Source organism: Mus musculus, chromosome 8 (genome assembly GCF_000001635.26).
Source record: "Mus musculus strain C57BL/6J chromosome 8, GRCm38.p6 C57BL/6J".
Lineage (NCBI taxonomy): Eukaryota > Metazoa > Chordata > Mammalia > Rodentia > Muridae > Mus > Mus musculus.
Genome location: NC_000074.6, coordinates 23,368,044 through 23,512,222, shown reverse-complemented (window position 1 = coordinate 23,512,222; position 144,179 = coordinate 23,368,044). Strand labels below are relative to the sequence as shown.

Genomic DNA, 144,179 nt, shown 5'->3' with positions numbered 1-144,179 from the left:
TAAAATAAAATTAAATTGAGAAATCCAGCTTGTAATTGGATGGCCATATATCCAGCTGTGACCGGACATGGGGCAAGAGAATGCCAATAGTAAACAAGAAAAGAGAAGAAGAAAGTGGTGACATTCTAATTGCTGACAAGATGATCCCAGAAGTCCTTGTGGTTTAGGCGGAGGCTCGTTTCTTCATCCGTTACACAATCTTTCCTAAGTGCTGGCTTCAACTTCTTGTCATTCCTGTATTCCAACTGGTCCATTTTGTTGTTTTGCACATTTCACAATCCACAGCCCACTGTCACCCTGCCTCTCCGACACCCTTCAGAGGTTGGTCTGTTCATACTTTGTGTTTCACAGATGATGCCTCCAAACCTGAACTCATGAGTAAGCCACATAGGCAGGCACTCCATTGAGTGCGGCTGTCTTCCATGTGGTAGCGTTCTTCTTCTTTTCTAATGACCTTGGTCTTTATCTTGCAATGCCCAACACACATCTTTCTTATTCTCTCCCAAGCTTTTTGTACCATGCAGAGCTTAGCCTGGTAGACAGAATCAAGGCCAAGCCGTCAGCTCTCCCACATCATTTCCTTTGCCCTTGCAAACCACAAAGCAATGAAGGCAAACCAACATGAACCATGTCTGGTGTTTGCTAGAATAACTATTGCTACATTGCTTCCTCTGTTATACAGAGCTTGATTGTTCAACACTTTAATACTTCACTCTGCTGAGCTCCACTGTCCCCAGCATTTGCCAGGTGTTTCTCTTTGCTAATCTTGGAGCTCTTCAAACTGTTCAGCATTGGCTTGCATCACTTGGCAAGCCCAGCAAGTCCAGCAGCACTAATGCTCCAGACAGCGGTTCTGCCTTATGCTTCCCCTGACCCTTAAGCTACTTACTCTTCTTTTTTTTCTTTCTGGGATTCTGTTGTTCATGAGGATACTCCCTGTCCAGAGGAGAGAAAGCCTGCCTGGATGAAAGAAGAGAGGGAACACAATGTGCAGAGCTGGGGTTGAGAGGGAGATAGCCAAGAAGTAAACAAAAAAAAAAAAAAAGAAAGAAAGAAAGAAGGAAAGAAAGAAAGAAAGAAAGAAAGAAAGAAAGAAAGAAAGAAAGAAAGAAAGAAAGGAAGGAAGAAAGAAAGGAAGGAAGAAAGAAAGAAGGCAGACTCTTGGCTGGAGCAAAAGATCCTGGGGCCATAGCTAAGAAATTTCTGGAGCCCACAAATGATGGAGGCAAAGGAAGGATGCAGCCAGCTGACTAAGTGTCTAGGAAGCACAATGAGGGGCCCATAACAATATGCTCTGTGTGCAGGACAGAGAACAGATTCTATCACTCAGGCTGGCTGAGAAAGTTGTGGGCTCCAGAGAGCATATGGAGGGAAAAAGGATAGGGACTACGGAGCAGACACAAGCTTTCAGACCACTTCAGAGGACACAGCCAGCCTTATGACACCAAGGTCAGCAGCCACCGCCTCTGTGCACAGCTTGGGAAGGCTGCTTTTGTGGACAAGGGACCAAGGAGGCCCGGGAGGCCTTGTGTGACTTCACAGATGCTGGCGAAATGCCTATCTTCACCCTGAGAAGTTTGCTCCAGACCATTTCCACGTAGCACAAGAAAATAGGAACTATTGCTAAAACACAAGGGGCTGGAGGAGACCCTTGTAGATTTTTTTTTTTAATTTTCATTTTGCATCACAGGCTCAAAAGAAGTACAAACTACGGTTGAATGAAGCGGGCTGTTACCCTGGTTTAAGTTTTGTTCAGACCCGTAGCACATGTTAGGAGTAATCCACATGAGAACACAGAACTGGAAACATTACTACTTTGGATTTTTAAAACCACCCACAGAATCAGTTCCAGGTTTTGCAGGGGAAGGACAGGGTCAGGACAGTAATAATTCAGATCAAATGCAGCCTTGACCGGTGTCGGGAGAATAATCTCCCTTACAATGTCATCCATTTAAGATGGCCTCCAAGGTCAGACGAGAATCAAAGCCACATTTCAGCCTCCTGTTGAACTCTCTCTCTCCCCTTCCTCGGCAGAGATGAAGTACTAGGGGGCCCTAGGAAGCTTGCTCAGAGACACAGGGCCTGTGGATAGGGGAATGGGGATAAGAAAAACATATGCCTTTCTCAGAAAGGTTGTCTCCCCAGACACTGACGACGCAGACTCTCAAGAATCAACCAAGTTGAGATCTCCAGGTATTCTAGCATTCCTCGAAACTGCACAAACCCTTGTCCCAGACTATCCTGGGTTGTTAAGCATTACTAGCTATGCCCTAGACTATCCTGGGTAGTTAGGGATTACCAGCTCTTCCAGGAGTTAAAATGGACCTAAAGCAAAAAAAACAAAACAAACAACAAAAATAAAATAAAATAAAATAAACCCTTTCAGTTAGTTCTCCTACAGCCACTACAAGCATTTTATAAGTAAAATCAGATTTAATTTTTTTAATTGGCTGTAGTAAAATGTTTCTTCCAAAAGGACAGTCTCTCACTGTTTTTAAGAACCATGCATGAGGTAAGAAGCAAGCCTATATAGGGATCTGGGTCATGAAGGCCGGAGGGGGTGGGGGAGGGGGATGGAGGGGTTGGAGAGTGGGAGGGGTGTTAATGGGCCAAATGAATGTGAACTTGAAACCCTTCTTAGAGCTTATAAACAGTATAAATTTATTTCATGAATCTTTGGCACAAAAAAGCCAGCCATTTCTTTGTTTTCCTAATGAGTTTAAGCCTGGCTCAGCCCCCTATGTCAGTTTCTGCTCTTCAGGGTCATAAAAAAGCTTTCTGGAATTTACACAATGAGAAATTTTAGAGGAGGTCCTCCTGTCTTCAGCTCCTCATGGTCAGCTCAAGGATGCTCAGTGCGGAGGCTCTGCTGCCTCAGGCCTCCTCTAAGCCAAAGAGGAAGGAAGGGTTTCCTATCTACCCGACAGCCTGTCCACACTCCTTCCTTCTACAGTCTTGCCACCATCCCAAGGGACAGATCACAGGCAGGTCCAACTCCCAAGGAACCAGGCTCCATGCAGTCCTTCATATTTTGAGGCTTCTACTTGCAGCAATAAAAAGCCCTCTGCTTTAGAGTATTGAGTTCTTCTCTTGTTTCTTCCTAAGGGAAGCCTGGCTCTCCTGTGTAGAGCCGCCCTACGTTTGAAAGGAGATGGTGGATACTGTTCATAATCTGGAGAAGCTTAGAAAACAGAGAAAACGAACTCTCTATTCAGGCTGGTTATGTGGAAGAACCCTTTCCTCGTTACCGAGCGGGTACTTTCTCTGACTCCCTACAAAATGACGGGATCCATGTTACATTCTCCCTCAACTTGTGTGACTTTGCTGTGGCACTGTTTGCCTGAAGGAGATTCCATTGGCTAATTCACACAAAAGTGCAGCATGCTGCTGTGTCAGTAATTCTGCATGCCCCTGGGCTTTGGGTTACCATAGAAGCACTGTCCTCTAAAACATAAGGGAGAACACAGGCAACAGTAACCATTTTCCAGCAAGAGGGAAGATGTCTCCAGCTGCTGAAGGATGTGGTCCAACTGTGCTGGTCCCTAAGGTAGGTAGGATAAGCCAGGCCAAAGGTGAACCTTCCTCCTCTAGACAGGCATTTACCAAGAATTCCTCTTCTCCAGCTAGGGAACCCTGCTTGGTTTACTGGAAAGAACGCTACATTCAAAGACAGAAGAGTTGGCTAATAGTTTCAACAACTAGGGACAGTGACTTATGCTGTCTGGTTCTCAGCACCCTTAGCACCTCAATGTCCCATCCTGCTTTGGTACACAGAGGCCCACATTGAACGAAGAGGGTGAAGTGGACAGGAAAAAGCTAGAACTGCTCATACCCAACTGAGGAGAGGAGACATCCCTCTGTTCGTAGGCCTGTCCTTTCTAAGTCAGATCTTGCTGCTGTAGAAAGCCATCTTGCAAACAGAGACCCTTCCCAGCTGGCTGTTGTTCTCCTTGGTTGCTGAACTAGATATATCTTGTTTTAGCTGGGCACAGAGGCGGCAGGAAGACTCCACCATCTCTCCAGAGTCCTGGCCTCGGGTTTCAGACACTGTAAAATGTTCTCTACTGGGTAAGGTCTTATGATATATAGTCCCTGTACTCACCTCTCTGGAACCACCCAGAGGTGGCACCTACACCCAAGGTGGCCTTCATAAGGCCTTCATTTATCCTTGGCCATTCATACGATCAATTCTGGGAAGAAGAGAAATGGACAAGGGGAATAAAAAATTCTGGAGTTGGAAGGCAGAGGGGGAAGGCAGTAACCCTCGGCCCCTGGCAAAGCAGACTTGGCCTCTAAAAATAGTTCTGTGATGTAATCCTCAGAACAAAGGATTCTTTGGCTCCAGGAGTCAAAACTCTCAGCTTGGAATTCAAGGAAAAGCTTTGTTACAAATTTTTTACATGACAGAATCCATTAATATCTCCAACTAATTACGCCCATTTTGTAATCTGTGTGTCAAAAATTCCAGCCAGGTCAGTTAAGGGAAGAGGCTTGGATTTATCAGGGGACTCCCAAGTTCCTGTAAACGAAGCCACATTTGGCATTTTATCCAGCTCCAGAGCCTTGTCTCTGAGATTTGCTCTAAGTCTCTGCTCCATAGAGTGACCCCGTTGGATTCTCCAGGTTGATCCTTTTATGATGTGGTTGGAGAACCAGGACAGGAAACAGAGAGAAATGCTGCTTTATCAAGCCTTAAAATGAGAGCTAATCTCAGACAACAAGAGAATGGGGAAGTTTGCTTTTAAAGGGATTCAAGGTATGTGTCAAAATACCCCTGCTGCTGACTTGTAAGCTATCATCAAACTCTTCTCTTTGCCTTTTATTTGTAAAGCTCAGATGCTATGGGGACAGTCAGGCTGTCTGTTCTGCCACAGGAGACCAGAGATCATCACGGACATAAATTATGGAAACTAACACTTCAGAAAATGGTGGCCCACACCTCTAACCAGACAGAAGACTGCCAAGAAAAAACAAAGCAGTTTCATATTTGTATTCATAAGCTCCTTCCAAATTCAAACCTCTCATTGAGATAGACACCCAGGATGGGTGCGGTGGCTAGGAATTACTGAGCACCTGTCCCCCTGATAACCAAATGGAATATTCAGCAAGGGGGAGGCAGATGGCACTATCACTTAGGTGTATTCCCAGCCTGGAGAGGAGCAGACCTTCCCATCCTTCACACGGATCCATTGGGAGATTATACATAAAAGGAGAAGAATCAAGGCTCAAGTTGGTCAAGAACTTAAACTTAACTAATATGGTTGGAAATCCTTTCAGAACTTATTTTCTGATGCTTTTGATCCAATTAATTTAAATTACTGTTGCTGTTGTTTGCTGAGACAAAGCCTTGCTCTGTAGCATAGGCTAGTCTAGAAACTATGTAGTTCAGTGCAGCCTCAAACTCATAGCATGTTTCCTGCCCCAGCTTCTTAAGGGCTGGGATTGCAGGCATGAACTGCTGTGCCCAGCTAACTAATCAGTTTCTAATGCACTGATTTACTTATTCATCAGTGGGCTTTAAGGCTAGACGCTCGGGATTCAGTGAGCTGCAAGGAATTTTTGTTCTGGTAGACTTGGCAAGATCAGGAAAATGTGTGTGTGTGTGTGTGTGTGTGTGTACATACACATACATGTAAGTATATACATGCATGCACACACATATATGAAACAGCAATTAAAGAAAAAAGGGCCTTGAATTTGAAAGAGAATCAAAGGGGTGTATAGAATGTTTGAAGGAAGGAAAGGGGAGAGGGAAATGATGTAATTATATTCTAATCTCAAAGAATATTTAATAAAAAAATTTAAGTCAGGTTCTGGAAGGCTCTCTGGAGTGGTCCACCATAGGAGACATGTGTGACGATAAAGTAGCAATGAGAAGGGGTTCTCTCTGCACAGGAGTCCAATGACACCCTGTTCTTGGACTTCTCAGCCTCCTAATCAGAGTTAGAAAGAGATAAATGTCTCTGTCAGCCACTTGCTGCAAGTATTTACTCTCTGGAGCCTCAGTGACCCAAGAAGGAAGGTGGCAATAATGAAGTCAAGTTGAATGGCTGTCAGGAACCACCATGTTGGCTCACAGTAGCTCATCTTGGTTGAATGGTTGCCAGGACCTGCCATGTTGGCTCACAGTAGCTCATCTAGGACCCACCATGTTGGCTCGCAGTAGCTCATCTTGTTTTCATTCTCCTTTTCGGTTTTTGTTTTGCTTTGTTTGGAGACTTGGCATCTGAACACAGGGACTGGGGCAGAGTTCTCGATAATGTCATCCTTACGTCTTTTGTTCTGAAGAAATCACATCTTGGACTTTAAAGTTCCTTTGGGCTGAAACCATCATGATCCTCCCTGAATTGTTTGGAAATCCAGGAAAATGATAAGGCACAAAGCTGCTGTCACCAGCTCAGAGCAGAGTCCAAGAGTGACCAGCAGGTGCTCTCTGGAGCTTTGTAGCCTTGATTCTCCAAGTTGTCTGCATTGTGGGCTCTGCTGTGGTCTTGGGCGCATGGGTTCTTGAGCAATGGCCATAGAGAGATGTCTCCTGTGGGTGATGACAGTTTCCTGGGGCTAAAGCTGTGTCCTGGCACCTCGCATCCGTACTTCGGATCTAGAATGAGAGCCACTTGGAGAAGCGGTCTTACAGCGACACACGTCTGAAGTGTGTGCTGCTGACAAGCAGCAAGGCTTATTGAAAGGCCTGGCAACTAAAGCCCATTAGAACATTTGTCCCCAAGCGGTTTCAACCAAACTTAAGAGCAGCTGCTTCTTAGGTGGCCCTGCTGGCACATGTTCTGAAGCTATGGCCAAGGAGTTGGCCATATGCCACAGTACCAAGTGGCCCTGCCGTTGTTATCAGGCATTGTCCCTTCACGTAGCACAGTCTTTCCTGGACCCTTCTCCTTTTATATTCCCTTCGGGTCTCAGGTCTGAGCCCGGATGGTGAGTACCTTAAAGAAAGCACACTGTGAGGACCATTAGTGGGTAAAGAAATAATCAAAGAACGGATCACAAACCCAGGTACCAGCCATGGTGCCATCTACTCTCCCATCTCCTGTCCTTGGGCCTTAAAAGTCTTTCCCTTTAATAAACTTGTCTCCTTTCCCCTACCAAAGGCAGGCGGGTAGACTTCACATCCCTTTCTTCTTCCTTTCTGCTCCTCTCTTCTTCCTTCTTGACTCTCTGATCTCCCAGTAGGGGGCGTGCGGGGGCCACAAGGCTGTCCACTTACATTATGGTCAGGAATTATCCTCAAGGCAACAATTTCACCCGCACCGATGTAATTATGAAGTATCACCCGAACACACTAGGTATTATTAAATGTGCCATTTCTGGATCCTGGCCAAGGGCTTTGGCAGAGAGAGGACTTACAGGGAGAAAAATTAAGAACATACTCCCAGCACCTCCCACCCTAGCCTAGCCCTGCGCGGCTGTGGAATAGACACACGGAGAGATTTCTGGAAGGGGAAAGCTGTGGGGCACATGGCAGAGTTGAGGTCCTGCGTGGGCCGGGGGGGGCTGGGTAGAGGGGGACTTTGAAAATTAGCAGCTAAAACAATCTTAGGTGGAGTGAAGGACCATGTGGAAGCGATTAAGTACAGTAGGGGTTATTACCCGGCACCTTCATGTTGGCTACTTAGAGACAGGATTTGGATAAACAGAACTGTTCCCGATAGCTAAACGAAGGGTGGTGGGGACTCTTTTCGTCAGGGGAACATTTATCCTTGGAAAAGAGCTGGGGTTGATGGCATGACACATTCCTTTGCAGAGCAAACCCCATGGGAAAGGACTGCAGAAACATCATCTGTAAGGCTGTAATTATCTACGCCTAGGCTAAGGGAAGCCACTGGCTGCTTCTGCCAGGTCCTTTGTGCATCACTAAAGACACAGCTGCCTAGTTTTGTTAAATTGTAGCCATCACTTTATTTGTTCTTTTGTAAACTTACTTGCCAATGTATTTGTGTTACTTTCTTTTCCTGGGGCTGTGTTAAATACCCTGACAAAAGGAACTTAAAGGACGGAGGCTTTGCTCTAAGTCAAGGTTGGAAGACTACAGTTCATCACCTTGGGTAACTAAAGATAGTAGGAGCTTGAAGCAATCAGGTCTCATTGCCTACATAATCAGGAACAGAGAGTAGTGAAAGCTTGCTACCACTAATCCCCCAGATGTGAGCAGAAAGACCATCAACCCAAATTATCAGGGCCAAATGAATTAAAGTAAGCTTTTTTATTTGTATGCATGGATTGTCTCTCCCTACAGGTAGGTTTCAAGAGATCAGCTTTGGACAAAGTAAAATAAGGGCTTTTATAATTAGGAGTAGAGGGGTTCCAGATGCTGGGTTTGGCGGTTACAGAGGAGCCTAACAAGGTGGTCAGAATGGTCTCCTGAAACAAAGACATGATTGCAGGGCGGTCATAACAAGGTGCTCATAACAATGTGGCCATAACAATATGGTCATAACAACTTTTGAAACAAAGGTTGGGTTGCAAGATGGTTATCTGGAACAAAGACATAGTTGCCATCTTGTGGAACAGGCAGGACAAAACCATTTGTAGCTAAAATTTCAGAAGAGACATTGCCCAATCCTTGAGAAAGAGATTTAGAGATGGCTTAGTAGTTATGAGCACTGACTTGCTCTTCTAGAGGTCCTGAGTTCAATTCCCAGCGACCACATGGTGGTTCACAACCATCTTAATGAGGTCTGATGGTCTTATGCCCTTTTTGGTGTGTCTGAAGGCAGCTACATTGTACTCGTATGCATAAAATAAATAATTTTAAAAAGAGAAAGAGAGTAAATCATAAACAGGAATGGACCTAGTTTGTCTTTACTATAAGTTGGCTTTCAAGCCAAAGTTGGAGACAGGGTAGCTCATCAGCTACTGCTAAGGTCTTTTTCTTCATTTATAGAGTCCTTGTTTAGGGAATGGTATGACTCACAATGGACATCTCTTGCCAACTCAATTAATGCAATCGAAGATAACCCACCATAGGCATGCACAGAGGTCCATCTTCCATGTGATTCTAGATCCTGACAAGATAATAGTCAACACTAACCATCACAACTCTATCCCTTGTCATCACAACATGGAAACACTTCATATTTACTCCTTGTACTCCTCTCTGTAAGCTCATGGCCACCTCATAGTGTAGATGCATTCAGTTTATGCATAGTAATACATTCTAGCACTTTAAACTCTAGCACTTTAAAAGCCCAAAGTCTCTGAAATGTAAGCTCCTATAAAACCGAAAAAAGTTAACACACTTCCAATATATAGTGGCAAGAGTAAATATTCCTATTCCAAAATGGAAGACTTGTGGTGTCGCAAGAGACAAGCACAACAAAAAAGTAAACTAAAACCCAGCCAGGCAAACACCAAATCCTCCCAATTCATGTCCAGCAACTGGGACTTCTAGTGTAATCAACTGGGCTCCTAAAGACTGGGGTTCACATGGAGTCCCTTCTGGGTTGGCTCCAATCCATGCTCAAACCTTCTTCGGTGTATGTACAATAGTCCTGGCATCTCTAGTACTTTAGAGTCTCTCCTGCAAGCTTGGCATTGTCTTCTTAGCTTCACAAAACTGACAAATCCTATCACTCATTGCCTTGTCTTAGCACAACTTTGAAACTGTGGAGCAAGACTCTATGATCCCCAGGCCTAGCAAGATAGCACAGCAGGTCAAGATGCTTGACATCAAGCCTGATAACCCAAGACCAGTCCTGAAGATCTACATGGTAGAAGAACCAACTCCTACAACTTGTCTTCTGATCTCCATACCTGATGCACATACACACACACAATGATAAAATAGACCCCATGATTCCCTCAATTATCCATCATCCCTATCTCTCAAACCAAAACCACGTGGACAATGCTGATAGGTTCCAGTTCCAGAACAGGGTGGAGCCTCTCTCAAGTGTTCAACACAGAAGCAGAATAAAGCTAGATCTGTGACCCCATCATCACAGGAATATCTCAGTTCCCAATGGGGTCCTTATTCCTCTTTAAACGCCTCACTGTAAGCATTTCTCCTGGCATTTTTGTATTCTACAATCCTATGAGAATGGCCTGTTAATATGTGCTTACACCATTCAATGGCTTTTCTAAACCAAACTTCCAAACTCGTCTAATGGTACCCTTCCCTAGCTGGGAATCTGGACAGTCCCAAAGGCCTTTGGATTACATAGTCACATTTACCACAGCCACAGGCACCCTTCTCAGTACCAATTTCTGTCTTAGTTTCTTTTCCTGCTGCTGTGATAAAAAACATCCTCCAAAAGTAACTTAAGAGAGAAAGGCTTATTTTGTCTAAGCTATAAGTCCAACATGGTAGGCAAGTCAAGGCAAGCGACGCTTGATACAGCTGCTCATATTGCATCCAGTCAAGAGACAGAGAGAGCAACACATGGATGTCACTACCACTCTGATGCCTTTCTCTACCTATGTGCTCCAGAGTCCCGCTAGGGAAGGGTACCATTCACAGCGAGCAGGTTTTCCCACCTCAAATATCACAATCAAGTAGTCTCCTACAGGCACGCCCAGAGGCCCACCATCCAGGTAAGCTTGGATGTTGTCAAGTTGACAATTGATGCTAACCATTATGATATGCAAGTCACGTTTACTGGGTAACTATGTGACTGTGCATTATGGAACATTTAAAAAAAAACAGTAAGGAGAGCCGAGAAAAACTGAAGCAAAAGAAAAAAATCTACAGTGGTAAGTTAAATTCACAACACAAGCTGTAAACAGTGAAGGTGTAGTTCAAATGAGACCTTTGGGGAGAAAGGGGAGGAGCTCTTTTCCCAGTAACATGACGTAGCTGGACTAGTGTGAGTGGTAGGGAGCAGGAGAGCCATTTACATGCATTTTTCACATCCCACCCTATTGCCTTCCTCTTACAGAAGCGCCATGGGAGAACCCTGTCATCCAGGATGGGGCTGATCCCATGAGCCCAGTGCTGATGATAACTGCCAGGAAGGAAGGACAGAAACCCAGTTTTCTTCACTGAGGTCAGAAAACAAGTGAAGACATGAAGAAATGTGTTGCGCTTGCAGGGAACCTGGCTTTGGGTCCCAGCATCCACATGGTGGCTCACAACTATTCATAACTCCAGTGCTAGAGATTCCTGTCTTCTGCAGGCACCAAGAATATATACATGCTACACATACACACATGCATCCCAAAGCACTCTTATACATAAAACAAGATAAATAAATGCAAAGCACAAACAAAAATAAGTACAGAATTGGCCATTGTACACCCTGTCCTTAGGGGTGCTGCCAACAGCCTAGAACAAGATTCATTTAAGCTCTGGCATGCTCCAGGCTCATTACTCCCTGAGATGGGAGAAGTTCTGAGCTTCCTTCCCCAGAATTCTCCCCATCAATGCTGTTGGAGTTGAATGATAGACACATGCCTCTTGTCTGTGCTTCATCGTCTGCAGACAACAGTGGTCAAGGGAACCCATCCTACTTCATCTTCAGCTGCTGGCAGCAGGTGAACTCATAAGCCTACCCTCACATTAGCTTATGTGCAAGGCAGCTTCAACAAAGAAGCCACAGACTCACAGATACAGGGGGAAAAGGAACATGTTGTGTTGTGTTCCCTACACTAGCCAATCACTGTCCTGTCTCACATGGTGGCAGAAGATGCCATTGCCCTGGTATTTGGGCAATCTATGATGGTTATTATGGTTATATATAAATGTCAGTTATCAATTTTATAGACTCAAGAACAGTGATTATTATCCTTCCTAATTCTGTGATCCTTTAATACAGTTCCTCATGTTGGGATGATCCCTAACCATAAAATTATTTTTGCTGCTACCATATAACTATACTTTGGTACTATTACAAGTCATAATGTAGTTATCTGTTTTCTGATGGTCTTAGGTGATCCCAGTGAAAGGGGATACCGGATTTATAATCCCTATGAAAGGGTTGTTCCACCCACAGAGAGGACATGACCCACAGGTTGAGAAGTACAGATCAAGAATCACTGAGGGGTCATGTCTCCAGATACCTGCATGGAATGATCTAGATTGAGGTTAACCTCTGAGAATGTCTAAGATCAAGCAGCTTCATTATGCTGACTTATGTAGGAAGACTCACCTTAATTGTGGGTAGGGTCATTCCCTGCATGGGATCCTGTATGTTGTAAGCAGAGGAAGGGAGCTGAGCAGCAGCAAGAATCCTCTCTATCTCTACTCTCTAATTAAGTGCAAAATATTCAGACACTTCTATCTCCTACTACCTTTGCTTCCTTACCATAATGGACTGTATACTTGAACCGTAAGTCACAATAAACCCTTTCTTTCTGAAGTTACCATTATCAGAATATTTTATCATAGCAACAGTACAAGAAACTAAAGCACCACCCAGGTAGATATAGCTGGCTTCCCTTCCCTAAACTTTTTTCTGTACCAAGATACCAAGAATGGTGTCAGATCTCTTCTTCTTCTTCTTCTTCTTCTTCTTCTTCTTCTTCTTCTTCTTCTTCTTCTTCTTCTTCTTCTTCTTCTTCTTCTTCTTCTTCTTCTTCTTCTTCCTCCTCCTCCTCCTCCTTATTCTCCTCTTCTTCCTCCTCTTCCTCCTCTTATTCCTCCTCTTCTGCCTCCTCCTCTTCCTCCTCTTCCATAGTCTCCTCCTCTGCCTTTACTACCTCCTCCTCCTCCTCTTCTGATTCTTATTCTGTTGAGGTTTCCCTCTGTAGCCCATGCTCTCCATGAACTATGTAGCCTGGGCTGACACCAAACTCTCAAGTCCTCTGCCTCATCCTCCCTAGCCTTGGGATTGTAAGGATGTAGCACCAGGTCCAGTTTCTGAAATTCTTTTAACTCTCACTTCAGTTCCTCAGGCTGCTCTTAAAATTTAGCACGTTCCATATGTAACAGTAATCAAGACCCCAATCACATTTTTTTTCTGAGTGCCTTCATCATGGTGTCCCTTCCCAGCAATAAAACAGACTAATACAAATTTCAACAATTGGAGGTATTCTTGTTAAATTACTAGAAAGAAAACATCTTGAGACCTTGACTTTTTTCCTCCAGGTAACAGTCATTAATCTATTCTGAATGTGTTTGTTTGGTTTGGTTTGGTTGTTTGTTTGTAGCCATGGCTGTCCAGGAACTTACTCTGTATACCAGGCTGGCCTCAAATTCAGAGATATGCTTGCCTCTGCTTCCCATTCATGCATTCTAAAATTAATTATTCTCATTTATTTTACCACCAATGTATTCATTGTAGGGACCATAACATTAAAGATAGCAGCTTTTGCCGCCAAAATTCGTTCAAAATTTCTGAAATGTAAAATTTAGAACCAGGAAAACCAATTCGCAAAATTAAAGTCTCTTAAGGAGCACATGAATACTCATTATTCACTACCTACTTTAGATAGTTCACCTTTGAGCCACACACAACTATAAGATGGCACCCTCATCCTCAGTTTCACAGGTGAAACAGTGAACTAAAAAACATTAGGTTCCATCCCTGTTTGTCACACAGCAATAAAGGAAATAACTCCAATTCAAATCCAGATCTGTCTTCCACCAGGACATATTTACCAAGAAGATGCTATCTTTCAAAATGAAAGTCATCTCCCTAGACCTCTAAGAAAATGACTCACCCAACAACACTGCCATCTGTAAAACCACAAACCTAGTTCCAGATTCCTACCCTCAAATGTTTTTATTGTTATTAGCCTTTGCTGGGTAAGTTGTTTCTTCCCTTTCCCATCTCTTCTCCACTGCCCATCCTTCTTACCTGTAGCCATCTTCACATCCACAGGTGTAGGACCAGATCAGTGGACTTTGAATCTGCTTGTTTCAGAACTTCCTTTAACTGTGGAGACACTCCTTTCCTCTTCCAGCTTTCCTTCCACCCATTATTATTTCTGCACCCATAGGCCTAGCACCAGACTCATGCTTTGGGAGGCATTATTGCCTCATTAAGCCAAAAAGCTCGCTCACAACCTGTCTCCAGTCACACAGCTCCTTCATTAGCCCAATGTAAGGCAGGCCAGATTATCACTTCAGACATACAACCAAGGAAAGAGGGCCATATGCAGGAGCTAAATTGCAAAAACAAAACTGACATAAATGGCCAAGACAGCAAGTCTCTCATCAAACTCAGTGGTCCTATAGAAGTGGTATGTAATGAAAATCCCAGGATACAGAATCTAAGATAACATTCATAAGCTGCATTGAAGAATTCAAGGAATTTAAAGAAAACATGAACAAATACTTCATTGAAATCTAAGATGATAACAATATGCTAGAGAGGTGTCCAAGAAAATACAAATCCACAGCTGGATGAATGAGGAAGATGATTCAGGATCTAAAGGCTGAAGTAGTTGGAGCATTGAAGAAAATACACAATGAAATAAATATGGAATTGCAAACTTCAAAATCCCAATCAGAAAGCTGAGGAGAAAGCCTTACAAGTAAAATGAATCAAGTAGAAGATAAAATATCAAATATAAAATACAGAATTGAGATAAAATAAGTGAAGAATACCAAAATAATAATAATAATAATAATAATAATAATTAATAATAATAATAATCAGCAGTAGCAGCACAGGGAAAGAAAATGCAGGAAGTGTGGGGCACCATCAAAAGACCAAACCTTCAAATTATAGGCACATATCATGCAAAAGAATCCCAAGTCAGTGGTATAGACCAGATCTTTAACAACTCATAGAAGAAAATTTCCCCAAGCTAAGGAAAGACACATTCATACAGATACAAAAATATACATAGAACCCAACTAGATTAGAACAGAAAAGAGATGCTCACAGCTTGTCATAGTTAAAACACTAAATATATGAAAAAAAGAAAGAAAAAATATAGAAATATATAAATTTCACATGTAACAGGAAACCCTCAGAATAACACCTGATTTTTCAATAGAAACTCTGAAACTCATAAAAACCTGGAACAATGCATTTCGAATTCTAAAAGACCAAAGACTGCCAACTGAGACTTCTCTACCCAGTAAAACTATCTGCCACAGAGGAAAGAGAAAGAAAACCTTTGCAAAATACAAACCACCTTTAAAAATTCACACCAAAGAAACAAAACCAAACATAACACTGGAAGCATTCTTATAAAATGAAAATTACCTCCTTAGTCCTCTAAGAAAACTATTCACCCCAACCTACTGCTCCTCTGCAAAACTGAAAGTCTAGTTTTAGACCCATGCCTGAAAGCCCTTTTGTTTGTGAGCCACAAACGACTGAAATGAAGAAATGAAGAAAAACACAGTCAAGAAACGCTAGAGACGGGAAATAGGTAATCATTTAGTAAAATACAAGTATAATGTCTTAGGTTTACCATTGCTGTGATGAAACACCAAGACTAAAGCAAGTTGGGGAGGAAAGGGTTTGTTGGGCTTAGACTTCCATGTGATGTTCATCATAGAAGAAGTTCAGGACAGGAACTCAGGCAGGGCAGGAACCTGGAGGCAGGAGCTGATGCTGAGGCCATGGAGGGTGCTTGTCTCTTACCAGCTTGCCCACTCTGCTTTCTTATAGATCCCAGGGATACACCACCCACAATAGGTTGGGTCCTTCCCCATCAATCACTAAATAAAAAAATGCCCTACAGGTATGCGCACAGTACCATCTTATAGAGGCATTTTCTTAATTGGACTTATTTGTTCTCAGATGACTTTAGCTTCTGTCAAGCTGACATAAAACAATCCAGCACCAACGACTCCTTGTGAACTTGACACACAAACATATCACTGTTAAGCCATAGCCTTTCCTTTCTTGTTCATCCCCAAGATCACATATTAATAAATACATCACAATATAAAATACTTCCTTACTTCAAGAGGGAATAACCAGGACACAGTCACAATCAGATCAAAGCAAAGCCAGACTCTAAGAGTATAGAAATTTCAATGTCCAGTTGTCTTGGATTCACTCACAGTCTCCTAGGCTTCTCCAAAGGGCTTGGGTCATTTCTTCAGCTCTGCCCTCTGCAGCACACACAGCTTGTCTTCTGTTCTCTAGGAAGCACCAATCCACTACTGCTGCTGTTCTTGGTGGTCACCCTATGATATGGTCATCTCAAAAATTCTGGGGTCTTCTGCGGAAACCGCTTCATTTTCATTAATAGTCATTCTGGACTCTCTTTTGGGACTCCAGCCCTGACTAACAGTGCCAAGCCTCTGCCGCTGCTCTCCATGACCCCTTTTATGCCTTCAAAATCAGTACCTCCTGGGATACCACCAAATTCTGTTGCCAATAGGAGATACAACCTTGGATGCTTCTGAAACACAGCTTCTGTGTGTGGACTCTGAGAAAACACTTCCCACACTTCATCTCAGTGATGCTGATCTCTTATTGATCACCTCTAATTTCTCAGTTCCAGATAACCAGCACCAATTGTCTCCGCAAAAGTTTCACTTCAGCAGTGCTGGTCTCTTGTTAATCCCAGCTGATTCTTCAGCCCCAGCAGACCAGAACCACAGCTAACTCAAAATATGCAATGGCCCTGACTTATATGTATTTAAGTGACTCCCAGCGCTCCCTCTGGAACTTCACAAGCCAGGCAACTTCACAAGTCAGCTCGTTCCTCTCAGCGCTGGTACCATCCAAGTTCTCACAGAACGGCTCGAAGAGCTTTGAGCACTCGATAGCTTTCCTAGCCTGTGCCAACATTGAATCCCTTTATCAAACCCACCATCTTTTATGGCATTCAGTTATTTACCTGACCACCTGATCCCTTTCCTGGGCTGAAGCTTCCTCTAAGGAAGATCCTGTCTCTCATTCATCCCCCTACAGTGCCAACAATCACCTTGCTTAGTGTGGGTGTGAAGTATGCAGAGCGGTCCTGTGTTTCCTCCATTTGTGCTCACCCTCATGTCAATCTTCCAGAGAACTGATTCTGATTTGTTCCTTACCCACCATGCTGGATATGTGCTTCTGATCTTCCTCTTGCCTGCAGTATCCCATAGGCTCTTTTCAGTTTAACCTTTTTTTTTCTTTGAATATTTTCTGTAATCAATACTTACAGCATACCAAATCTTTGGAATAATTCTATCCCGTATCGTTTCTGTTGACTCTTGCTCAGTTGACTAGTTTCCTTGTGCAGTTTGTGTTTGGGGACTGCTAAACTAATGTTTTTGTCAAGTGCCCTGAAGTAGGGCAAGAATGAGTTTAGGTTAATTTTATGGCTATAATTTCCTGTTCACTACTCATACTATAAATTCAAACCCTCCCCCTTCACAAGGGCAGGTGTTTGGGCTCCATGTGCTAATACAGTAAAATATCTAAGAGAGGGTAATTTAAAGACACAGGCATGTACTGTTTTGTTATTCTGGAGGCTGCAAAGTTCAACACCAAGGCACTGGGGTATGTTTATTTTTCTACTGCATTAAGCAGAGGGTTAGTCTGTTGCAAGATCGTCAGAACAGTAAGTATTCTAAACAGTTTAGAAAGCTGAGAACGTTGTGAGAAGTAGCAGTGAAAGATTCAGGCTTTGCTTCCGACAGAACTGAATTCAAATTCAAGTCGTAGTGAACCCGTTAGGGAAAATGTTTAGCTCCTCCAAAATGGGAGATACTCTGCCTAACCTGGACAACAGAGAGACAGATTGTATGTACAATCAGGCAGTCGGGCCATGAGGATGTTGCATGGAAACAATATGTTCACTGATAACCTCAAGACACATTTGAAGATGTCCTTGCTGCACATCATGTATCCAAATGGAAATCTGATCTGTGTTTGTATCCTGGCATGTGAATTGTGGACAAGAAGCATCAGCAATAACAGAAAGTGGGAAAGATGTATTCTTACAGGAAAGTAGGGCTCTACCCAATCAACAACAGCAAATTTTGACTAAGTCCTCACTGCATCAGTCCTTACCTGTTATCAGTTGGCCATTTCCTAGTGCTATTAAGAACACACTTGGGCTTTCTGTTTGCCTTTGTCCACCTGGACATCTCTGTTGGTGTCTTGTCCTACAATGCCCAGGAAGTTTGGGTCTTGTCTACTTATTCTTGTTCTTCAGAGAAAAGCAAATTTTGTATGTTTCTTTTCTCTCCATCTTGGCATTTGTAAAAGGAATGGGGCCTCTGGCAGAAAGTGAAGATAGAGATGGAGGTAATGAACTTGTTCCAGCTTCTTCGGGGCTGGCTTGTACCCACATCTTCAGCATTCACTGGAATTGCTAAACCCTTTGTTGGAGCTACAGCCTTCTGGGAAATGAGCTAGCCTAGGGAGAGGAAGCAAGGAGATCATGGATTTGTTTACAGTCCAGATCCAAGATGAGACGAAGAGGGCTTGCTCGTGGGCAGCTGCTTCTGGGAATAGAGTCTTGGCTCCTTTGGGAGCAGTAGACACATCCTTGCTGGCTCAACATCTTCAAGGCTTTACTTTGTAGCCTTCAGAGCCTCACCTCCATCCTGCCACTGTAGCACCCTGTTCATTAGGGCTCCTGAGCACTGTAGCTTCATTGTATCCTGCTTCTGTGTCATCTCCTTCTCTATAGGAAAGGGATCCTATTCCATTCTCTCCCTGCCTGAACCTGCCTACCTACACCCTCTCTACTCCATCACTTTATTATCCCATCACATCTGACTCACTCAATTATGGATCAGATGGTCTGGATCCAGAAAAATGGACAGGCAGTCAGCCACTCAAAGGAAAGTTGTCAAGCAATGAGAACTTTGCTAATCTGAAGCCCCAGGGACTGTAGAGTTCTTGGCTGTGGATCCTTCAACCCACCCATGCACCAAATGGTCAGATGACAGTTAATAAGGCTATTATCATCAGACTGTTAGGTGTCTTTCCTTCTATGAGGTCCAGGAGAGGGTGTTGCTCCTTTTGTTAGTCTATTATATTCAATAACTTTGGGGGCTTTTTAAAAATGTGGTTTTGATACACCCATGTACTCGTATGCTCTCGGTCTAACCTGGTCAGTTTTATTAGGTGATGCTGTCAGACATGTGATCCTATCATGCTGCCTCTTTACTTATGCTCAGAATAGAGCCAAATGCTTGTAAAAATGGAGTCTGCTAGGGCAAGGCACATCTGAAAGCCACAGTTTCATACAACTGAGAGCAGGGAAAAGCCTGATCCAACCTGGATGCGTGAGAACAACCTGGGGCAGGTGGAGAATGGAGACCCACACCAGCAGAAAACTGGGTGCGGTGAGCCCTTCCCAAACCTTCGGTGGGCTTACAAGATGATTCAGCAGATAAAGCTGTTTGCAGCCCAATCTGATGACCGGAGTTTCAGCCATAGACCCCCAAACAGGAGGAAAAGAGAACCACCCTGCAATTGTGCACATGTGGAGATAAATTCAACAAACAACGTTTTGGAGAAAAGCCAGGGATGCCTGATAACCACTAATGTTTGCGTGGCTCGGGAGAATTTATGGGGCTATTTCCTCGGAGCTGTCACTTGACCTTCACAATGACCCTTGACTCTGAACTATTTGGATTATAAAAAAGAAAAAGCAACGGCTTAGGCTCAAAGAGGTTTTGAAGTAGCTCACCCAAGGTCACTCCTAGCTGCCTCTGGTTTACAGTTAGGGAAAGACAAAGCAGGCTGCATGAGCATAAATGTTCACCAGGTTTTGGTTACCTGGGGCGAATTAAAAAACTTTGTTCTTACATAGTTTTAACATTCCCCTAGAGTAAAAGATTTCCCAATATTAATTTAAACTGCAGGCCACTTCTTTGGTTTAAATTTCTTCTGTTAAATACTAGCTTGACCTTCCTCCATGGTGTGTAGGTAGTGACTCAACCTAAGAATGTGGTAAATGAGTACATTTTGAAAATATAGTTCTTTATATGGTATATACTTTATAAGGTATATACTTTATAAAATATGCTGTAGAGAGGACTAATTTCTCTCTCACCCCCAATTGTCACTTTATATGTAATGAGGATTAAAAGAATCATGCCAAGTCAGAAACATCTTACTTCTTAAATCCTGAAGCCCCTCTCCAGATCCAAGCCCAGGGATATTAGCTGAGATAACTAAAATACACTGAGAGCAAGTCATGGCTCATATGATTGTTTCTGTTCTCCTCCTCCTCGTGTGTGAGTAGTGTGTGGCTTTTGCTTTTGCTTTTGCTTCACTTCGTTTGGGGCCAGGGTGACTTACCAAACACATCGTTACAAAAGAGAAAGTCCTCGGAGTCTCAGCTCAGAAACTCCTGCCTAACGTTGGACATCTTCCCTTTCGGGCAAGAAGAATCTCTCCCCCACAGGAGAAGGCTGACAGCCATCACTACTAGGCTTGGCAGATGGACCAGGCTGGATTCCAGGCTCGCCTGGTTCCCTGAGTCTTGAACTCTAGGGTCGAGGGATATACCCTAAAAATAAAATGTCAGCATTGTCTCAGGGCAAAAATTACACGCCCTAGGATCCTCTGTGCTGGGGTACCCAGTCTTTGACTTTAATATGCTCTAGGCCTTAGGTTTTAAAGTTCCCATATAGTTTTCAAGGCCTCTGTATCATAAATGCCAGCTTAAAACAGCAGATGTCTAATATACTTTGCCACAGTCTCTGTGACTTCATATTGTATATCTGCCCCATTGTATCTAAAAACTACTGTCCCCTTAAAATTGTCTACCATCTTTCTCTTAAATCCATCTTTCTGCCTCCCTCTTCTGCATAAATCCCTGAGTCTCAGGGTAGGAGGATGTGAAAGACATTCTATTCAGGGCTGAACAACCCCAAGTCTCTCACTGTCTATACACTGACCAGTTCTGGGTTTCTGTGTTAATTTCCATCCACTATAAGAAGCGTCTCTGCTGAGGGTTAAGTGGTGATCTATAGAGATAGCGATATATAGTTAGACATCATTTTCTTGCTATGTTCCTTTGGCAGAATAGTGATAGATTTTCTGCTGAGCCCATGGCTTAGCTAATCTCATCTTCTTTGGTTCATTAACAATGTCAGAAATAGGTTCCATCTCATGGAGTGGGCCTTAAATCCTATTTTTCAGAGGGGTTGGTTATTTCCAGACTGACCTGAAACTGCATAGCCCACCCTGGCCTCAAATTCAAGCAATTCACCTGTACCAGCCTCCCAAGTCCTAAGATTGCAAACCCCTTTTTTTGTCTTAAAAGTCCCTGGGTTTCAAACACATCCTTAACACAGGGCATCCTCACATTAATTGATATGACTAAAAAGTTCTATTTTCAAAGGAGATAACAAAGATTCCAAGTAGATATGAATTTGGGGAAGACAATATTTAACACAGTCTGTGCCACCTGTCACCTGACAATCTCTGGCCAGAACTCCAGGTTCCCCTGAAGGTCTCCATATTGTGTCTCAAATCCCAGTTTTAGGGTTCCTTTTATGTCCTCTATGTGGTCTGAAACATTGGCGGTTAAAAGAAAAGGAGAAAGTAAAGCCAACACCAGCCACTGTAAATCTCTAAAAATATTTCACCTTGAAACTTTACACAAATAGGCACAACCTCATTAACAATAGTCTTGAGGTTTTTGTGACCCACGGGCAAATTCCAAGGGAGACCAATGGTCTGAGCCTTACAATTGCATCCAGATTAAATCAGGTTAGATATTAATGACCCCCTTTAGCCATACCATTTGCCATGGAATCAGGAAAGCAAGCACCAAAAGTGTGCCTTTGTGACTGAGCATAGCTTTCAATTCATTGTCTGCATCAGCATCTTAACCATCACACCAAAACATGTCACCCTGGTGCAGGTGACAACACTAGGTTGTACTTACAAAGAATACAGGAGATCCATCAGCTATACTTGTTGATAAGAACATATTTAAAGCATGATTAAAACCACTGCCAGATATGTTAGTAACCAACTATAGTTTATTACAGTTTATTCTGTATAATTATATATTGTATTAGTATATATTTATTATATATCAACACACATATATCTAAGCTTTTTGACTTGTTAAAATCTTTCAAAAAAACCCTTAAGGATTAGAATACATGGAGTATGTGGGGCACAAAGAACATATTAAAATCTTTATCTTCTTGTTATACCATGTTCTGCAGATAGTCCAAACTCCCTTGACTCCAGGCAGCTCTGAGAACCAAACCTGTACAACCAGAACACTCAATTCTCCCTAGCATGTGGTTGGATGAACTATAAGTGCTAGAAACAGTCAGGACCAATGAAAAGCAATGAGGCTGTGTTGGTAACCATTTTGCTATCATGGAAATAGGTAAAAATGAAGCCTAAATGGGGAACAGCAGAGCTGAGAGAATTATTTAGACAGACTCCTGATAGCATCAGTTGAGCTCTGGATTGAGCTGACTGGAGAGGGAACAAAAAACTCCTGTACTTTGGGTTATTTGAAAAAGTCAAGTCTGTTTTCATCTGGTACAGACAACCTGAAGGCCATGCAATGACCCACCTAGGAAGAGGTTCTACCATGGACACTTTTTCTCCTCCCAAGAGCAGAGTAGGTCATATGATTACCTGGCCAGATGTTTCCCCCTGGATCTCAAGTTGTTCTTGTCCCTCTTTTCATGATCTTCCTTTGTCCCTGGTTCATGATCAGCCACAATTGTCAGTCCTTGCTCTTATGTCTAGTCCATATATTGAACTTCTATCAGACTGCCCATCAGTGGTTTCCAACCTGTGGGCTGTGACCCCTTTGGAGGCTGACATATCAGATATTTACAGTACAATTAATAACAGTAACAAAATTAGTTATTAAGTAGCAATGAAATAGTTTTATGGTTGGAGATTATCACAAGAACTGTATTAAAGGGCCACAGGATTAGGAAGGCTGAGAACCACTGCCCTAGATGGACACAGAAAATGAGGTGCTCTGGTGGCCTATAACCATGGTGATCTCTTCTTTCTTGAGTCCTTAGACTCTGTTTAGCAATAGTGATGCAACACTGTCTACACTTACTCTCATCCACTCATGTAAACAACTCTTTTAAGGGAACACATAGATTTGCTTAGATGAAAATCTCAGTTTCTCAGACTTCCACCCCTCCTGACTTTTGTATAAAATAGCCTATGGGTTTATAGGAGGAAAATGGCTTGCTGGTCCTGGGTCAATGAGATCCAAGTGCCTTAGGTTTGGTATTTTCTTTCTTTTCCCAACTGGACATAATCTCTATGCACTAGAAAGATGGTTGGGTTGTCATCATAACATCATGTAGGGTGAAGAATGGATCTCTCGCCAGGTGGTCCTGATTATCTTTGTTGACTGCACCTTGGCTGTTCTTAGCAACACTGTATCCTTGCCAACCCATTGGATTATTACTACCTAGGAAGTTCAGCACTGACACTGATTGGTCACCTCCTCTTGCTATGATGAATGTCACAGTAAGTCTCCAGCTACCAGCCCAATATCTACCCACATAGTGGTAGAAGGAAAGCCCCAAGACCTTCCGGGGACACTGTGTGCTACAGACAAACGTAGCTGTCCCTAGCATGATGTATGATAAGCTTTTTTTTTTTTTTAATATGGAGCTCACCTTCCAGTTACTGTCAACTTGACACAATCACTGAGAGGATTAGTGAGTCTATCTCCAAACATGTTGATGAGAGTGTTTCTAGGGACAATTAGACTATAAGAACTCTGACATAATCAAAGAATGGCACTATTGAGAGGTGGCCATAGGTAAGAGGTAGACCCATTTGAAGGAAGTAGTCTCTGGAAGTAGATTTCTGGGGGTTTTAATCTATCCCTGTCTTCTTCCTGTAATGCTTTTCCCTGCTTTCTGATCAGCTATGTAGTGAATGGTTATTCCTCATCTTTAGCTCTTGCCATCTGGTCATCTATACAGCAAACAGATGTCCTCTATCTCCAGTTCTTGCTGTCTTGTCAGCTAAGTCATGAATGGCTGTCCTCCACTGCCAGTTATTGTTGTCATGAGGTTCTGTCCCACAAACAATGGCTCTTGCCCTCTGGGACCATGAGCCAAAATAAATCTTTTTAGAAGTTGTGTCTACCAAGTATTTTGTCATGACACCACAAAAGCAACTAATACACAAGCCTCGGTCTGGAAAGGATAATCTAACAAGCCAGCTGCCTACCAGTCCCATCCTTTCCTCTTATGACTCTATTCTGAAGGCTAGAAAGGGGTCTGCTTGTGTTTTGCTTTTCCTACATCACACATTCTTTCCCTCCAACTTCATGCAAACAAACTTTTCTACTTGCTATGGTAGGTATCTTTGAGATAGGCAATTCAAGCTCAGTTGCCGAGATATGGAAATCTGTTGAAAGACCCATTGAAAGATCAGATCTGAATACCAAGGACTAAATATCGAGTTGTCTTTTCCCTGCATTGAAAAATAAATAAATTTCATATTCACTTCCACATTCAAATATACAAAAACACTTGGGGCAGATCCATGGAGTGCTGTCTAAAAGAATTTAGTGCAAGGATGCACACACTCTGCACCTGTGCTCTTCCAAACAGTAGCCACTGGCAGTGTGTGACCACTGAGCATCTGAAATATGGGCAATGGGCCAGAGACTGACTCCCAATGACTTAAGGACAAACCCCCCCCCCCCCGGCTTCACCTTTTGAACTTCTCACCCCCTCCGAGTAGCACAGAGCACGAGAGCAAGCCTTTAACACTGGGCTTTAGGGAGATGTTCCAGATCCAACCTTTAGGAGACAGATAGAGAAAGCCATCAAAAGCACGACTCAAAGAAGGGCCCACATCCTCAACAGCAGCTTGTTTTGAAGATTAGCTGTTTTCCAGCGCAATAATGAAGAATGGTGTTCATACAATGTCATGGTTAATCATAAATGCCAATGTGACTGGATTTCTGATCACCTAGGACACACACATCTGGATATGTCCAGAGAGGTTTAACTGAAGTGGGGAAACTCACTCTAAATATGGTCAATGCCATGCATGAACTGGGATCGCAGACCAAATACAAAGAAGAAAGTTAACAGGGCGTCAACATTCATCTCTGCTTTCTGATCATGGATACAACATGACCTGGTATTCCAGCCACCACACCTTCCCTGGTGGAATGGTCTGTACCTTCAAACTATGAACCCTCAAACTGTGAGCCAGCTCTCAAACTGTGAGCCCTCAAACTGTGAGCCAAAATAAAACCCTTAGTCTCTGAAGTTGCTCTTGTCAGATATTTTGTCACAGCAAGAGACAAGTAACTAATACTTCTAGCTTTTGGGCACTTTCTTATCTAGCTTAAACCCCAAAACACAGAGAGCTTCAGTAATATCCCCGGGGTCCAGGAAGAATTCAGTGTCTTATTTGAAGCCATGTGCCTGGAACTGGCTATACTCTATTTTGGCATAGAGTCAGGAATGGGTGTGAAGAGGAAGGTGCCAGAAATAATACGCTAGATGGAAGGAGTGATCCTTTGGGAAAGCTGTTGACAGAATGAGCATAGTGCAATGTAGTCCAACACAGCACCAAACTTGATATTACTCAAAGCACTGATACCCTAAACTCATACGTGCTCTCCTCTAGCCTTTAGGTAGCAACCCTTAGAGTCTCCGGTTAATGATCTTTATGCTCAAACATGTTTCAGCTTGTCAAGCTATTTGTTTGGACCCTGCACCCTCCCCCCAACCCTGTGGCAACAGCAAAGAAGGACTCGGAGATCCGTCTGAAGTGAGTGAAAGGTAAGGATTTTAACCTCTCTGCCTTGACTCCAAGTCCATGGTATTTTTCTGTCCAGTCAAGGACTGACTGCGTGTCCCCAAGATCAGTAGTGATCACTCTGCTGCATAAGTCGCCTCCTCTCCAGCCACTGCAACAGAAGAAACAAAAGTTCCATCATTCTTTAGTTACTTATATCATGAATAATCAGCCACATCTCACGAATAAGTCGAGAGAGTTGCAGAGCTCCCACTAAAGAGGAATCTATGTCCCTTCATGGCAAGGGTGGAGCCAGCTGAGATGTGAACCTGTGATGTAAACACATGTCCTGTTAGCAGTAAACCCAGCCTAGGCTAGGCCTGCCAGCCCATCTGCCAGAACATGTCTCTATTAGTCAGTGCATCTCCTCCCTCGTGACTGCTTTGCAGAGCTCACACAGGCAAACTGCTGACTCAGGCAGTTCTCCAGCTGACTGATGCACCAGAACTTCTGCATGGTTGTTTGTGAGAACATGCTCTGTGCACAATCCCTTTTCTGTACCCGGAAGGGGCTTACCTTCCGGTATGTTCTGGTATGTCTCCTGTGGCTTAGGATCTCAGAATGGTAGGCAGCTTACCCTTCCTCCGCTGAACTGACACCAGATCCTCCAGGCCCAGGTAGCTCCATCACTCCAGCCAGCTTCCTTCCCTTCAGGCCACATTCTAAGAAGAGGCTCTTTGTTTCCCCAGAACAGCAGTAGCTTTCCTATTAGGCTCTTTAGAACCACTCACTGGGAAGCTAATTCTTCCTATATAGCCAATGCTCCAGGCCTATCCTTACAGGAAATTTAAAGGGAGTGGAAGTGATAGGGCTTATAACTAGAAGAATGGCTCATTCTGTCCTGGATGTGTGGCTGCAAGCAAGCCATTTCACTCCTCTCTCTCTCTCCCTCCCTCTCTCTCTCTCTCCCTCTCTCTCCCTCGCTCACTCGCTTGCTCCAATTTTCAGCAGTACAAGGAAATGAGCATGTCACAGTCTGCATTCATTCATTTATACTCTTATTAAGCACTGACTGGGTGCCAGTGCTTTGCCAGGGAGTTTGGGAACCACTATTACGTGTGCAACACACACACACAGGCCCTGTTGCTCGTGAGCTTCCCGTTAAGTTCTCAGAGAAAACTAGTCCCCTAGTTGGGTGTGGCACCCGGAACCCATGAAGTCACTTTTCACTAATGACTGTGGCCTCGGTCTGCTCTCTTGCGCCAGGCTGCTATGAACAGCACATTAGGACAGAGTAGGCCATTTTGTGGAGAATATTGGGATAAGAAATGTCAGGGGCAGGGTGGATTTGATTGTGTCCTGGATGGAGGCAGAGAACTCTATTAGGCAGTTCCTGAGTAGAAATGTAGAGTATACCACAGCCCCACAGTCTCAAGACCATTCATGTGTGACAGCAAGAAGGTTCTTGCTAAGGAGAGCCAAGAAGCAGGGTGAGACCAGTCAGGGTTCTCAACCTTAGAGCAGTTCTGCCCCTGAACCAGATTGACCAGGCTCGCTGCTGTAGGGGCTACTCCCAGAGTCTGCACAGGACACATAAGCTTATCATACAGAGACAGGGAAGGTGTGAGATGGCCAAGTAGGCAAAAGTGTTTGCCAAGTAAACCGGATGACCTCTATTGGATACCTGCTTCCCATGGCAGAAAGAGAGAATCAACTCCCACAGGTTTTCCAGAATGAGTCAGGGAGGAACAGATTCCATAGGGTTCTATTCTAGTCTCAGAAGAAAGGCAAGAATGCTTGGGTAGCCTGCAAGGGGCAGGCAGCCAGGGGTCCTTGATCTCTTGTCAACTACCAAGGCAGTGACAGCATCGTGGCAGCAGTGACTTGAGTCTGGTGTCTTAGTTAGGGTTTTACTGCTGTGAACAGACACCATGACCAAGGCAACTCCTTTTTTTTTTAAAAGATTTATTTATTTATTTATTTATTTATTTAGGTATTTTCTTCATTTACACTTCAAATGCTATCCCAAAAGTCCCCCATACCCTCCCCCCCCCACTCCCCTACCCACCCACTCCCACTTCTTAGCCCTGGCATTCCCCTGTACTGAGGCATATAAAGTTTGCAAGACCAAGGGCCTCTCTTCCCAAAGATGGCCAACTAGGCCATCTTTTGCTACATATGCAGCTAGAGAAACGAGCTCCGGGGGTACTGGGTTAATTCATATTGTTGTTTCACCTATAGGGTTGCAGAGCCCTTTAGTTCCTTGGGTACTTTCTCTAGCTCCTCCATTGGGGGCCCTGTTTTCCATCCAATAGCTGACTGTGAGCATCCACTTCTGTGTTTGCCAGGCACCGGCATAGCCTCACAAGAGACAGCTATATCAGGGTCCTTTCAGCAAAATCTTGCTGGTGTATGCAATGGTGTTAGTGTTTGGAGGCTGATTATGGGATGGATCCCTGGGTGTGGCAGTCTTTAGATGGTCCATCATTTCATCTCAGCTCCAAACTTTGTCTCTGTAACTCCTTCCATCAGTGTTTTGTTCCCAATTCTAAGAAGAGGCAAAGTGTCCACACTTTGGCCTTCGTTCTTCTTGAGTTTCATACAAGATACAATTTGCAAAACATATTTATTTATTTTATGTATATGAGTACACTGTAGCTGCACAGATGGTTGTAAGCCTTCATGTGGTTGTTGGGAATTGAATTTTAGGACCTCTGTTCACTCTGGTCGGCTCTGCTTGCCCGGTCCCTGCTTGCTCTGGTCCAAAGATTTATTTATTATTATAAATACATACACTGTAGCTGTCTTTAGACACACCAGAAGATCTCATTACAGGTGGTTGTGAGCCACCATGTGGTTACTGGGATTTGAACTCAGGACCTTCAGAAGAATAGTCAGTGTTCTTACCTGCTGAATCATCTCGCTAGCTCTCCAAGGCAACTCTTATAAAGGACATCATTTAATTGGGACTGACTTACAGGTTCAGAGGTTCAGTCCATTATCATTGTGGCTGGCGCTGGAGATGCTGAGAGCTCTACCTCTTGTTCCAAAGACTGCTAGGAGAAGACTGACTCCTATGTGGCTAGGAGGAGGGTCTCAAAGCCCTCCCCCACAGTGACACACTTCCTCTAGCAAGGCCACACCTACTCCAACAAGGCCACACCTACTAATAGTGCCACGCCCTGGACCAACCATATTAAAACCACCACACCTGGCCAGCCAGGTGGGTCCAAGATCCAGAGGTGAATGCTTTGGGAGAAAGAACTCTTCCCCAAGTGTTAAAGCTCAGTAAAGATAGCCACTCTCAGATGATCCTCAGTGAAATAACTTGTGTGCTTTATTTCATACGGACAGGGACTATATAAACATTGGTGAGTGGGGTGGGATTTAGGGTAGGTGTTTCCTATTGGCACAATTTGAGAAGCTAGTGATGCTCTATTTACATGGGGAAGGATGGACTTCATGCATTAAATGACTGCCCATGGTCCTCTCAGTGGAGTGTCTTGGTTACATGTTCCAGAGCAGGTATAGACACGGATATAGACTCTTGCCAATATCAAGTCTCGAAGATTCCTAGAGTCCAGTTCTTCTGTCTGGTGGCCTGGCCCACTTGCCCTACACCACACTCTAGATAGGATAAAATGAAACTTTTGAAAAGATAGAAACAAAGCTAACCAGACTCCCAAGGAACAGCTTACCCGAGAGCGGCAACCTTCGGTTTGCCTCTTGCCCACACATTTGATTCTGCCTGGGTCATCTGTAGCATGGTTTTCATTTCTTGGAACCCAAAGCTTGTCAGCTTTCAATCCGCAGCCCCAAGGACAAGCTCTCATCATTTTCTAAAAGGTCAACATTTCTGAACTTGGCTATTGTACAACCTCTATAACTCTGTTGCCCTCTCCTCGGAGCCCCTCCCACTGAGGGAGTTGCAGTCTTTCACGCTGAATTCCTTCCATTCTGGAGAGTCTCCTATCTGGATGTTTAAGTACTTTTCTTTCTTTTTTCTTTTTTTTTTATGTCTCACGCAAACTTTTGTGGTAAATCTTGTATGGTTGGATGGCCAGTGGGTTGACTTGAGGTCACTTATGACACTTTGCCCCGAATAGTGAGATCATTATGCTGAGAGTACTAACTAGCCCTGAAAGGCAAAGGACAGAGACGCAGGTCTCAGGCTGCCTAAGAAAGCACTTACAGGCATACGCAGGGCAGAGCCGGTTCTGATGGGAGATAGAGCCAAATGTGCCAACTTTTATAGAAACATGCAGAAAGCAACGGGTTGAGCTGGCAAGAATTGCGGGCAGATTCTCAGACATTCAGTTTCCTAAGTCCATCTGGTCTCCAAGAATCTTGACTATGTCACTGGCCTCCTTGGTCTTATCATTCATCCCACTGGTAAATCACAAAGAAATTCAAGAATCATTTTCATTCAGTTGTGAAAGTCTGTGGCTTAGATACAAAAGACTCAGGCCTCTCAAGTGGAAAGAATTACTGACTGCCACATGATCTGGTTGAAAGCTATAAAGAGAGAATTAAAATTCCATTCTCCAAGGCATATAAAGGTCAGAGGTCTCCAAGCCCATGACCCCCCCTTCCTAGCACCTTTCACATACAATAAGGCCACAGACGCCTGCTAGTACTGGAAGGCCAACTCCTCTAGCCTGGAACTCTGAAATGAAACGATGTTTGGCTTTGTGGGATTGCTTAATGCATAAGTTACAGGAAACAATGATTAATAGTAGGTATTTTGTGTGTAGACTCATCAGTTTTAGAATGAGCCTTCCGAGGCCTATATGAAAACCACTAGAGCAGATAGAATGGATAAGTTCTGCTCTTTCCTGCTAAGGCTTGGTTCTACCAGGTGAGAGTTACCACTCAAACTCAGTGCGAGCTGAAGAACTGAATCCAGCTCGTGGGGAATGAGAATTCCCAGGAGAGGTATGGACTGACAGAGTTCCCCTGTCAGCTCAGGAAGTCAGTCCTGTCAATCCACTGTCTAGCTTCAAGACCCCTAATCAGGAGCAGATGGCTCATTCTCTGACATGCTGGTTAGGAGCAGGGCCCTCTTGTTGACGACCACTCTTCTCTTGGGATGAGAAGAGGAATGTCAATGAGTTCAGTCCGTTCCCAGTGGAGCCCCAGCTTAGGTGAGGGAGAGGCAAGCTGTCCAAAGACTGGCACTGGAGAGAAAGGCCTGGAGCAAAGCTGGCTGGTATAGAGGTCCAGCACTCACAGCTCGCTGAGGGTCTTGGGACAGAAGAAGCACACTCCCTGCAGCTGACTCCAAAGCATCTTAGCACCGGCTTGTTATATCTAGACAGAACAATATGGATGTGCAAGAGGAGGTCTTTATATAGGGTTACTTGCAGTTGGGGGAAGCAGTGGAGCTTTCCAGGTTGACCTGGGATTGGTGGGATTTTATGACTTGATCTTGGGGCAAGTTCAGGGATTGGTGGATCTGGATGTCATCGGGCAAGGAAAGACAGTTTAGCAGAAGCCTGATTACTTAAGGGCTTCTAGAAACACTAAGATTAAAAAACTACCTTGCTTCCCATCCCGACAGTGGTCAGAGGTCACCTCGGCAAAACATAAGAAATGACACTAAGAAACAGCCAGCCATTGGCAGTGAAGGAGTAGAAGTCAGCACTGGCCTTTTTCACTTCTGCACTGGTTGTTGCTGGAGAGTCAATGGGCTACGGTGGTCCAGCAAAAGAGAAACTTGACAAAACCCACAATCACTAACTCTCAGACTGCCATTTCCTACCGGGATTTCCAGAGCTCAGAGGGTTTCTGTGGAGAAGGGGGAGGTGAGAGCAATCTGGAAAGCCTTTCTGCTTCCACGGTGCTGGGTTGCAATGAAGCCTTGTGTGGCTTTCCAACAGAATATATTCCACTGGTGCCGCTGAATCAAAGGTCCAGAGTGTGTCTTCTGCTACCTGGCATGAGAACAATCCTCATTTGCAGGCTTTAAAAGCCCCACACCTTCTCACATCCAGGCCAACGTCGAAAGCTCACAGCCCTCTATCTCTTCTTACCCTACATATCACAAGTGGGAACTCTGTCCCCACACCTCCCTGCTCATCTGTTCCAATCTTCCAATTAGTCCATGAGGACCAGCCTCTTCCAGGAGAATGGCAGCTGACACTGTTGTCCATCAACTCTGTGTCTCAATGTTGGTTGTCCTTCAGAGAACAAAAAGTCCTGCAGCAGCCCATAATTTAGTTTTACAATGCCAACGAGGCCATGGGCAAGTGAATTTTCCAGGATAGATTTCTTATGAAAGAATGGATTCCACACTTAGGAGTCAAAGGTTGGGCAACTTTTCCATGGGTTGGGGGGTAGGAAGATTTGCCACCTGGGTGGGATTTAGTGGGGTGGGCACTGTTGTACACTGAAACTCCTACCCAAGAGCTCTTGCTTGTCTTGACTTGGTAGATCCTAGCTTCAGCCTTATCCAGCTCTCTAGAAGGAGCTTTCCAAGTGGTTTCTGGGTCTAGAGCTAATTTGCATCAGTATAAACTGAATAGCATATCACTCACTATATAGACTATAAAGACTTTTTAGACTATAAAGTGACAGTCATTCATCGAAGGCATCTAGGACATAACCTTCCCAACACATGTCCAAGTGCCTTCCAACTTCTAGACACTTATCTCTTATAGACACCCATCTATGACCACCAAAAGATGAGTTGAACTTAGCACTCAGATGAAAATTCAGCCTGTGGCCTGGGGAAAACGCCAGCTATGTTCCTTTCCATTCTGAAGCCATGTGCCAATAAGAAGGATGAAGCGCTCCCTGGCATCTTGCACCCCATGATGAAGAAACCCTGGGCAAGACTTTGAACCAAGCCAGAGGATGAACCTTTTGTTCTGTTGCCTGGGGTTCTGAGAGCATCATCATCATCCATTCCAGCCGCAAGTCTCAGAAGCTCATGAATGCCAAAAGGCTTCCCAACATCACAGCTGTCTTCATTTTCTCTGACCCAACAGAGTACCCTGACCTCATGGGCTGCCCGCACACTTGTGGAGAGCGAGAGCCCATCCTTGAGGAACTGAGCCCTTACTCATTCTATTAAGAGTTTCCAGACAGTGCGTAAGCGTGGGTAATTCCTGCAGCAGGCAGGAAAGCCTCAGTGGGAGTAGAAGTGACAGGGTGTTTAGCAAATGTTAAACTCGGGAAGCTTGAAAGGTCTCCTGGCATTGTTGAGTAAACATTTACGATGACTGAGATGGTTGAGTAGGAGATGGAGGGAAAGTGTAAGCACTCTCTGTGGGTGGGAGAGCCTTTGTCATTTGGTCCTCTTCTGGTCACTGGCTGGGATGACACTGAGTCCCCAAAACATCAAGCCAGTATTGACAGCCACCATCAACCCTTCCAGAGGCCAAGGACTAACAAGGAGCCCCCTCTTTGTTCACTTCAGCAGGCAGGTTGTCTCTGCCACTATCCCTCTGAGACAGTAAGCAGCACCTGTAGCCACTTTTCTGTAGCCGTGATGAAGCACCATGACAAGAAGAAACTCATACAAGGAAAAGCTTATTGGGATGGAGACTTCCTGAGAGTCCACCGTGGTAGGGAGGCAGAGCAGCTAGCAGCAGGCATGGTGGCAAAAGCAGGAAGTTAAGCGACCACATCCTTGAGCTCACACACAAAGCCAAGAGAATGAACTGAAAGGGGTATAATGCTTTTAATCTTACAGCCAGAGCCTATGTAGGACTCCAACAACAGCAGCATCCCAGGTCCAAGATGACTGCAGGGCACACTTGACTCAAGTCCTGCCTTCCAAGACACCCAAGCTGGACTCAAATGGGCAAACCAGCACAAGTGAGCACCAAAACCTCTTAATTAATGATGCCACGAAATCACCTTGCTTCCTCATAAAGGGACACTGAAGCCCCAGAAAGAGTCAACTCACAGGAGTTGGTGGTAGAGCCAGAAAGGTGAAGAACGGGAGGAAAGGAGACAAATTACAATACCAAAGCCCTTGGGAAGACCAGAGGCTCTGCTGCTTAACTGAGCCGAGCATCTCTTTGCCTCGCTAAATGTCCCTGTTCTCATCTGCAGCTAATTTCTCAGGAGGCTCCACTGTGGCCAGGGGAAGGGATGAGAACTGAGCCTTTCTCCAAAGAAGGGAAGCCAACCCGACAGTTTGGAGCTAGTCCTGGCAGAGTTACCTCTGCCTGAGAGTTTGGAAGACTTTCCTCATTTTTGGCTTCATGGGATGCGTGTTGGCTAATAATCTTGTCAATGCTTCCTTTATTCCCAACTTCCATGAACAGAAGGCTAACGGGCATGTCTGATTAGGACAACCTGTATCCCAAATACCACACAAGAACACACACACCACACACACATACACCACACACATAGACACACACCACACACACACACACACACACACACACACACACACACACACACACACACACTTGTATTACTATTTCTCCAGGGCTCATCCCAAGCCCACCTCCCCACAAAAGACCTTCAGCTGTCCCTTCTAGCACCTGGGACTAGAACTTAAAGCCCATGAGAGTAAATAAATAATCATCCCATAAATGTACAGAAAACAAGAGAGCTGCAGCACAGGGCTGGGCCATTCCCTCTGCTTAGAAACTCATTCTGCATTCCTGGCCCTTTTGCCACTTCCATCCCTAGAGTCACCCTCAGGCTCCCCATTAAGCAAATCAGAAGTGGCTGCCAGCACCCACACTGTCCTTCTGTTAGGCTTCAGGGCCAGCCAACATCCTGCACTTTGCTCCCTTGCCTCTGGGCTCTGCCAAGCTCCAGGCTTTCGCCCCAAGTTGGCTTTTGCAAACCCTCCTACGCTTTAATGCTCTATTCTACTCTCCTGCCTTCTCCAGCCCCATGGCATTTCTGTCCCCTGGCGCTTCTCAGCATCTTCACGTCTCCAGCACTATGTCATCCTCTTGTGCCCTATCAGATCCATCACCTAGACCCTTGATCCCAGATACGGAGACAGCAGCTGTTCTTCTTGGCCACCTGGCACACAGTGAGGGAGCTGGCCAGCAAGGGAACATGTGTCCTTTGACAATAATGTCAGACAAGCAGAAATCACTACCAGTGGGTTGGCATTGGTTGGCTCCTTCTGGAAGGACTGTTCCAAACCTGCAATGAACGCATATACCAGAGGCCCAAAGACCTCCACGAAACCCAGCACCTGCTGGAGTCTGCAACAGATTCAAGTCAAACCGCACGAGTCAGACAGCCATCCTTGCTGTGTTGGGGTAAACTCCAGGGACACAGGAAAGAGGAATTAACAAGCAGGCTTCACTGTTACATATTGAACCAGTTAGGAACGTCCACACACCAGGCTCAGGCTTCTCCACATTGAAGTTATTTTTATAGAATAGTTTTTTAAAAATCGCCATTTCTGCTGGCAGGGCCTATCTGAAGCCTCCACGTGTGGGTTTGCTTTCATGAGCTAAACTTTTTAACTCTGTTTTGTTGTAATTTCACATTTTATTATGTGTGCCTTCTTTCATAGGACTTTTTTTTCAATATTCAGAAGTTCCTGTGTGGGGACCTGAGTTCTAAAAGGTACCAGAGAGGGATATGTTAGGGGACAGCATGCTCCCATGCTCCACTGGGCTCTGCAGGTAACAGGTATCCCTAGAGCGAACAGGTAGACTGAGCTCCAGGCCTGCCACCATGTTAATTCAGCTTAGTGTGACTATAACAAACTATCAGAGATAATTAAAAGACTGTCTTAGCCAGGGTTTCTATTGCTGTGATAAAGGACCATGACTGAGCAGCGAGTTGAGGAGGAAAAGGGTTTTTATTTGGCTTACACATCCACATCACTGTTCATCATCAAAGGAAGTCAGGAGAGGAACTCAAACCAGACAGGAACCTGGAGACAGGAGCTGATGCAGAGTCTGTGGAAGGGTGCGACTTAACTGGCTTGCTCCTCGCCGCTTGCTCAGCCTGCTTTCTTGTAGAACCCAAGACCACAAGCCCAAGGATGGCTTCACCCACAATGGGCCAGGCCTTCCCCCATCCAACATCAATTAAGAAAATGTTTTACAGGCTTGCCTTCATATTGAGGCATTTTCTCGAATGAGGGACCCTCCTTTTCAGTGACTCCAGCTTGTGTCATATTTACATAAAACTGTCCAGCACAAAGAGGAAAGATTTGTTTGGCCTATAGATTTGAAAGTTTTAGTCTATGGTCAGCTGCCCCTGGTGTTTTAGGGTCTGTAAAGAGGCAGCTCATCACAGCAGGGAGAATGCCACAGAGCCTACTGTTCACCTGACCACTGGAACTCAGGGAGAAAAGAAGAGAGTAGAAAGAGAGAGAAAAGCCTTATACCCTCTGGTGGCATGAAACATCTGTATCAGGCCCCTTCATAATGTCCCCCACTAATTCACAAAAGTGCCACCTTGAGAACCAAGCCTTTAGTGAATTCTCCTTTACTAGGAACATCCAAAGTCCAAACCACAGTAAATACCCAGAGCTGTGAGCTCTTAGGCAGGTGAGCAGCTCTCTGGAGAAAGGCCAGTTTTGGAGCTGTTGTGTAAGAGGTTTCCGGAGTTCACGTTACTACATGCGCAGATCATGTAATGCTTAAATCAGGCTGAACCCATCAATCTCCTCACTGTTTCCTTATGGTGAAAACGTCTGCAGTCCTTTCCTCCAGCTCTCTGAAACACGCAGCCAATGTTTGGAGAGCATGCTCTTCAATTTGGGAGATGGCTTAGTTGCCAGACATGTCGGTCCTGTGGAAGAACAGGACCAGTAAAGTGACAGTGGGTAGTCCCGAAGGCCTGACCACTTCTCCACTGCCATCTTCAAGCCCGCAGTGCAAGCCCCAAAGCGACTCTGTTGCAAAAGAGAGAGAGAGAGAGAAAGAAAGAAAGAGAGGTGGCTTTTCTATTTGCTGCAGAAGAGCCAAGTTCTTCCCCGAGCTGAACCTACTGTCATGGCACCAACAATACAACAGTCCTGTGCTCTGCTGGTGGGTGTGGGGCAGTTTGTTGTACAGAATCCAACCAGAATTTAGCTACCCTGGCCCCCACTGTAATATCAGCAGATAAGTCAAGTCTGTTTATCTTGACTTCATACTGGCATGTCTTGACAAGTACCAGGTGTGCCAGCTAGGCAAAGGTGCATGTTAGAATAATCGCCTCCTGCAGTTGTGTTGTCTCTCAGGGGATCCGGGGGACAGTGAGAATTAGGCACTCACTCACATGCCACCCCACATCTCCCCACATCAAAAACCTGTATCTAAATATCAGAGTAAAGCTCTCTCTGGCACGTGCATTCATGTAGTCCCTCGGCCACTTGTTATGAGCCTTTGGGATTTGCCATGTCGTTGGTTTTCAAGCAACTGACATAATAAGGTATATGAGTAGTTCGTTCTGCACATTGTAGATCAAACTGTCATGTACATAAGCCATAATAGCAAAATGGCTTACTCCTGATAAGAATCTCTGAAAGAATACGAAATAAAACAAGAAGCCTCTCATGTGCCTTTGCCTCTTTGGGTCAGAACTTGTGCTGATCTAAGCCCTGTCACCTTTGGGGTCGGCGAGAACCTAGTGGAACCATACGAGTGAAGTCATTTTGTTTATTCGTTTGATTATTTACATATTGGTAGTACTGGGGATTGAAGGTGGAGCTTCACGAATGCTGAGCAAGCATGCTATCACCAAGTTAAAAGTTCAGCCTTGGGAGAACCTCGTCACGTTTTAACAAGTGGGCCAGTGATGTTGCGTCGTCAGGTGAAGGTGCTTGCCTTGCAAACCCGGTAGCCTGAGTTTGATCCCTGGAACACAAACAAGGTTGAAAGGAGAGAACCAACTCCACAAAGTTGTTCTCTGACCTCCACACGTGTACTGCGGGGTCATACACATACACGTGCTTACACATATGCACATGAGTCATTTACACATACACACACACACCACGGGTGCATGTGCTACTAATAGTAGTGATAACGAACACTTTTTTGTTTTGTTAATTTGTTAAAGTTTAAACAAGTACCACAGATTTTCCTATGGTCTAATAGCTCATCCTTATTGTCAACTGGACTGATTTAGAATCACGTGGGAGATTAGTGAAACATACCTCAGGTATAGCTGTGAGGAATTTTCTAGAAAGGATTGATTGAAGATGGGGGACACACCCTGAAAATAGCATCATCCCAAGGATAGAATAAAAAGAGAAAGAGGTGTGCTGTATACTGGCTTGTTCCTCATGGCTTGCTCAGTCTGCTTTCTCATAGAACCCAGGGCCACCAGCCCAGGGACAGCCCCATCCACAATGGGCTAGGCCCTCCAGCATCAATTACTAATTAAGAAAATGCTTTACAGCTGGATCTTATGGAGACCTCTTCTCAATTGAGGTCCCCACCTTGTAGATAACTGTAGCTTGTGCCAGGTTGACATAAAACCAGCCAACACATCAAGCAACCATGGACTGATGCAGGGTGCTCCAAGAGGCAGGTGGTCAGTGCAGGCTGCAGCTGGCACACATGGCTTCCTGTTTGTCTGCATAGGCTCTGCTGTCCTCACCTTCCCTGCATCATACACATTGTCTCAGCACAGAAGCCTGCATGCTGGCTTTAGGCTGCAGCATAAGGCAGAGAAGCAACACAGTCTTCCTCAAACCCGCTAACCAATGCTCATGAGTGCTTAGCTCCAGCACGCCACAGTGCAGAGCTCATTACACACCCTGGCAATCCTGCCACTCTGACAGATGCTTGCTGGGACACTGCTGCCCCAGACCCTCCACCTGTCAGCCCACATAGACACAACAGGCTGTCTTGGCCACTGGTCCAGCTGGATGCTCTGGTTGGCATCACACCTGCACACATCAGCAAGCTGGATCGGAAACAATGTAGTCCATACTATATTCATGCAAAAACTTGCTTGCAAACACTACCTCCCTTGGATACAATCTTTAGGTATACCCAAGCACATTTCACTAAGAACCAATTGAATTTTGCCTCATGCCCTATGATTAGCAAATAATCAGGATTGCTTATCGTCCAAGGCCAAGAAATCCAAAACTCCATCCAGCCATGAAACAATACAAAAAAAAAAAAAAAAAAAAAAAGCAAAAGGGCTCACAGTTCAAAGTCACAAAAGAGAAATAGTTGTCCCATCTTTAAACAGAATTATGGTGACCTACAGGTGAAGAATCAAGATGAATGTCTCATGTGTGTGTCATGAAGCAGAAGGCATGCTACTCGGGGAAGGAAGTAGACCAGTAAGGGAACAATGTGAGATCACAGTGAGGGCAGATGTAAGCAAGGAAGGAAAGACGTGTGTAGAGAAATATCATAATGAAACCAACTAAAAGTTAGAACTAAAGATTTTACTATTGTTAAGTTTGTGGCCTAAGTGAATATATTCACTGTTCTTGAGTTTGTTTCCATCTTTAAATGGAAGGACACTGAGCCGAGAGAGTCTCTAGGGAGTGACGTCATGTGACCATTAAGGACCTGGACGACAGATGGAGGCCTGAGTAACCCTCAAAGTTTCATCCATTATGCCAACATGCTTACCAATGTCGCTTGGCTTGGATGAAAAATAACCTTTATTATGTTCAACTGGTGAAATGATAAGATCACATCAGCATTGCTAGAACCAATGGCTAACAACCCCCAAACCTGTGTTTATAATCAACTAAGTCCTCACTTCCTTTCTTTAAGTTTTTCTTTTCTGCTTAGATTTGTCTTTAAAAACAATATCATGTAAAATGCATTGGTTAGATATTTTCCTCCTTTTACAAATGAAGACTAGGAAATTTGAAAGGAAAGAGAGAAGGAAGAAGAGAGGGAGGAAGGGAGGGAGGGAGGGAGGGAAGAAATAACACCAGCTATGACCAAGTGTAACTACTAGACCCCATCAGACTGTCCCAACTGGTAGAACTTGAAAAAATTTAACTGGGGTCATACTAGCTACATCCTAAGGCTAGAGTCATGAGAGTTACAGCTAGCATTCTTGACCCTGATAGTAGGGTCAGAGGTACAAGCTATGGAGGACTTGGTTCACATAGATTCCCCGCCCTACAACACTATGGCCCAATCCAGAAAGACATACAGTTGTTGGTCAAATACAAGGGAGCCTCAGCCTTGCACTGGGAACAGACAAGTTCAGAGCTCAGTGTCTGGGGTCCTGCTAACACTTCCTGGCTGGCCAGTGGAAAGTGTCAACAAAGCCCAGGGCTGCACCTGGCACATCTGCCAGGAAAGAGCAAGGCCACGGCCCCACTAGTTGGTTTCCTGTGAGCTTCTTGCAGACTGTAGAGTGTGCTTTCAGAGGGAGGACAAGGGTGGGAAAGGATGGGAGTGAGGAGGAGAGGTGACCATTAACTTGTTCTTTGCCTATGCAAGCAGTACTTACCTCCTACGAAAACTCCTTGTGTTACTGTACAAAAGTTAGAGGTGGAAATGGACTTAGAAATTTAACAGAGAAAACTACTGACTCCTAGGGTCTCTTCTTCCCAGAGAACCTCTGAGACATTTTGAATGTCCCTTTTTATGTCTTCTCCTCCTTGGACCTATCAATGTAAGTTATATTTTTAAAAAATTCAGACGAAGGGTTATGTTTATCAGTCTGATTTGTTCTCTGAACATTTTGTAATAAGCTTATTTGTCTCTAATGCTCTTTCCAAGCACTGTATTTATAGCTGGCTGATTGTCCTTTGGACATTTGGGCCATTTGTACTGTCTCATCACTATAATACAATAGGCATGCGTAAGTGTAACTCTCTAAGGCCCAGCTAGCTCAGCCAACAGCAATGAGACTCTTTACTAAGACTCTTTTCTATCACATTTTGGATTTGTTGTCATTTTGTAATTTCTTTAAATGTGACAGCATTGTGATGAAGGCTAAAAACATTTTAAAGAAAAGTCTTCCTAGTGAGTTATTACAGACGATGTTAGGCAGTTATGTTCCTATCAACAGTGTGGGCCAAGCATTGCAAAAACTAACCCATGTTTTCAAGCGTTTTTCCGATCGATGGGAGGAAATGGCATCTGGTGATTTTGGCTCACGTCTCTCGGCTGACAGCTCTGTTGGCCAGTTTTTGGGTCTCCTGGTTATGAGCAGCTTCTCATTTTAGTTGGTCATTTTTCAGCTGAGGTGAGTGTATTCATTAACTTGATACAATTACAGCTGCATGTTCTCTGCCACGTTTTAATTTCAGGTTTTCTCAGAAGGGAATTTTAAAACACAGATGTTTGGGGGTTTGTTTGTCTATTGTATATTTAAGTCTAAGGACAGTTGCCTTTGTAATCTTTTTAATCTTTGTAAACAGCTTCTGGGTTATACCATTTACTTCGTCAAATACTTGATTCAGGAAGTCACTGTCTTGAAAATAACCAGGATGTCTCCATTTCCCAGTACCTATGAGGTTACTGATAGCAAAAGTCTGTTTCTAGCTACAAACTGATCTGGGCGTGGCACCTGGCTTCCTATACCTTCGACCTCAAAAGTCCTGGCTACCTCTGAGGTCCTTGTTTCTCAACTATTGTTGGGCTCAGCATACACTGTTTGGTAACTGGCCTCAGCCTGTCAGTCCTCTCCTTGGACATCAACCAAATTGACCAAGACCCCATTAGGAGAGCCACCCCGTGATGCTTCAGCTTGCATACAATTTAAGGTGTGACATCAGAGTGCTGCCAGGCTAAGCGGCAGAGGGCCACCTTTCCAACCTTGAGTAGTAGGAACACATGTAGGTGTAATGGGTGTGGGAGCTACTAAACCTGGGGTGGAAGCTGACTGCCTTGGGACCAAACTACATGGACAAATTGTCTATAGAGAAGCCACAACTGGCTTAATCACAAGAGGAATTTGAGGAGATTTATCCATTCCATATTCACCAGAGCCGCGGTGTCAGGCCCTATTAGAGACACTGTGTGTGCATTTGTGCACAGAAAACGCCGTGCGCTGGAGTTCGTATTGCTCTACAGCCCCGAGGCAGAAGAGCAGGTTTTCCAGCAGTCCTGACATCAGCTGGCTAGGACCCAGGACCTATGGTACAGGATGAGACTCGGTGATAGCTTCTATCAAACACATCAATAAGCCCAAGGCTGGAGTCCCCTGCCTGGAAATAAGACATAGGACAAGGAAAAACAAACAAACAAAAGAACTCCTGCTCTGTACCCAACTCTAGCGCACAGCCTAAACTCTGTGAAACCGACAGCATGTTCCCTGCCCCCAGGGGCTCACAAATGAGTTCTGACAACCATTCACCCAGAGGCTCATTCAGCAAACACTCCCTGAATGGGTGTGTGGAAATCGAGCAGCTAGCTTTTCATCTTAGCAAGCTGGTGCAAACAGGATGCCTAGAGCCTCGGCAGGAGCAGAACAGGAGGAGGCCTGGGGCGCAGCCAAACCGCCCTGCCTAGGCTGGCCTAGATAAACGGGGAGAGTTACGACCACACTTGTCTCTTCTTCAACCCAAGTCCTGCACTATATTCTCTTAAACACTGTTAATTCCCCAGTTCCTGGCCCTGTGGCTGGCCCAGGCCCCAGGCCAAGCAGGCCTTAGCCATAACTTTCCAAACTCAAAACATCCACTCAGGGCAGATAAATCTCTCCTTCAGAAGCCTGGGAAGGAGCCTGAGGAAGGTACACTTGACTCATCCTGTGGATGGTTATGGTTTGATAAAGCAGAAAGTGCCTCTCAGTGAGTGGGAAACCTGGTACCTCAGCCAGCTCTGCTGCTATATCACTGGGTGACCCTGGTAAAACTGCTTGCCCCTGTGAGGCCGACTCCCCCTTTGCATGGGCGTGGGTGTGGATGCAGGCTTGACTCTCTTAGGAGGGGCTCCAGCTGTCCCTGTCACTTTCAGCTTTCTAGAGTTAGCAGATTTAGTACCCGAAACTTGGTGTCTTAGACAACAAGAATGCATTGTGTCATATCTCTGGAGGGTGACAGTCTTCGATCAAGGTGTCTTCTCCACAGGCCACAGGGGAGAAGCTGGTGCAGGCCTCTCTCAGTTTCCACTAGTTTGCTGGCAACCTGTGATCATTCTTTGGCTTAGGGACACATCAGCTCTCGCTCTCGCTCTCTCTCCCTCTCTCTCTTTCTCTCTCTCTCCTTTCTCTCTCTCTCCCCCCTCCCATCCCCCTCTCTTCTCTCCTTCCCTCCCTCCGTCTATCCCTCTCTCTGTCTCTGTGTCTGTCTACCTGTCTGTATCTGTGTGTCCCAAGAATTTACCTGTGTCTTACCCTCCTTCTTTCACCTCAGCCTCCCCTTCCTTCCTTCCCTCCTTCCTTCCTTCCTTTCTGATTGGTTTTTTATTCTGTGACAAGTTCTTACTCAGTAGTCCAGGTGGCCACTCTCTATCCTCCTCTCTCAGACCCCAGAAAACTGACATAAGTGGCACGTGACACCGCAATCAGCAAAACATTCTCTCCACAGGCCATCGCTCATGTTGGTCCTAGAGGCTCATCCTATTGTAGTATAAATAATAAATAATTATAACTAGAAAATAATAATTATAACTAGAATGACCCTATTTCCAATAAGGCCCTGTTAAGGAACTAGGGGCTTAGCACTTGAAAGTATGAATTTCAGGAGAGCATAATATAATATAATATAATATAATATAATATAATATAATATAGTGACTGTTCAAGACCTCCAACTTCCACTTCCCAGTCAGCCATAACTATACTCATTATCAAAGCTGTACAATCAATGATCATGGACAGAGATATAACAGGGCAGCTGGGTGAGGCAAACGTGGATTGGAGTCCCCTAAGAGGCCTACAAAACAGAACAGAGAAGGCCAACATGAGGCTGGAAAGCGAAGTTCTGAAGCACTGGCTGCCTCCCACTAGATCATTCTGCCACCCACCTGGGTGAGCACCCCATCCTATCTCAAGGGAAGAAGAAGGCACAGCGAGAGATGGAGAGAGGGAGAGATGGAAGGCCCCTGGGAGGCCCCTGGTCTGTAGGTTGTAAGGTGCTTGTTGAAAGATTAGTTGGAGAAAAGGCTGAGCTTTTCTTGCTACTTTCCAGAGCAGGCTCTCGCCTGGTTGAAATGGTGGGGTGCGAGCGGACTTGCACTGCATGGATTCTGCCTCACTGGTCATGGGGCGGCTCATGTGAACAGTTGCTGGGCATTCAGTGCTATAGGGCTCTGCGCAGAAGCCAGAGTTCAGGCAGTGGCTCACAGCATTCCAGGGAGAAGGGGAGACAGAGGCCGGCTAAACAGCCACTGAAGGTCAGCCGAGTGAGGCCCAGTGGCCCCATGAGAGCTAACTGATAAAGGCCCTTCTGTCTTCCCTGGTTTGTGGGACAGCAATCATTTCTCTGTTAAAAGTTGGTCTCATTCTTTACTGTAGCCGTCTGAGTCTTGGGTATTCTTTATAGAAAGAGTTTGAATTGTAAATTTAATATTTTATTTTATTTTTTTAATTCGCTTCATAGTTTTAATCTCACAATTTTAAGCCAGGTTTTGGCGATTTTTACTATTTAGTGTCACTTTCCGCTTAGTTTTTCACGTATCTATAATATAGTATGGATGCTCTGTAACTGACAATGTCTGTTGGTGAGCCTTGTCTTTCTCCTTATGCTCCTGACCCAGACAGCAGTGTATCAGCATCCACTGTACTGAGCAAAGATTGAGCCCAGGGATCACTGGCAGCTCACCAAATTCCACCCTCCCAGGTCACCAATAATCTTTATCACTCCCCCTTCTACTTAGTTTAATCTTCTCTTGTACAGATTCGGAAAGCAGAAACCTAGATCACCGATTTTTCTATCTCTCTTTGTAGAAAATACTTAAATCTATAGCCTTCCCACCAAGCTACGGACTATAGCTACATTCTTGAAATTCTGGGTTTCCACGGCTTATGAGTTCAGTTCTTTCTCGTTTTCTTGGTTTATCAAGGAGCATCCTTCAGGAGCATCTCCGGTGTACAGCACTGCTGGTTCACACAGTGTGAGCATGCTGTATACACTCTCATCGATCGATGTCTTTAAACAGTTCATACTGACTGTAAAATACACACTAACAGTCAATCCTTTACCCTGATTCTACGCCTTCCACCCAATGTTTCTAGATTCTTTTTGCCCTCACTTCCTGCTTTCTTCTTAGACAGCTAGTTACTTATAAATAATCCCTCTTATTACCTCTGCTGGCCTCCCAGAGGTACCTCTTTGTTTAAGGTTTAAGTGATCATCTACCTTCACGGGACACAGCGCATTACTGAAAGTTAGAGGCTTTACAAAAACACGTGAATGCCTGCCATTGTGGCCATACTCAGTCCACTCACACATGTATTGTACATTTCACAATGTGTTATTAAGGAAGTGCCCATAATTTTTAAAGAAAATTTAGAATGCAGGCAATGCCTTTTGTATGTGTAATCGTGCATTTTCAACCCTGGTACCTCCCACCTCCGGGCACATCTGAGCCCAGTCTGCTATCAGATTCCTTCTGCGTTTAGAGATTCCTCTAAGGTTATTGGCAGAGCAGGTCTCTTAGAGAAATTTCTTCTTTGGTTTTGTCTGAAAAATCCGATTTCACTTCTTAGGGAAAGATTCTTTTCCCTTGGAGAAGAGTCCTCGGCTAGCATGATCCTCCACACCTCCCAAACTTCAAAGATGCCTTTCCGATTTGCGATTTCTGACAATGAAACAGCCTTAAGTTCCTGCCTGCTCCTTGGCACGGCGCATGCCATCTTGCCTGTCTTGCCTTGCTGTAATAGGAATGTACCTTGCTTGCATTCACCCTGTTACAGTATCTTGTTCACTTCTGACTCCTACTCTTCCTGTCGGCAACAAGTTTCCCTTCTACTTTTACAGTTTGTGGTGTGTGTGTGTGTGAGAGAGATCTGTCTGTCTGTCTGTCTGTCTGTCTGTCTGTTTGTCTGTTTGTCCCAATGAGTTTAATTTGGATTACATACAGCTAGGGGTTATTTATAGGAGCATGAGTAACTTGCCAGCCTACCCACTGAAGAAAGTGCTGTCACCTCTCTTAGCAAGCATTAGCTACCTAAAGGCACTCAGAAAAAGGTTGGTATATGCACCACGTGGATAATCTTCATAATCCATGAGTCAATGGACATCTTGGCTGACTCCATCTCCTAGCTATTGTGACTAGAACAGCAGTGAACATGTATGTGCGTGTACTATTGTAGGAGGGTGTGGAGCCCTTTGGGTATAGCTGGGTCATATAATAGTTCTGCTTTCATAATAGTTCTTTCTATGAATGACTGTCTTCCCCCTTGGGTAGTTCAGCTGCCCGCCTCCTTGCACTCCCTGTTAGAAGCAAGCAGTAGGGCATCAGATTGTCACCTCCATATCTAGCTGCTGCCCACCACCTGGCAACTCTGCAAGAGGCCTGGGGGAGGGGCTAAAAAGGCTGGGGGAGACTGGAGCTGGGGCTCGTGGCTACTGGGAAGCCCTCATCCCTTCTGAGATAAGGCTTGTCAGGTGCAGCTGACTCGGTGAGGAGTGCTCATATCCTGTAAGGAAGCCTAGCAAATGAATTGGTTCCCCAGAGCGAACTCTGGAGGAATAGTGCCTCAGTTTGTCCTTAGGACCCCGGGAGGAGCGATAGGTGCTGCGCTTCTAGATGTATCTTAAGATTGATTTTCTGTTTCCATAGAGAATAGCATCGGATTGGGATCTTGACAGAAATTGCACTGAAGCTGCTGACTGCTTTTGGGAAGACAGACATTTTCACAATGCTAATTCTTTCAGCCCACGAGCAGAGGAGATCTCTCTGGTGTCTTCCATTTCTTGGGTGTGTTATAATTTCCTTTATAGTGTTCTTCAACCCCCTAGGTTTATTCTGAAGTATTTTATTTTGCTATTTTGTGCCAATTTTCAATGAGATTATGTCTCTGACAGTTTCTCAGCAGGTTTGTCACTGGTTTGTTGTTGTCATCATTGTTGTTTTCCTGTCCTTGAGTCCATTTATAAGATTAATTACAATAACTGATTGAATTTGATTTACATCTGCATCACTGGTATTAAACTAAATTGACCACAGAAAATAATCATATTGATGCATTGTTTTAACTTTAGTTTGAAAGTATTTTGTTGAGCGTTTTTGCATCTATATTAATCAAGGATCTTGGTCTACAATTTTATTTTTGTTGTGTATATATCAGGTTTGGGCATCAGGGTAATATGAACTTCATAAAAGGAGTTTTGCAGTATTTCTTCTTTTTCTACTTTATGGAATATCTTGAGAAGAATTGGCTTTAGTTTTCTGAGGGCCTGATAGAATCACCAGTGAATCTGTCTGGGCCTGGGGACTTTTTAGTCAGTGGTTTGTTACTGATTCAGTCTCGCTGCTTGTCATAGATTTATTAAACTCATTTATTATGTTTATTTTCATTTTGTTAGGTCACATGTATCTAGGACCATCCATCCATTTCTTTTAGATTTTCAAATTCGCTAGGCCATATGCTGTTAGTGTATGCCCCACTGATGTTCTGAATCGTATTGGTCTCCTTAGAAATGGTTTCCCTTTTCACCTCTAGTTGTATTAATCTGTCTCTTTCATAGTTAAATTTGTTTAGGATTTGTTGGATTTTATGTCTTCAAAGACCCAGTGCTTTGTTTTGGCAGTCCTTGTGTTTCCAGTTCATTAATTTCTGCCCCCTCTTAATTATTTTTCCAACCACTGAGTTTTATTCTGGCTTCTTCTTGTTTTTCCATGGCCCTGAGGTGTATCATTAAGTTATTTATTTAACTTTTTTTTTTCTATTTCTTAATGTAGGTACTCAGGATTATAGACTTCCTTCTTGGGACTCATTTCATGGAGTTCAGTGCGCTTTGGTGCAGTGTGTTCATTTTTCTGCTTTTCCGATTTTTCTCAATGACCTTTAAGGATTTTTATTTTTAATCTATAGCGTTGCTCTCTGAGTGTTTTTATGCACACTATAGCTTCTCTTGCTGTTACTCTAGGTTTGTCCTGTTGTGATCAGATGAGAATGATTCACGGGATTATTTCAGTTTTCCTGTATTTCTTAGGGCTTGCTTTGTGCTCAAATGCATGATCAACTTAAGAGACCAGTCCATGGACTGGTGGGAAGGATGCATAGCCTGCAGTGTTTAGGTGGAATGTTCTGCAGTTATCTGTTAAGTCCATTGACCTGTACCGTCATTTCATTCAATGTTTTGTTTTTGTTTTTAATTTGGAGTTAATATTGAAAGGTGCATGTTAATTCCTATAAATTTTGTTGACTGTCCTGTTTGGTGTTTTTCTATTTTCCTCTTTCTGCCGTGAACAGTTTATGCAGCCTTTTCTGTAGCCTCATAAATGTTCTTTTTCTCTTTCCCTTCCTTTCCTTTTCTGTCCAGGCTCTCCCTTCAGGTGTGCTCTGGAGAATGAGACTGCTGCGCGTGACTTGGAACACTGTCCTTTCTTCTTCTGTTAGGACCGACAGCTTTGCCCAGGTAGAGTAGCCTGGGTTGGCAGTTGTTGCTTTCAGGACATGAAGCTCGTCATTCCCAGGCCCCTCCTGGCTTTCAAAGTCAATGTGCTACTGTTCTGATGGCCCTGCCTTGACGCGTGGCCTGGTGATTTCCCTCCTGCATACTTTCTCAGTTCTCTAAGTTTAGTTGATTAATTATAATTTAACAAAGGGAGAGTCTTTTCTGATTTTGTGTTTGATCTTCAAGATAGCTTTCCCCCTGATTTGGGGGAAATTTCTTCTATGATTTGGACACAAAGCAGGTCCTACCAGATTTGTTAACTTATTTTCTATACCTGTAGAATAAAATTCGACTCCTATTCCTATACTTATAGTTTACTTACCAAGACCCCATCCTCAGTGCCTCCATGGGTCTTGAAAACTCGCACTCCACAGAACAGCAGGACGTGTATTTTTATCTCTCAGCTTTTGGACATAGAGGAAGGATGGATGAGCTGGACCTGGAGTTCCCCTCCATCCACTGGGAACTCTGAGGTCAAGGTCCTCTTCTCCAGGTCAGGGCAGCTCCACTAACATCCCGGAGGAGGAGCCAGTCCTCGACTCTCTCCTGAGAAAGGTACCTTGTGAAGGGGAGCTGCTCCCCATAGTTCATAAAGTTCTCTTTGCTCCTTATTTTTTGCCACATTTTTTATTGCTATAGCAAAAACACTTGTCAGGAATGAGGAGGGAGGATTTCTTTTACCCAGGGATAGACCTGCTCCAGCCCATCACAGCTAGAGCACACTTAGAAACTAGAAGGCACACTTTTCCTTCCTGATATATTTTTTTATTGTAATTGTTGTCGTAGAAGGTTAATTTGGCTTTTTTTTGTGTCTTCTCTTTACCCCTTCATTATCTTCATATTTGCCAAGGTCTCTGAGAATATTTAGCACATTGATAGGTGGAGCCTCCTTCCTTCTTGCCCCTTTTAATTAAGAATTTCAGAGATACATATAATGTATTTTGATCAAGTCCACCCCCCTTTCCTCCACTACAATTTTCCTCATCTCAGCCACCATTTTCCCCTCCTAACTTCATGTCCTATTTATTTTAAATACCAGAAGGTGAATGGCTATATGACCATCTACTGGAGCATGGGTGAAATCTCATGTTTCATGTTGGGTTTCCTAAGGAAAACCAACACTCCCCCAACAGCCATCAGTTGGGACGGGACCTGATGGCCACCTTCTCCCTTCCTGCTAGGATTATGTCTGGTTTGATCTTGTGTCTGTGAAAGATTAGAACTACTAACAAGTAGAAGTGGGGAATGATTCTAGGCCTTTAGGCCAGGCTTGGGAATGTGGCCTTTGCGACTCAATGCTCCAAGGTATGCTAATCATAAAACAGATAGTGACACCCCTCCACTCACCCACTTCCTGGGTTCAAGGAGTATTCATTCAAAGAAAGTCACTCTGACCCACCCTGACCATTGCTGGAACCCGCTATGCAAAGGTGCTATTGTTAGGGGCTCTTAGAAACTGTCTTGAGAAATAACCCTCACAATTACCAGGTATTCCTCGTGACTCTTGTAACTTTGCACTTCCTTGTGACTCTTAACTGGTATTTTTGGTATTTTCCAACAACGCCATTCCCACCTCCTTGAGTTGTGGTTTCTTCCTTTAAATACCCCCTTATCCAGCTACTTGGGGCGCCAAGGTCCTCTACCCCTGCGTGGTGTATGACCGTGGGCCCGAGAGCACTCTTGAATAAAAATCCTCTTGCAGTTTGCAGCAAGACCGTTTCTTGTGGGTGATTTTGGGGTGTCGCCTCTCCTGAGTCAGAATGTGGGGGAGTCCTCACGTGGGTCTTTCATTTGTCTTGTACATGTCGTCACAACCTCTGTGGGTTCATCCGTGCAACTGCTCTGCTGTGTCCTGAAAACACTGTTTCTCTGTAAATAGGTTTTCCAATTTTCATATTGAGGCTTGAAGTTGCCAAGCTGACACCAACTCTCTGATTGCCCTTCTCCTGGTGTCCATTGTGTGTAACTATGTCACATTTCCTAAAATTAAGTGTTGTGGGTTGAACAAAATTTTCCCCAAAGAGACACACTCAAGTCCTAACTGTTGGTGCTTGTAAACATGACCCTGTTTGGAAATGGAATCTCTGCAGATGTAATTAGGTTACGATGAAGTCATATTGGAATGCGGCAGACCCTAACTCCAGTATAGCTGGAGACCTTATACAAGAACCAGAAAAGAATGTCACATGGTGAGGAAGGGAAAGACTGGCTTTCTGCCTCCCCACGTCTTCCTGCTGGCCACCAGCAGGTATAGTGGGAGACAAGCGGGGGGGGGGGGTGTTCTTTTTTACACATTCCCTAAAAAGCATATTCCTGACAGCATCTCACTTCCAAGACCGCTAGTTTTCAGAGCCATGAGTCAGCAGATTTCTAGTGGTGTAAGTGGTATAAACCTCCCGGACTGTGGTTCTTCATACCACAGCCTTAGACAATCGGTACGCTCCAGGCTACATTCAAACTTCACCATTTTTTCCATTAATTCCCTTTTATTGTCCCAGAATCCAATCTAGGACATTGCCCTGCAGTCAGGCCTTGTATTTTCTCCCCTAGTCTTTTATGGATAGTAGTGTGTAGTCCAAGCTGTCCTTGTTCCTCATGATCTCAAAAGGACTTCTCAGTCTTTTATAAGTGTTCCTCAGTGAGTCTTTCTCCATTGTTTGCCTCATGTAATCCTGGGCTTAGATGAGATGTTGGCCACGAAAGTGAAATGTGGTATCATGATGTGGTTTTAGTGGATGATTGAGGTTAATGTCCTGGCAGTGTTAAGCTCAAGATCTTGCTAAGGCAGTCTGTGAATTTCTCTCTATATGGGCCCCACTATCCCCTTGCATGTCCTATCCTTTGGAAGTGAGCAACTGAATCCAGATAGCACCAAAGAGGAGAGAGAGGAGAAAATTTTTAATTTTTCTGATTTTGTCATGTCTGTCATTTCTGGGCCCATTTTTCTAAGTTGTGGGCTGGATTTCCTTGCTTTGTAAATCCAGTAATGTTGAGAATTTTATCTTCCTGAGTGTTAAAAGTTATGTTAAAACTTTTAACTTCCTGAGTGTTAAAGGCATTTCTTTGGAGACTGTTAAATTTTTATACTGGCATTGGATAACATCTTTTGCTTACCAAAAAAAAAAAAAAAAAAAAAAAGGTTTAATCTTCGTGACAGTTTTAAAAATCTCTTTTCCTAGGCTGGTTTGGAGATGTTAACAGCCACTGTTCATGTAAGCACCTTTACAGCATGGAGCAGGGCTTCTTTGTGCTGTCTGCAGTAATTGTGTCTTAGTTAGCTCTCAGACACTGTGGTAAGACATCATGCCCAAGCCAACTTAAGAAAGTTTACTTGGTTTTGTGGTTCCATGGAGACATGAGTTTATGATGGTAATGTGTAGGAGGCATGGCAGCTGGAAGAGCAAACTGAGAGCTCACATCTTTGACCTGCAAGCAAGAAGCAGAGAGCAACTGGAAATGGTGCAGGCCTTTAAACTCTCAAGTGAACCTCCAAAGGCACACTTCCTCCAACAAGGCCACACCTCCTAATCCTTCCTAAACAGTGCCAGCAACTGGAGATCAAGTCTTCAAATGAATGAGCTTGTCAGAGACATTTCCATTCTATCTACAATGAATGGATAGCTCCTTGGTCTGCATGAGCCAACAGCTCCTCAATGCTGTTCTTCGCCCCCACCCCCCAACATGAGTTATTTTTTGCTGGTCTCCAGTATCATGCTACTCAGCCTACCTTTTAAGGTGACTTCCATGTGTACTCCTGGGGCTCCCTCCAAGTGTCACTCATGTCCAATCCCTGCCTCAAAAATCCCAGCGACATCAGCCTCCAGAACTCCAGTCTCTGTCTCCTGAACTGCTTGGACCAGCTGGGCTCTGCCTCCATCCAGCCTGCTTGCATATGGCTTCCAGCAGCAGGCACTGTCTCCTTTTCCTTCTCTCTTGGACTGCCTGTACCAAGTGTCTGACAATACTTACTCACATATTTTCTCCATGTTTTGGTTATTTGTGGCAGAAGAGCAATTGCAGACACTGTTAGCACTTGCTGGGCAGGGGTCCAGGTTTTCCTAATCCCAGCTTTTCTCTGCTCTTTGAGAGGGTACCCACTTGCTATAATTCCTAGTCAATCAGACTTAGGCAGCCTGTTGCGTCTTCTTATTTCTCTCACATGGTTGGAGACTTGTATTGTTCACAATTATTTAGATTGTCCCTATTAAGATAGCATGTGTTTTCCATCTCCTGTCAGAATGGGTCATTTTTCTTCAGTTTAAAGGGGAGGGGAGAAGAAAGCCAAACAGAGAGGGCTATAAGAAAATCCTTCTTAGAAAGAGATTAATAGAAGTCTGTATGCATGTCTGTCTTCCTTGACATGTCAAGGAAAGGGGGTGCTGGGACCAGGGCAGAGGCAAGGAATAGACTTCCTAATGGATCCCAAAAGATATTCCCAGAGCTAGAATATGAGCACCCCAGCAGGACAACTAGAGGGTAGAGTGAAGGCAGTTACTGAAAAGACCCAGTGAGGAAGGCTGTTCTGGGAGGGTGCTGGAGTGGCCATGGGGCCAGAAACAGCAGCTATGCTGCTGAGCCAATCTGAAGAGCCACAGTCATGGGCACTCCTTCTGGGAACAGTGACTCTAAAAGGCAGGGCAGCTGTGGGCAGAAACCTACAAAGCAGAAATTAAAGGGATACTTCCATATCCCCTGGAATACGGGAGAACTTACCGGGCAGGGGAGAAGTGTTCAGAATTCACTGACACCCCAAAGGCGTCAATTATATGTGTGAGTTCTAACACATTGGAGGATGTCCATTAGGATGCATCCAAGACAGGTAGGGTGGTAAGTTTCAGATATCACCCATACATACCTTCCTATCTTCCTTGCATCCCCCACCCTCACCAGCATGGGAGAGAAACAATGAGGGAAGAAACAGAGACATCACCCACTCTTTCCCACTGCAGTTTTCTGAGCCACTGCGGCTGAGGCTGGGCAGTTTCCCTTGAGTGAGAACTTTTTTTCAAAATCTTTTAAAAGGATTAGTCTGAAGTATTTGGTCCACAACTATGAGGGTGATTCTTAGTGACTGGAAGGGACCCTAAAGCTACGAAAGGCATGATATTCTTCCCCTATTTCAGTCCAGGTCCAGTTCATTCAATAAGCCCATTGCACAGTACACATAGGCAAATAGTTGGTTCAGAAGAGATGGGACACAAGATGGTCACAAGTGCAAAGTGTTGCTTGGCATTTCCTAAGTCTACCTATGGCTTTACCTCAAGGCTGGTGCCAGGATACAGCTCTGGATCTCCCTACTGCCCAAGGGTTCAACGGGTACCATAAGATCTGTGTCCTTACACCACAAAGGAAACCCTACACAGGTGTATAGACATGACATCTGTCCTTTGTGATCTCCATGAAGAGAAAAGACCAGATCAGGTGGAAGGCAGCCCTCAGCAAAAGGTGTGTCACTTGATCATCTGACTGGGTAGTAAAGTCTTTCCCAGGGTGACTGGGTCCTCAAATTACCCTTCATAAAAAACTTGATTGTTTTCTTTTCTTTAAAAATTATTTGCTTAATTATATGTGTGTTTTATCTACATAAATATCTATGTACTATATGCATGTTTGGTGCCTGAAGAGAGGAGAAGAAGACATTAAATTCCATAGGACTTTATAGATAGTTGTTACTTGACATGTGGGTGCTGGGACTCAAACCCCAGGTCTTCTGAAAGCAATCAATGCTCTTAACTACTGAGCTAGCTCTCTAGCTCCTCACTGCGGATTTATGCTTCCCTAGTGACTCATGATGCTGGGCATCTTTCCACATGTCCTTTTGGATGTCATTTTTGGGGAAATATTTATTCAAGTCCTTTGCCCATTTTCTTTTACTTTTTCTTTTCTTTTTTTTTTTTTTTTTTTTTGCATTTTAAAAATCTTTATTCTGTACTGAACTGTATTCCCAATCAGCCTAACCAAAGGCCCTTAATACAGGATCTGCTTAGAGCAGAGGTGACAAAGACAGGAAGTATCTGAAGACTGTCTGCATCCTTTGCCCATTTTCTAATTAAATTATTCAATTATTTTTTGTTGTTGAAGTTTTTTTATACAGTTTGAACAATGACATTCTACCAGGCATATATATATATGCATATGCATATACACACACACATATATATATATATATATGATTTGCAAATTCTCTCTTTCTCTGTGAAGGTTGACTCTTTTTTTCTAGCAATATTTTTCTCCTTAGATTCACAGACACTTTAAATCTTTTGATGTAATCCAATTTTATTTTTTTTCTTTTGTAGCTTATGAGAAACAATACTTTAAGCCAATTCTGTGGCTCTTCCCAAAGACATTCCTGAGAGAAAAACGAGATAAAGTACTGTTTTGATTATCATAATGGGTATGACTTGGTTTTTTAGCCTTGTTTCTGCTGAGCATACCCCTAGCAGGCTAGGAGCTAGGCTTCCATCCAGTCTCTTGTCTGGCAGAGTCAGTTCATGGAGTTAACAGAAATTCTTTCTTTGCATATGTGTGCTACAGTGGGGAAGGGGTGTCTTTCTGTGTTTTTATTTACTTTATTGCTGTCTGGTTGCGCTTTATTTTGATGGTGGTCACTTTGTTTGTCTGGTTCCTGCCTTCTGAGTATGGTTTTTCAAGTCATATAGTAAGAAACCTTGGAAATTATCTTCACATACAATATCTGAAATGAACCAATCAGCCACTTATTCAAAAGAAATCCTCCCAGAGTTGCCAAACAGCTCAGATTTTGACTTCTCAAATGAGGAAATATCTTCCTAGAAAAGTGAATGACAGGGCTGATGGAGTGAGCCAAGTGTAGACATTTGGTCTTTTCACAGACAAGCAGGTGTGAGCACCTCTCTGAGCACGTTTTATGAAACATCAGTATCCTGAGTCCTGACTCTGTTTTATAAGCCCGAATACTGGTCCAATGTCATCCACTAAGACTTCTGTCAGAGAAATGCTGAGAAACCAGCTGTTCTCTCAATTTCACTGGTAAGTCAGCAGCTGATGTACATCGTCTGCGAAACAGAGTAATCCTTAGAATACACATCTACTAAGTGACTTCACCATTTTCCTTTCGTAATGGAAAGACAGATCTAGTTTAATAGAAGATGACATCAACCACTGACTTCAGACACCAGGATGTGAGGAAGAGATTCTAGGCAGGCCCAGAAAAGCTATGGATGCTGTCCAAGTTCTCCACCCTTCCGTAAGAGCTTTCCTTTCTTTAAGGCCTTACCAATGCCTTGGTCCAAAAACACGAGGCTTAGAGCAATGACAGTGGTGGGTTAATTTGTATATTATGATTATGGTGTCTACGAACAAGCCAAAGTAATTGTGAGACATACTGATCAATGCACGGTAGACTTAATACCACAAAACTTTGTACTCCATGTAAAATAAGTGCTCCCAGAAGAGGAAGAAAGACCCCAGGACAGCCACATTGCACAGTGACATCAACATAACTCAAGGAACTTGCATCCTAATGCATATACATACTAACACAGATGCTTTTCAACAGCCCCCACATATAAACATACAGACTATAAACAAACAAACACACACCTTGTTGGCTGGTTTTATGCCAACTTGACACAAGCTAGAGTCATTTGGGATGAGCGACTATCAATTGAGAAAATGCCTCAGTAAGATTTCCCTGTAGGAAAATCTGTAGTATTACTGAAAAATAATCTGTGATCAATGAGGGAGGACCCAACTCCTTGTGTGTGGTCCATGAGCTGTTGGACCTGAGTTCTTAGAACAGCTGACTGAGCAAGCCAGAAGAGAACAAGTCAGTAAAGAGTGATCTTTCATGGTCTCTGCTCCTTCAGGTTCCTGCCCTGTGTCCCTCAGTGTTGAACTTATTATAGGCTGTAAGATGGTATAAAACTTTTCCTCCCTAAATTACATTGATCAGTGTTTTATCATAGCAATAGAAACCCCTCTCTCTCTCTCTCTCTCTCTCTCTCTCTCTCTCTCTCTCTCACACACACACACAGACACACACACACATACACACACACACACACACACACACACACACACACACACTGATACCAACACAAGCTCTGATGTCACACACAAACACCTTGATACTACTGCATACACACACTCCCCCCCCCACACACACACACAAACAAACACATTGATACCAACAGGGCTCTGATACTACACAAATACCCTGATACTACTACTATTTCTTCTTCTTCTTCTTCTTCTTCTTCTTCTTCTTCTTCTTCTTCTTCTTCTTCTTCTTCTTCTTCTTCTTCTTCTTCTCCTTTTCTCCTTCTCCTTCCCCTTCCTTCCCCTTCCTTCCCCTTCCCCTTCTCCTTCCTTCCCCTTCCCCTTCCCCCTCTTCCCCTTCCCCTTCCTTCCCCTTCCCCTCCTCCTCCTCCTTCTTCCTCTCTCTCTCTCTCTCTCTTTTTCACACACACACACATACACACTGATGCCACAAAACATACTGATACTACCACACACACACACACACACACATTTTGATGTCATATACAAATCCTGATACCAATATACTCATACTCTGATACTATCACTCACCCACCACACACAAATGCCATGATGCTTCACACACACACACACACACACACACACTCTGATACTACCACCCATATACCCTCACACATGTTCTGATCACACACATGAACACATACACACACACATACATGTACACATACTCTGATATCACCACCCATCCACCCTCACACATTCACACATGTTCTGATCACACACACACAACACACACCCAAACACACCCTGATATTACCACATACCCACCCATACATACACACATGCCCTGATGCTCCCCCCCACACACACACACCCTGATACCACCCACTCATAATAATAAGAGACCCGTTCTTCTTACTCTAGTATAGGGCTTTTTTTCCTCCCCTAACATTCTCCTCCTTAAAAATAAAAATGAGAAATGGGGCAAAAATCCCAAGACTCCCTAAAGAATTTAGCTGCTCAATTTATGATCTACCACTGTTCCCATTGCAAACAAGTTTCATATGCACCATGCAAGCAAATGCACCCTAAGATCCCAGGAGGAAAGCGGTGCTCATGGGAGAAGCTGATGAGATCTTAGCTGCAGGGCAGCCAAGCTGGGCTTGGCGTGTTTATTGCAGAATCTGCATGCTCTCAAGACCTACATTCATTCCGGAAAGTGGACACGGGCCTTCCTTTTTTCATGTAGCCTGGCTCATTTTCAGCACAGGTCAAGTTCAAATGCTTCCTACAGCCTGGACAACGACTGGGCCTTGAAGAACACCAGGTGGTTCTGATTAGGTCTCCTTCAGCGGAGAACCCAATCAATTCCAAGGTCGAAGTTCCTGTCCTTGCCTTCCAGGCCCAAGTTCCAATACAGATGGAATGCAACTGCCCCAGCTGGGAAGCAAAATCTTGATTTCTTCTTTCCACCTAGCCTTTCACAACAAGAAAAACAAAAGGCAAAAAAGGGAGAGAAAGGGGGAGAGAGAAAGGGCGAGAGAAGGAGAGAGAGGGAAGGAGAAGAGAGAAGAGAAGAGAAGAGAAGAGAAGAGAGGAGAGGAGAGGAGAGGAGAGGAGAGGAGAGGAGAGGAGAGGAGAGGAGAGGAGAGGAGAGGAGAGGAGAGGAGAGGAGAGGAGAAAAGAAGAAAAGAAAAGAAAAGAAAAGAAAAGAAAAGAAAAGGAAAGGAAAGGAAAGGAAAGGAAAGGAAAGAAAAGAAAAGAAAAGAAAAGAAAAGAAAAGAAAAGAAAAGAAAAGAAAAGAAAAGGCTAGAAAATGAGGCCCCAGAGATTAGTTTGGACATCGCCACCGTCTGTAAATCAGCATTTTAATGAGTTAAGTGCACATGAATCAGAAACACAAGGGTCACATTTCCTCTCAAATACTTGAGGGTGGGGGTGTACAACACACTCCAAATTTGGCCTAATCCAAAATCAGGAAGCAGGCCAGACCCTTGTCAAGCCTCCCTTGTCCTGATGTTTGGCTCAGCAACCAGGAGTGGTTCCCTCAAGGCCCTTAACCCTGCAGGCTTGCAGCAGAAGGTGCACGTGATAAACCCCAGCAGCCCACGGCAATCCACAGCAAGGATGCCAATGGCCAGGCAGAGCAGAGCAAGCCCCCCTCCACACACACACACAAAGCCTACGGAATGGTCTGATGTGGAAATTTCAGTAGGAAACCAGCAATTACAGGAGAAGAAACAGGTGACGATGGTCACTTCAGGGTATCAGAGAGTTAAAAGGCAGAGCAGCTTTTTCTCTGGAGCAAAGAAAGGGTAGGATGTTCTGGCCGGGGGAAGCTGTGGCCTGTCTCTAAGCCAAGGGTCCCAAGGGTGACTGTGTGTGTTCTCCTTACCTTTATTTAGAAGCTGAACCCACCCGCTATGGCTGAGTCTACTTCTCTTGCACAAACTCCCTCGCCTCCATCAGGCAGGGAGGAGTAGACATCAGATGCGGATGAGATGAGTACCTGCTGGGGACCCAACTGGCAGTTCAGCCTGAGGACCCCAGAAATGAGCAGGTAGGAGGGAGAGAAGTGCCCCGGGGGGGGGGGGGGCGGGACTCAGGACAAAGAAGGAGTCACAGTAAGGAAGGCCTAGGACGGAAGATTCCGGCTAGGAGCCAGCCTTCAACACACCAGTCACCCTCTTCCTTCATGGAGTCGTGGTACAGCCAAACTGATGTTAGTTCCTGACCTGGGGAGAGGCATCCTTTCCTTCCCATCTGCTAATGAAAACAAACATGGATGTCTTGTCCTGACTAACATCGGACCTGACTGTCCTCAGTCTCCATCAGAGAATGTTCTCCTCGTTGCTACCCAACTCCCTCATCATTACTAACTTCTGGCACTGTAGAGAGATGGCCTAAGAGACTCCTGGGAGGCTGCAGGACACTTGTGCCCCTTCCCCCTCCTCCCCCCTCCTCCCTCCTCCTCCCTCCCCCTCCCCCTCCCCCCCCCTTCCTACTGACCATCATCCTTGGCACTTCCCCTATGCCTGACCTAAGTCAAAAGCTGACTTGCTACAGCTGTAATCATTGAGTATCTTGGAATGGTAGTTACTAAACCAGGTTCCCAGTAGCCTCAGGTACGAGCCTTGGGGAGGGGGGGATGTCATACAACAGTGTAAGACAGCCCCATTGGGTGTCTGCATGTAATTCTCCCTTCATTAATTCAAATGATGAATTTATTATCCAGGCAAAGAAGAAAAGCTACCCATATCTGTGTGATATCTGCAGAGAGTGAAGCTGAAAAGTGGGAACGGAGGCCCCTATGCCATCTTCTCCGTCTCTTGCCATCTTCCCCGTCTCAAGTCTGAAGAGTATCAGTGAGTCTTTGTGGGCATGGTCAAAAAGTGCAGCGGGGATGCATATGCAAATGTCTCTGTGAGATACCCTGCCCCTTCTGTCTCTGGGAAGAAGACATCGAACGTGCAGCTTTAGATTTGGATCATTTTTCTGTACGCCCTGATACCCAGGGGGTTCTCAGAGAAGCTCTGGCACTGGGTCCCACTGGCACTCAATAAACAGGCTTCCTGAAGGACCACATGCCCTATAAAGGCCCTGACACAGACGTTTGCAAGGATGGAAGCAGAAATTTTCCCCGGAGCTCCCCCTGAAGCCCCCAGGACCAGGCCATGTGAGTTCTGATTCTTTCCCAACACCCAGACTGGCTCATTTTGGTGGTCAGGTGATGGGAAGGTCATCTTAATTAGAAGCACCTGGTGGTGGGGGGGTGGGTTACTGTTTAAAACTGCTGGCTCCTCTCTCCTTCTTCCCACCTCCTTTCTCTCCTTAGACACACACATGCAACGCTCCCTCCCTCTATTTAAGCAAACAACTCTCTCCATGATTAAGTGCAGCCCCTTCTTATCTAAATACTACACAGATGTATGAAGACATGGGAGCTTTCTGCTCCTAGGCAGAGCTCGCTCTGAGACCCATCTTCTCTGAACTGACACAGAGCAGCCTTCCTTGGCCTCCGCTGACAGAAAGTCTAATGCCTGGGACCTAGTAAATCAGTGGTGCTTGGCACGCTGTCCTCCATTTGTCAGGTAGGATTTTCCCTCCAAAGACTTCAGTCACCCTCCCCATCTGGGCTTGCCCCACTACAAGGGCTTGAAAGGGCCCAGATGTGAGCAAATGGATCACGAAAAGTCCCACCTCTGTTGGCGACTTCCTGTATTACTTCAGCTGTCCAGATAACACCCTCAAATGGTTAACTCCGACAGCCACTGCAGTGAGAACCAGGACCTTTAAGGAGGATAGCTTGAAAGGCTAATAGAGTGTCAAGAAGGGGGAGTTGGGGGAGGGGGACAGAAGATGGGATCTTTGAGTGTCCCAGGAGCTAGAGGAGTCGACTCCAAAGGGATGGCAGTCTAGGGCTGAGAGTATAGACAAGAGTAGGGAGCTTGCCTCCCGTATGCAAGGCCTTGGGTCTGGCTCCCAACAGGGGTGGGGGGTGGGGTGGGGGAGTAAATGAAGATTAGCCCCAGCTAATCTGGGCTTATAATCAGCTCTTACTTCAGTTGATTTTGTTCTCAATTCCAAGTACTGTTCACATCTTGAGTTCTGAGGAGTTCCATAATGAGGATTCCCAAGACAGAATTGCTCCAAGTACAAGGACACTGTGGAGCCCCCCAGAGTATCCTTGCCGAAGGCATGCTCTGCAGACCACGGCTCCCATCACCCTTAGAAGTGTGAGGTCCTCAGAAACATTGCGAGTTCCATCTCAGCTCTACAGAGCCTCATTCTACACTTGTCCTATGTGGCTTGTACTTAGTAAATCTTAGAAGTATTCTTGGAAGAGCCAGATGTGCCCCACTGTAAAGGGAAAACCAAAGGCTCATCCCCTTCCTCTGAGGCACTTCATTAATATTAACGTGTCCCCCCCCCCCACAGTATCCGCAGGTTGCCTTGCAGCAATGTGTGCTTGTAGCAAATAACTACCTGTATCTCATGCCCAAGCCACGTTGGTGCTATTAGGATGCTTTGGCAAAGGTGCAACAAGCCAGGTTCTTAAAACTTGAACCAATTGTAATGTGCCCAGGAGAAATAACTACATTGGGAAGACTCTGACCCAGTGAATAGTCCAGTCCATTGATGAATTAAAGTTTTGAAAGAACTGTTAGTTAGGAAGGGAACTGCAAAAGGTAAGATCTGGCTGCAGGAAATAGATGTTCACCTGCATCTTTATTAGCTTGGCCCCTTCTTATTATGACTCTTCTGTGTTTACTGCATGTCATGGGTATCCGCCCCAGTGAAGAGAAGGCAAACTAACATAGGAGACCCCGTTACTATCCTTCCTAATCAAGATTTCTGGGGGGGAAGCCAGAAACTAGATATGGGCATGCCGTTTCCCATGACCACTCGAGACATGCCAACAATTAAAAAAAAATGTTCGCCTTCGCTCTTGTGATCTTCACCCCATGATGGACCCATTTTTCTTCAGAAGCAGATGTGGTGTTGTTGGCATGTCTGGAATCCCTTGTGGAAAGATGGTGAAACCAACCTAACTCAGACGCATCTCTTACTGCCCTTTGACTGGGGGAGGGGGGTCTGGATAGTTCCTTGAAGGGCGGTGTGTGCCACGCAGAGTGAGGTCAAGCAAGCTAGACTCCCAACATACCTAAGCAGCCCCACAGCCTCATGGATCTGGGGATCCTGAATGCCCCAGCACCCCACAGGACTGATGTACACTTCTTCACACCTGTCTTCACCATTGTGCTAATTTGTTAGAAAGAGAACAACTTGAGGCATCATGGCATGGCATAGGTCATGGCAGTAGGGCTTCCATAGGGATAGTGCCAAGTCTAAAGAAAATTCTCCCTTCACACCACAGAACTAAAAGGAAGTGCCAATATTCTACTTGCCCGTCATGCACTTCATCAGAATAGGAGACTATGTTAAAGTCTTCATTTCTTGCCTTTGAAAGAACGCTGTTGCTGTGCCTGGATGAAGTTTTGATGACTTGGGCACATGTGGAGAAAAACTACTAAGTTGTTCTGGTATGGAAGTGTTTTTTGACCAGAGGGCACCATCCAGTGGAGCTATCACTACAATGGAAGAGGCCCAATGCCAAAATGAACAGCCTGGGATCAGCAAAATGTGTCACTGTGGATACAAAGGTGGGTTCAGCAGAGAGCTCAGCCCATACGGCCAGGATGCTGGGACTGTGGGTTCTAAATCTAGCTGCGCCAGTGACCCAAAGTCTTCTTGGCAGTCCCTGCCATGTCATATTTTATTCTTCAAAGTCCCAAATGGGACCACAGCACCAAACATAAGCCATTTCTTAAGTTCTCGCTGGTAATTTGAACGTGAACTCTAAAATGGACCTGTCGGGTGGGGGCATCTGAAACATGGAGCAGAAATGTTTGGCAGAACTGAAACCCACACAGACAGACAGACAGACACCAGGCTTATACGGAGATGGTTAGTGGGGAAGGAGGGCAGGGAATGCCCGTGCTCCTTCTCAGGTCTCTTCCACCCCATCCCACCCAGCTAGGACCAGAAAACACCACTGAAGCAACTCAAGGGAGCATGCCGAGTGGGAGGGCATCGGGGAGTGGGGAGTGGATGACAGGGGTTGGGTCAATCACAACTCACGCTGTTATTGATCGAGTGATTTTAGTGAAGTGAATACATTGGCAGGGAAAGCATGAAAACAAAACACACCTGGGAATCACTATTAACATACGTGATAACATCAAAACATCTGGTCAAATGTAGTTAAGAAACAACAGGAATGAGAAGGAATGTAAAACATCTTCACAGTATTCAAAGCTTTTGTATAAAAGGCTTAGGCTATAAAGTGGAGTCCTCAGGGGGTGCGAGGAGGGGGGAACCAGGGCCAACAGGAATTCCGTCTCTGCGCTTAGGACCCACAGCGCCAGGTCAGAGCAGCCAACATGCCATCCTGGAGATGTGACCCCGGGTCTGCTTCTGGAGCACATCTTGAACCACGTCCGGCTATGAAGGTCCAACAGAGCATCTGGTTACAGGGAGGCTAACAAGATAAAACAGGTTCTAGCTTTGGGAAATGTGATTTCTGTAATTTACACATTCTTAGGAAGCCTGGAACTGGGCTTAGACTCAGCCCCAGGGAGGACCTAGTGCTAACCCACCAACCATGAGCTCTGAGGATACAGAATGTTTTAAAAAGCAAACATATTCTTACAATTCTTGCCTCTCAAGTCTATTTTCTAAGATAGCTATTGATAGTTCCCAAAAGTTTGGTGGGTTTAGCTTTCCCTGACTCTCCGGAATGACTATTTTAAAGCTTTCCAAATCTGACCTTTTCATTGGCAACGCTGGTCAGAGCGCACATGGACCACCTCCATTGGAAGCCAGGGACAAAGCTAATGAGTCTGCACATTGGTTTGTTACACCTTTTGTTGAAAAGGACAAAGGCTGCTGATCATGCAGCTTTCGGGCCCCTAGATAGCCTCCCTTTTTGTCTGGAACTGCTGATGTAGTATAGACAAAACTGGTCTGTGTGTGTGTGTGTGTGTGTCTGAAATCCTCACAGGTCCGCAACAAAACTCTGAAGCTGGGGACTCTGAAGTAAGGGGACAGACAGCTGCTGCAGTTCACATGATCAATTGATCGATCAATTGGTTATGAATCCTTCCTGAGGAAGTTACTTCCTGAGGGTTCCCAATCTGGAGCCCCCCAGAACATGTCCTCCCTTTTATGCTGTGAAACTGCTAACATCCCCAGGGAAAAAAAAAAATCATGTAGGCAGTCTCCCGCCACTCGGAGAGGGCCCTGCCACATGATACACTTTCCCAAAATGAGCAGACCCCTCACCAAGCACTGAACTAGTAGTGGCTCAAGGCCCAGATCTACACACTCAGGAGACTTTGCATTTCAGTTATGGACAATGAGGTTAGACTATTTCTAATTACTAATGCACATACATATTTTTAAATCATCCACAATGATAGGCAAATCACCTAAGGTTCCTCATAACATTGTGATTAAGGTTGGAAGTATTCTTAAAAGGGTTAAGATAATAGGACTACTAAACATGAAGTTAATTAGGTCACTACCCCACTCAGGTCAGTAACTAAGTTGGCATGGTGAGTTTTCAGGCTGGAGTCTTTCAGAAGTAACCAGAGTTTTCCTGTTTCTGGGTCAATCCAAGGCCACTAGATGATTCTTCAAAATCATTCCTACCTCTGGATTGAGTATGCCAAAGGGACAGTCACTGTAGCCCCATGGATGCGGTGGGGAATTATCAGACTTTGGTGGAAGAAATTAACTTTTTTTTTTTTTCAGAACTACAGGGACAACAGGAGTAAGGCTGCCTAAGAGAACTGGAATATTTACATCACTTATTAAGCATACCAACTTTGAGAAATACCTCTGGGCACTTGGGAAAGCTGCAGATTAGTTAGCCTTTGAAACCATCTCCTCGGATAGGGCACTTTAGCCTCAAAAGAATATGACCGGAGGAATGCAAAAGTAAAGGTGGAGGGCTCAGGCAGGCAGCGATTTTAAATTTGTCTGAATTATAGGCAATCATGTATAAGGAAAAGGGCTTTCCTTGCAGAAAAGCAGAGTCTATGGATACTGTCTCCTTCCACAGCTATACTGATTCCTGGGCAGCCAGGCACAGCCATGAGGCCCATCTCCTCCACAGCACATGCACAGAGTTGCCTTCCACAGCACATGCATAGGCGGTGTATTAAGAGGGCAGCCTTGGGCAGTCAACGACGTTAGTCTTTGAAATGCTGAGTGTGGACTTTTACTCAAGCCTTGGAGGGTATGTGGGCTTTTATCCCTGTCTTATGCTGCTGTTCTTTTGAAATGTGACAGATGGAATTACAAAGTGAGGCTGTTGGCACAGGATTCCCCCAATCACCCTGACTTGTGACCTGCTTGACATTTCTACCTTTGCTCATTTCTTCCACTCTATTGTTGAAAACTAGTAGCTGTTGGCTTCTCAGCCTGAAATGCCTCATGTCTCTTCATGCCCACGTACCTCCTTCATACAAAAGCAGACCCTTGCCTGGCATCCTTGTATCCCGATGGACTGGTAGAAGTGTCCATCTGAGACCTACAGTTTCCTATCAAAGGTGGCCAGTTCAAAAGCTGAAGGTAGAGTAGGCAGTGGCCTCCCACCCAAACCCTTAGCTATCCCGTTCTATACTGGGATACCCTGGCTACTTTCAGAAGTGTGTGTGTGTGTGTGTGTGTGTGTGTGTGTGTGTGTGTGTGTGTGTGTGTGTGTTTTGAAGGTGGCGATGGTCTATCTAAGGCAGAAAGAGGGGGATTAATAATAAACTGAAAGCAGCCTGGCTTGGCAATGATCAGACTCTTCTACCTGTAGAGGCTTAGACTCCACAAGCAATTGGTAATGATGTCCCGAACAACGTTGAGCTGAGCAGCTGTCCGTCTGCAGTTCTTTACAATCCGTTTTGTTTTGTTTTTCCAAACCGGCCAACATTTTCTGTTTTTTGTGCCCGAGGCTCAGTGAAAGGATTCTGCCTCTCCTTTTGCACCGTGCCTGCTGGCCCTGCTGCAGCCCTTAAAAAAAAAAAAGCCTTCCTAATCTAAAGGGCCGTGGCCTTAGCTGGATGTGGCTATGGAGGGAAGGGAGAGGGTTCGCTGTAGGAACAGAGCCAGGTGCAATGCAAAAGCCACAACTGTAATGGGTGAGAGCAATATGTGAGCCCCCAAGAGCCAGGGTCATCCACGCGCCCCCACCCTCACCCCAAGCCACACTCCCCTTCCCCAGTCCGCCCCAGTATCACTTAAAAACAGACTGGAAGGTGGGACACTCGTGGTTTTTCATTCTCTTCATGAAGTTTTTGAACTCCTTGTTTTTCTTGTCCCACTTGTGAATGGCTGTCAGCAGGTACTGGCTCTTCACCTTGCGGCCCATGATGAGAAAGTTGTGGCTGAGGTTGTCCAGCTGGTGGCAGGGACAGTCGGCACCGTTCTTCAGGAACAGCACAAGCCGCTTCAGCTCCTTCTTCTTGATGGGCCCCAGCTTCAAGGGTTTCTTCTTCTTGGGGACAATCTTCTTGTCACCGTTTTCCTTCTTCACTTCTTTGATTTTCATCCTCAGTGCTAGGATGAGGAAGAGAGGCAGAGAGGGGAGGGGAGGAGAGGGCAAGGAAGAGGAGGCGTTAAAACAAAGCGCTTAGCATTCAACCCTGTCCTACATAAAAGGGAAACAGTGTATCTCAGTTACCCAGAGTGCTACTGAGCTGCAAGCAACCAGGGATGCTGCGCTGCACTGAGACCTGTCTCAAATCAACTCAACGTTGGTTTTCAACACAGTAAGTGGAATGATTCAGAATCAGAAAGCTAAATAGTCATGTTTTCTATCATGCACAGAATATAGATGGGTGTGGGGGGGTGCGCACACGTCCACGCAGGCGCACACACATGGTGGGGGAGGAGGAATAGTAAGGGAGGGGGAGAATAAGAGAGAACAAGGGAAGTGATATGAGCAATGTAGATACACATGCATGAAAATATCCTAATGAAGCCCATTCTTTTATATGCCAAGGCAATAGAAAAAGAGAGATCACATAACTCAACTTAATCTACATAGTCTAATGTTATTAGACTTGTTTAAAGAAAAACATTTAAAGAAAAAAATTGCTCTAAATTTTTCAGAAGAAAATTAGTGGTTTGTGTTTTATTTACTTTATATTTTGATTTTTTGAGACATGGTTTCTTTGGGTATCCTTGGCTATCCTGGACTTAGCTCTGTAGACCGGGCTGGCCTCAAATTCACAGAGATCTACCTGCCTCTGCCTCCTGAGTGCTGGGATTAAAGATGTGTGCCACCACTACCGGGTGTGGTTTGTTTTCATAGCATCCAAAACAAGGTGGACAGAATCTGTGTGCATATTCAGCAAGGGAGATTCAGAGAGCAGTTCAAACCATATGCCAGGGTGCACTCAACATCAATGTCCAACTCTAGTACAGGCAAAGTCAGAATTCCTCTAACTGTATGTTCAGGAAAGTCTGCCTGCAGGTACTGTCCCGCTGATCAATAAGTCACAGATAGGTGCCATTGAAGTCTTGTCTACTGAAAGGACCCATGCAGAATTAAGCTCTTCCCTGACGCCCTGGCAGCTGAGAGATAGTCCTAGGAAATACACCCAAGGATGAATGCTTATCACATCTAATATGGAATAAGAGCTATTCATGGTCTCAGAACAGGAGAGAAGAAAACCCTAGCTAGCCATCAGCCCTCACTCCTCTTTGCTTTGCGATCCACAGATTCTGTGTCACTTTTCTATATGGGGCATGGAACACAGGGCGCCACTGTATGCTAGGCACGCACTGTACCTCTGGACTTCCCCTGGCCCTGAATATTTATTTAACCTATGCACTGTTCCTTTGGTGGTGGCCATACTGGGCCCAGTGATTAAAGATGATCATTAAGCACACATTGTTGTACTCCATTAGAACTAGCCAACACCAGATATTAGGAATCAGGAAGCATCAGGTACCAGATAGTCTGTACATCCTCTGAATTCTTCTGAGTTAACAGTTACCAAGCAACCCCCCCCAGCCGCCATTTTTAATAGCTCAAGACTTCCATTGCATCCCATGGTGAAGAAAAGCCTTCTTTTTGAATCACGCTTTGTAGCTAGTGATTCTGAAAGTGTGAGGTCAACCTGGAAAGACACTTGATTCTTGTTGTTGTTGTTTTCTCTAATGGATGGTTTATAGTAACTCCACGAAGAAAGGACAATTACTTTCCCCATATAAGAGGTGAGAAAACTGACATCCGGCTCGTCGATTGGCTTGCTCATTTGTTAATTTTAAGTTCCAACCTACGTATAGTAATCAATTGTCCATTATGCTAACAAATTCCTGAGCTAAATCAGCTCTTGAGAAGGAGAAAAGGTTCATTTTGGTGGAGCTCTAGTTTTCAACCCATCACTTTTGTCCCATGAGACCATGGCAAGACAGCATATCATAGCAAAGCCACATAACAGGAAAAAAACAACTAGCCACATAACAGCTAGAAAGCAAAACAAAACAAAACAAAAATGGGGTGCCCTAACACAAGCCAACAATAACTCATTTCCGCTAGGCCCCACCTTCTGAATGTTCTACCAGCTCCCAGAGTGTCACAGGCTGGGGACCGAGACTATAGCCCTCAGGGGGCTATAACCAAACCATGGCGGCATTACTAACTGCACACTTCCAATCACAGGGCTGTGCTTGCTGCCTCTGTGGCTTCAAAATCCTCTATAATGAACCCGAAACATAGGGTGCTCATTAATTGGATCAAGAAAATAAGAGACTCAGATAGGCTCCCAAATGGCACAAGAGGCCTTCTGGCTGAAAGAGACCATGTAAGTAGAGAATTTACTAACTGATTGTTCTGTTGGTTACAAGGCCAAACCTTGGCTGCCTTACAAGAAATCAAAAGGAAGAGTAAAGAGTCTTGAGAGTCAGTCTTCAATGGCTAGTGTCTGTGAACTCAAAATACTCCCCTATTGCTTTCTTTTTCTGATGAATGGACATCGAGATCTTGAGGCCTACTTAAGTCCCTCATGCTGAGGCCAGCAGGAAAGTCACAGTGGAACCTCATGAGCAGACTGTGATAGCTGTTGACCTCCTAGCTCTTTTGGAGGTTCCAAGCACTCGGTCAGATAAGCCATAGCTTCCCAAGGAATTCAAAGTATCAACACCGCCACCCCCAGGGGGGTCACTGCCCGCTGCTTTTGATTTGCTTGTGTCTCACACCCATAATGAACAGAACAATTGGAAGCCAGCAGCTGAGTATGTGGTAAATGAATACACAGCAGAGACTATCCCTCTAAGGCCTGCCTCACCCCAGACAGGCCCAAACTGGCCCACAACTTACCTCAATTCCCACTGTTGGCTTACAGATCTTGAACCTGGGAGTTCACTTGAAAAAACAAAAAAAAAAAAAACCAAAACAAAAATCACTTGTTCCAGTGCTGAATGGGAGAAGTTCTTGGAGGGGTAGAGTGAGGAGACCAGCCAGAAGATACTCACCACATGGGCCAAAGCCAAGCCAATCTCATCTCTGCCCTCTTCTGCCAAATAGAGCCATTGAAATGGAAAAAGGAAAAAGAAAAAAACCAACCACCCAACAACAACATTTTCTATTGTTTGTATCCTGGCGCCCTTTCAAGACCTATGCGTTAAAAGCTTAGTCCTTAGCGGAGCTATTAGAAAGTAGTGGAATGTTCTCGGGGTGGGTGAGAGGTCTTTAGGTCACTGCTGTGTGTCTTTTGAGAGGCGACTGTAGGATCCCCTCCCTGTACCTTCCTACAGTCTTTGGAACTTTTTGGCCATGAAGGAAGTGGCTTTAGACCAAGATGTATTCTAGCTGTGATGCTCTGACTCTAATAAGGCAAAGGCCAACTGATCATGCACTAACCTCTCCTGCATACGTTGGTTCTAGGAGATATTTGCTGTATCAGGAAACTAACCCACTACTTCTTAAAGAAAGGCTGCAGAGTATTGCACAGTAGCAAGGCAGTAAGAACAACGCCAGCCCTTCACAGGGCATCTCCAGCCCAGGTAGTTAGATGATACCCAAGCCCGGTGTATAGAACCAATCTACACTTTAGAATTGGTCAAGTGCCACCTAGATCACCATGAGAGACTAATGCACGTACCAGCGAACAACAGGGGTGAAAGGTGTCATCATTTACTGAGTACCCAGCATGCATTGTGCTCTCCAGATGCACACAAACTAGGTGCTCCATCTACTACAATGGCGGTCAGTCAACCTGTGGGTTGCAACTCCCATGGGGGTGTGTGTGTCACATATCAGATATCCTGTATATTAGATATTTACATCGTGATTCATAACAGTACCAAAATTACAGTTATGATGCGGCAAGGAAATAGTTTTATGGTCAAGGATCGCCAGAACATGAACCATATTAAAGGGTCGCAGCACTAGGACGGCTGAGAACCACTGCTCCGCTGGCTCTCGCTTGCTAATCATAATGACAGTTAAGCATCCATTTTGAGTGTTTTATTATAATCAAGAAGAGCCCGGGCTACACAACGACAGCACAAGGCTGCAATTTGTAAGTGGAGCAATCAGGATTAGAACCCGCAGCCAAGCCCACAGATCCCATGCTCTCTCACCAGCCATTATTAAGTTGAAAACGCTATTGCTTCAGTGGAAACTATTTCTTGATTGTGCTGCTTTTAATCACAACTTAAAAAAAAAAAAGTTCCTTTGTCATGACCATGTAAAGGAATTTAGTTTACATAGGTGGGGGAGCAGGGAAGGGAGGGGGGATTGATGGAAATATGGTATGCATTAGGCTCTCTAGTTCTTGGCTATTCGGCTCACTTTCTTTTTCAAGGTGGAGAAAGTAGGGAAGAAGGCACATATGGCCAGAATTGCTAACATCTTTCCACCTTCCCAGGGTTGCTTTCGGCATGCAGATTACCAGCAGTGTTTGATAGGCAATTACTCATCCAAAGTTAATTTCTTCTCATCTTTAAATGCCTAGGCAAAGTCCTCCTCCTCCTCCTCCTCCTCCTCCTCCTCCTCCTCCTCTACCACCACCCCCACCACACCATAGGCACAAAGGCAGAAGTTGGTAAGGGCTCAGAATAGCCAGGAATCAATCGCCTTGCTCTCCAGTCCCATCATGCTTACTGCCAGGGCTCTGAGAAATTCACCCATGGAGGAGTTTGCAGTACAAATGGTAGTGGCCTTAAAGACGAAAGGGGCAGTAGCTACAGGGCACAATAGTAGCATATGGACTTAAAGCCTCGCTGCCAATGTCTTGAATCTCTGCTTTCCTTCTGTAAGACGCAGGGCACAGTGTGGTTGCTGGCATGGCCTAGGTCTTTTCCAGCACTCTGCTCACCTGCCCTGTTAGATAAACACTACATTGTAACTAACCCTCGGGTTTAGTTTTTTAGATTTCAGCCACCTTAAAACAAAAGAAGGAAAACCCCCCCAGGCAAGTAAAATGATTCTTTTTTTCCCTCCTTAGCAACAATTTAACATCCCCAAGGGTAAAGTATCACTCTTATCTATGCTTTACTGCCAGCCAACAATTCAGACACTCTGAAATGTTGGAAAACTCCAAACTTGAGGTTGCAATTTGTACTGTTTGAGTCTTTCTCAGAAATCTTAAAACAAACGATCTCTTTGGTCTGAGTACATCTGAGCACATTTCAGTAGACCATGAAAGCTTCATTCCACTCTCAGTCACTCAAACCATGTTTTCTGCACACAAATTACACTTTCTCGACAGCCTCCCACAAGGCTCAGCCGTATTTCTGCCGCCAAAAGGAGAATCAGAAAAGTCTGCACACTCATCCCAAGCCTGCACTTCCTTCCAAATCATCTCTTCCCCTTGACCTCCTAACCTCCTAAAGGGGTCTGTCTGTCTTCCGGCCATGACCAGGTATAGCCACTAGACGAAAGGCAGCTACCAGCCAAGGGTCATGCCTGTAAACAGCCAATAATCTGGTATGGCTGTAGTGATCTAAGAAGGGAAAGAAGGGACCAAGAAAGCAGGGGTGAGTGTGGCTGAGAAGTGCAACTGGTTACAGGTAACGGGTACAGTGAAGGGCAAGATACAGAGAACACAAGAAAAGGGAGAATCCATCTTTGCTTTGATCCAGAAGCATCTTTGCTGGGGTGTGGGGAGAAGAGTTATTAGCGAAGTGTCAGAGGCAAAGATTAAAAATGAGCAAAACGCCCTAGGCAGCTGTTTCAAATGGAGGAGACACCTCCCCTCCCATGCTCTGAAAAATGTGTCTAAAACCGGACTGCCTGGTGATGCAGGTCACTGCTGACCTGCACGGGCCAGGATCTGAGCCAGCGAAGGTTATTCCAGAGAGCTGACTGCCAAGGGAAAGGAGAGACCAAAGCATTCCCTGCAGACAGGCTCTGAATTCCTGGAATGTCTGAGAAGAGCAACAACCAGTGAGCATCACTAGCCAAACATACTAGATGGGGTGCACACAGCACTCTGCTTCCTCCTGAAGTGAACTGAAAATTAGTTAAAAAGAAAAGAAAAGAAAAGAAAAGAAAAGAAAAGAAAAGAAAAGAAAAGAAAAGAAAAGAAAAGAAAAGAAAAGAAAAGAGAAGAAAAGAAAAGAGAAAGAAGAAAGAAAGAAAGAAAGAAAGAAAGAAAGAAAGAAAGAAAGAAAGAAAGAAAGAAAGAAAGAAAGAAAGAAAGGCAGGAAGGCAGGAAGAAAGAAAGAAAGAAAGAAAGAAAGAAAGAAAGAAAGAAAGAAAGAAAGAAAGAAAGAAAGAAAGACTGCAAGAGCTGCAGAGATAGCTGCTCAGCAGTTAAGACCAATTGTTGCTCTTGCAAAGGACCTAGGTTTGATTCCCAGCACCTGCATCGTGGCTCACAGTGATCCATAACTACAATTCCAGGGGATCCAGCATCCCCTTGTGACTTCTGTAGGTACTAGGCATGCCCACAGTGCACATATATACACATGCATAAAATAAAATAAACCTAAAAAAAATTAAAAATCAACCAAGCCCATACAAGAAAAATGGTAAAGACAACGGGAACACATCAAGAGCATTCTGGATAGCAGAAAGCAAAAGAAAATCAGATTTGTCTTGACAGAGAAGACAAACTGAAACCATCGGCTCAGAGAGAGATGGCCCACGCTAGTTAGAGCAAGCAGGCCCCCATAGTCAGGGTTGCAGATGCTGATGGGCTAGGCCATAGGATGCAGCTATGAATTCAAGTAGCTAATCTCACCAACTACCCCAGCAGCAGCCAAGGGGTCTATTCTATATGGCAGACTTGCATCCAACAGAGGAAAGGGATGGAGTGCTGGAGATGTCACAGCATTTGGTGAGAGACTATGTGGTTACAAAGTGGGAGCCTCACATCTTGGAACATGGTCCAGACTGGTGAGATGGCTCAACAGGTAAAGGTGCTTGCTGCCAAGTCTGATAACTTGAGTTCACTCCCTGGATCCCAAATCATGAAAAGAAAAAACTCCCAAGACTTGTCCTCTGACCTCTACACTTACTCAAATACATAAATACATACATAAAGAAAATGTGATTAAATTGTTTAAAAGACACTGATTTCCATTCCAAGTCAGAAGGTTGAATGGTCTCTGTCTCTGTTTCCTCTCTCTTTGAAAAAAATCTAGTAGCTCAAAAGAACAGACCATGTTTTGTTTTGTCTTCCTTCCTTTAAAGTCTCAATGAGACCCACCAAACTGCAGACTTACCTACCATACAAGGAGCGCTTGACTCCAAACTTCTAAAATTCAAATGTCCAAAGAATTGATGGGATTTTGAGGTAAGTCTAAATGTGAATGATAGAGACCAAAATATAAACGATAAACGGAAAAAGAAAAAAGGTTTTCAGAGATAATAGAGAGAATGTAGAAAGGCATAAGCAATCTTTAAAATGTGATAATATTATGTACGTTACTATATCACATCACAAGAACAGGAAACCATTACAGGAAAAGTGAACAAAAGAGGAGTATGTTCAATACATGTGTTTTAAGACAGGTTTAAAGGCATTTCCTGAAATCATAAACAAAGTGACAGAGAGAGAGAGGAGACAGGAAAAAGATAAAAATAGACTATCAAGCCAACAGTCTCTATATCCAAATAAAGGGAATTACAGAAAACATAACAAAGTGGGGGAGGGGGGAATCAAGGAAATAATCCCAGTCAGGTTTTTCAGATGAAGAACATAAACTCTCAGATTACACAGTTCCCAGCTCAAAGAATCATGACATTTAGAAACATAAGAAAAATGAAAAGGAAAAAAAAGACATTTTTAAATACACAGAGAAGACTATATCCATCTAAGGCAAAGGATCTGGCATCAGGATGGTACTGGATTTTGCAATAGCAACCCTAAGAGCTGTAGAACAATGAAGGGAAACCTTTAAAATCCCCAAAGATGATCCCAAGCCAAACCACCAGTCAGCACTTGCCAACGGGATAGAGACACCTTCGGCCATTAAAGGGTTAAATAGTAATTAGTCCCTATGCATCTTTCATGAGGAACCTATTTTCTTTTAATGAAGGAGTTAATGAAAAGAAGTGTAAGATTCAGGAAAATGAAGAGCTACCATATCAAGAAACCCAAATAAGAAGGCTTAAAGGGGCTTCTCTGTAACACTTAGCACAGCCGCTTGGTCTCCGTTCACTCAGACTGAAGCAAGAAGCAAGGGAGAGCTCGGGAGACAGACTGATGTACAACAGGAAATAAGGAACAAAGAAAAGAAAACGAGGCGATTATTATCTCAAAGGAACATGAAGGGGTAAAAGGAAAGGAGACACAGAGGTGCTACACTTTATTGCTAGGCTGGAAATAATGTCTCCATAGTGCCAAGAAATTAAACTGCATGCGCATTAAGCCAAGAGTGCTGTGTGGCTGCATTAGGGAAGGTGATGTAAACGAGACCGTCTTCCACTTTCATTGCAGAAATGTCAATAAAGACTGTGAACAAGGAGACAAAGACACCAAACACTGCAGGCCCTGGTACTTGCTACAGTCTGCTAACTACCTCCAGAAACTGTAGCAAAGGAAACCGATCACTTCTGGTGTGTGACCTTGGGGTGGGAAGGCACTGGGGGAGAGAGGCTGCACTTTGGCTTTGTTGATTTTTCAACTGTGTTTTGAATCACAAAATGCATACATTTTTAGGAGTGTAGGGTCTCCTGCAGGACAGGAATGAGCTTGTAAATGGAGACTATACATTTTCAATTTAAATGAAGCAGCTTCATTTTTGTTTGTTTGTTTTTGTTTGGTTGTTTGGTTTTTGGTTGAGGCTACTTGCACCAAAACTCTGCATTTCAATTGGTTTGTCTTTCTTTCTCTTTCTGTCGCCACTGATTTGTCGTCTTGCCTTTTAAGCAGTGAAGGAGAGGCAAGCGACACATCTTGTCTCCCACCATTCCCAGATGAGAAATCCATTAGGTCAGAGTGAGCTCTGTTTACTTCCAATTGGAGTTCAACCTACTCCTGAGTAAGTTATGAAGCTGGAGACCCTCAGAGCCGTGGCTACCACCTGTCCCGGCCTCTGCCCAGAGCGTCAGTGGTTCCTGGAGCAAAAATGGGTGGATGGGGACCACTGACCCAACCCCTGCATACATTCTTTCCAAGAGTACAGTGAGGAGCAGACACCAGGGTACCCCAGCCTGACCCCTGAGAAATTTGCTTCATCCTAATTACTTTCTGTTTCAGAGAGATTTCCAAATAGATGATGGGGAGCAAAAACAAGCTGGTTCTGGAAGCTAACAACCTTGCTACACCATAGCTTTTCATGGTTTAGGAAGATGGTTACAGACTGGCTACCCCACAGCTTACACAACTCCTATGGATCTTCCAGGTAAAACAATGCGTTCAGATAACAATGTTTCACTCAGCTATGGAAGCTGGAGGGCAAGCCTTCTGCTTCCTTCTCAGCTCATAAATCTCCCAAGGCCTGAGGCAAGAAACACCTTCCCTGAACACAGTTATGCAAGTGAGATTTGGTAACAGGCTAGGCCAAGGTCCTTTGGTGGGAAGAGCTGCAGACACCTTCCAGAATGCAGCATAGGGCCTGGTCGACATGGGGCTCTGGCTTTGAGAAACAGGGGCCCAAATGTGTCCTACTAATAAAGGCCTCCCGACGGCAGCTTGACAGAGTTCAGTGTTGGCACCCGGAGTCGGGGTATAACAGCACTGATTTGTTTAGCAAAGAGCCGCCACTACTCAGTCACAATAATTCAGACTCTATTCCCTGACCACAAACCCACACACTACATACTTCTAGGCATTTCCTGAAATACTACAGGACATACATTACACAAATAGACAGACAGACAGACAGACAGACAGACAAGATTGAAGGACTTGCCTATCTACAAAGAACAACAGATACTGAAATTTTTCCGGTGACTCATTTGGAACCAATCATTTAATTGAAGTTGTCCTGTTTTCTGGATTTCAGATAATCTAGAATTTAAGGAGCTGACCATAGAAAAGAAGTTTACCCCACTAAACACGCACACACAGAGGCACTCGTGCACACATACACGCACTCTCGAACCCACACCAGCAGTTTCAGAGTTAGCCATCTGGAAGCCCACTGCTAACCATCGGACTCCACAGACTACTCGGCTTCCCCATTCACTTAGGCTGCTGCAGCAGCAAACTGGGACTCTCACCTGGAGACCAAAGTCATGGATGGTGGGATTTTTTTTTTTTTTTATCTCAGAAGCATGACTCTGGCACCAAGAATTTGAACCCCTGAGTAGAACCAAGAGATTTGGTGCTTTCTCCTCCTGGAGCCAGCATAACCACCCCCATCTCCCACTTCTCAGGAGGCTGAGAAGTTTCCCTTCAAGTCAATCACTGGGATTGACTGAGTCTTGGCTCCAATCCAGGCAAACCTGCCAAAGTAAACAGCTGTCCCCACCGTGAGGTCACTGAACCTCCAGCCCTCTCCATTCCACCTCCTGGTGTTCACAGGAATGGCAAAGTCACACAATGTCTCACAGTCTCTTGGAAGGAAAAAAGAGAATGGGATTCAGAGCCCACGAACTAGATAAGCCATGAGCTCTCAGCAGTGACTGCAAACACGGGTCTCAGCCCTGAACATCAGAATCACTCAGCAGGCACCTTAGGGTGGAGACTTTTAAGACGCCCTCCCTCCCTCCTCCTCCACTTCTCCTCCCCCAGTTTCTGATTCAGCAGCCGTGGGTTAGGACCCAATAATCCACACTCCTGATAAGTTCCAGAAAAGTGCTGCTGCTGCAGCCGGGCCTGCACCAGCTTGAGAAATGCCCAAGGGGTTTGCAGTAAGGACTGTTTGGACCTAGCAGCATTAGCAGTCAGTGGACTCCTGAGGGCCTCAGTCCCTCAGCTCTGGTGCTCGAAAAGCCAGAAAAACAAATGCTGTTCTAGCAAGAGACAGCACACTCTGGAAGAAAATGGGCCCACGCCCAGAGTTAGCAGACCTCAGCGAACCCCACCAGCAGCTTCTCCTATGAACACGTGTAAAGCACTTGGCTTCTCTGGCTCTCGAGAAACACTTACAGAGTGAGGGAGGGAGACAGTTGGGTGTTCCAGGCCTGCAGTCTACATCTAAATCTTCCAGGTTGCCCTTCGATGTCTTGGAAATCCAGTACTGAATCCCAGGCCACCCAAGATGTAAATACCCCAGATAGCCCACGGGTGGCCTTCACTGCTCATATTGCCCAGGGACTTGGCCTGCACTTACCCCAACCCAGCCTTACACTGACAAATGACAGCCCAAGAGGATGACCTTAATCCAGACTCAAAGACAACCCCAAAGCAGGACCCGCATGACACACTCCAAGAATGGTACTGTCATCCCTTCATGTCATCCCTTTAAAGGATGGCAAGAGAGAGGCCCAGGAAAGGTATTTTGCAGTTCTCTGAAGAAGCCAGGAATCCAGTGGCCCTGAGCAATGGTGGCCACAGACACACTCTGGCTTTCTCCCCTCCGTTTTCACACTGAGTCACATAGAAGCAGCATGTGTGCTTTTCCTATTTAAGTAAAATAATAATAATAATTTGGCTCTAGGAAACTTTCAGGCAGCCAGGTCCAACCCTGTGTCCCATGGCCCTCAATGTCTGAACCTTGGACAGATGCAGCTTTGCATGATAACGACCCTGGAGTATGTCTTACCTACCCTTCTCCCCACTACAAGTTCACACAAACCCTGCTTGGCAACCACTGCAAAGGTTCGGCCACTAAGCATTTCTTGGGCAATAAATAAATAAATAAATAAATAAATAAATAAATAAATGCAAGCATAGTCATTGCCCCGAACAAAGCTCACAGTCTCACTCGTGAGACTGTAATTCTTTATGCAAACACATTCTTTCGCTCTTCTCTGTGTATTCCCAGGCCCCTAATTTCCCAAAGAAGACACTCAGATAACACACATGGGAACAGGCAACTCATCTGTCCAGGTCCCAACCAGACGATGGTGGAGCTGAAATTTGAACCCAGGAAGTCATGCTCACGAAACATACGTAATATCCAGGATCCCTGTGTCTGGAGAGCTTTCTTATCTACGGTAGAGAGATGAGAAAGCTCGTCTCAAGTCTCACTGGTCCCCTTTTCCTTCCAAGAGCACTATGGATGTCAGAGAATTTAGAGGATACTCTCCCTCTTACTCAGCACAAACTTGTGCTAAGAAGACCAAGAACAAAGATGATGCCCAAACCCTTCATTTCAGCCATCATTAATTCTGTCCCCACACCCACCTCCTCGGTAACCTCCATAGTAACACAGTTAAGCTTCGCGTTCATTTCCATTCTCTACCCTATCCATCTGCCTTTGAATCCACTGTTTTCAGCCCTTCTAAGGGTTTATGCTCACATCAGGGAGATTCTGGCAGACAGCCACTGGGCCAATCTGAGCCCAGGCCCTCAAAATACACCTTCCCATCCAGGAGACGACAGCTCTACAAAGTCTGTGGAGAGGAGCTTAGTAAGAAGTGGCTAGAGCACACCCAGTCTAGAGGCCCACAGGGTATGTACACAGATCCAGGGATATGACAATATATATTCAATAGGAATGCTGGTCTCTCTCTCCAAGGGAAAATTAGTCCCGACCTGATATGGGTTACGTAGAGGCCAAGAGTATACACGTTAAGTCAGAGTTGGCACCTGGCCTATCTCAAGGCCGGCCTCATCTCTATCCCCAAAGTTTCTCATGATGCTCCAGCTGCTTTTGAGCTGGCCTTCACCCAGGGTAGCAACAGATGCCAGCCTGGAGCCGAGTATCCAGTCCTCTTAATCTCTCTCCTATCCGTACAAACAGCAGAGGAGTTCTATGAACCCAGGGAAGCCGGTAGGCAAGCACACTGCTTAGTGTGGGTTCTTGCCTTTTTCACGACACAATCTTTCTCCCTTTCGGCCATGGAGACTTCACCATTGTATTTACTGAGCTTTGGGACATCTTCCCTTGGCAGAGGCTGCTGAGCAGACATCACGTCCTTCTTTCTATGCCTGGAGAGACCCCTATGCAATGGAAGCAAATAGGTTTTTGTGGGATACCCAGTAAAACCATACTTGGGAAAGTACCTGACAGGCATATTGGTTTTGTAGCTGGTCCCAAGATGTACTGAGAGATGCCCAATTCGCTGAGCACAACACAACAACAACAACAACAACAACAACAAAAGAGATGAGCTGATAAAAGACTCCCAGATGTGTATGTGTGTGGTGTGCCTAGGATTGGTCACATGTGTAGACACACGTAGCATGTGGGAGTGCGAAGGTCTGAGGTAGTGTATTGGAGATTACCTTTGGCAATCACTCTCCACCTTATGTATTAAGGGGAGGTCTCTCACTAGAGCTAGAGCTTGCATGTTCAGCTAATATAGCCAGCCAGTTTGCTCCCAGGGTTGCTTGTCTCTGCATCCCACAGGCAGGCTGCTGTGGTCACCCAGCTTTTGCATGAAGTTCGTAGGGATCTGAATGCAGTCCTCAGACATACACAGCAACCACTTTATCCACAGGGCCATCGACCCGGCCCCAACACTTACTTTACTTTGTAGAAGTAAAAAAAATAAAAATTGCTTCTTCCATTTGGCTGTCCCTTTTCAGTAGTTCAAGCCACCCACAGAACTAAAGAGGACTCATCCTTTTGCTTAAACTAATAGCATCCACCAAGCCAACGCTATACAGCTGTCTCCACTGAGCCAGCGTGCAGGAGTATGAGCAGCAGGGCATCCGTCCCTCACCACATCCTCACGACCTGTTTGCAACTGACTGTGTGAGGACTAAAGCCATCCTCAGGTTAGCAGGTAGTGGGACCTACACACAGACAAGCACATCTACACAAAGACATAAAAGCCACTGGGATAATCTGAGACTAAGGATGACTCTAGTTTATCCGCCCAGCCTTGGAAGCAGGGCCTGACAGGAAGAAGGAACTGAGGGCTCCAGGTCCAGTTCAGATGAGCTCTAATGTAGACGGGCCACACTGTGGGAGAAAGCTCTGTCTTCCCGGAGGTGGTGACACAGTCGGACAACCCAACCTGCCAATGCCCTTCTAGAGCAACAGTACCCAGGCTCCAGGCATGGCACCTGTGCTCTGTGACAGCTAAGCATGAATAAGGACCTTCAGCCTGTCAGTGTGGCTGCAGCTCGGCTAGCCAAGGAAGTAGATGGGTGGGGTGGCAGCCAAACCAGCAACCAACCCCAGGAGCCAGGGCCAACTGCAGAGTAAAGAGGCAGGTCTGACAAGATGGCAGAGGAATCAATCATCACCCTGGGGGCCACGGGACCCTTGGCAAGCAGTTGGAGAGCTCAGGTGAACACAGAGCAGCATGTCCATGACGTGACTGAATGTCTTGTCCTCACTGTCTGCGAGGCGGGAACCTCTGGCCCAAGCCCTAAGGTCCAACCCCAAGAAGAAAGCAAAGTTCCTCACTAACTGGGCTCTCCTTCCATGAATCCCATAGATGTTCCAAAGTAACCGTGGCTTTGACAGCTGACCTTGGCTTCTCTTCTACCTACCTAGTGGCACACGCTGACTGGATTGCTATTAGGGAGTCTGGCCACAAGTTCCCTTGAAGGAAAAGATGCGGCTTCAAAGGCACATGTGTGCGTTTTGGAAACAGTCTTCTTACTGTGCTGGGAGTGGAACCTAGGGCTTTATACACGTTAAGCAGGCATGTACTCCACAGCTGAACTGCATCTCGAACCCTTGCATGTGTTTAAGGAAGACAGGACACAGGCACAAATCTGTAGAGCAAAAGGAGATTTACAAGGCCACGTAGCCAGACCTTATTTTACAAATCAGGAAGCTACCAGGAGGGAGGCCACAGGGCCAGCACTGCTTAGATGGCTTTGGTTGCTATGGCGACCACCACCCCACTCCCCCTTAGTCTCCACGAACTTCTCCTTAGTTTCCCCCTCTATATATCCAGGGCTTGGAAGCCCCATAGGTTCTAGCCCTCGAAGCCCAAGCTACTCCCCCACATACGAACCGACCTCTATTCATAATCTAGTGCCAAAATAAAATGCCAACCCAGAGACTAAGGGCCACTCTGCACCTAAATTCACGATTGGGTCATTTCCTGAACATGGTGTGGCTGCAGCCCAGAGGGCCGCTCCAGGCCAGTGGCCCCTCTGCCACCCTCTACTCCCTGAGTGCAGAAAGACCCGGAGAGAGCTGTCTCCTCCCATCCCAGAGCCACTGGGCAGTTACAGAAAGGCCACAGCACCCAGTTCCCTGAGCTCTCATGGGACTTCTCCAGTTATGTCTCAGCCCAATCTTTTGAGCAGTATTCCAGGCAATATAGAGACGGAGTACAGACAAAACTAACTCTAGACCAAAGGCTGATATCCTTGCTGGAGGTTTTGCATGAGGGTGCCAGGATCTTCCAGGCTGAAAGACCTAGCTTTCTCATTTGAAGGAATCAAGGTGGTACCACGGGTGAGTCCATGGCAGTGTCTCCACATCATCTGACCACTGAAGAGTGGGGAAGGGGGGACCTTGATGGGCCAAGGAGGGGAAAACCTTCCCCAGCTCGCCTGCTCTTGCTTTGGAGCAATCATTGCAAACAAGAAAATGTGCCAGCAGATACATTAAGTCTGTAAGAAAAGAAGGCTCTAGGCAAATAGCTGTCAGTCAAGGCAAAGAAGCAAAACAATATATTGATTCTACTCCTTGCTCAATGAAGGGCGGCCTCACACACAGACCTCCTTCCTATTTCCCCACCACATCCACAGCAGTACAACTGTAAAGACAAAAAAAATAAATAAAAAGAGGCTTTTAAAAAATTACCAGGAAAACTGATACCAAGAGGGGCCTTGGGAGAGGGAAGCAGGACCAGATACTCCGGCTTACAAGGAGGTGGACTGGGGGAGGGGAGAGGCTCCCCAGGGCCTGAGCTTCACTGCGTGTCTGCTGGACCTCTTTGCTGGCAACTGGACAACTGTTTCAGGATCTGGCTACGGACAGCCTGAGCTGTCTGGTCTCCGTCTGCAAGACTCAGGACTCCAGGTGCTAGCAGACACTCCTTTTGCTCAGCTAAGCATTCATGATGTTAGGTCTATCTTCGGAAGCAGCGGTTAGAGAGAAACCGGGTTCAGGGTGGGATTCTCGACCGTTGGTAGGATCTATCAAACTCCTTAATGAAACCATCATGGCCGTTTGAATGAGATATCCCTCGAAAGTCATGGGCATTCAGTCATTCAGACCGAATTAGCATGAATGAAAGTCAACTGGTACCCAGTTGGTGCCAGTTTGGAGACGATTAGGTGTGGCCTTGCTGGAGGAAGTAAGTTACTGGGAACAGGGTTTTGAAGTTTCAAAAGGCATTTTGATTTTGCTTTCTCTGTTTACTGTACCTAGCCTGAAATACACAGTCTCAGCCACGGCTCCAGCCACCTGCTGCTCCCTCTGCTCCGCCACCACAAACTTTCATCCCTCTGGAACCGGAAGCCCCAAATACTCTTCCTTCTATGACTTGCCTTGGCCATGGTGCTTTACCACAGCGACAGAAAAGAAAGCCATCTTCCTCCCCACGAAAGACGAAGCAGGGTCATCTGCCATCCCGCTTCTTCCACCCTCTAGAAGACACACAGCAGGTGCTCTGAGATTTACTATCCGCGGATATGAAGGGCTAGGAGGGAGCATGTGGTTAAATACCTTCTGATTTCTACCAAGTTACATCCTAGAGGTCACAGACTAGAGTTCCCCTCCCTCTGGATGCTTCTAGTAGTGAGGTGCATACTCCCTGTCATGGATACCTGTCCCAAGATGAAAATCTCACCTACAAGACGCATCAATTTGCTTAAGGGGGCAGGAGTGGACACCATGCCCAGGGAGGAGCCAGGCAGGCTACAAGATGCAGACTGCCATCAGCTTCCAAGCAGCTGAGCAGCCCAGGCACACTATTAGGTAACTGTGCTGTCCACACTAACAAACACACAAGAGCCACAGGTACAGAGCCCTAACTCACCAAAGATTGCACTAGTGCATTGACACCTATCCAGCAGACACCCTGAGTGCCCAGAATATAAACACATGCATGTACACTCACTCACACTTGCTCGCTCGCTCTCATTCTCTCTCTCTCTCTCTCTCTCTCTCTCTCTCTTTCTCTCTCTCTCTCTCTCTCGCACACACACACATACACACCCTACATGCATCCCATCTTTATCCCTTAGTATAGCTATAGTATAGCTATGGCCACTCTTACTCTCCTCCAGAGAAACCAAGACACCTGAGCTGACCCAGTCCCTCAGCCATGACCAGCCATTACCAGTCCAGCCTTTACATGGTAGCCCTAGAAACACTGTTCTCTGCTGGAATGACTCACAAGCTCAGGAGAGAAAGGAAAGGGCACTGTAACAGCTTCTAATGACAGCTGTTCCTGCTAGGACTCAGCTCTATGGTGTCTTATGTATGAGATGACTCAGGCTCTGGTCTGCCCGGCATACCCAGCACAGAGCTTTTCCTGTACCTAACTGTGCTTTTCCTGCATCCAATTGTAGCAGGTGAATCTTCCCTGAGCCCATGTTCCTGCCTGCCATGCTTCACCCCTGCCCTACAGACCAATCATCTCTGTGGTTCTCTCTCCATCAGAAAAAACACTTCCTCCCTCCTCTACTGCACGGCCCCTACCCTTGGCTACTATTTGAATGTAAGCCTTTAGAAAGGCATTATCCCATGTGCCTTCTGATCCCTGGATTATGAGGCTGCAAAAGGGGCAAAGGATTGCATCCCAGCACACAGAACAACCATGCCATGTGACTAACCAGGGGAAGTCAGTCTTACAATACACCAATTCAATCCCACCGTCTCCAGTAACTCTCCATCAAGGCACTTTCTTCCCCCCAAAGCAGAACTAACATAAAGAGAAGCAGTGAGACTGTTACTGTGACCTGGGAAGCAGAATCCAGGAACGACAGGGAAAGCCTGAGAAGACTCAAAGCTCTGCCTCAAGTCGGCCCCAGGAGCAGACAGAGGTGTTCAGTCCTGACGTGAATCCACCCCTTACAAGATTCTACCTCACTCCCAAGTCTCGCCAGTGCAAATCTGCCCAGTGCCCTGCCCATTGTCAAGACAGGTCTCTCCAAGGCTTCTCAATCCTTACAGAGATGAAAGGACATCATACAACATAAAAGGATTATCTCACTGCAACCCCTCCAACCTATACTCATTAACAAAGGTAAGAACTGGCTCTTGGACAACAGAGATTTCACCTCCCTCACCAAGATTTTGACTGTGGCTGCTTTTCAATCAGCAGGGCCGTCTCTTTAGCTGCCTGGCTGATCGGAAGGACCCCACATCCTCCGGAGAGGTGATACAAACACTTCCTTCCGCATAACCAAATATCTTTTAGAGGATGCTTCCAAACTCAGCAGATATGGAAAGATCTTTGAAAGAGATTCTGGACACAACCGCAATCTGCATAGGCATGAACTCCCTCCTTGGATGCTTAGATTTGCATAAGAGGCCCCACATACCGAGCCCGTATTTAAATGGATACCTGTTAAGTGAAGATCTGAAAGGCAGCCCATATCAACACCTGGTCCTTGGAAGAGCCTCCTTGCTCCTCTGTATCTGGAGGGGAAGGAGGAACCAAAGCTACTTCCTTGCAGGGAATCTCAGTGGGTCACTTGGAGGCTAGAGGCTTCCTGCGGGGCTTCAGTCTTGTCCTCCTATCCCTCAAGTCCTTGTCCAGAGCTAACAAGCACAGCTTGGTGTCCCTTCTCACTTCCTACCTCCAAGCCTCACTTGGGTGGCATCTCCACTTAGGCCATGGCTAACATTCTTCACACATTTTCCTTCTGATTTTGGTTTTGCTACTCCAGCACTATTATTTGTTGGGGTCCCAAATCCCTCTCCTTGACCTTGACTCCTGAACCCAGGAATACCCTTCTTCTTTCCTGTTCTTAACTCTGATCAGTAGCTACAGAAATCCTCTGAGTTTCTCTAAACCCCATAGAAAACCTTCAGGCCTGAGAGATGAAACTGCTAATCACTTATCAGAAGTGATTAGCGCGCAGAGATCCTGGTGGCCTGGCTGGTCTTACCTGCCAGAGTCCTCTCCATTATGTCGTGGCTAGAAATGAATCCCCCGTTGTGGCGCTGGGACCAAAGGCAGCTTGGGATGGGTGAATGTAGCCCGTGAGTCTGAGGGCCACACGTGACAGGCTGGTGAGGCCTCAAGGGATGATGGATCATGCTATGTGGAAGCGGCTGTGTATGAGGGGTTAAGAGCACACGCATCCGGCGGCCCCTTCTCATTCCGAGGCCCCAGACATGGAGATTTCCTCCATCTCAAACCACTTCCCCAAACTGAATGGATATCCAGGAAAACACCGTAGGAATTAATTCCAAACATGCACGCAAGAAAGACACCCCTGAGACAGTCCCAAGAGGAAACATTGTGTGGAGGCGGCTGATAGAAAGACAGGGATAGCAAGAAAAATCCCCTAATCCTGCCTGAGTGAGGAAGAATTCAGTTTTGGAAAACCGACTCCACATTTTTCACCAGGACCAGAGGACTCTCTTGGCACCTCTTCCCAGCTCACAACATCCTTTCAGAATTTGTACATAATTTCCCTTAATTCCTGCCCTGAAGAAAATGGTCCTTTATTCCCCTAAATGTAAATGTCTCTTACCTGAGACTCAGACCTAAGAAACAGCCTTGTCTCACGGCGTCTGTGGGGGTCCAAGGCCTCAAGTGCGAGCACTGTGCACCTGAGCCTAGACCTTACCCCCAAAGTCCTCACGAAACAGACGGTCACTTTCCCTCAAGCCTCTAGAAGCCTAAGTTAAAGGATAGACTCACCCCACTTCTCAAACTGGCTCTTCCCAGCAGTCCCTTTCAAAGCCAGTGTGACCCTATGGCTCCAGCAGCTTAGACAGCCACAGAACGAGCCGCCTCCATCTCTGGTCCCCCACAATTAGCTACTGCTTCCAAGGACACCACATATCCCCCTGCAGACTCCTGTCTGAAAGCAGGGTCCTCACTGGTGGTGCTACTTTGGAGGCCGTGGGAACCTGGGGAGGTGGAACTAGATTACATACAGGGTGCAGGTCCTTGGAGGCGCTCGACCCTAGCTCCTTTCTCTCTTGATCTTTGGTTCCCGTCTGCCATGATGTATCTTCCTCTGCCTCACATTCCCACCACCATGATGCTCTGCCCAAGTGCACGGAGCCAAGTAGTCATGAGCTAAACCCTGAGGCCACCAGGCAAAGCACACTTCTCCCTTTCCCCCGTTACATTGTTTCTCTCAGGGCTTGAGTCACGGCAAGTATAAAGTAGCTATTACAACTGTGTGAGCAGTTAAGGCTACATCCTCCCTGGAAAGGCCTTCAGGGCTTTCTGTTCATTCACTCTGTCATTTCAACACATCTTGGGCACTGGCTTCTGTGCCTCTCCATCCCCAAGCCGACCCCTTAAAACCGACTAGGAAGCAAAGGAGGAAACCCCAGTATCTGCCTTTTTTCCCCCACTAGAATTCAAACTGGGCAGAATGCAGAACGTGTTTTCAACAAGTACTCCCTTGCACAGGGCCCAGCTTCCAAAGCATTCAATACAACCACCACCACCACCCTCTACTCGTTTGACTCAATAAATGCCTGTTTCAAAGAAACCTAAGCTGGCTGCTTCTGGTTCACTTCCCTCAAAGGAGGCCATCCTGAGACCTGCCCCTCCCAGAACCAGGAAGTCCCAAGTGCCAGCACTAAGTGGCACTCAGACCAGGAAAGCTGATGTGACTGAGGGCAGCTCCTACAAACAGCAAGACAAGCAGAGCCAGGTCTTCTCAGGCAGGCCGGAGTGACAGCTCTAGTGACAGGCAGGGCCTCTTACACGGCAAAGCCATAGTTCAAATATTTATCGTATGTGTCTGGCTTTCACACAGACTGTGCAACCTGCCTGTTACCACTGTTTACCTTGGTAGAAATTCACGGGAAATCTTAGTCTGAGCAGGCCCAGAGTTTATTTTACTGCCAGAGAAACAACTTTCTTTGATAAATCATCCGTGTGACAGTGTTCCTGAAAGACTAAACAAAGATCTCAAGCATAAGCTACGGCCTTTGAGAAGTCTTGCAAAGCTAATGCGTGTTTAATTGGCTGCTCTAAGCAGGTTGGGGCAGGGCAAGGGTCTGACATTTCTTAGGCCATTTGTTCTCCTTTTTTAAGGAAAAAAAATACAGATTGAAGCTTTTGGCTCGTTTCTGCAAAACTGGATGAAACCTACCAATATCTCAAGGCCCTTTTCTTCTGAATGTAGCCTATTTGTGGGGCTGAGTGGCACAAGGAACCGGTTTGAAAAGGAACCCCCGGACTGGAATACTGCTTGAGAAAAAAAGGGGAGGGAGAGGGAGGTGCCCCAACACAAAAGGGGCTCTCAAATCTCTCTGAAACAGACCCCAATAAATTATGAGTGGAATATATTACGGATAAGATTTCTCACAAGCACATTGACACAAAAGACAACTTCAGTGGGCGTGCCCTGGACCTGCTGTAGACTGGGTTATAATTGTCTGGTGGCTTCCAGCTGCATGACTGAAAGGTGTCATCTAATCTAAAGCAAGCGCCCGGATCTCCTTCACTTCTAGAAGAGAGAGGGTCTGAGGCTTGGGGGAGGGGCGGGGCTGCCTGTTCCTGTTTGGTTTGTTTAACTGTGGCATCTTGAAGCAACCAAACTACCTCATAAAAACCTTCTGCTAAACGGAGAATCACCTAGATATTCCATTGTGTTCCTTAATCTTTTAGGTTTTTTTTTTTGTTTTGTTTTGTTTTTTACGTTTTCTCTTTTTTCCTCAACAGGATGGTTTCATGAGAATTCTCCTCCCTAGACTGAGTTCCATCCTAAACTGGTTCTTTGCATTAAGTGAACATTGCTATGGCTTCCATAGTCCAGGAAATGGAATTAATTAATCGACTTGATTAATTCGGTTCTCTGAACAACATAATGTTGTAATTACCATTTGAGAAGCGGGCGGGCGCAGGCAGGTTGAGAGACTTCCTTGTGGTGGCTCAGCTTAAAGGGTTTCGAGTTAACCCAAGTCTGTCTGGCTCAGTCAGCTTGGCCTCTCCACTAAGAAGAAAGCCACCAATGAGCACCTCCTCTGTGTAAGTCGCAGGGCATTCTAAGTCCATAGCAAGGGAGCATTCTGTCTCCCTGCCAAAGAGCTCAGCATCTCAACAGGATAGGAGGTGGTGGGTACACAAGGGTGAGAAAGTGAGACCAGTGTCACCTAACTTGCTGCCCAGCAAGTCTTAGAAAAGAAAAGATGTCAGGGATCCAGACCAGGTCAGTTAGCCTTTCTTTTGCTAACATCTTTCTCTTGCTTTTTAGTCTATAAAAGGAGGGCATGGGACTGGTTGGTCTTTGAGGTTCCACCCAACTCAGACTACCTTTCCAGTGACAAATTGGTCCCAGTGAGCCACCCAGTGCTCAAAGACAGAAGCAGCTTAGGTTTTCCCCACATCCCAGCTTGTCCCCTATCTGTCCTCCTCTGTCACCCATCAGAAGGGCTTTGAAAGATGACATCTGAGGGCAAATTCTCCTTGATCACCTTACCCATGACTGTTATATATAATAGCCATCATATAGAAAAGGAGAGAGGACGTCGGACTTTCGTAAGGTAGGCCAAACGCACAGATGAATACTGTCTGATCCATTGCCCTGAAGCTCCGTGAGTAGTCACATTCGTCAAGAAAGCACGGAGGAACGGTGTTTGGCAGGGGTGGAAGGGGAAGGGGAGCAATTACTGTTTAATGGGCACAAAGTTTCAGGGCAGGTAATGAGAACTCCAGAGACAGACCTGGTCATGTTCCCTCCTCAATGTACTTAACACCACTGACTGAACACTTAGAAACACCTGAAACAGTAAGACATCTATTAAGTACGCCATTGTAGCAAACGGAGGAAGCTCTGCAAGTGGTCAGAGTACTCAAGACCAGGGAATCTCAGCATGCAGAGGACGGTACTTGCCAAAGACTTCTAGATGGAGCTGCATGGGAAGGGCTGGTCCCAGGGAATAGCCTGGTCAGATTTAACTAGAGACTAGGCAATCACGAGTCCTAAGCTATCTGGGCATATACCTTCATCTGTAAGGCAAGCAAATGCAGCCTGTACATCCCAGCATGAAGAGGGTAAAAGGTTCAAGAGAGAATTGGGTTTGATTTAAAGAATAATAATAATAATAACTAATAATAATAAACAGCAAATGTGCTACAGCTTCTAAAAATCACCTCTTACTAACTTGGGTAAAAGCCATGAAGGCCCCACTCACTCAAGACAGACCTACTTTAAAAACAAAACAAAACAAAACAAAACAAAACCAAGGCAACAAAATGAGCTCGAGTCCATCTCAAAGACTACTGAACATTTCATTTTCTCTGCTTCTTGACGAATCTGCACCCAGGTATCACCTACCATCTCGCTAGGGGAAACTGAGGCACAGAGAGTTGGAGAAGCTTGCTCAGCGTGGCAGGGCCCACACACAGCAACGAACGACCCAAACGATGTGACTCTGCCCCAGAGGGTACAGTAGCCCCATCCTGGGGTTCACAGTTTGAAGGTGACGTGACACTCTACGACATTTGCCTTAACATCTTCCTGCCGAGCCAAGAATCAGTAACAGAGGAAGGTACGCCTTGCTCACTGGATGAGAACATTAGCTCTTTACAGCTTTTCCTCCTGGTCCCTCACTGTGTGCGACCTGAACCAGGCTACTCTCCTGCCTAGGCCCTGGCTCCTTGGGCAGTCCCTTGGGTCTCAAACCTTTATACTAACTCTCCCGATTTGTGATCACAGATAAGTAGGCAATTCTATCAGCTACAGGACCCCCAGGCAGCTTTCTGGGCTTTGAGTTCAGCACAGTTTCAACACAGATCCTTAACTCAATGCCTAGGAAGCATGGTTAGATTGAGATGCAGGCTGTGAGCCCTATTACACCAATATAGTGCTTGGATCTAAGGACCAAACACAATTTCCTGCACTCGAGACACTTGACAACTGTCCCAAGCTCAGAGAGTATGGGTGAGACCCATGTTCTGGGTGCCCCGAGTTGTTTCCCCTTACATGGTTTCCCTTGTGTCTATTTGGTTTTACTTTGAACGAACTGGGCCAGGTCACTCAAACCACGCGTGTTGTTTCCTGTCGATTTAACAACAAATTGCATGTATCTACTTGGAGGGATGCTCTCCTTTCCTGTGTGCCTGCTGTGTGTGGGACACTGTCCAGGGACTATTTAAAAGCATAAACGAACCTTATTTTGTTCTAAGGCTTGGATTTTCCTCACACGTTAGCCATGAAGTTAGCGCGTCCATTGTCGGTGGTACAGGCAGATAGAGCATCCATTAATCACACAGAAGGTAAATATGGCCCCGGACACAGAGCCTGCTCTCATGCAGCTGTGCTGCTATAATTGCGGGGCTGGCAGCTGGTCTCCCCCATATCCAAGAGGAAACCTAAAGTTTAGTTTGGAAAGTTCTGAGCTGACTTTTTTTTTAGAGAGCGAACTGCCTTTCAGCGAAGTTACAACAGCGGCTCAGCCAACATAGCTTGAGAGATTCCTGAGGCAGAGAGTGAGAACAGATCCACAGAGGAGCAGGGACCAGGGGGAAATACTTCTAGGAAACATTCCCAGTGCTGGCTCGGAGAAGATTTCTTCTCCTTTCCTGTTTGACTAATTTTACCTATTGCCAGGTACAGTTTTTCTCTTTGAGGAAACATGTAAACAAACGAAGGGAAGAAATTCTCTCAGAGGGCAAGGAAAATTTCAGGAGGCAAAGAAACCTTTTTTTTTTTTCCGAGAAAAGGAAACACAAACACAGGGCTGAACAAGAACTCTCAGGCCCCAAATGTAAAGACTCCAGTACAAGGGAGGCACCCTGCTTCCTTGGGGTAATGTAGCGTCCCAAGGATGCTACAACAGAAAGGCCTACGGGCACTCACTGGAAGCAGAAAAGAACCAAAGTGGTTGGAAGTGAAATAAAAAACCCACAGTGGCTATGAACCAGATTAGCATCTCCCTGAGATAAATGAATTGAGAGAGAGAGAGAGAGAGAGAGAGAGCTGTAGGCATGAGCTTTTAACACTAAGGTTGTCAATGTAGAAGCTTGCAAATGCTACACTGGCCTCTTGAAGAACTGAGCACAGCACCCAGTCACTGTAGTGCAGCAGGCAGGGTGACCACCATTTTGAGGCCAAAGGCTTTGCATCAGCTAACCATGGGCTGCAGCCTGATCCAGGCTGATCTGGCTGCATTCCTGAGCATCCGCACACGCACACTTTCTGCTGTTGTTTTGCCTGTTTTGGAGGGGGAAAATATGTGCCCTGCACCAAGAGGGTAGAGCGCACGAGGAGAGTATATAGCAAGGCAGACAGGCCATAGGGTTGAAAAATGCAGCATCCAGTGGGGAAGGTAGCAGGCTCAGCATGCCCAGCTCCACGCTGGTCATGAGGGTACTAGGATATGAAGGGAGAGCGAGTAAGAAAGTAAGAGTGTGTGCTCTCCCCTAAGGAGCACAACCGCTGACACAATGCTTTCCAGCAACCGGTATCTTCCCACTGGGGACACCAGGGCCACGTAATACAAAGCTTGATCCCTGGAGTGGGGAGTCAAACATTCTTTGCCTTGTGTTAGCTTGCATTGTCAGCAGCTTTTGTTTTCTAACTGAATCCCATCAGTGTGGCTGACTGCCTCTCTTCCTTGAAATGAACCGAGCTAAGCAACAAGTTTCTCAACAAGGCTGCATTCTGCAGGGGCGCTCAAAAGGGCAGGGCTAAGCTCAGTCCCCACTGTGAGAGAGAGAGAGAGAGAGAGAGAGAGAGAGAGAGAATGAATATCCTATTTATCATTTCCTAAAAATCTTATAAACAAAAAAGACAATAACTGCTCTCCTCTCCCTCAGAAGAGCCTGGCACATCCAGTGCTCACCGTGCACACACAGGCACCTGTGTGTTGTAGTCACTGTTTTCCATCTTATAGGAGAGGAAGAGGCCCCTCCGTGAGTCAGAGTACGCCAAGGGAGAAGGGCAGTTCCTTCGGCATCATTGGGTGGATTTCGTAAAATAAACCATATGCAAGGTCTCAGAGGACCTCATGAACCTAAGAAAATACTTTTAGAGTTACAGGACGGCATTAAATAGCCCATCGCTCTGGACCACCGAGCCTGACTGGTTATTGATTAAGAGGCACTCCTTTAAGTAGCATTGGCCTGGGGGCTGCTGGCTTGGCAGGAACCTACTGCAGTAGGGGAGTGACCAACAAAAGTAAGTTGAGGCACATCCTCTGGACTTCTGCCTTCATTAAAAAGCCAACCTTTCCACGTCAGGTTCTCCTGAAGACTTGTAGCCCTTGACTTCCAAATGTATCTGCAAAACCCCCAAGGGACAAAATTTGGGGATGGGAGTGAGAGAACTGGGTGGGGAGAATTAATGACGATTTGGGTTTGATAAGTTCCAGACAAAGATCCTGGACCTACATCTACTTTCTCAACAAAGCTGCGCTGGCTTTGGCCTTTTAATTCCTATAACCTCTGCTCTAAAGGAAAACCACCACTCCCTAGAAAATCGGGGATTGATGCCTAGTAGGGATTTCAAAATCTAAAGTTAAATTTTAACTTATTCTAGGTAGGTATATTTGGACCGGTGGCCAGCAGAATTCATTCTGCTCAATAAATGTTAAGTAAAAGGATACATACAGATAAAGACTTGAACCCACACACATGAAGTCAGTCCCGGCCAATCACCTCCATTCCTTCAGTTCTAGGGCTTTCTATCACGTGTCCCTGAACCTGATTAAGTCCACAAACATGCGGCATCCGGCAGAGCCTGACACTCTGGGCTCCATCTGAGATCGTTCCCCAGACTCACACCATGTCAGGGCACCTGGTAAATGTGAGCACTATGGTTCACCATCTCTAAGATAGATGACTTGGGAAGAGCAACTTCTTCTTTAGGCCTCCTGGGGAGCCTCTGGGATTCTTCCAGCCCTCCCCCATGGAACAAACGGCTTCATGTCAGGGCTCCTCTCAGATTCTATTCACCCTCTTGTTTCTCTTCCTTCCAGGTTTATCATTGGAAAGGACCCGGTGTCTATCTTTGTGGATAAAAAGCTTGCAGCTGCAACAATATGGGGCTATGTACCCACACACTGGTCTGAGCCCAGTTTGGGGCACCTCCTGAGGCAAGAATAGATACTTAACATCAAGACAGGAACGACTTTTTGTGGTATATGTACACATATACCATCCATAACTTGCTTGTTGATGCAGGCCTGGCTATGTAGCCCAGACTGGTCTCAAACTTAAGCTCTTCCTGCCTCTTCCACCCTCAAATGCTGAGATTATAGATAGGCACCACCATACCCAATTTCTTGCTCATATTTTAAATGAAATCAAAATAAAACTCTAGGTGTATGGTATGGTGGCCTGTACCTGCATGCCCAACATAGGGAAGTAGATGTAAAAAGATGTAGAGTCTGAATCTAGCCTGTGCTACATAGCCAGTGAAAGGCCATCCTGGGCTATATCCAGGACTGTTTTTTATTTGTTTGTTTGTTTGTTTGTCTGTTTTTAAAAAGTATTAAAAAAATTAAGAGACAATAAGAAAAAAAGGGTATGACTTACACAAGCAACAAAATGTAGCAGAAACCGGGTGTTTTTCTTACACATACTATTGCCCTCTGGATAACAAATGAGACAAATACAAACACATGATAACAAAATTAAAGCCATCAGAAGTAAACATAGTTTTTTAAGAATGTGTGGCCCATAGGCTCAGTGAGGAACGATGCCTGTCACCAAGCCTGACAACCCACGTGGCATCCCCAGCAACCACATGAACAGGGGAAGATGTGTACCGGGATACACGAGCTCCCTGGGCTTTCGAGTGTCCGCACACGAGTGTGGAGCTCACTGGAGCACAGCACTTCACAGAATCAGATTGGCTCTGTGCTTTATCATGTCAGGTTAATGAAAACAGAGCGGCTCTGGACAGACATGGAGACTCACGTCACCTACCTTTACCCCTTCTCTTCTAAGAAGCTAGGAGAAATCCACCCTAGAACTGCAAGCATCAGCCCGAATCTGTCTTTCAGCAAAATGGTCCTGGCCCTGGCTGCTGCTCTGCGTCCAGCAATGGAGACCAAGAGAAGGAGGGGGCGGGCTCCACAAGGTCACAGCTCATACTTATGTCCTCAGAGGTCAGAAGTCACTGGGTTTTCCTGTTGGCCAGAGTGGCCATCCTAGGAGGGGCCTGGATTTGCTCCCTAGCCCAGGCTAGCCCCTCTCTGTCACATCCTTGGAAGGCACCCCACCCACCCCGGGGCCATTTCAGTCCAGGGTAGAGTAGTGCTGACACCTAGGGGTGAATATAAAAATCAAACCATAGAGAAAGAGCCAAGTCAGGGCTGCTTCCGCAGCAGGTGAAGAGAACTGTACAGTCTAGCACCTCAGCTTCATCCCTGTCCCTAAGTCTTCATCCCTCTGCCATTAAAGAAGGTTCCCCAAAATCTAAAACACAGAGGCATAAGCAGTCTAACTTTAAGGAAAGATGGTCCAAGCCAGGCATAACGGCACACTCCTTTAATCTCAGCCCTTGGGAGGCAGAGGCAGGCAGATCTCTAAGTTTAAGGCTAGCCTGGTCTACAGAGTGAGTTCCAAGACAGCCATGGACAAAAGATGGTCCATGCTTACTCTGCCTAGACAGACTTCATTTTGCCTAAGAAAGAAAATAAGAGGAACGAGGCGGAAGATGTGAAGCTCAAACAAGATGTTCTCATTGGCTTATGTCTGCAGGGGTGGGAGTTGGGGGGAGGTTGAGATGTGGGACAGGGAAAGGCAGGGATTCCAAAGCCCCCCATGAGGCTGGAACTTCGTCTTACCAAACTCGCTTGCACAGAGATGTTCAATGATGGCCTCTGACTTCAACTCGTTGTCGCATGGAGGACACACGGTTGTACCTAGCAAGAGAAACCAAGCAGAAACAAGAGCTGTAAGCCATGGTGATGGGGACCCCGGACAACAGGCCAGGCTAACAAGATCTAGAGGTCTTCTGCGGCTCCTGAAAGGCTTCTTGTGAGTAACAGTGAAGGGGTCCTGAACTCAGAACCTAACGTGGAGGCAGATGAATGCTTTCATCAAACATTTCGGCCTAGATACACTGAATGTGGCGGTTATTTAATCTACTGCTATTTGAGGTAGGTAGGGGCAGGTCCAAGCTGCTGTGAGTACCTGAAAGGAAAAAAAGCAAAACAAAACAAAACAAAAACACAAAAACAAACACACACACACACACACGCACACGCACGTGGCGCGCGCGCACACACACACACACACACACACACACATACAAACCCGGCTGGCTTAAAAGCCAAAACAGATCTTCTCAGGAACTGTCTCTAGTTCTTCGTCCTCCACTTTATCTAGCGCTCTCTGATTCTGGCCCCTCCTTATCTGCAGATTCTGAACAAGACAGCCCATCAATTTGACCAGGTCTCTAGGACCAAGAGAACAGCAATACTCAATTACTCAAGCTCAGGGCCCTGAAGTGCCATAGGGACTCCAAAAAGAACAGGCTGTGGGGTGGGGGAGGGGAGGGGAGGGGAGAGGAGGGGAGGAACTAGCAAGAGCCACCACCAAATGGAGGGCAGAGCTGGCCAAGGGAGGAAACGCTTTGGATGGTCTTTTCATGAAGTGCTTTGAAGAAATCTGTATGTGCATGCGTGCGTGCGTGTGTGCGTGCGTGCGTGCGTGCCGCAAGCCACTGAGAGGCAGCTAGACCCCCATAGAAAGGGGCTTCAGAGGCCTCTTTGGAAGGGCAGAGATAATGTGTTTATAGGAGACTCCTCCAAGGGTGGAATTCCTCCTCCTCCTCACTGTTCACTGTCTACCAAACAATGTCCAGCTTACTGATGGTCTAGAAAGCCTAAACATGGTCCACTCTCAGCACCATGGTCACTGGAGGCCAGACCCTAGCTGAAGCCGAAAGGAAGTCACCCTAAAACAGAAGCCAAAGGGAGGTTCGGTGTGCTGAACACCTCTGCTCACTGGGACTTTCTTTTCCCATCCCATATGGGTTCACCAACACTGGCTCTGATCCCTCCCCCTCCGCACCCGCCCCCTGCACGCGCTCGCGCGCACGCGCGCGCGCACACACACACACACACACACACACACACAGGGTTCAGGCTGTGAAATGGGAACCCTCAGGCCCTGCCGCTCCCCAGCCCGCTCCCTCCAAGGCTGGGAACACATCTCCAGTGTGTATCAGCCAGTTTCTCTCCCACATGGACCACACTCTGGCAGCTGCCTTTCAAAGTTTAGGAGCAGAAGGAAGCACAGTACAAACTATGCAAGCCTCTGTTGGGCCAGATGTTGAAAATACACCAGAGCTTGTGACTGGGTTCTGGAAGTAACGTTTCTGAATAAAAACAAACAAACAAACAAGCAAACCTCTTTCCCAGAAATCTCCATCGTGGTATCTGCTTTCCATGTAAAGTAAGAAAGAAAAAGGAAGGGAAGTTGTAGACAGAACCAAGTGACCTATAATAGGAAAATAAACTCTGTGTTTGGGTTTCCTCTCTGTTTTTTGTGGTTGCTGTTTCTTCTTTCTTCTTTCTTCTTTCTTCTTTCTTCTTTCTTCTTTCTTCTTTCTTATTCTTCTTTTCTCCTTCTCCTTCTCCTTCTCCAAGTAGAAGTTATCACATTGCAACGTTCAAGGTATAAAACATTGAACAAGGCATTCTAGGTCTCCTTCATACACCGCAAAACGCTACTGGCATTCCCAGGCTCTGCACTCCAACAGGACAGGAGGTTTCAGCCTGTGGATTGAGCCCAGCCTGCAAGCACTCTCAGGGGCTTCTGGGGGCCAGGGGGTGCAGGGTGATGGGTGGATCACCGTGTATTCTCAACATGGCTTTCCGTCCTCTCAGTACTTCCAGCCAAGAGTTGAGCAGCTCTCGCTAGAGAGAGGAGAGTGTGTAATGCAATATTAATCTCTGCCCCTTGTGTGTGTCTGGGGCCCTGCATGGCTGCCTCACAGAAGCAACCAACTGAGACTTCCATTGGACAGGTAAACCGAATCAAGACGGTAAAGTGTGAAGCCAACGAATGCAAGACTTAAAGGTTTTGTGTTTCCTTATTGGTTATGAGGAAGGGGAAGGGGAAAGGCCAACGCTGAAGCCAGGACTAAGATTGCTTTGTGAAAAATCAATGTGTATAGGGAGAGAGTGGGGGAGAGGAGCTGGGAGAGGGGTGAGGGGAGGCAGGGGGATTGATTTTCCCTGGCTCACTAAGGAGAGAGGAGGAAGCACCATAACAGAGTGAGGGAGAAATGAGGGCCCCTGGCCTCTCCAGTCTGTGACTTAACCTGGCTGATTTAATGCACAGCGTGTCTAAACAACAGGACCGAACAAGACAGGCTCGCTCTTCCAACTCAGTGAAACCCGGCAGGGAAGGAGAGCGACCATTTATTAAATGAATGCAATGTATGTCCAAGACTTAAAAGTCAGTTTCCTCGGACGGACGGACGGCATAATTGCTTTTCCTGACAGAAGCTAGGGTACCGGGAGCAGCCACTGTTTGAAAGAGAGGGAGGAAAAAAAGTCTTTGGCTCATTACTCAGGATTGGACTTACCTTTAATAACAAGGAGCTTGCCTATCTTCCCAAAACCTGTGTCCAAGCTTACTCGAAGATGTAGTGCTATGTTGAAATTTTAGATCTCCGTATTAGGGATACAGGATAGACGAGGAACGGAACAAGGCACCTGTGTGGAACTTACTATCATCCCAAAGTCCCAGGGCTTGCTTGTTCCAGAGCCACCAGCCTAAGGTTTTGAGGACCAGTAGTGTAATCTGTCTTAACCTTTTCCCTAAACAGCTTACACTCAACTGACAGACAGTCCTGAGGGGCAAAAGTGCGTATCCATCGTGCAGGACACCTTCCTAGTGATGTCTCTCTGGAAATCAAAATCACTTAAGAGAAAGCCAGCCTACCCAGAGAAAGCCTGCCAGATAACACACACACACACACACACACACACACACACACACACACACACCTTGATTCAACAAAGAATTCCTCCATCTGAGCACGGGACAAGGAGGAGACAGATACATGGAACCACACAGAGGCATCCATAAATGAGTAGAGGGTGAGTGTACCCTTGCCCTGCCCATCTCTTGGAGGCACTTGTTTGTGTGGCCACTCCCTCAGAAACAGCACCACACACACACACACACACACACACACACACACACACACACACGCAATCTGGTCCTCTTGCCCGCAAACATCAGACCCTTTACACAAAACTGTTTCTCACAAGGCATCCATCCACTTTAAGCCCACCAATGGCCCCAGCAAAGGGTAATCAATCAGTGGCCATGGGGAATGGACAGAATTCAAGCAAAGTTGGCCACAGGCTCTCTGGGAAGGCAGGAGCTAGAAAGGAAGCTGAGGTCTGCAGGGGGCTGAGGAGGTAGGAGGGGAGGACAGCTCAATGGGGATTGAAAGCACAGTGCTGGCCTAGGGAAATGCTCAGCCCCCAGTGAGCCATCCCAAATGGCTACACATACCAGCCCTGAGGACAGAGGTGCCCCGGGCTACCATTTACCTTACAGGCTGGGGCCCACGCCAGACAAGGGCAATCACTTTGGACCTACCTTCCTCCCTAGAATGAATAGGAGCCTTCAGACTTTCCTCATGCCTACCCCAGTCCTCACTCTGGGGCAGCAAAATGAGGCACCAACAAGAGGCACTTGGCAGTGCGTGCACTCCTGTAACCCTAGAACTGAGGAGCCTGAAACAGGAGGAATTTGTGTTCAAGACCAGCCTGGGCTGAACACCAAGAGACTAAGACCCTGCTTCAGAAAGCCAAGACACTCAACACTCGAAGATAAGTAAAGTCTCCCCTTCAGAAATGGCCAGGAGGTGCCCACTTCTGTGACAAGGGCCACTGGACAAGAATATATGTTATATACTCCTAAGGCTCGCCTCACAGGAATGAACACAGTCAGGATTCATACCACCAGCATGCTGTGGTGCAGCTATGAGTTCTGTGTGTGTTTCTAGTTTGATTTTGTTTGAGTCTCCAGATTTTCTTTTTCCCTCTCACATGAAAATTTCCCTTTAAATACAGGGTTCCCAAGAGAAATTCGGGCCCCCCAGGGTTCAGTATTTGCAGCACCCAATTTGCAGGTCCTCACCCTTCCAGGAGGAGATAAACAATGAGCTAATTACATTTTTATCTTTCTAATTACCCAAGGATTTGTGTGAAGGAGAGAAGCAGGGGGTAAGCAAGGCTGGGGCACCAGAGGTTTTTGCATCCCCCTTGGTTTGCTAAACTCAAGGTTGCTGCCTGAATTTAGAGGGGAAGAAAGAGAAGTTGCGCTTTCTAAACTTCTTTCCTCTTCCAGATCTGCAACACGACTGGAAGATAAGCTGAGCAAAGAGGATTTCTTGTTGATGGTTTTGTTTTTAGAGAAAAAAATTACAAACTTATGAAAATAAATCCCTCCGTCTTACGTTTGGGGTTGTTTGTTTGTTGTTGTAGTTTGAGCGAGTGGTTTTCCAAGGGAGCAGTGTCTGTCTCGGATGTTAACAGTTTTGGAACAGGACACCGCACTCTCTCTGAAGAGATAGACGTCCTTTTATTTAAAACCTAAGCTTTGCTTTCTTTCAGGTATGGAAAACGCCAGACTGGAGCTTAGGAAGAGCAGCTCCAGGTCTCCCCTCGCCCCCCCCAACCCCCCCCCCCCCACGGCCGAGGCTCACCAGCCATCAGGGAGTACCTGGAGCGGGAGAAGCGCCAAGCGATGCCTGGGCCTCCCAGAAGCTTTAGGGATCGGGTCTGCACACCTTGCGGGTTGCGGTGCGCGGCTCCTGAGCTTTCCCCCTCTACAGCCCTGGGCCAGTGCGGATGGGCGCGGGGGTTCGCGGGCGTGGGAAGGCATACCCTTACCTTGGGGCTTAGAGGCTTCCGTGGTATTGGGCGGGGTCATGGCGATGCAGACGTCGCCCTCGGGGAACTTGTCACATTTGAGCATCTCGGGCCAGTAGAAGCCGAAGAACTGCATGACCGGCTCGCACGAGTCGCGCACGGCCTCGCAGAGCCAGCGACACGGGTAGATGGGCCGGTCCAGACAGACGGGCGCGAAGAGCGAACAGAGGAAGACCTGGGTGCCCATGTGGCAGTTCTTGTTGAGCAGCGGCACCCAGCTGCTGGCCTGCTGCTTCACCTCTGCCATGGTCTCGTGCTCCAGCAGGTTGGGCAGCACCATCTTCTTGTAGCCCACGTTGTGGCACAGCCTCAGGTCCACCGGGATGTCCACGCACTGCGGGGGCTTGGTGTAGAAGCGCCCGCTCTGATACGAGCCGATGTCGGACTGGAAGCTCACGTAGTCGTACTCGCTGGCCGAACCCGCGGCCAGCAGAGCGGCGGCCAACGCCAGCAGCACTCCCGAGGCGGCCCCGCCGCGACCCCGCGCGCTGCGCCCGACGCCCATGTTGCTCGGCGACGTCGGGGCTGCCCACGCTGCCTTCACGCGCGCGTCCCGCTGCAAACTTCCCGGAGCCTCCGGGGACAAAGGCGCAGTGCCGGGCCCCGTCCGGCTCGGCGGCTGCGCGCTGCTCCCCGGGTCTCCGATCGATGGGGTCCTCCGCTGCAGCAGGTCGCCGCGGCGGGGCTGGCGCGGGGCGGGGAGCGCGCGGGGCCGAGTGCTGTCCCGGCTCGCAGAGGCGCGGCGGGCTGCGGGCTGCTGCACCTACTTGCGACGCTGCAGCTCGAATGCGCGGTGTGCGGGTGGCCGAGCCCTGGATCTCCCCGCGCGCAGCCAATCAGCTCCGCGCTGCCGGGAGCCGCTCTCCACACCGCGTCAGTCAGCCGCGCAGTTAACCAATCGCCGCGCCGGCCAGAAGGATCGGTTTACTAGAACTAGACCCAGGTCAACACCCCTTAAAAAGCAAAACCAAAAACTAAGCAAGTACTTTCGAAGGAGGCAAAAGCAAAAGGGAGAGAGTAGTTAGAAGTGCGGGGTGGGTGGAGTCGGAGTTGGACGCTGTAATTAGAGTGAGTCGGTTTGTTTAAAAAAAAAAAAAAGGACTCTTCATAATACTTGCAAATTGATGCAGTTGTGAAGACTTTTTTCTACTTCTTTTCCTAGTTCCAAGGAACAACGCAACAGACCAGCAGCCCTTCGCTCCACGGTTTTAATCTTAGCTGCTTCCCAGCTGCTCGGATGGGCAGGCTGAATTTAGGGAGCTCTTTTAAATTCCCGGGGAGTCTGGGCTTTTGCAAAGACTAAGAGAAGGTGGTGTTTGTGGCTGTGTTCCAGGTGACCGAAGGTAGAACGGGAAAGGGGCTCACTGCGGAGAAGAGCACTGATCATGTGGGTATTAGCTCCCAAGGACAGTTGACGTTTTTAAACGATGTTTTTAAGACCCTACTCAAGTCTCAGCTCTGCAGACAACACATATGTGCACAAACTTACACACACACACACACACACACACACACACACACACAGACGCGTTTGTGGATTAGAAAGCCAAAGCACTAAAAATACCAGCAGTACTGGGTGGGTGGATACCAACTCAAGATACACATGCTAATTCAGAGGTCAAAAACCAAAGGTGTGTCACCCCCTCCCGCATAAGGCAGAAGCCAGGCAAGAAAGAATAACTAAGTCGTCCTCTAGCCTCCCCCACCCCTGACCACACACACCCACTACTCACTTCCTGGGAATTGCTTGAGTGTTCCAAATACTCCCCTTACATTCAGAGAGCTAGGGGTGGGATCTAGAGTAGAGAGGAGACCGCACAAGCAGCCGGAGAAGTTCTCTGGATCACCTCATTCTGTGTTCTTCATAGTGGGTGGAGGGGCAGCAGAGGATGCAGTGTGTTGCGGTACTGGGTGGCAAATGGGTCGCCACTCCTAGTTGCAAAGCCCAACACAGTGGGAGATGCCGCTGGCCCAGGCGGCTGGTTTATAAAGCTCTGGGGAGTCTTGCTTTCCACTCAATAGACCCAATTTCTCCTTTCCGAGTAAAAGCTCCGGAACTTGCAAAGATGCGGGGATCCCTTCTTAAAGCAATCATACACACGCTGATGCTGTGACTCTACTGCGGGAAGCAGCTGCAGCAGGCGGTCAACATGCCTGTCCTTCCTAGGCTGATGAAAGATGCCCAAACCAAACAGGCACATTTGGGTAAGGGAGAAAGTCCATGCGGAGCAAGACTGTGGATGGCCAAGGGTTAATCAAGAAACAGCCCGCAGTGCTCTCCTCCCCGAGGAGCTAAGGAATCACATTCTTCAGCCAGCACAGAGGGCAGGAGACTAGGCAACTGTGTCTCAATTCAGTGGCAGTCAGGGCTGGAACTGCTTGCTAGAGGGTCCTGGTACTCTCCCCAGACCAGATCCTCTTTCTGAGTTCAAATTCTTTCCAAGTTCGCGTCTTCACTGGAAATATTCATGTTGGTAGATAAACAGCCTTTGCCCTCTACTTTAACGTAGTCTCAAGATTTAACCCACTCACCCCTCACTCACCTGTGTACAGTTCTCCCAAATAGAAGGATGTGGGTCTATCCTCTGTTACCCTGCTGGGAATGAGTGCAAGTGAATCCACCTCTGGTGGCTTTGGAGGTCTTCATCAATCCATTCTAGGAAGAACTAACCTATGTCCAGTCAGCATTGTTGACTTAGATGTCGTAGTCGTCGTCGTCGTCCCCCCCCCCCCCCCGTGGTCACAACTATGCTTTGCCCTCTGGGGCTAAGCTATGGGCACAGCTATCATGTTGGGTAAGGAATGTTAGTAGTTGTGTATTTCTGACTCCTAAGGTCCAGCTGGGAAGGGAGGCCTCTGAGTCTTGATCCCACTGATGGATGTCCATCGCATTGAGATGGAGAATGTCCCTGTAGACCACACTACAGCACAGTGTCAGCCAAGGCAGTCTGCGCCTACTCCCTAGTTTTCAGGTCAGCAGATCTCTCATACTTTAAACTCTAATCTCCCCTTCTCTGATAGTATATGCCCGGGAGAAAATTCTAGAACAAAGGGTGTTTAAAATGCTGTTGTCCTAGAGCCGCTCCCAGAAGCCTTGGCTTCAGAGTTTCGGAACTGTGGACCAGGAGAATGCCCTGGCTTCTTCCAGCCCTAACAGTTTAGGTGAGCAGGAACAGAGTATAGCTTTGTACCCTGCCTTTCATTTCTCACCTTGGGAAAGCTCTGGGTTTTCCCACACAGTGAGGTGCCCATACATGAAAATTGGAAAGGACTTTTCCATTGCTTCACCACGGCTTAAGGGGACATCCACTGGTCTTGAAGTTGACAGGAGATCGGGATCACGGAGAAGCCTCCCAGTGCCTTCCACACAGAGAACTTAAAACTAGGAGAGGAGGGTGCTCCCTGGGCTGTGGCTCATCTTCCATTCCATTAACTTTTATCCTCTCTGGAAATGTGAGCCTTTAAGTTGGGAAACATATTATATGGCCTCAGTCATGCCCCCAACATGCACACCCCGTATCTCTGGACAATAGCCTGTTGCCATACAAAACTATACATGTTCATTCAGCTGCTTGTGACCAGCCGCTCTGCTACTTATAAAGCACAGGGTGTGAACACTCAGTCTGCCTAGTGGCACCAGAACACAGAAAGCAAAGACAGACAGATCCCTATAAGGTTGAGGCCAGCCAGGACTACACAGTGAAACCCTGCTCCCCCCCAAAAAAATATTGAATTATCACTATCCAGGATGATATGAGGTACACTTCCAATCATATATGAATGCCTTTACACAGTACTCACTGTGAGATACCATGAAACACGGGACTATGTCCTGAGACAGACTTCCCTAGTCTACCTTTGAGTGAGTGAGTAACTTTGAATCTCCTGACTCCTTTACCAACTGACTTGTCCCTCGGTGTATGTAGGAAAGTCTGGAAATAATCTTAAAGGTTTAGTCAAGCCTGGTTCTGTGAACCTATGAGAAGACCATGACAGGGAGGTCAGAGGTTCTAAAAGGGAACCTACTACTGTTACTTAGCTCAGTGGTCATTGTCTTAGTTACGGTTTTCCTGCTGTGAAGAGACACCATGACTGAGGCAAGTCTTATATGAGCATCTCACCTCTTGTTCTGAAGGCAGCTAGGAGAAGACTGGCTTCCAGGCAGCTGGGATGAGGGTCTTAAAGCCCACATCCACAGTGACACACTCCTTCCAACAAGGCCACACCTACTCCAAGAAGGCCACACCTCCAAATAGTGCTACTCCCTAGGCCAAGCATATACAAACCATCACAGTCACAATGCCAAACTATTCTCTAAATACTCATGTTTATAGCCATGGGCTAGTACTGCTCTCAGCTGTTGTCAGAGAAACTCCTTATGCAGCAGGTAGCAGTGAGCTCAGAAACTCATACCAGGTCTTGACTATGCAGTGCCTGGCCCTGAACAGGACAGCTGGATTTCCTCCTGCAGGACTCAGGGAACATCTCAGAGAGAGCAGAAAGAATGTAAGAGCCAAAGGATGGGGAGACACAAACCAGCATCTTTTGGACATTCCATGTCCACAGCAGTGGACTCACCCACTGCAGCTGTGGTTAACTGCACAGGACTGGGCCCATCAACATTTCATCATGATGGGGGAGGGGCCATGACGTCTCCTCCCAGAGGCTCTATGGGCAACTAAAGCAGCAGTGTCATTTCCTTCGGGCGTTGTAGCCATCTATAAGTCCTCCAGTAAATAACTTCCCATGGATGTGCGTGCAAGCAATTCTGATGGAATGCCAAGGGTCACACACAAAGGCATGAAGGTTGGACAGGGACTTATGGCACAGAAGGATTTCAGTGGGATGGAGATAAGAGAGGAGAAGGGGGTCAGGGCCAAGGCCATCCCAATGTATCCATCCCTTGGCACCATTCTTAGCTGGAGCAGCTGCAGATCTCACTGCTACTATCAACCCATCTTGCATCTGGACACAGCCACCCTGTGGGTGCACTCCACTAGGATGTTCTTCCTTCCCTGTAGGGGAATTTTCACTCCCAGTAATTACTTCCCCTCAGGCTGCATAGCATTCTTTTCTACCTTGACCCCAGTTGTGGTCTTGGAAAGACATCATTAGCCATTCACCTGTGGCGAGAGGTTATGGTCACTATCCTTGCCTCTCTGATCAAAGATAATCTTCCCTACTCTCCAGAGGGGTCTTTGTCAAATTGAACCTAGACACCTTTATTCATTTATTTATTGTAATCCATTTACAAATATATGAACTGTGAGCTAAAGTACTATCTTTCATAAAGAATCAGAGTTCCCTGAGGTCCTGCAGAAAGCAACCTCAGGAGGTAGGAAGAGGGGGACCCTCTAGAATGCACCTGAGACCTGGGAGATGAGAGACTCTCAGGACTTAAAGGGGGGACCTTAGATGAAATGCCAGACAGTAGGGAGAGGGAACTTATAGAGCCCACCTCCAGTAGAAAGACAGGGCATCAAGTGGAGGGATGGGGTTGCCATCCCGCAGTCAAAAACTCTGACCCAGAATTGTTCCTGTCTAAAAGAGCTGCAGGGACAAAAATGGAGAAGAACCTGAGGGAAAGGAGGTTCAGTGACAGGCCCAAATTTGGATCCAGCTCAAGGGGAGGCTCCAAGGCCTGACACTATTGCTGATGCTTACAGATGGCTGTCCTCCAAGAGGCCCAACAAGCAGCTGAAAGAGTCAGATGCACCTAGTTACACCCAACCCAGTGGACAGAAGCTGGGGACCGCTGTGGTTGGATTAGGGAAAAGCTAGAAGCAGCTGAGGAAGAAGGCGACTGCATAGGAAGACCAGCAGTCTCAACTAATCTGGGTCCCCCCAAGATCTCTGACACTGAGCCACCAACCAGGCAGCATACATTAGCTGTTTGAGGCCCCCAAAACACACACAGCAGAGGACTGCCTGGTCTACCTCAGTGAGAGAAGATGCACCTAACTCTGGAGAAACCTGAGTCTCCAGGAAGTGGGGAGGTATAGTGGCATGAGGGGTGGGGGAGTGGGGAGGAGACATCCTCCTAGAGACAAGTGGGGAGGTGTGGGATGGTGAACAGTCAGAGGCAGACCTGGAGGGGGATAACGACTGAACTGTTAAAAAAAAAAGAACGAATAATAATAAAAAGATGAAAGAATAATAATAAAAAGAAAGACAGAAATCGGAGTTAAATAGCACAATTTAGACACAAATTTGTAAAGACAACAAAAAAGAAAGAAAGAAAAGAAAAGAAATGGAAATAAAATAGTCAACTATTTCTATGATTTAAGTCCTCGGTGACCCTCGGATGAAGTAGTTGACTTCATCCAAGATCTGCAGGACAGAGCCCAGCTGTATTAGGACATCAGTGCACGTCCTTCAAAGCGCTGTCCCCCGGTTTCACATCCTGCCACCCTCTGCCCCCTCCCCCCCACCTCTCGGGAATGTTGTTTGTCTGTGCATTTATTCTAATGGTCCACAGACTTATAAATAAAAACAGGATGCCCAGTTAGACTTGAAGTTTACATAAGCCACAAGTCTTATCTGCAGTGTAAGTGTGCCCCACATAATATTTGGGGCATACTTTTACTTTTGAAAAAAGATGCACTTCTTGTGCTGGAGAGATGGCTCAGTGGTTAAAAGCACTCACTGATCTTCCAAAGGTCCTGAGTTCAATTCCCAGCAACCACATGATGGCTCACAGCAGTGTGTAATGGGGTCTGATGTCCTTTCTGGTGCGGCTGAAGACAGCTACAGTGTACTCATATACATAAAATAAATAATTCTTTTTTTAAAAAAATATTTTAAAAATGCACTTCTTGTTTATCTAAAATTTGGATTTCACTGGGTGCCCTGTCTTTTGTCTGGCAGCCCCGCCCACCCCTCTTTCTAGTGATGCTTCCTATTGGCTGACCCTTTCTCCATCAAGTGCCTCCTGGGCCACTCTAATCCTAGTCAGATCAATCCCTTTCTTTCTCCCTCCCCTCCTCTTTTCCCTCCTCCCTCTCCCCCTCCCTCTTCTCTCATCTCTCCTAGGCATCCAAGGCACCCACCCATGTCTACCCTGCATAGCTGCTGGCTTCTGAGGACTTGCTGCATGGCTATGAGTTTATAGAGAGCAGGACTTTGGTCTGTTTTGCCAGCAGTCACTGCATTCCAGCTCCTAACATTGTACCACATACAGTCAGGCCCTGCATCCTGGTGAGAAGATGTGAAGGTAGAGAAAGCCATAGGCTTGGTGAAACACTGCCCTTGAGCCTGATGCTGCGCTAAGATTTCTGAGGACCAAGGAAGTAAGTATGAGTAAGTAGCTCATGTGGTTTCCTCTGTTTTCAGGAAAGAAAATTATCCCCCAGATCTGAATCCTATGGTGACAGGTTGTTGTGAAGACATTAGAATGGAAGCCTTCTATACAGGCTTCTTCACTCCTCGGAGTCTCCCTGTGTGCAGCAGTTTTACCCCCATTGCCACTGTCTGTCCCAAGGAAGAGGTTGCTCAGTAGAAGATGGGAGGTGGGTGGTCATGAGCAGAGCAGCTGGTTCTGGGCAAAGATAAGAGTTTCCTGGACAGAAATCCTGCCCGAGCCCTTGGCACACAGACCCAGAAGCAGCATCCTATACAACAGGAGCTAGTACACAGATGGCACAAAGGGAAGGAGGGTGGGTGTCCTGGGAGCTTCCAGCAGCAGCATCTGGGAGAGGGGAAAGGGAACCGATAGAAGGGTGTTCCCTGGTGTGACACCTAGCTTCAGGTCATCTCTAGCTCTAGCTTCAGGGCTCAGGGATGTCACGAGCAGGAAAAACTAGCCTTGAGGAAACCAGGCTGACCATCCCGCTCTTGGCAGAGAGCGAAAGTGAAGAGGAGGGGAGGGCCATAAATCTGCCCACACTGCACCACACCAAGGGGTCTGCGCAACTCCAGAGCGCATGCCTCGGGCCATGTGCTAATTTACATAACCCTTACTCACAGGCTGGCGGATGTCTGCCGCCCTCCTGAAGGACTTGAGCAGAGGCCTCCTGGAATATAGAAGAGGTGCTGGAGAAAAAAGAGCATCCTCTCTCCTCAGAAAAGTCCTCCGCGGGCCCCTGTGAACGCACTTTCTCGACTGTACGAACGGCCCAGCTCCACCTGGTTGATCGGTAGGTACCTCAGTCCTCCATGACTTGAAGCATGGCTAACCTGAGCTAAGAAAGCCCTTTTCCCGAGCAGGCTGACTTTTCATATGTCTCCCCAGCTTCCTTTGATGTGTATTATCATATATGGGCCTCCTCAAAACCCTCTGAGTTGCTGAGGATTCTGTGTTTCTAACAGAAGCAAATATGCGGATTCAGAGTGGTGGGTCGCTTGCCAGTAGCCCAGTCCCCAAAGCACTGTCCTGTAGGACAGGAACACAAGTCGTTGGTCTTTGTGCTAAGTCTGACTGCCTTTGGCTAATTCCTGGAGAGAGAGAGGGACCCGAGCACTTTTGGCAGTTAGTGACCTGTTACAGTGAATTATTGTATCTGACTTTTTCAAGAGTCTGGAAGGGGAAAGAGAAGGAGAGGTCCTAGGTGAAGCAAGCCTATGAGGTGCTTTGGAGTTATTGGGTCTAGGATGGGAGGAGGGTGGGATTAACAGTGAACACTACAGCAACTCCTCCAGTGGATGATTGGTGGCCACAGGGAAGAGCTAAGCCAGCAACATCTTAGCGTTCAGGCTGCTACCAAGAAGATGACGTAGAAACCCTGCTGATAGGAGGTGGTCCAGAAGAACTCACCTGGATAAAAAGGCCTCTTGAGGAGGCTCAGGATGTGCCCATGAGAAGGATGTGAGGCATGGGTCTGCTGGAGTTGCATGAGTCTTCTGATGCTGAGAGTGAACGGAATCTAAGCCTAACGAGAGGCAATAGCCAAGAAGACGGCACACAGGGAAAACCAGCCGTGCAGCCAGGGCAGCTCTGGAGCAGCTCTACAGTGGTCAGAGGCAGACATTCAGCCCTCAGGCTCATGGCTGAGCTCGGGTTCCCCATAAGCAGGACTATGCTCCCCACCAGGACCAAGAAACTAGCACCTCCCCAGGATCTCAACCTCCACGGCCTTTAGCTAAACTCACTGACCTGTCTGGAGGTCTTATAGAGAGGTCCTGGAGAACAGAAAACATATTTTTATTATATTCTGTGTATGTGCATGTGTGTTTCATGCTTGTGTTTATATATGTGTGCATGTATTGTGTATGTGTATTGTGCATGTGTGTGTTCATGCTTGTGTGTATATGTATGTGCACGTATGGATGTGTGAGCATGTGTTCATGCTTGCACGTATGTGTGTGTATGTGCATGTGGGTATGTATGTATATGTGGGCATGGGTGTGTTCATGCTTGTGTGTATATGTACATGTGTGTGCATGCTTGCTTTACGTGTATGTGTGTCACAATGCTCCTTTGGAGGTTGGAAGGCACTTTTTGGGACAAGGTTCTCTCCTTCTACCATGTTGGTCCTAGGCCATCAGACTTGGTGGCAAGTGCCTGTACCCAGTGAGCTGTCTTGCTGACTGCCTTCTTGAACTCAATCTTACGACCCAATCTGACCAGCGACCAGTAAATAGATGCTGGTATGTTGGAAAGTGTTGGAAAGCAGACAGCCTTAGAGGCCACACACCTTGGCTCTTCCCTTTTTCCTATCTGAAATCCAGCTACAACACCGGGACGTAAAGCCTGACTGTGAACCCCAGCACACAGTGATGCTGGAACAGAATGGCAGAAGGAACCTAGAGCTGCCCACCCTGAATGCTTTTAGGCAAGACCTACGTTATTACAATCACACTTTATCCACACTCGATGGCTTTTCTATTTTAGGCAACTAAAAGCAAACTAGACGGTGCAGGTCATTAACACAGGGCTTTTCAGAGTAGTTAGAAAACATAAAGGCTGAAAGATCAATTTTTATTATTTCCTAGCTACTCAAAATCCCATTCCATCAGCTGCATCTAGAATGCTCCAGTGTGATGAGCCAAGAAAATCCATGTGTATTTAAGACAGAGATGCTCGCTCCTCCACCTCAGGAGCCTCTCCTCAGCACCCAGCAAGGTGGGCTCCTGCTTCCGCTACATGCTGTGACAGTCTATTTGGTGTGGCTGGAAGTGTCAGCCTGTGAGCACACAGTGCACTGTCACCCTCTGTCTTGCAGCCCTCAGGGAGTCCTTGAAGGCCCACTTTTTCCGAAGATGAGATTGATGAGCACAGAGAGGTCCATCTGCCTCCTTGAGGGCAGAGGATTCAGAGGGAGGCATGAAATTAGACTCTTGGGTGGGAAGAGGAAGCAGGGGAATGGAGACTTCTGGGATCACCTAGCTCTTTCTCACCTTAGAACATTCAGGATCTGTCTCTACCCAAGAACAGCCTTTTATCAGATCCTTCTAATAGTTACAGCGTTACAGGAAAAGCCAGTGTCCCACCAGAAAGCTATAATTTGTCCATAAAGCCCTTTTGCTTTTTAACTATAGTCAGACCACTGAATTGTTTAACACACAGTCTAAAGCTACGTAAATAACAAATTCCCAAACAGAGTCACTTGGCCCTAACACGGGCTTTCCACACTCTGCATTAACTCCTCTGGTGGGAAGGAGTTTACAACAGTTTGGGTCCATCCAAAAACTATATATCTGGCTGTTAAGTCCCTTAAGTCCTTAAGTCCCTGCGAAGTCTTCATGTGCTTCATCCTGCAAGGCCACTTTTACTGCTATCGCTATGTCCCCTGAAAGGAGAATATGTTCTCTGTGGAGGATGGAATGCTCCACATTCTGCATGGCCTCGACTCATTTGAATTCCCAGCTTTGGGTTTTATTTCCATCCCCCTCCCATGGAAACTGTCGCCTCGCAACTAATGGGGATTTCACACAGGAGTCTAATTTCCCTGTCTCCCCAGATGCAGCTCAGTGTGTGAGCGGGGGCTCTCTACGCTCTGCTCCCCAGATTCCAGAAGTTGGTGGACCATCTATGCACGGTGCCCCAGGGTGTGAGCTGGATCCTCTGGAGAAGAGGGAACCTGGAGATGGATTGCATGATCCCTGACTCCAGAAGGTCTCTCAGTGAGGGGGAGGAGAGATGCATGCAGAGATAAGAAGGGAAACAGAACTCACAACATGATGTCATAGGGCAGGTAGAGATGGGAAGCTGAGCCCGAGGAGATACCACAGTCAGCATCACAGCTTGGATCTTACATGCCCCAAAGCCTATGTGCTAAATGCTTGGTCACCAGCCTCTACTGAGAAAGAGTAGAGCCTTTGGGAAATAGGCCTACTGGAAGGAAATGAGGTCACTGTGTATATGCCTGTGATGATGATATTGGGTGCCTCTCTCTCTCTCTCTCTCTCTCTCTCTCTCTCTCTCTTCCTCTCTCTCTTTTTCTGTCTCTCTTCCTCTCTCTCTCTTCCTCTCTCTCTCTTCCTCTCTCTCTCTCTCTCTCACACACACACACATACACTCACACATTCATACATGTATATGCACACAGATGCATACAAGCACAGGCACACACATACACATGCACACGCACACATGTATATACATACACAGGTACATACATACACATGGATATACAATAACATGCACAGACACTCATGCACATACACACATATACATGCACATGCATATACACACATGCACACGTGCACATACAAGCACACACGCATTCACACACATAGGCACATAGACACATGCACACACACAAGCATGTGCACACACATATGTGCACACACAGGCATATACACACGTACACACAGGCACACACACTGCACACATGCCCACATGCCCACATCCACAGGCACACATTTGTGTTGCTTGTTTGTTCCTCACCAAACTGTTCTAAAGAGCAGGTTTTCATTCTGGTTCTTTATAAGACAGAGTCAGGTACCTCCAAGGGCAAATTCACCGATAATAAGGGAGGGGACAAAGGACAAGAAATGAGATAGTGCTGATGTCCAGAAAAGAAGTGCGAGCTCTAAGGAGTGAGCTCATCCAGCCTGGGGTCAGGAAAGTCACATTTCCAACCCAGGGTCCTGTTAGGAAAGACACTGGAGCCAGCCGGACCCTCCAGCTTTCCCTCCTCCTTGGGCATAGTTTTCCACCCAGGAAGGTTCTGGGTGCAAGCCTAGGTTTGAAAAGCTGAATAGGGGCAATGGCTCTCACGGCCTCATTCGTTACACTTAAGGCCCGATGTGACAAGCCAGGCACCCATCCCGAAGCCCTTTTCTTCTGTCCTTCATGTTTGTCCTGGTCTGGTTATAACTGGCCTTAGAAAAAAAATGTGCTATGTCCCTGCCCCCAGGCTTCCTGGAAGAGCCATGTGTCTGGTGGTTAGGAACAGAAGACAAGGGGTTCGTGGGCTCAGCTGTGTAACTGTTGACTGTCCTCTGAAGAAATGGGGTATTAAAAAAGTCCAGGGCCCAGGCAGGAGCCACATGTCCCATGTCATAGAAGCCACCAGCTACCTCCAGCATCCACTTGTCTCCATCCCACAGGCATCTCTGGCCCTCTTGCCAGGCCTTCGGTCACTCTCTGCTCCTCTTTTTGTCCCCACTTCACGGTCCCACCAGCAGTGCTGCCCCATGGCTGTTTTTTTCAGGGCTCCTCTCTAGTGCTAGAGGGGGTCTGTGCAGGGCTGGAGTAGGGTTGGGGGAGGGATCTGGAGGAATGCGGCCCTCCCCCCCAGCACCCAGTGAGAGCTGTATGCATAATAGAATACATTAGCCCCACTATTCAGCCCAGCCTCTTTAAGAACAATGGTGACAACTGAGCTGACTTTTGCCAAATGACTGGTTTTCTTCCACTCCGGAGCAGAGTGGAGCTGGCCAGACAAAGTCCATCCTCCATGCTTCCGAGCGTCTTGGATGCTGGGGACCAGGGGACGGGCTTTCTCCTGGACCCTTGCGCTTGACATGGACACTAACCATTAGTCTTCCCGCGGCAGAGACACAGGGGTTGAGAGGCGGGGAGGGGCTGCCACTCAGAAAATGGGCAGAAAGAGAGCATGTATTTAACACAAGCTCTCCGGCACCAGTGGTGGGCTCTAGTGGCTTTTATTATCTAGTGGTTTTACGGAAGAAAAAAAAAAAAGATCCATGTGGCTGCTAGGAGGGAACATGCTGTCACATGTGAGGCCGCAAGACACCTGCCTCATGGAAGAACACAGCTGGGTAAAAGAGTTCAGCTTCTAAGTGTAAGGACCTGCATGCCCTTGGGCAATCTCTTCACTCCTCTCTAGTCCTGGTTCTTCCTGTAGGAGGAAACTTGGCTGGGTAGGCTGAGACCCTTCACACCTTGACACCTGATGTTAAAAGAACGGTTACTCTACAGTAAAGATTCTCTTTACCATCCTAACAGAAAACCGTTCGGAAAAAAACCGGAAAGCCCCCCAAACAAAGCGAATGTTTAGTGATTGCTACAGTCATTGGCAAAGATGGCCGGGGACAGAGGAGAGCTGATGCCAGAAACAGAGTTAACTTCTTGGACATTTAAAAAAAAAAATGAATTACCATAGCTCCCAGGTTAAAACTGAAGACAGGCGGGTGACCAGGTAGGCACGGCCATGAAGACATGCTGTGTGTCTCTTTTCCCATACAGAGCCCACTGACCCTTGACTTTCTCTTCTGCCATGGATACAATTAGCACCTTATAAACAAAACCAGGCTCACAGTCCTAGGCTTTTAGCACCTAACTTTCCTCCCTCCCTCTTCCCCCCCCCCACCCTTTCCTCTCTTCGGTCTTCTCTGCTCCTACTCCCTCTCCTCTTCTACCCACTCCACCCCCAGCACCAGGGAAACCAGGATCTCCCGCATTCACAGCATTCATGTATGCTAAGCAAGCACCCCACTGCTTCCAGCCCTGTGTTTTCTTCTGAGACATTACATAATCAGCATTGATACTTTTAAGACTTTCTCCCTGTTTGTTTGTTTGTTTGTTTGTTTGTTTGTTTGTTTGTTTGTTTTTAGTGGTCCTGGGAAAGTCATCCCAAACCCTTAAAGATCTGACCTAGAAAGCAGGGCATCTTGGGAAAGAAACTCTCCCAGCTTCCCTCAGACATCCCCACTCGGCGAGGCCTCTCCCCTCTCCATCATGGAGACACCTTTTCTTGCTTTCCTTCCCACATTTTCTGATTCCCTTAGGTACCACAGGTTGGCTCTCTTATTCAGTCTACCTTCCAACACTGCCAACACAAAACAGCTTCCCAAGGCCAGAGATTACAGTTAGCTGTTTCTCTATCCCATAAAACAGTGCTCTAGCATGTAGGAAACTCAATAAATAACATTGCAGAATGAATAAAGGAATAAGTAGATGATTTTACAAGTGCTGTTTGGAGAAAGCGTACTACAGATGTGCATATCATGAGATTTGGACATTCTCAGAAAGAAATCTGAGAGGAGAACGTGAAAAGAAGAAAAGCTGTCCCCCAAGGTATGGGGGGAAGTCCCCTAAAGTGTTTACTACTTCTGGACCCTGAGCTCTTCTTCCATTTTCTTCATTTTGTATAGTTCCTACAATGACTATATAGGCTACTTTTGTAAATAAGGTAAAAGAGGAAGTCCTAATTTTTGAAAAAGAAGACAGATTGGCTGCACAGAATCAACCCAGGGCACAGAGAATAACTCGAGGCTCTTAAGGCTCAATTACACAGCTTCTTAAATATCCTCCTTCATTTTAAGCATTGGGTGGATATTGCAAAAGATCTAGGCTTCTCATTTTCTGGATAAGTGCCCCTATTGTCCGCTCCATGGTGCGTGTGGAATCGTATATTCCACCTTCCTTCCAGACCACACAGAAGCGAAGTGGGGAGAATCTCTCAGGCCAACAATCAATCAACAGATATTTAATGAGCTCCTACTATGTGCAAGGTTGGTACAAGTTTGTATGTTCTCTCTCAGTCTCTGGCTCACTTTCCTGTTCATGTACCTATTCTTCTCTCTTGCCTCCCTCCACCCCCAGTCTGCTCTCTTGGACTCCCTGCACTCCCCCTTGGGCATCTATCTAGTCATTGAACTATTAATGCCCTCTCCATTAAAAAGGAGGAGGAGGAAGAGGAGGAAGAAGAGGAGGAGAAGGAGAAGGAGGACGAGGAGGAGGAGGAGGAGGAGGAGGAGGAGGAGGAGGAGGAGGAGAAGAAGAAGAAGAAGAAGAAGAAGAAGAAGAAGAAGAAGAAGAAGAAAGAAAGAAAGAAAGAAAGAAAGAAAGAAAGAAAGAAAGAAAGAAAGAAAGAAAGAAAGAAAGAAAGAAGAAGAAAAGTCTCCAAATGTCTTCCACCTGTTCCACATCTGGACAGGGGAGCACCAAAGTGCTGAAGCTGGCTCAGAGACATATACAGCCTGCTTGAGGTCACAGAGTAAGTTGTTGAGGTGACCAGGCCTCTGATCTCCCTCCTGAAGTAGGTTTACCTCAGGCCCCTCCACCCTCCTGCTCTTCCTCTGCATGGTACATGTGTTACCAGGGGTAGCCTGCCACAGAGAGGCCATGCTAGACCCTGAGGGTCATATCCCTGCCATACCCAGGGCTATACTAGAAGATGTGTTTTTTCCAGACTACAGGAATTCATCTTGTAAGAACTTGCCACACCAAACACCTTTGCCATTTGGATTGGATCCTGTACCGAGGAGAGGAGAGATGGGGGAAAGCGTACCTTGGGTGTTGCAAAGAATATCTGGGTTATCTGCGGAGTCAAAAGGTATTCATCCCTTCTGGGGGAAGTCTGTGGGACCTATGTGTCCCTTGAATGGAGAAGGAAACAGAGTTCAGTGACTCAGATATCTGAAGCATGGCTAGGTATGAACCAGGAGCCAAAAAGGCTTATAAGGATTTCCCACAAAGCCACCAAATCCTGAACAGAAGGAAGCACATTCATCCTTGGGATCCAACTTGGCTTCTCTAGAAGGAAGCCATGTGTGAATTTCCAGCCTTGTTCTTTATCCACACACACTTGCCCCTGGGTCCCAGACACCCCAGGGCTCATCTGAGACCTCCTATTTCTACACCCCACTCCTATCAAGTGCTGTCAATATCTCCCACCAAGAGCATCTTCAGGAAACCTGTAGGTCTGAGACCAGATCTCTTCTTTCCATACAGTCTACCTTTGTGCTGCGGCTCTGACTCAATGTCTGTGTAACCTTCCTTGAGGCTCTCTAAGAAACCTCAACCACAGATTGTATCTCCTTCCTTCACCCCCCCCCCAGTTCCCTTATAAAGAAGAGAAAACCCCAGAAGCAGAAGAGCAAGCAGGGGTCCAAGGAAACTTCTGCTGGAGCTTCGGTGTCAGCGCATATTCTCTGAGAATAAGAAAAGTCCCCACCTTTTCAAGGATATTTAGAATCTCATCTGGATCAAGTGCCGCTAGTACCAGATTAAGCCACAGTGTGCAGGACCCAGAAATCAGGGTCCACCAGACAGGTCCATTCTCCAAGGTCACCACCTGCTCTCAAGCCCAAGTGAGCTTCAGATTCTGCCTTGAGATTTCCTGGAGCCTGCCTTGTGTCAAATACCTCCAGGATTGGTTTTGTAAGTCTGACATGACCTTCTCAGCAAGTCAAGGAGGTCGGTGAGTTAGAAGAAACTGCAGGGATGCCCACATCAGGAGCCTGATATAGCTGTCTCCAGAGAGGCTCTGCCAGAGCCTGGTTAATATAGATGTGGATGCTCATATTGGACTGAGGCTGGGGAATCCCAATGGAGGAATTAGGGGAAGGACTGAAGGAGCTGAAGGGGTTTGCAACCCCATAGGAAGAATAATAATATCAACCAACTAAACCCCTCAGAGCTCTCAGGGATGAACCACCAACCAAAGAGTACACACAAAGGGACTCATGGCTCCAGCTGCATATGCATAGCAGAGGATGGCCTTATCTGGCATCAGTAGGAGGGGAGGCCCTTGGTCCTGTGAAGGTTCGATGCCCCAGCATAGGGGAATGCTAGGGCGGTGAGGCAGGAGTGGGTGGGTGGGGTCCCTGGTACCCCCCTCATAGAAGCAGGGGGAGGAGGAATGGGATTAGGGGGTTTGCAGAGGGGAAACTGGGAAGAGAAATAACACATGAAATATAAATAAATAAAATAACCAATAAAACAACAACAATAACAACAAAGAAATTTGCCCAAAGCCCTTTATTTAACGAATAAAGGATCTGAAACCCAAGCCCAGAAAACTCTTCTGCCTTTCTTTCCTTCTTTCTTTCCTTCTTTCTTTCCTTCTTTCTTTCTTTCTTTCTTTCTTTCTTTCTTTCTTTCTTTCTTTCTTTCTTTCTTTCTTTCTTTCCTTCTTTCTTTCCTTCCTTCTTTCTTTCTTTCTTTCTTTTTTTTTCTTTTTGGTTTTTTGAAACAGGGTTTCTCTGTGTAGCCCTGGCTGTCTCGGAACTCACTCTGTAGACCAGGCTGGCCTCAAACTCAAAACTCTGCCTGCCTCTGCCTCCCGAGTGCTGGGATTAAAGCCGTGCATGCGCCACCAACTGCCGGCTCTTCCTCCTTTCTTTGCTTCCTCTCTCCCTCCCCTATATCTTTCTTTCTTCCTTCTTCCCTTCCTGCCTTCCTTCCCTCCCTCCTTCCTTGTCTTACCAAAGCAGGCCTAGAACTCTCAAGTGTTGGAGATTACAACCATGTGCCACCATGCCCATCTTTGTCAGAAAATCATTGCTAGTCACAGTAGTAGTGGCTGCACGGATGAGGAGCTCAAAAGTCCCCAGATGTTCAGCTCCTTTTGAGAACCGCTTAGTGTATCGGTGCTACGTCATTCCAGAGCTGCAATGCATGCTGGGCTGTGTTGTGCCCAGGAGTCAGGCTTTTTTGCCTGGATGCCAAATCACTCTCTACTTGTGGGGGCCGTTACGCATCTGACCCTCCTCCTGTCCTCGCCAGCAGAGGACCATGGTGCCCTCTGCCCTTTGCACACAGCTGTGGCTGCACAGTGGGTGACTCTTTATAGGGGGCATCGGAGGTGGACTCTTAGAACTGTTTCCCAATCTGCATGGCTTTTCCCCTTCTGTCTGTCTTTCATTCCTGGCTTTTAAAGGGAAAGCAAGGTCTCCATTGTATCCTATTGTGCACTGGCGGCCTGGCCACTGGGTTTTTTCACCCTGTCTCATTAAGATGGATGGGGCTATGGCCTTATTAATAATTGGGAAAGTTTCTCTTTGTTCTCTCTTCAGCTCTTCATTACCATGCCGCTCTGAGGGGCTCCAATACAGCCTCACAGCATCCAGCTACCAGGGACCTCTCCTGCCAATGCGGCCTCTCTTAAGCTAGAGTTCCCTACCCAAGGATTATCTGCCTTCTCACCTCTAGCTCTGGGCATCACACTAAGAAAGGCTAAGAGTGACCAAGAGACTGCATTATGTAACAGAAAAGGACTGGAGTACCAGTCAAGGAACAAGCCCAAACCCTAGCCCAAGGTCTGCCATCTCCCTCTCTGCTGGCCCAGGCTTGCCCTTTTTCACACTGTGTCCAGCTTCTTCCGGAGAGCTACTTAGCTGACCACTTAGCAAGCATCAATGGGGATGCCACTGCACTGGAGGACAAGATGTCCAGCTCTTCAGGACATAGGGCAAGTGTCCACTTTACCGCTTTACCTGCCATCCACAGTGAGCAAGGCAGACAGATCTGCTGCCTCTCTTGGCATTCCGTTTCTGGTAAAGCAAATCAAGAGAGCCCAGACACACAGACGTGTGTAAGAAAGAAGGCAGTGATATAGGATGGTTACATCTAGAGAGCTTTCATAGGAAAAGAGCTTCCCAAAAAGGTGACACTTAGCTTGAGATCTGAGTGGCCTGTGAGGACCTATCAGTGCCCCAGGGAATGTGTGAGTTCCAAGGACCTGGTTACCCTGCCCTTTGACAACCAGGCACAAGCAGGTGCTATGTTTGTGGGACTGACACTCAGGGGACTTGACAAGAGATTTCATGGCAGGAGAGGCTGCTGGTGCTCCCAGTGAGACCAGTTGGGGCACAAGGCAGCTCGTGGACTGTGCAGGGTCCAGCAACTGTGTGTGTGACAACAGCTTGCCTCTGCTGAATCTGTCCCTGCTGCACCTTGGTGCTGCCCACTCTCAGTCCTGCCAGGGGCAGGGAGGGGGAGAAAGGATGCCCCCACTCATCCTGAGGCAAGGGACCTTGGGGCTCTCTGGCTTCTAGATTAGCTCTGATGCTGCAAACCCAGGCAAACAGAGAAGACTAGCATAGCTGGGAGCAGCTCTGCCAGCCCATCTGAGTTGCAAAATGTGGGCGTGTGTTAGTGCGTGTGTGTGTGTGTGTGTGTGTGTGTGTGTGTGTGTGTGTGTGTGTGTACACGTGCACCTGTCTGTATCAGAGTCGATATCTCTGTATCTGTGTGTCTGCATACATCTCTGTGTTGAGGTTGAGAAGAGGGGGAGGGATGGAGAGAGGGAAAGAAGGAAGAAGGGAGGGGAGGTAGAGATGGAGGGAGGGAGGGAGGGAGGGAGGGAGGGAGGGAGGGAGGGAGGGAGGGAGGGAGGATGAACCTATAGTTTGTAAATGCCTTTGGATATATTACATCCATGCTTCTGCTCTCAGGCTAGGCCTCACCGGGCCTGCCCTGTCTTCTCAGCAGCACTGACGGCCTTCATCCCACTCATCCTTGCTCTCTGCCTCCTACTAGGAAAAGATACTTCAGGGTTTCTCTGTGGGCACAGAATTCCTTCCACCTGTCCCCACCCCAGCCCCTGCGGAATAAAATATGAAATTTGTTTTCTGTTACGCTACTTGATTTTCTTTAAGCCCAGATTACTTTTTTTTTTAATGCCCTGGATGTATAAACCAAGGTTTATTTGCACAGCCAAATCAGACAAGACTCTTTCTGCTTCCAGTTTAAGGGATTCCAGCCCAAATTTCCCTCCCCCACCCCTGCCCTGTCAAGAAGATTAATGCTCTTTCTCCAGTCTGTGAATGGGAGGCTGGGCCACCACTGACCTTCCAAGGAAAATGTTCCATGTTTGCTTGCATGGGAGCAAGAGAGTCTGGTGGTGTAGAAGCATGTACACACACACATACACAAACACACACACACACTTTCCTGAACCCGCCAAAGGGAGGCTTCTATTCTCAACCCAGTTTTATAACTGCATTAAAACTTATCATAGGATCTAAGTGAAAGAATCAGGTTTATCGTCTGCTACCCTGGGGAGCTGCCAGCAGGAGGGAGAGACCTAATAGAGTTCTTCCCACAAAGTTAGTCTCCACACAATTGCTTCTCTTGGTCCTTATCTTGAAATTCTCTGGTGAGGAAGCAAAATGAATTTGGTAGGCATCTGCTAAGAGCATCTGTCACATGCACCAAGCCAGTGCCCTCTAAGGATGCAAGGTGCTTAAGACGTGACCCTCCTGTAGCCAGCCAGCCACCATGCTTCCACCCCTACTCAGGACTCCCCTGGCCTCCTTAGACTTTGCTTTCCCAACTCCCAGTCTGACTAGCTTTCCACCCTACTTTCTTATAGGAACTTCTCCTCCTTATACCCAAAGCTACAGAGGAGATTGAGGCTACCTTTGTCTACACTCAGTCCCCACCCAGCCTCCTAATTCCTCCATCATCAGATTCCTAATACCTTTATACATGTTCCCAAGCACATTTCTGTAGACTGAAGTTCTCCGAGCTCTTTTATAAGTCGTGCTATTAATGGATTTAAATGAGATAATCGTCTAAAAAGCGGCACGGTGAATGACAAGCCGCACTTGCCACCTAAAGGGTGTTCAGACTGCCTACTGGAAAGGCTGGTTGGGAGGACCCTTTGAGTTCCTGCAGCTCAACTCAGGGATATTCATCTTTGCTATCCTGTCCCAGTTTAGCATCAGCAGAGTCACTGGCACATGGTAGATATCTGTTGATTAAATGTTTGTTGAACTTACTCAAAGGCTATTCAGTTCTAGGTATCAATCTCTAAGGAGCTGGAAGCTCTGGTAAGCCCAGGAATTTGCTTGTAAAGAGATACTAAAGGCTCAACAGATCTCAGCGTTGGCACCATTTGCACATTGGCAGCCTCGTGGTCTATAAACAACAACAAAAACATCCGTTAAGATGGCCACTCAAGTGCTGGAGCAATAACACCGACTGCTCTTCCAAAGATTCCCTAGTTCAAATCCCAGCAACTACTTGATGGCTTATAACCATGTGAACTGTAATTTGGGCTGGAAAGATGGCTCAGTGGTCAAGAGCGTTGACTGATCTTCCAGAGGTCCTGAGTTCAATTCCCAGCAACCATATGGTGGCTGACAACCATCTGTAATGGGATCTGATGCCCTCTTTTGGCGTGTCTGAAGACAGCTATAATTATACTCATACATAAAATAAATACATAAATCTTAAGGAAGGAAGGAAGGAAGGAAGGAAGGAAGGAAGGAAGGAAGGAAGAAAGGAGGGAAGAAGGGAGGGAAGGAGGGAAAGGAAAGGAAAGGAAAGGAAAGGAAAGGAAAGAAGATGGCCACTCAAGGCACTGGCTTGGATGGGGAGAGCTATTATCATGGAAAATCCCTTTAGATATATGAAAGTCCCACAGGATAACTGGGACATTTACATTCACCAATCAGTGCCTCTTTGTGTCACTGGCAGAATTAGTTGGTTCAAGGCAGACACAGTAGCAAACACCTGTGGTCTCTGCTACTTGGAAGGTCAGGGAAGAAAGCCCAGGAGTCCAAGAGTTTGGGTAACACAGCAACACTGCAGGTCCTTGAATAAACGTACCCATGAATCAATACAATGAACGACTAGATGTTTATATACATGGAGTTTTTAAAATGTTTAATCCCCTCAAAACCTCGAGTCCAGAGGGTGTATAAGGTCCTTCTGGCCGATGCTTTTCTGCCTTCAAACCATCCAGCTGTTCCTGCTGCTACTTTCGAGACTATTCCAACCTTAATGTGCATGATCCTGAGTGGCCCCTGTCCAAAGTGCTTGACCAGGAAGGACAGGACCCAACTATCTGTCACCTTGTCAGCCTCTCAGGGCTAAGGGGTGAGACTGGTGCGTGTCTATACAGGCATGTAAAAAATCTTGAGATGTCAACCTGGATTTGCCACCTCTCCTTGCACAGTGGTCCCAAGCTCAACCCTACACATTCCACACCTGCCCACACTCCAGTGAGTCCAGCCTGCCTACTGCAGCTGCTGCTGACCTCAGAGTCTCCTGCAGTTTGGTTCACGACCCTCTCTCCAGCTTTGCCTCCAAGCTCTCTCTGTTCTACTGCCACGTTGCGTCCGTCTTGTCCCTAGCAGCCACCCCCTCCACCGTCCATTGCCTTCCTCTACCCAGAAAGCTGAGCACTGTCATCCATCTGTGGAAATCCCTTCAACCTACTTCTCCAGGTTCAAATCCTCTGCCTACCTCCCCTAGAAAGGATCTCTTCTCCCATTGCACATGACAATCTGTGCCCTGTTGTGTGGCCCCATGATCTTACAGCTTTGCTGTATATATGCATTTAGCTTAAGCCCTGTTCTAGATTTGAAAGGCATAAAGAACAAGAAAAGAGTATTTACCCACAGTCTTACACAGTACTACGTGTGGATGGCTAGGTGTGTGAAGGAAGGAAGGAATCAGAGAATACCAAGGAAAGGATGAACACAGGTTGGCCATGAGATTCTGCCAGGGTCCCAGTTAGTAACTACAGAGGGCTGGGCCTCCAAAGATCCCCCTGTTCCCCCTTCTGACCCTGGGCCTCCTTCAGAGTATTCAACACACAGGCCTGAGCTTATTGAGGAAACAATACGCAAAGGCCAACAGAGGTGGCCTGCCTAGAGAAATCCTCTTGCCTGAGAGCCACTGGCCTACAGCAGTGAGCCAGGGACAAATCAGCTGGCTGCAGGACACCCCGGAAGCTGGATGCGACCACACACAGTTCACCTCAGCCAGGGCTCCAGTGGTTGTCACCATCAGTGACCAATCCTCTAAGCCACAGAGGGAGGATCACTGAAGCCCAGCCTTCAGCAAGAGCCTGGCAAGAAGAGCCACTCAGCTGGGAGAACCAGCTGACAGGAGCAGGGCATCCTTGAAGGGCAGTTACTGGATTTATGTTTTGTTTGTCGTCTGTTTGTCTCACCGTTTCTTTGAAGCTCACAGTTCTCTGAATTAAAAAGAGAAGCAAGAAACAAACCGAGAAAAGTGACATTAGGAAGAGATCTGGGAATAAGAGCAGGGGTGGCGAGCACCTGGCAATGTGATGACAGTTTCAGAAAATTCAGCACAAGTCACTCTGTGCGCCCCAAGTTAACAGACACTGCACCTCCCACTTCCAAGCCTAGGCTTGCAAGCTGGAAATCACCTATGCTTGCTCATTGGCTTACAAGATTCATAAAACCCCACACCAAAGGATTCGAGTGATGAAAGTCACCCTCCCTAGTCACAGAGTGTGTGGGTAGTGTGGCAACTGAGGCCTCCCAAGGTCTTGGTGCCACCCTGAACACAACACCAGCTCCAAAAGCCCATAGGTTTTTGTCCTTCTACATCCCTTGGCATCTGTGATCCTCTACAAGTCACAAAATAGCTTGGCCTCAGGCTCTGAATCTGTAAAGTGAGGATAATAGTAACCTGGGGTCAGGTTGCTATAGGAACTAACAGAGGATCTTGGAGGAAACAAGAAAGTGCACAGCACATCCCCCAAGACCGAAGACTGGTGTGGCTAAAAAAGCATGGGACAAGAGGTGTCTTCCTTCCATCTTCTAGACCATCTTACTTATCTCAGCTTTGGTGGAAACTCCTGAATGTGTCTCGCCCAAGCAAGCTCCCAGGCCACTCACCGTATTGTTCCCTCACCCCCACCCTCCTGTGAGCTGTGTGTCCAGCCATTGCTCCCTGGGTCTACAGCACATTCACACAGGTTCCCTTGCCCTCTGGTTGAGACCAGCCACCTCAGAAGTACTTGGGAAGGCTAGAGCTGCCTGCTCTGAGTTGTCACTCCATCCCAAACGCCTGGCCCCTCTAATCACCCTTTTACCCTGGCACAATGCCAGCTCTACCACATGCCTGAAATTTCTTATTTAATCCTCATAGCGAGTCTGTGTTACAGGGACTAATACTGTTTCCTACAGATAAGGGACGGGAGCCCAGGAAAGTAACTTTCCCAAGGTCATGCATCTAGGAAATGGAGGAACTGACTGTGCCCGGGGGGGTCTGGAACCAAGGTCTGTTCCTCTCCCTGAACCGGTGTACCCCAAGAGTGCAGACAGAGGAGCAGCTCACAGTAGCATCATGTTGGGTGCTGGGATGCAGGGAGACTACAGTGGTAATACTGTTTCTAACAGCAAGCCTGTATGGATTCTATACAGTGTATCATTTTCACCCATCTTGTTTTTCAGATGAGAACTGTGCAGTGCTATCAGTTCATGGAGCTTCTTAGAGGTAAATGCAGACTCAACCAGTTCTAAAACTCTGGATTTGCAACCCCCGCTGGGAATGACTAGCCTCCCGACACCAGCTTCAGACACACATGGGTAGTCAAATCTGCCACCTTCGTGATGGCGCTTTCTGAGAGGTAATAAGACCTCGTTTACTCAAGGACCTCCCCGTGACCTCCCATGTCCATGCGGAGTTCAGCCGGGCTGTGTTATCTCCGACAGCACCACATGAGCCGGCGGGCAGATAAGTGGGGGCTGCCTTTATCTAGGCTCAGCTGTCTGTTGGGAAAAAACAGAGGTTGCAAGGATTATGGAGAGGCTGAGGATGATGATTTAGGGCGGGAGATATTGATGTTCAAGGGGCGGGGGCGGGGGGGGGGTAGAAAAAGCCTGCAGAAAGGAGAAGCCCAGGGAGTGAAGCGCTGGAGGTCAGATCTGAAGTCTGAGCTCCACCTCTCCCGCCTGGAGGGCTACTAATGCTTCCATTCCAGCTACTCCAGCGGTGGCTCTTAAAGCTGTCCCACATGCTGGGCACTGTTAAGAACAGAAGAACTAGGAGGTAGAAACATCTGCGGAGCTTTTAGCATCTAACGACCAACTGCAAAGCAACTGCCATCTAGTAACCAGAGCTGCAGCTATGGTCACACTATGACTATGGCCATTGTCAATAGCGAGTTACCAGGGCATCTTTCTTTCGTCCTGTCTCCCCACAGTACACAGCGCAGGTTGATTCTTCCCCATCCCAACTCCATTCTCTTTCAGTCGTGCAGGGACCACTGAGTCACAGAGAGCTCCAATGGAGATCCTAGCTCGTCCTGGCAGTCACCTCCTCCACATACACAGAGCTGCTCACCCACCCAGAGATGAAGCCTGGGGACCATGGGAGACCGAGGCATTGTCCTTCTAGAAGACTGCAGGAGCGAACAGATGTTGTTCCTTGGGTGTCCACAGCTGCATAGTTACCCTTGGTCCTTCTGGAATACACGACTCTCCTGGGTTAAGCAGGTGAGCGAAGCACCTGGTTTGGCCAGAAGAGATGTCATTGCTCTCTGCTGGGTTCCCCCCTCATTCCTCAAGCAAAGTGACCTGGTCCATCCCCTTCATCCTCAGAATCTGGTGACAATTACCTGAACCTGGGGTCTTCTCTTATCTGACGAGACTGAATCCAGGAAATGGTCACTGTTCCATTGACATCAGAGACTGCAAGAGAGCAGGGCTCTGGGGAAGGTGTGGCTGTGGTGACTCACATCTACAGTTTAAGTCTGGAACATCTTGGAGGCAGAAAGACTCTTGGCTGAGATGGTATGAGATAGGCCGTCCAGCATAGTGAGAAACTCTCTGTCGGTTACTCATTGACATAAACAGTTCGGGCCAGAGAGATGGCTCAGAGGATAAAGGTGCCTGCCTCTAAACCTAATGGTCTAAGTTCAATACCCCGGATCCATGTGGTGGATACAAAGAACCAGTTCTTCTGGATTGTCCTTTAACTTCTGCACACATGCCAAAGGCCACACACACTGAATAAATAAATAAACAAAAACAAACAAACAAACAAACTCACCGGGCTGCGGCTGGATGATAACTCACATCTCTTACTGCCGAAAGCAGCTCAGACTATTTCATCTGGCAACAGTTACAGGATTCTAAAGACAAAGTGGACAAGTGGTGGTCAATTCATGTCATGCCACCAAAACAAGGGACCCAGCAGAGCCCTGTCACAGAGAGAAAGAGGACAGAAATCGAAGGAGAGGATGAACTGTGTGTGACTTTCCTTGCAACCACAGCAGCCACAGTTAGCATAATCAAGAGCATCGTGTCCCTGGTTTGCCTGACTTACAATAGACGCTCAACAAGTGTTTCAGTGGATGCCTGGATGCATAGATACACACTGAGCATAAGACAGGACGCCTGCATGGGTGGATGGACAGATGGATGGATGATCTGATAGATAGATTCAGATGTGGGGGTGAAAGGGTGTAAATGAGTATGTCTGAATGTTAATATTCAAATAGCCTGCGATTTCTGCAATTTTTGAACCATACAAGAAAGACGCAAGTCTTTACAATACAAAATCAGGCTGAGGGGACAGACCTGTCAGTGAAGCTCTTGTTCCGAGAGCACAAGGAGGTCTAAGTTTGATTTCCAGAACGCACATGAGAAAAAGAGATGCAAATGAGCTGCCAGGAAGGCCCAGAGGATGAAGGCACTCACTGCCAAGCTTGACACCCTGGAACCCACATGGAGAAGGATGGTGCCAGCTCCCACAGGTTGTCCTCCCAGGTACGTAAGCCACAGAGAGAGAGAGAGAGAGAGAGAGAGAGAGAGAGAGAGAGAGAGAGAGAGAGAGAGAGAGAGAGAGAGAGGAGAGAAAGTAATTTTTGATAAACTCAGATACTCGCAACTGGTCACCATGCAGACTGAAAGTGTGGCATCCTCAGCCTAAATGGGCTGCCTGCATCACACACACAACATGATGGCCCTCCCAAGGCTCAGGAGTCACCATGGAAGCTGGGTCAGGAAGATGCAAGGGCCTGAGGCAGTGGGTGGTGACTACAGCCAGGCAGTGTTTTCCAGACTCAGCGGGGCAGTTACATACATGAGCTCACTCCAGCTATGTGCTGTCAATCGCAAAGCTTGCCCAAGTTCAAGGCAGACAAAAATCCCAGCATGGGGGTTCGGGGTGGGTGGAACACATCAAGTCCCATCCATAGCTGATGAGCACTTGGAGATTGAAGGCTGCTGAGAGTGAGTCAGCTTCTTCAAGGACCCATTCTCCAGTAGCTGGCTCTACACCATCGCAGGCGCCCGCCGCACTTAGTGGGTTAAAAAAAAAAAGTGCATGAAATGGGGCAAGAATGGTGGCGAAGGCGGGGGGTGGGGGGTGGGGGGGGGTGGTGGGGGGGGGGAATGCCAAGCATGGTGGAGTGCTTGAGATCCCAGCACTGGGAGGCAGAGACAGGTGGGTGGTTCCTGCCCCGCCCACCTAACTCACATCACAAGTGCTCAGCCAGTAGAAGATCCTTTCTCTGCTAGTCTTCTACAGCCATCTCTTTGTGGAACAACAAAAACGACAAACTGTTGCACTGCACCAAAGTTTCCTAGCAGGCCTAACCCCATCACTACTGGATCTATAAGCAGCCTCCGCGTAGCCCTGACTGCCCCCTCCCCCTCCCCCTGGCTGCCCCACCCCCACCCTCGCTCTGCCACTGAGCTCCTCTTCCAGCCTAATTCGGTTTTTTTTTTTCTTCTAGATAGATGGAGCAAAGAGCTAGCAAATATTATTTATGACTTTGTGATAAATAAGCCTTTTACAGGAGTGATTCCAGGAGCTCTGGTGAATTTCAAGGATGACTTTCAGCAAGTTTCAAAGGTCGGGTCAGCCTGGGATAGTAAGCCCATAGTATTTGCCACGCCGTTCATCTGTTTCGAATTATTGGTCTTACCCACTTTCAGCCGCCTCTCAATGGACTAGCTGTACTTTAGCTAGCTCTCTGGCTGTATTTTTATTTCCATAGTGAGAACGGGCTTTAATAATTATTTGTGCTGGACTGGACAGTGGGAAGAGTAAAAAGACCATAATCAAACTCGAGCCCCTGAAGATGTGCAAGGCAAGATGGTTCCACCCGCCCGGCCCCCATTCCACCCATCCCCCACACACAGAGCACCTTCTCCAGCAGACCAGAGAGGGCACAATACAGAGCCTGGCCACACAGGGGCAGGTCATAAAGGGCAAAGCATTCCCAGAAAGCCAGGAAGTCCCGTGCTTGGCTCAGCCTTTCTCTGTGCATGCACACATGGCTGACCCTGTGCAGATACTACCAACGTAGACGCTGAGGAGCAGGGACCCCCCATTTCACTCAATTCCACATGCTCAGCCTCTAACACCGCCTAAGACACCCCCAATGAATGACTTACGCACAGAATTGAATACGCTTGAGTTGACTTGAGCTGAATCAAAAGCCAAAGGGCATGATCTTCTGCTTTAAGCGTGGCGTTGTTCCGCTATAGTTTTCCCCTTCTCTGTTTTCTTGCTTTTGTGGTCGATGACTTGTGTTTTGTCCGGGAACTTGGATTCAATCTGGATGCGCCCCAAGAACGTTTAACTTAAACATTGGCCCAGATTTGTTCACCCTCTCGGGAAATCACTCAAGGAGAATAGGACGCATTCTGCCCAGTCCTTTCTAAGGTGGGTGTAGCCCTGGCTTTCCAAGCGAGTTCTTTTCAGGTGAGTACTGCAGAAATGTTATGCTGGTTATTTGTTTAAGTCAGAGTCTATTTAAAGATACAGTTGGACTTTTAAAGATCTGTACGTTACCTTCTTGTCCTATATGAATCTTTGACACTAGGTTTGCTCAAGGAAAGTTCATCTCTTCTTCAGTCTTCCTTCAGAAGGGAGGACAGTAGGCAGGCTATTCTCAGCCTCCTTCCTCAGGCAGAGACCCGGAAAATCCAGCCTCCTCCACTGCAGATCCCAATGGGAGCTGAGTTCCAAAGAAGAGGTTTAAAATGGAAGAAAGACATGACTCAAATCAACAGTCCCCAAAGAGGACATAAAATGACAAAGAGGGACCCAAGCAGCGGGGTGCTGAGATTTCTGACTCCAGAGGTGAAGTTCTTTCACATTGTCTTTCCACACACTAGCTCCCATTCGAAGTCTGCTCATTCTGTCTGTAAAGGAGGTCATGAGGAATCCGTCAGGTATCCTAAGGAAGGGTGTCATTCTCCTGGGAAAGAGGACACAAGTTCCCCAGTATTCCAAGGCTGTGGAGCCAGGCTGCAAGTCCAAGCTGAGTTGCTGAGCAATTTGGCTTGCCTTCTGGGAAACCGGTGCTATTTTAGTCTTTGCTTGAGTCTACTGTTGATAGGTAACACCTTGGTTTCTCCATCCTCTCCTGACAAACTCTCCTTTCTTATGGATTTTGAAGACATCATCCTCATTATCCTAATTGACTAATGATGTATAAGAAGCCCATCTAGAACCTGGTGGTTTAAAACAACAGTGTGTGCTGTGCCTGCTGGCAGTGAGACACACCTTTAATCCCAGTACTCAGTAGCAGATGCAGGCAGATCTCTGGTTTCAAAGTGAACCTGGTCAAAGAATGAGTTCCAGGACAGCCAAGACTATACAGAGAAACCCTGTCTCAAAAAACAAAACAAAACAAAACAAAACAAAACAAAATCAGGGCTGGAGAGATGGCTCAGCAGTTAAGACCACTGACTGCTCTTCAAAGGTCCTGAATTCAAATCCCAGCAACCACATGGTGGCTCACAACCATCTTTAATGAGATCTGATGCCCTCTTCAGGGGTGTCTGAAAACAGCCACAGTGTACTTACATATAATAAATAAATAAATAAATAAATAAACAAACAAAAACAAAAACAAAATCAACACAAAACAACAACAACAAAACAAAAACAAAAAAACCAATGAGATATGAGATCTTCTATGTCTGTTCTCCAATCTGTTCTGGGTTAAGATCTCTTGTGGATTTTAACCATGTCGATAGAGGCAAAAGCTTAGACCACATTGGCATAGTGACTACAAACAAGTTGTCTGCTGTCAACCAAATTTCTCTCTCTCTCTCTCTCTCTCTCTCTCTCCCTCTCTCTCTCTCTCTCTCTCACATTGGAGCATCTCAAGAAGTCACAAAACTGCTAATACCTATTCTTCAAAGTCCCTAAAAATCATCTTCACTCTTTTTGGTCAGGCAAAACATGAGAGCTAACATATATTCAAAGGAGATCATACCTCCTCTGGATGGGTAGGAGGTATACATATAAGGGTGGGTGGTACTCAACAGCAGCCATGATGTTTGGAGACTATGACTTCATGTTATACCTTGCTTTTTCATTTCTAAATGAAATCACTCTAAAACTATTTTATTCATTTCTAATGAGAAGCTGCCTCCACACCCCTCCCCCCCTTCCTTCCTGTGGTGGTTTGAATTAGGATGACCTCCATAGGCCACATATTTGAGTGTTTAGTTACGAGGCTGTGGAGCTATTTGAAAGGATTAGAAGGATTGGGAGGTGTGGCATTACTAGTAGGTGTGTCACTGTGGGTGGGTTTGAGGTTTCTAAAGCCCACTCAGGTCCAGGCTCTCTCTCTCTCTCTCTCTCTCTCTCTCTCTCTCTCTCTCTCTCTCTCTCTCTCTCTTCCTGATGTCTGTGGATCAGGATGTAGAACTATTAACTACTTCTTCAGCACCATGTCTGCTTATGTACCACAATGCTCCCTGCCATGATGATAATGGACTAAATCTCTGAACTGTAAGCCAGCCCAAAATAAAAGCTCTCTTGTATTAAAGTTGTCTCAATCATGGTGTTTCTTCACAGCAATAAGACACTGTCTAAGACACTTCTACTCAGAATAACCCTAACTAACATCAAGAAGGATTGACAGCTTTCTTTTCCCTTTTTCTTTTTTATTAATCTATTTTTATATTCATGTTACATCCTAGCCACACATATCCCACTGCCTCTCCTACCAGTCCCAACTTTACAAACCCCTCTCTGCATTACTCTCTGCCCTTCTCCTAGAAGAAGCCCCCCATGGGTGTCTGCCCACCCAGGGACATCAAGTCAAAAAAGAACTAAGTGCATCTTCTCTCACTGAGGCCTGAGCAGTCGGTCCTGCTAGGGAAAGGGGAACCAATGACAGGCAACAGTCAGAGACAGCCCCTGCTGCAATTCTTAGGGAACCCACATGAAGACCAAGCTGCACATCTGCTACAAGTGTGTAGGGGGCCTAGGTCTTGGTAAAACCAATGAACTGAGAATTTAGAGAATGGCTCCATGCAGCCACTGAGAAGCTTCTCTTCTCTTCTCTTCTCTTCTCTTCTCTTCTCTTCTCTTCTCTTCTCTTCTCTTCTCTTCTCTTCTCTCCTCTCCTCTCCTCTCCTCTCCTCTCCTCTCCTCTCCTCTCCTCTCCTTTCCTTTTTCTTCCTTTTTCCTTTTCTTTTTTGTTTGCCTGTTTTGGTTGTGTGGTTTGAGTTTGTTTTGTATTGTTTTGGTTTTTGCTTTTGGAGTTTTATAAACAGTTGATAGAAATCCATAGAACCCAACATGAACATGTTATATATATATATATATATATATATATATATAACATCAATACAGATGTGTGAAGGTTGTTTCTAGCTATATAAAGCCACACATCAATTAAAGAAGCCAGAGAGGTAGAGGCTGTGCTGTTTGTATTTAAATGTCTCTAAATTTTGTTTTTAAATGTCTTCTAGGAAGTTTAGGGGAATGGGTCTACAAGAGGTACCTCATACTTTCTCACTCTTCAGAGACTGGCAATCTCTGGGGCTTATAGGTTCTCAACTGGAAAGGGAGCTGATTCTCTTACCCAATCATCTTTAGGTCTCTTCAAGCCCCAATAGTTGTCAGTAATAAACCAAAGTCAGAAAAAAGCTGACAGAGACATCCTTTATGGGCAGGCTATCCTGAGGGTGGGGGTGGATCCAAAGTGTAACTGTACCTGTAATCCTTGCGGGAGGCCTAGGCTGGATCCCCAGCATCTCATCAGAAAGAGGCAATCGGGTGCACCCAGTCCCCAGCTACTTGCAGTGCCTTGGTGGTCCATAGCCACATTCTTGCCTGAGCCCAATGCAGGCCACCAGGGCACCAGTTTGCAAAAGGCCCACTCTTCTCTGAAGCAAGCCTCCAATGAGTAAGTGGGAGCAAGCTGGGCTTCGGCTCTGGAGGCCTCCCTCCCCCTTAGACCCAATCATTAGATCAGAAAGGGGGAGGGGCAGGAACAGAAGGAGAGGAGGGGAGGGGAAAAGAAAGAAAAAAAGGAACAACAACAACAAAAAAAAAGAGACAGCCTAGCCCTGCGTTCCTTTGGGACGGAAAAATCCATTCAGAGTTCTCAGAAAGTAGGGTCAGGCATGTCTTGTGACCTGAGACCCCAGAGTCCTCTGTTCCCCATAATTATCTAATACAGCACTCTCCCTGCCAAATACAATGAAACAATTTGTCACTTCAATTATCTGTCAGTCACCACCAAGGCTTTTCAGCAGCCCAGCACATGTGCTCGGAGAGTCTGTCAGCGAGGCTGTCTCGCCAGACCCATAACCATGGAAAATGGAACCTTTGTTGATGCTGCTCTCAGAGAAGGAAGCCCATTCAGTCTCCCTCCACTGCCCCCTCGTCTCTAAATGCCTTGGGACAGCCTCCTTCCTCCTCTGAGTCTTGAGTGACTGGCCACAGGCTTTGCATGAGGTAGCAGAAGAAATACATTACTCTTAACGGGCTCTTTTCCTTCGGTTTCTACAATTCTGTGTGTAGGATAAGGATCACTCTGAGTGTTACCTACCACCCCAAGCGAGACGTGGAGGGAAGTGTGGATGCTCAGGATGGCCCAGGGCTGTTTGCATAGACCCTATTCAGATCAGTCCCAAGGTGCTTTCTCAGCTCCCACTGCCCAGGGCTACTCTACCTGAGTTAGGCTGCCTCTGGAGGAGATACAGGGGTTGTTTGCTTTAAAGAAAGAAAAAGGAAGGAAGGAAAAGAGGAAGGAAGGAAGGAAGGAAGGAAGGAAGGAAGGAAGGAAGGAAGGAAGGAAGGGAGGGAGGACAGGAGGGTGGGAGGAAGGAAGGAAGGAAGGAAGGAAGGAAGGAAGGAAGGAAGGAAGGAAATCTTGGTTGCTACTTGAGGGGTGTCTAAAGGCTCCTGAATGGAAATACAGCCTCCCTTACTTGTGAAGGGACACAGACTTCCTCCATGTGTGGGTCACAGGGGCTCCTAACATGGGTGATACTGGAGAGTCCCTCTGTAGAGGAGATATAGACTCTCTGTTGCCAGTCATTGTTACTTTTCCCACTCTTTGTCCCCCTGGTTTCACCCTCTATCACTAGATAGGAGAAAGAAAAGGAGAGAGGAGAGAGAGAGACCCTGAATCTAATTTCTTTCTTCTTGTTTCTTCTTTGAGCACAGCTACTAACAAACTGCAACCAACATCCCTGAACAACCAACAACCACACCTTTCGGGGCCCTAGCATTTATATACCCTCTGAAAAGTTCTCAGAGTTCCAAACGTCACACACTTGCAGAAACTCTCAGCAGCTGGCAAAGCCACGCCTCTGCCAGAGCACAAGGCAAATCATAGTCAACTGCTGGGGACAGTCGGAAGTAGCTCCATACCCCCACACCTGGGAATACACGAAAGCACATTCTTATAGTTATATTACTCGGTGTTTTTTAAAAAACCAAAATTCCAAAATTGTCACTACACACTCATGTTGGGGGAAAACCATGTGAAAGCAGCACTTTCTATATCTGGGTGACAGGGCCCTCCAACATGGGAGGAGACAAGGACTGACCCCCTCCTTGTGAGGGTATGGAAATTCCTTCAATGTGTGGGGATGGAGACTCCCTCCATGTGCAAGGATGGCAGAACCCCTTGTTGGAGGACAAGGACCTCCTCTGTGCTAGGAAACAGGACCTCCTACATAGGAGGATGAAGCACGCATCCATTTGTAGAGTCAGAACGTCCTCCATTTGTAGAGATAAAGACCTCCTACTGGGGATAAGGAGGGCAGAGACCTCCTTGGTGGAGGGAGACATGGACCTCTGTTCCTTGGGAAGATAGGATTGCCTCTGTATGTGGGTTAGATTTGCCATGCTGTGACAAATCCTGAGAAAAGTCAACATAGGAAGGAGATACTTACTCTGGTTCAACTTCAGTCCATGGTAACTGGTTCCATGTTTCTGGGCCTGTTACCATGGTAACATGGTAGCCCCCTTCATGGCAGAAGGATGTCAGTTTGTGTCATTGTCAACTGGACATAAACCTAGACCTAACTGGGAAGTAGAACTCTCAGCTAACGAATTGGCTTCACCAGACTGGCCTGTAGACACATCTCTGGGACTTTATAAAAATTTCACTTTATTACATTATGTGTATGACTATTTTTGCCTACATGTGTATCTACATACCATAAATATGCCTGGTTCACACCTGGGCCTCTGGGAAGCTACAAGAGGGTAATGGATCCCCTAGGACTAGAGTTACACATGTGTGAGCCACCATGTGAGTGCTGGGAATCAAGCCTTTGGAAAAGCATGAAATGGGGGCATTTTCTCAATTGCTAATTAATATGAGAGCCAAGCCCACTGTGAGCAGTGCTATCCTTAGGCAACTGAGCCTGGGTTATATAAGGTAGATAGTCAATCCAGAAGACACAGGTCAGTAAATTACATTCCTCCATGGTTTCGGCATCATGTCCTATGTCCCAGTTCTTGCCTTCAGTTCTCCCTTGGCTTCTCTGGATAATTGATTGGTCCTTATAAACCAAATGTAATGGTTTGAATATGCTTGGCCCAAGGAGTGGCACTGTTGGGAGGTGTGGCCTTGTTAGAGTAGGTGTGGCCTTGTGGGTGTGGGCTTTAAGACCCTTATCCTAGCTGCCTGGAAGCTAGTATCCTGCTAACAGCCTTCAGATGAAGATGTAGAACTTTCAGCTCCTCCTGAACCACGCCTGCCTGAATGCTGCCATGCTCCTACCTTAATAATAATGGCCTGAACCTCTGAACCTGCAAGCCAGCCCCAAATACATGTTGTCCTTATAAGTTGCCTTGGTCACGGTGTCTGCTCATAGCAGTAAAACCCTAACTAAGACACCAAATAAATTCCTTCCTCCCCAAGTTGCATCTGGTGATGGTGTTTATCACAGTGACAGAAAACAAACTAAAACAGAGTGTGGTGGGAGAGGTGCATCTCATGATGACTAAGAGGCAGTAGGGAGGAAGGGAGCCTTGGATAAAGCTATACTCTAAGGGGCTTGCTCCTAATAATGAGGACAGGAGATGGAAGGTGAGCAGGCAGTTCAAAGATAGGAACCTCAAATCTGTATCCTTGGCCAGAAGCCAGAAGTGTTCTTGGTCCTGTCCTGGCTAGAGGCCAGAAAGACCAGAAGTATTTGAGATACTGTGATGGCTATTCCCGGTTGTCAACTTGACTGTATCTGGAAGGAACTACAATACAGATATAGAGAGCACACCTGTGATTCAGATCTTGAAGCTGAAAGACTCAGGCTTTTGATCTGGATCTTGAGACACAGTGGCCATGAAAAGCTTAGGCCCAGGCAAAGTGGTATATGCCTTTAATCTCAGGAGACTGAGGCAAGCAGATCTCTAAGTTCAAAGCCAGTCTGGGTCAGAGCAAATTCCAAATAAAGAACAGTTTATGTCCAGGCGTGGTGGTACACATCTTTAATCTGGGCCCTACCTTCTGCTGGAGGCCTACATAAGGACAGTGGAAGAAGGACATAAGGACATTGCTCTCTCTTCTGGCCACTCCCCGAAGAAAGGCGCAACGTGGGCCAAGGCAATTAGAGCTGTGCGGGGGCCACAGCCAGTGGAGCTGTCGAATCCCAGCAAGCCCAGCACAGTTGAAAAACATTTCCCCAGAAAAAACCCTCGCAGCCACACTCTGTCCTCTTCTCAAAAACATATTTAGATAGTCCCAGCATTCCACTCCATGATCAATGTCTTGGCGAAGCCCAGAGAAGACACTCCAGTGGCACCAAGCCTGATTAACGGCTGCAGTTAGTTCAGGGATCACAAACTATCTGTCAAGATCTTCCAACCAGAAGGAAAAGCGAAAGAGGGAGCAGAGAAGACGGGGTCCGGCCTTGGAAAGAGCGCCGCTGTCTCTCTGATGTCCTGGGATCTAGGGGATTTTTGCTTTGCGTCCAACCTGAATGCCTTCATGTTGCTTTTCACTCCCCTCGACTCTACTCCACTGAGCTTTCTCTATCTTCAATCATAAAATGTCCAAAACTTGGACTATGCACTATTTCTCTCGGGTAACCCCATAGAATAAATATTTTGTATGCGGTTTTTCAGTAACCAGGAGGTGAACTAAAGGGAACAGCGCAGATGCAGATCCACCCCGTCCTCAGTCCTCATCCCTGTCCCATACCTGTAGCCCCGCCCCCTGCCCTCAGAAGCCAGGAGGAGAGCTGGTGAGACTGCGACACAAATCTGCTTCCAAGGCAGCAATGTACAGTTTTAAAGCGAGTACAACCTCGTAGAACTCAGTTTAAGCCATTGTAAACTATTTGTACATTGATATTAGTAAGCATTGCTTAAAAAGGTGATTATCCAGTGATAGCTGTTCACCTATAAACAATTTATCCAGAAACCCAGCTTGGTTTGCTGAAGCTGGTTCTGGGGTTCTGGTGACCATCCTGAGAACAGAAAAAAAAAAAAAAAAACCCACAAAACACAAAAAACAAAAAAACTGTAGAGTAACAAAGCAAATCGGTTTAAGCAGCAGCAATACCCAGTTTAAAAACATGGGTCACCAGACTCAGCGAAAACAAGCTATTTAAACTACTACTAATCCAAGCTCGCAAGTGTGGCTGAAGAAACGCTATTCAGGGGGACTTGTTACAGCACAGGTCCTTCAAATCACCACAACCCTTGTCCGTGAACGAGCAGCTGAACAATGTACTGGGACTCAGAAGCGAAGGACATGCATTAGATAGCAGGGGCCACGGTGACTTTACTGAAGGGAGTTTAGTTTCCCAGAAAGTGAAAGGAAAACAAAAAATAATAGTTGAAGAGAGCTGGAGGCAGAACCTGGGGTTAAATTACCAGCTCTGGACAAAAAGAAAACGTTGAAACAAACTATCAACTCAGTTTCCAAGTTGAGAGTTCAGACGACAGTTAAAAAACCCGACATCTCAAAGGCGGGCTTGAGGCAGTTGTGGTAGAAGAGAGGGCAGGTGGCAGGTAGAAAGCGGACTTCCTAATCAGTGGCCTGAGTCTTGCAAGCACTTTCTAACCTATAGGTTGAGATATGACATTTTCAAATTTCAATTCGCAGAACTTTAGCGGGGGGGGGGGGGGGGGGGATCAGTTGCAGTTTGTCTCCAGAATCACCCCTAAATTCTATCAAAGATAATCATAGGGAAACAAATTTCATTACCAAAAAATACTCAATCCCATTAATTTTGGCCAACTCAGTTGTTCTTGTTTCTTTCTTGCTTTCTTTTTTCTTTATTTTCTTTTATTTTTTTTTTTTAAGAAATTCTTATCAAAGTTTGATTTTGCTGAATTTCCTGGAGGAATCTCAGACATGGTCTCTCAGGGCTATGAAGGCAAACGGAGGGCTCACTTGGTCTGGTGGGTATTTGCCCTAGCAACAGTGCAGATCAGAAGGAATTACTTCACCAGAAGGACCAGTGGGTCTGGGTGGGTTTTCTTTGTAAGGTTCCCCAAATATCCCGTTTCCTGAGCCTGCAGGTAAATGGCACACCTCCGTTCATAACTGAGTACCCTCCAACCTGATTTCTTGGGGGAGGGGAACACAGTTTCAGAAAGCCAGTCTTATGTCTTTAAAGCTGTCTGGTTAAATCTGACAATACGACACAATACAACAACCCACAGGCTTGATGATGGAACCAGTGATCACAATCATGCATAGATTCTTATTGAACCTACCTAAATAACTATATAGCCATAAGATTAAGGATACTCATGACTAATGTTCAAATTCTAGAGGGATCAAGAAAGGGGGGGAAATAACATATTTTAACTCTGGGACAAAAGAATGTATATTTTCAACCAAGCTACTGTAAGCTCTGTTTAAAAGTAAACAGTTTCCTTCAATCTGGTAAACACTCAGAGAAGCGGCGATGTTTCCAAATGAATCATGAAAACATTGTGTCTGCAAGCCCATTCGGGCTCATTTAGTTACTTCTTGTGTACTTTATCCCAGGAGTTCAGGAGACTCATCTCTGTCACTAAAGTTCTAGAAATTCTTCCCCGGTCCAAGGTTGTGTCTTAAAGTCGCCAGAACCTGCTCTTCTTGTCAAGGATCTTGCTCTGAGTCTCCTTGGAGACACAGCTCTGGGATGACAGCTCCGTGAAAAGAGAAATGGCTTCTGTGAAGACATCGCCACAAAGCAACAAATGAGGCAAAGTCCCAGCACTTAGTGGCTCCGGACACTTATCTTGAAAATGATGCAATTCAGAGGGACATTTTCTTGTTCCTGTGTATGTGACACACTTCCACATCACTAACACTGTCATCCAGAGCACTCAGCTATGAGATATCGCCACCATTCAGAAACATCCTATCAATAAGATACCGATAACTACAGCTTGCAGAGGCTCTGTCATCATTAACACAGGATGGAACCTCGCTGTCATTAATTTAGCATGGGAGAAAAACCTCAAAAGTTTGAAATGGGGTTTCATCAAGGTGAGAGAAATATCTTTTGAGGATTCCCAGAAGCCCAACAAGAATACCTAATTAAAAGTTAAAAGTATTTTATTTAGAATTTAACTTGGGAAAGTTTGTCCAAAACATCAAAGGTTTGAAGACTACATCCATTTCAGACTGAGTATGGCAAAGTGTCTCACTCACTGCACATTGTCTGGCTGTGGGTCTCTGCATCTGTTCTTATCCACTGTAGTAGGAAGCTTCCCTGACGGTGGACGAGGGAGGCACTGGTTTATGGGTAAAGCATAATGTCATTAAGAGTCATTGTATGGGACTGGAGAGATGGCTCAGCGGTTAAGAGCACCAACTGCTCTTCCAGAGGTCCTGAGTTCAATTCCCAGCAACCACATGATGGTTCACAATCATCTGTAATGGGATCTGATGCCCTCTTCTGGTGTGTCTGAAGTGTAAAAAAAAGAGTCATTGTATGGCTATATTCTTTTAGCAGACTAGTAATGTTTGGTTTTTTTCTAGGTCTCTTGCCTATCCACTCTTAGACTCTTGTCCACCTAAGCCATGTTGTGGATGGGTAGAATGCAAAGCAAGAGTGGGCTCTCCCTAGGAAGAGGAAATAGAATATATAGTTATGGACAGAGAAGTGGAAGGGCAGTCATCCTGTTCATAAATCCAGTCGGAGAGTGTAGTGGCTATTCCTGGTTGTCAACTTGACAATATTTGGAATGAACTACAATCCGGAATTGGAAGGCTCACCAGTGACCCTTATCTGGAGGCTTGGAGATCCTTATCTGGATCTTGGTTTGAAGATCTTGAGCCATAGTGGCTATGGATTCCAGAAGATTGAATCTCCGAGTTAAGGAACACACCTTTAATCTGGGCTATGCCTTTCATCTGGGATTAAAGGTGTGGTGGAACACACCTTTAATCTGGGCTACACCTTTTGCTGGAGACAATATAAGGACATTGGAAGAAGGGAGTCTAGCTCTTGCTCTTGCTCCTACGCCTGCTTGCTGCGTGAGACTGAGTAACTGCTAGATCCTTGGACTTCCATTCACAGCTGCGACTGAACCATTGTAAGGAATTGGGCTGCCGACTGTAAGTCATCAATAAATTCCTTTACTATTTAGAAATTATCCATAAGTTCTGTGACTCTAGAGAACCCTGACTAATACAGAAGTTGGTACCAGGAGTGGTTCTAGAGTAACAGAAGTACAAGGATGAATCTTTTAAAATTCTGGAATTGGCTTGTTGATCCACCAGCACTTTCAACTATTGAAACCTCTCCAGATTCTCTCCCTCCTGGGAGCTCAGAGAATTTTGAAGACCCATGGTTGAAACTATATTCCGAACTTAAAGAAGCTAATGCCCTTGATTTTCTTAATGAATTAGGTGATTCAGTGCACAAAGCTTTCTACAAGATGGGGAAAAAATCGAAAAATGATTTTACTGGCTGGCTGCTCTTAGTATCTGTGGAAAAAATGATGAATGAAAGGAAGGAGTTGTGTGATAAAATCGAAAGGCTCCAGACACAAGTAAACGATCTAAAAGTTGCTAAGTGTGTCCTTGAGGAGAATCTTCTCTCTTGTAGCAATAGAGCTCAAGTTGCAGAAAATCAAACAGAAACTCTCATTGTAAGGTTGGCTGAACTACAGAGAAAATTCAAGTCTCAGCCTCAGAGTGTGTCGACAGTTAAAGTAAGGGCTCTAATTGGCAAAGAATGGGATCCTACAACATGGGACGGGGATGTGTGGGAAGACCATGTTGAAGCTGAGAATTTTGAATCTTCAGATTCTCAAGGGTTTGCCCCACCTGAGGAAGTAGTACCCTCAGCCCCACCCCTTGAAATAATGCCTTCCCCACATGAGGAAATTAATTTTGCAGAGTCTGATAAACCAGCAATGACTTTCACTACTGATGTTTCTCAAGGCCCACCAATAGTTTCTTCTAGACCTGTGACCAGACTCAAAGCAAAACAGGCTCCTAGAGGGGAGGTAGAAAGTGTAGTCCATGAGGAAATTCGCTACACTACTAAGGAGCTTAATGAGTTTGCTAATTCATTCAAGCAGAAACCTGGTGAATATGTGTGGGAATGGATTTTAAGGGTGTGGGATAAGGGTGGAAGGAACATAAGACTAGAGCAGGCTGAGTTTATTGACATGGGTCCTCTGAGTAGAGATTCTAGGTTTAATACGGAAGCTCGCATAGTTAAAAAAGGTGTCAAAAGTTTGTTTGAATGGTTGGCTGAGGTGTTTATCAAAAGATGGCCTACTGGAAATGACTTGGAGATGCCTGATATTCCGTGGCTTAGTGTTGATGAAGGGATTTTAAGACTTAGGGAAATTGCAATGCTAGAGTGGATATATTGTGTAAAGCATAATTGTCCACAATGGGAAGGTCCAGAAGATATGCCTTTCACCAGCTCTATAAGACGCAAATTGGTGAGAGGGGCACCAGCACATTTGAAGGGTTTTGTTCTTTCCCTTTTCCTTGTGCCAGATCTTAGCATTGGAGATGCTTCTGCTCAATTAGATGAATTAAATTCACTGGGTTTAGTTGGATCCCGAGGTAACAAGGGCCAGGTGGCAGCATTGAATCGCCGGAGACAAGGTGATCCTAGTTATTATAATGGACAGCGTAGACAAAAGAATGTTTATAATAACATACCCAGTAATGGTCAGCACAGGAGAGGTGAAATTTATAATGGCATGACTCGCTTGGACCTTTGGTACTGGCTAATCAATCATGGTGTTTCCAGGAATGAAATACATAGGAAGCCTACTGCATATTTGTTTGATCTGTATAAGCAGAAAAATTCTCAAACAAATGAAAGAAAGGCTACATTAGATCGTGGTAAACAGCAATCTCGGCCAGTGAATCAATTTCCAGACTTGAGACAGTTTGCAGATCCGGAACCCCTTGAATGAAGGGGTGGCCAGGTTCCTCTGAGGAAGGATCTTGATAAGACACTCAAAGGTTTTGCTGTTACCCTTTCTCCAGTTCTTCCCCAGAGGGACCTACGGCCTTTTACAAGGGTAACTGTACACTGGGGAAAAGGAAATAATCAGACTTTTCGGGGTCTCCTGGATACTGGTTCTGAGTTGACACTGATCCCAGGGGATCCCAAGAAACATTGTGGCCCTCCAGTTAAAGTAGGGGCTTATGGAGGGCAGGTAATTAATGGAGTTTTGACTGATGTCCGACTCACAGTAGGTCCAGTAGGTCCCCGGACACATCCTGTGGTGATTTCCCCAGTTCCAGAATGTATAATTGGGATAGATATACTCAGAAATTGGCAGAATTCTCATATTGGTTCCCTGAACTGTAGAGTGAGGGCTATTATGGTTGGAAAGGCCAAATGGAAGCCTTTAGAGTTGCCTCTGCCAAAGAAAATAGTGAATCAAAAACAGTATCGTATTCCTGGAGGAATTGCAGAAATTACTGCCACTATCAAGGACTTGGAAGATGCAGGGGTGGTGGTTCCCACCACATCTCCGTTTAACTCTCCTATCTGGCCAGTGCAGAAAACAGATGGATCATGGAGAATGACAGTTGATTATCGAAAACTAAATCAAGTAGTAACTCCAATTGCAGCTGCTGTACCAGATGTAGTTTCGTTACTTGAGCAAATTAACACATCTCCTGGCACCTGGTATGCGGCTATTGATCTGGCAAATGCCTTCTTCTCAGTACCTGTCCATAAGGACCACCAGAAGCAATTTGCTTTCAGTTGGCAAGGCCAACAGTATACCTTCACAGTTTTGCCTCAAGGATATATTAACTCTCCTGCCCTGTGTCATAATTTAGTTAGAAGGGATCTTGATCGTTTGGATCTTCCACAAAATATCATGTTAGGCGTATTTACAACCTTGTTATTGTTTCATGTGAACATGAGATATTATTTGTGTCAAGTTGACAAGGGGTGGATTGTAGTGGCTATTCCTGGTTGTCAACTTGACAATATTTGGAATGAACTACAATCCGGAATTGGAAGGCTCACCAGTGACCCTTATCTGGAGGCTTGGAGATCCTTATCTGGATCTTGGTTTGAAGATCTTGAGCCATAGTGGCTATGGATTCCAGAAGATTGAATCTCCGAGTTAAGGAACACACCTTTAATCTGGGCTATGCCTTTCATCTGGGATTAAAGGTGTGGTGGAACACACCTTTAATCTGGGCTACACCTTTTGCTGGAGACAATATAAGGACATTGGAAGAAGGGAGTCTAGCTCTTGCTCTTGCTCCTTCGCCTGCTTGCTGCGTGAGACTGAGTAACTGCTAGATCCTTGGACTTCCATTCACAGCTGCGACTGAACCATTGTTGGGAATTGGGCTGCCGACTGTAAGTCATCAATAAATTCCTTTACTATTTAGAAATTATCCATAAGTTCTGTGACTCTAGAGAACCCTGACTAATACAGAGAGTGGTTTGTTATTCCCGCAAGGTTTGTGCCACTGTCACTCTAGTGGATCTTGTGGGCACTTTTATAGACTGAAGTGTGTCTGTAGCTCAGTTGCTGTTTACCTTTCTCCTTTGAGAGCACACCGAGTGTCTAAGTCCCACGAACACTAGTCTGTAGGGGCGAAGGCTTTAGGTAACCACCAGCTCAACTTCTCTGAGTTCAGCCGGTTGTCCAGCTGTCAGTGTCTTCAGCAATGGGACCTTACTTTGCCATCAGTTTGTGGATGGCCACCAAGAGCCTTGGCAACAGCCTGGGTTGTTTGGGGGTTCCAATGGGAACCCTTTGACCAAAAACTCGATAAGATATAAATCCATCCCTAGCACTGGAAGCTTTATTTGGTGAAGAGAAATGTCCAGTTGGGGCTTTGTCTCCCCCATTATTGGTAATTTCATTTAGATCATAGATAGATAGATAGATAGATAGATAGATAGATAGATAGATAGATAGATAGATAGCGTCTACTGCATTAGGTTTCCATAGAATCTCTCAAATGGCCTTTAGCTTTAGCTTCCCCTTCCTGTCCTCCCTCCCTCAGTCCCCAGCCCCTCTTCTTTTCCCCTCCCTGTTTGAACATCCTGTTCTCACCCCTCCACTTGTCTGTCTATAACTATTCTATTTCCTCTTTCTAGAGAGAATTCTCTCTCCTCCTGAGTTCTTTATATTTAACCTCTGTGGTTACATAGATTACAGATTGCTGGTCAGTGATTTAATAGCTAACACTCACGTAGAAGCAAATATGTATACTATATTTGTCTTCCTGGGTCTGTGTTACTTCACTAGATTTTTGTGGGTTTTTTTGTTTGTTTGGGTTTTTTATTTGTTTGTTTGTTGGTTGGTTGGTTGGATTTTTTCTGCTCCATCAATTTACCCATGAATTTCATGATTATAACAGGTAAGTAATATAGTCCATTGTGTAAACATACCACATTTCCAATTTCGTGCTACTATGAATAGAAAAACACTGAACATGGTTGAACAAGTGTCTCTGTAATAGGATGAAACATCTGTAGAGTCTCATCAAATCCCTCCCCTCAAAGCTCAAGGAACCCTTGGGACATGGAGACAGAAAGACTGTAAGAGCCAGATGGGAATGGAGGGATGGAGAAGCCTAAGAAAACATCATGACTGACACACATATGACCTCACAGAGACTGTTCCAACATGCACAAGTCCTGCATGGTTCTACTCCAGACAGGGAGCCAACACTGAATGGTGAAATGGACACCAGCCCACATCCCTAATCCAGAAG

General features: G+C 46.2%; 1 protein-coding gene and 1 long non-coding RNA gene across 4 annotated transcripts; one reads left to right on the top strand and one right to left on the bottom strand.

Annotated features, from left to right (window-relative positions):
* Positions 1 to 62,590: 62,590 nt before the first annotated feature.
* Sfrp1 (secreted frizzled-related protein 1) lies at positions 62,591 to 100,840 on the bottom strand. Of its 2 annotated transcripts, XM_011242128.2 has the most exons (4): positions 100,578 to 100,840; positions 99,895 to 100,512; positions 94,816 to 94,893; positions 62,591 to 66,057 (listed from the first exon to the last, which is right to left on the bottom strand). In XM_011242128.2, exons 2-4 carry the CDS (start codon positions 100,436 to 100,438, stop codon positions 65,735 to 65,737), a joined length of 945 nt encoding a protein of 314 aa, XP_011240430.1. In that variant the 5' UTR covers positions 100,439 to 100,512; positions 100,578 to 100,840; the 3' UTR covers positions 62,591 to 65,734. The 2 variants fall into 2 exon arrangements, with proteins under 2 accessions (XP_011240430.1, NP_038862.2); NM_013834.3 differs by having other exon boundaries at positions 99,895 to 100,721.
* Positions 100,841 to 107,909: 7,069 nt separating this feature from the next.
* Positions 107,910 to 125,102, top strand: Gm30370. 2 transcript variants are annotated; one of them, XR_378804.2, is made up of 3 exons: positions 107,910 to 108,068; positions 124,231 to 124,273; positions 125,032 to 125,102. It is a non-coding gene; the product is annotated as a predicted gene, 30370 (long non-coding RNA). The 2 variants fall into 2 exon arrangements; XR_870248.2 differs by lacking the exon at positions 107,910 to 108,068 and adding an exon at positions 123,926 to 124,056.
* Positions 125,103 to 144,179: the final 19,077 nt, after the last annotated feature.

Coding starts and splice junctions, on each gene's coding strand:
- Sfrp1 (XM_011242128.2), bottom strand. CDS start 100,438: ATGGGCGTCGGGCGCAGCGCGCGGGGTCGCGGCGGGGCCGCCTCGGGA. Junction 94,894..99,894: donor GGAAGCCTCTAAGCCCCAAG/GTAAGGGTATGC, acceptor TTCTCTTGCTAG/GTACAACCGTGTGTCCTCCA. Junction 66,058..94,815: donor TCTCTGTGCAAGCGAGTTTG/GTAAGACGAAGT, acceptor TCCTCATCCTAG/CACTGAGGATGAAAATCAAA.